The 144,179-nt window shown below is 37.7% G+C and overlaps 3 protein-coding genes across 7 annotated transcripts in view; 2 read left to right on the plus strand and 1 right to left on the minus strand.

Annotated features, from left to right (window-relative positions):
• The window catches only part of LOC139751448 (uncharacterized), a 149,817-nt gene extending 149,173 nt beyond the window's left edge, over positions 1-644 (plus strand). For both annotated transcript variants that reach the window (XM_071666865.1, XM_071666864.1), the window contains exon 10: positions 588-644. The gene's annotated coding sequence lies outside the window, so the exon portion shown is untranslated. The remainder of the gene's footprint in view (positions 1-587) is intronic.
• Positions 645-15,889: 15,245 nt separating this feature from the next.
• Positions 15,890-75,842, plus strand: LOC139751451 (uncharacterized). 3 transcript variants are annotated; one of them, XM_071666868.1, is made up of 7 exons: positions 15,890-15,965; positions 21,157-21,242; positions 23,920-24,483; positions 29,726-29,899; positions 36,186-36,311; positions 42,389-42,499; positions 54,542-56,172. In XM_071666868.1, the coding sequence occupies exons 2-7, from the start codon at positions 21,162-21,164 to the stop codon at positions 54,971-54,973; spliced, it is 1,488 nt and encodes a 495-aa protein (XP_071522969.1). In that variant the 5' UTR covers positions 15,890-15,965; positions 21,157-21,161; the 3' UTR covers positions 54,974-56,172. The 3 variants fall into 3 exon arrangements, with proteins under 3 accessions (XP_071522969.1, XP_071522970.1, XP_071522968.1); XM_071666869.1 differs by lacking the exons at positions 15,890-15,965; positions 54,542-56,172 and adding exons at positions 15,979-16,045; positions 66,710-75,842; XM_071666867.1 differs by lacking the exon at positions 15,890-15,965 and adding an exon at positions 15,979-16,045.
• Positions 75,843-137,022: 61,180 nt separating this feature from the next.
• LOC139751452 (synaptotagmin-5-like) overlaps positions 137,023-144,179 on the minus strand; it is a 95,997-nt gene continuing 88,840 nt past the window's right edge. For both annotated transcript variants that reach the window (XM_071666871.1, XM_071666870.1), the window contains exons 10-11: positions 139,108-139,238; positions 137,023-138,891 (exon numbers count right to left, since the gene is read on the minus strand). In XM_071666871.1, coding sequence (XP_071522972.1) covers positions 138,592-138,891; positions 139,108-139,238 — 431 coding nt within the window. In that variant the 3' untranslated portion in view covers positions 137,023-138,591. The remainder of the gene's footprint in view (positions 138,892-139,107; positions 139,239-144,179) is intronic.

Consider the following 144,179-nt stretch of genomic DNA (forward strand, 5'->3'; position numbering starts at 1 on the left):
TATCCCCTCCACACTGACTCGCTTTGTAGAAAACGGGTCTTCATCCCTTTTGTTCTCTTTCCGCGCTCCTAATATTGCTAAAGAAACTAGTAATTCATATTTTCCTTTACATGAGCTATTCTGTGAGATTTTTGGCATAAGAGCCTTCGATTTTAATGATGTGAAACCCGATTAATGATGGAGCGAACAGTAATTTCAGGGGTAGTTCATTCAAAGACTTCTTAATTGTCTTAAAACCTAAACTTGTGCCTTAATTACTCACTTTGCAGTAAAAAATAAGTTACTAAACACTCATTTTACGCGTAGATACTTAGAGGTATACGAGGTATACCAAGATGTAAACACAGTTCGCATGTATAGGATGTCACGACATTAGAAAATGTATATATGTATGTTTTCTAACCCGAAATTTTCACATAGCTAACTTGTGAAAACACCTCACTCCTTTCTTCAATCCTAATTAGCTTGTTCTTAGAGAGTCTCTCTCTCTCTCTCTCTCTCTCTCTCTCTCTCTCTCTCTCTCTCTCTCTCTCTCTCTGCCAGTGTTAATGTTAACATGGACTTCTCTCTCTTTCTATCCCCCACAGGTGAAACATTTTGATCGCAAGAGACAATATATGGAGTTCAAGGAACGGATTCACTCGGTAGGGTAAGTGTGTGTGGCCCGAGTTTAGCTTATCGGATGGCCATGGCTGCCGCCGCTAGGATGGCCATAGCTGCCGCCGCTAGGATGGCCTTAGCTGCCGCCGCTAGGATGGCCTTAGCTGCTGCTGCTGCTGCTGCAGCTAGGATGGTCGTAGCTGCCGCTAGGATGGCCTTAGCTGTTGCTGCTGCTAGGATGGTCGTAGCTGCCGCTAGGATGGCCTTAGCTGTTGCTGCTGCTAGGATGGTCGTAGCTGCCGCTGGGCTGGTCATAACTGATCTGCTGCTCTTTGCTAGGATGGCTTTATCTGATACTGCTGGGGTAGTCGAAGCTACCTCTGGGATGGCCATAGCTGTCGCTAGGATGGTCTAAGCTGCTGCTGCTGCTGGGATGGTCATAGCTTCCTCTGGAATGGCTATAGTTGCTGCTGGGATGGCTAGAGGTAGTGCTAGGATGGGTAGAGGTAGTGCTAGGATGGGTAGAGGTAGTGCTAGGATGGTTATACATGCTGTTGGGATGGCCATAGCTGCTGCTGGGATAGCTGTAGCTGTTATTAGGATGGCCATAGCTCCTGCTAGGATGGTTATAGCTAGTGCTGCTGGGATGGCCATAGCTTCTGCTAGGATGGTTGTAGCTACTGCTGGGATGGGTATATCTTCTGCTAGCATGGTCATAGCTTCTGCTAGGATGGCTGTAGCTACAGATTGGATCGTTATAGCTGACACTGGGGTAACCATAGCTGCTTCTGCTAGGCTGGCCATTGCTTTTACTGGGATATACAGAGCTGTTTGTGCTGGAATGGCCCTAGTTGCTCACGTGATGGTCATAGCTGCTGCTGGGATGGCCATAGCTGCTCTTGGGATGGTCATAGCTGCTGTTGGGATGGCCATAAGTGCTGATAGGATGGCAATATCTGCTACTAGGAGGCGTGTGTGGCTGGGTTTAGCCGTTGAGGTGACCTTTGATGGTACTGGAGTATGTAGGCTTTAATATCATAGCTTCTGGAATGACCCCTGACTCATGCTAGGACTCCCTAGGGCTAGATGTAGTAGCTATGACGTCTGCTAGGATTCCCTAGGGCTAGATATAGTCGCTATGACGTCTGCTAGGATTCCCTAGGGCTAGATATAGTCGCTATGACGTCTGCTAGGATTCCCTAGGGCTAGATATAGTCGCTATGACGTCTGCTAGGATTCCCTAGGGCTAGATATAGTAGCTATGACTTCTGCTAGGATTCCCTAGGGCTAGATATAGTCGCTATGACGTCTGCTAGGATTCCCTAGGGCTAGATATAGTCGCTATGACGTCTGCTAGGATTCCCTAGGGCTAGATATAGTCGCTATGACGTCTGCTAGGATTCCCTAGGGCTAGATATAGTAGCTATGACGTCTGCTAGGATTCCCTAGGGCTAGATATAGTAGCTATGACGTCTGCTAGGATTCCCTAGGGCTAGATATAGTCGCTATGACGTCTGCTAGGATTCCCTAGGGCTAGATATAGTAGCTATGAGGTCCTGAGCTGTTGCTGGGATACCCTCGACTGCTGCCTCTGGGATGGCTTGCTTTAGCTGCTGTGGTTGCTCGCTCGGGCGCGCGCGCGTGTGTTCATCTGTTGGCATGAGTGGAATTTTAACCTGATTTGTTGATATGCTTGACACCGTGTTCGCTAGGATGTAAGCGTGGATGAGGTTGCTAGGATGACAAGCATCTGACTGCTGGGATAGTCTTAGCTGCTGCTGGGATTTCTGTGCCTAGCTGTAACAGCAGGGAATGAGTCTAGAGAGAAATAACAGGCTATAGAGTTGTCCAAAGGTCTTGTGTCCCATGTAGCAATCAAAACTTTGCCAAGTCCATGATCTGCAGAGGACCGACAAGGTGTAACGTATTATAAATCCGACCTGTAGAGTGATCTCGAGGAATTGGCAGTTCCTTCGTAAATGATCGAGTCTTAGAGTGAGGCAATCTTAGTTGTTGTACGCCTTGATATCCTCTTGCTTTTAAGTACCGTTCATTCGTCTTTAGTCCGACTAGCGCGTCACAACATGCCTGTAGGAGTAGCTGACGGTACATGGGTACACTGTAATTTCATAATGGACGTACCACTGTTCTATTTTGCATCTGTTATCATAACAGCGTGAAATACTGTGATGACATCTGAAGTTTAAATCATTACATGACAAAAAAAAAAGGAATACATATATATATTATTCATGTATAACGTCCAAATTCCTTTACACTTAAACGTATCTTTAGAAAATTCCTGAACCTATAAATGTATTTTCACGCACGATTGTACCGTCAAACACCACGTACCGTCTGGTGCACTTCTAGCATGGTACCCCAGACGGTACAGCTACCACTAGTCAGGTACCAGTGCACCAGGAGACACAGTGTTGCCACACCTGCAGGTGGTAATGCTACATACCTTACCCAAGCCCTGTAGTTAGGCAGGTAATGAGCAACACTGTTGTTTTGATCATTCTAATGATAGATCTTCAAGTCTGAGATAAACCATTTTAAATAGAAATAACTAATTTATTGGTCGGTACCCGAATTTTCTGGTCACTTTTATATTACCTTAGTGTTACACACAAAGGTCTTTATCTATTATCTATTATCTATTTTAAGATAGAGTATATAAAGCCTCAAAAATACACGACTGTATTCTGGCCACTTTTTTTTCCTTCAGAATTTTGATTTTGTGTTTGTATGATCTTGTTGTGAGTGCTGACCATTGTGGTATACGAGGGGTAACGTAATGACCTGGTTGTGGTTGTAATTACCATCATGCTCATTAAAGGTTTGTAAATCATCCTATGACGTCAGGGTAGTTCCGTCTGTTATCAGGAGACCAGATGCTGCCAGATATCTTATCTCTGTGCTGGAAGGCTGGATTTAGTGTGTGTCACGTTGAAAATATCTAAGATTGTTACAATCAGTGACAGCAGGTGACCCCCACCCTCTGTGTTTCCAGAACGGCATTGTGTGACCTTACAGTGTCATTAGCCTGGTATAGCTTTTGTCATTATATGTATATATATGTGTGTGTGTGTGTGTGTGTGTGTGTGTGTGTGTGTGTGTATGTGTGTGTGTGTGTGTGTGTGTGTGTGTGTGTCTGTGTGTTGCGAAGCTCCTGCCTACTGTATGTGAGGGGCAAGTTGTTTTGCTGGTTGCGAGGAGCGAGTTGTGTCAATGGTGCATTTGTGTGTGTGTGTGTGAGAGAGAGAGAGAGAGAGAGAGAGAGAGAGAGAGAGAGAGAGAGAGAGAGAGAGAGAGTAAGTCGCTGTTCACTCACTGTTCTGGTTCTTTCCTCCTCCTGCAGACTACGGGAGTCGGCCACCACGCTCTCTCCGTGCCCCGTCCTTGACTCGTCCCTCACCAGAAGACATCGCATCTATAGCCAGGTCGTCTTCAGCTAGCGGTGGTCTCCTGCCTCTCTCTCCTCCTCCTTCCTTCCTTCCCTTCCCTTCACCTTCCCCTTCACCTCACCTACCACCACCACTCGACCCCCCGGCCTCAACCTTATACCTGGCCGAGACACACCCCCCAACATACACCTGGTGCTGGACGCAACGCCACCTGAACTAGAAGCCTCACCTACGGCACCTTCACCCGCCGAAGGTGAGGAGAGGGTGCTCTTGGTGGTGCCAGTCGGAGGCAAGCCACACCGGCTGAAGCTAGCTGGCTCCTTCCTCCTACGACTGGATTGGATGGAACTTGTACCACACAACCCATCCGTTAAGTCAAAGTCTTGCCCCAGGACCAGATGTAAATTTTCCCCCCTTTGTTTTCGCTTGTCCTTAGGATTAGATGGCGTTCTGGCCACAGTAGTAGGTGCAGATATTAACCAGATTCCTAATATAGCTAGGTATAGCTCCAACCCTTTAGGGTTATGATCCGCACGTTCTCCACCGTAGTAAAAGCTGCTGAGATATTCGTATGATGTCACGACTCTGTGACCTGTGGTCTATCCCGGTGGACGTGGCCGACTTCCTGGGCGCTGTAGGAGCGCCCAAAAGAAGGCTGGCAACTATGGCAGGTTTGTAAGGTCAGAAATAAGAAAATGGTTAACAGTGACGTAAAAAATGGGAAGTGTATGCCATTGGTTATCACACCGTAAACAGGAATTAGTCAGTTGTTTGTAGAAAATGTTTATTATTCGTGTTTTTGTACACTGTAGCCTTTCATGAAAGGTAGAATGGTACACTCGTTCATTTCTTTTTTGTCGATCTTTTTATGTACATTATCTTAGAGGAAGCAAACAGTCTGAAAGATCAATAAATATAATGAACCACGTAAATATGACACGACGTCTTCATACGTATAAAACACCAGTATACAACACGGATATGTATGACGAGACGAGAAACCAGTGTGTGTGTGTGTCTACAGTGAATCTAACACTGTGCAGAAGGTTGGTTGTGGGTAGACTGCTTTTATGATCTACATCATACACATACAGACGGTACAGACATCATGATAATCAAGACAACATGAAACACGTTTTATTTACCTTATAAAAACAACAAAACACAGTGGCAATGTTTTGTTTTTTAGAACACCGCACAAAACGCACATTTCCCTGAATTGTTCAACTCTGAAACTATCTGTTAGTCGCTACATAAACCACACTCTTCCGCCGACTAAAATGTGAGCGTAACAACCAACGTGTTAACTGCCACTACTAACACCCGGTCATGTAGTTGACAGATGCAACGATGGTTGGCTGCCTTAGTTTCTGGTATTCATAGATGACCAGGGTTTGGAAACTATGTCATGAATGATGCTTTAAAACTTCGGGACTTGATATGCATGAGGGTGAAAGGCGTGCATAGGATAGAGTGAATTGGAACGATGTGGTATACAGGGGTCGACGTGTTGTCAATGGACTGAACCAAGGCATATGAAACGTCCGGGGTAAGCCATGGAAAGGTCTGTGGGGCCTGGATGTGGAGAGGGAGCTGTGGTTTCGATGGATTACACATGACAGCTAGAGAATGTATGTGAGCGGATGTAACCTTTCTTCGTCTGTTCCTGGCGCTACCTCGCTAACGCAGGAAACAGCAATTAAGTATGGAGGGGGAAAATCCATATACACTGTATACATGTATATAAATGTATTCGTCAGGATTTATAGTGCACGTATGAATCCTGATGAGGTGCCTAAAGACTGATGGAATTCCTATATACTATCATTTCTATAGAGACATGAGAGATGAAAAAACTATGCTGGAAATACAGTGGTATGAGTCTGTTAAGTATACCTGGTTAGTTGTATGGGAGAGTCGCAACCGAGAGGGTGTTGCCGTGCACAGAGCATCAGAGTAGGTGGAATGATGTGGTTTCAGATGTACTAGAAGGTGCGTGGATCAAGTGTTTGCTGCGAAGGATGTGCGTGAGAAATGCTTAGAGGAACGGATGGATTTGTATGTGGCGTTTATAGACAGGGAGAAAGCATATGTTAGGGTTGGTTGATATGCCATGATGAAAGTTATTAGAAGCAGTTAGGAGTTTTTATCGAGTAACTGTGTGTGTGTGTATGTGTGTGATAGTAAGATGGAAGGAGGGTGAGTGTTTACAGGTGAAGATGCGTCTGCAGCAGGAGTGTGTGGTGTCACCATGGCTGTTTAATCTGTATATGGATGGAGTGGTGAGGGAGGCAAATGCGGTCTTGAACGGAGGGCGGGGGTCGACCGTAATCGGAGGTGGGTGGGGGTAGAGAGAGAGTAGTCAATTGCCATTGACAGATGATGCAGCACTAGTGGCAGACCCGAGTGAGAAACTGTAGAAGCTGGTGTCTGAGTTGGGCAATGTGTTTAAAAGGAGGCAATTGAGATTTGATGTTAATGAAGGCAAGATTATGAGGCTCATCTGTGGAGAGAGACAAGTTGGTTTGAATGGAGAGAACCTGAAGGAAGTAAGATGTCTGAAGTAGCTGAAAGTGGACACGGCAGCGAATGGGAGCTGAAACTGAATGAAGTGGCTGAGATCAATATACGGTGCGAGAAAGAAAGATCGGTTGTGTTAGGAATGACAGTGTATGAGAGAGGTGATGTAGTATGGCCAGTACGACTGAAAGGGCTAAACCGGGTGTGCTGAAGTGGTTTGGAAATCTGAAGAGGATGAGTAAAGGGGGTGACTAAGAGGATTTGTGTATCAAATGTGAAGTGAGCGAGGAGGAGAGAGAGAGAGAAAGAGAGAACAAACGTAAGATGGAAGGATAGAGCGAAAAATTACGATACTAAACATGCAGGAGGGTAAGAGGCGAGAGTGGGATAGAGTGATTTACAGTAAGTGATATACAAGGGGGCAAAGCTAAACGAGGGTACATGAAGTGATCAGTTGATATCCACGAAAGATAACATGAATATTGATCTTTCAGTGACACGTTATGTACTGTCTAATTCACTATCCCGGCGTCATACGTGATGACTAGTTCATATCACATGTGCCATACAATATACTATCATATAAACCTAAAACTTCTTACGTTATACACTAGGTCGGCGTGGCAGATGTTTTTCGATACACTGTAATCCATATTATTAGGGCGAAGATTACTGTCCGAAGTGAACGCGAGGTTGATTGGTTATAGCTGATGCGCCCAGCCAATCACAGAGCGTCTTTTGATTCAGGGTCATGAGCTGACACGCCATTGGTGTTCTTTATACCTTGACGTCACTGTTCCGTCACTAATAGCTAACAAAAACAGTTGAAGCGTTCTCTTGGTGATACAGTATACGGCATTTATTTCGTATTGGATTGACGAGTTTACTAACCGTGTGTAACACTGTAAGTGTAGTCCAACCCTTTATATATGATGGGTGTGACCACTGAACACCACGGTACGACCTTCCAACACCACAATACGACCCTCGAACACCAAGGGACGACCCTTGAATATAAACCCTGAAGGTCAGGTATATATATATATATATATATATATATATATATATATATATATATATATATATATATATATATATATATATATATATATCAATCCATCATAAGTACGGGTCGTACAGTCGTGCTCAAGGTCTTGGTTTAGTTGTGGAGGTCTCCGCCAGGGGAGGGTAGTAGCAGTAGTAGTTGCCGATAGCTCCACCAGGGGGGCGTCCATTTGTCCTGACAAATATTACCGGCTAAACATAGACCGTAAACCTTGGCTCGGGGGGCTTGAAGCTCCTCCGTTAAGTGTGTCATTAACACTCGCCCTTGTCCAATTAGCTGGCGATGATGCCTAGTGCTCATTAATCGTGAAGTGTTCCATGTATATTAACTAAAGATTCAAGATATTCAGTGAATAATGTTCTTTTTTTTTAGAAGCAGACTGTATACATTTTTACATATATGATTTTTTTTGGAATAATAAGAATGAGTATAATTGTAATGAATAGTTTGCCGAGGTATGTTGTGGGTGTCATCTCTATATGGTCCACGGACCAGCGGAAAGGATCACGGTCCACAGATCAGCAGGAGGGATCACGGTCCACAGATCAGCAGGAGGGATCACGGTCCACAGATCAGCAAGAAGGATCACGGTCCACAGATCAGCAGGAGGGATCACGGTCCACAGATCAGCAGGAGGGATCACGGTCCACAGATCAGCAGAAAGGATCACGGTCCACAGATCCGCAGAAAGGATCATGGTCCACAGATCAGCAGAAAGGATCATGGTCCACAAATCAGCAGGAGGGATCACGGTCCACAGATCAGCAAGAGGGATCACGGTCCACAGATCCGCAGAAAGGATCATGGTCCACAGATCAGCAGAAAGGATCATGGTCCACAAATCAGCAGGAGGGATCACGGTCCACAGATCAGCAAGAGGGATCACGGTCCACAGATCAGCAGGCTGAAAGTGGCCGTACGTACCACAGGAACAGAAAACGGTGTAGGAGCAAGCGCACTGCTTGCTCCTTGAGATATTCTATGTCATCCATCACCAAAGTGGATGGGGCTGTGCCGAGGTGGATGTCTTAAGTGGATGATCGTGTGGATGAGTGGATGTTCTTTTTTTCTCTCCTGGTAACTCTCTAATGAAGTGGTTTACCGGACGAAGCTTAAACTTATAGTTAGGTTCGTGTGTTAACTAATGACTTTATAAGTTGCAATGGACTGGCAGAAATGGCAGTTAAAAATGACCATGATGTGGTTGGATATTTAAGTTATAATGTTATTGTAAGGGTGATGATTAGACGAATGTTAAAAATATGATGTTATTGTAAGGGTGATGATAAGACGAATGTTAAAAAAAATACTGCAGTAGTGATGATACAATATATATATATGTTAAGAATATTGTGGTGAAGATATTATGTTAAAGTAGTGTAAGGGTGATGATTGTGATGTTAAAAAAATATTGTAGTGGTAATAATAATATGTTAAAATATTGTAAGGGTGATGATTATGATGTAACTGATTTTCATATTAACTAGGTAGTTATGTTAGTCTTATTGATTCCATAGTTACAGTGAAACTGGTTCAAAGGTCATGTGACCCATACAGTGAATTTGTACTAAGGCACCATTAGTATTAGTTATAATGCCCCATTAGTAATAGTTATGATGCCATGCTAATTATAGACTCATGATAGCTATGGTAACAAGATAGTTACAATTACAACTAATGTGTAGATAGGTTTTTACAGTGATTAATTATAATGTCTGGCCTGGTATTTGTGTTACAGTAAAAAAGTAGTCACTGTATGTACAGTGACATAATCCTCATACATATGTTACGAGAGCCAGATGATATCATTGTATTATAACTCTGTATATATGATTTTGCATTTCAATGCTTCTAACTTTTTTTTTATATATAGCCACTGGTTTGTTCTGGGTAGTTAGGTAGGTAGAAACCTCTTGGAAGTGGTTAATCACCACTTAGGTTTCTTACGAAAAAAAATGTATCTTGTATATATTTTTTTTAATTAAGATGTATTAATATTTAGTGACGGTGGGAATGTAATATAACGAGAGAGGGTATGTGATGAGTACACCCCATGACGCTAGGTGTCCCGACGCCTGACGTAACTTTACGTCAACCCACTGTGAAGTAAACTGTTGTTAAGGTAAACCAGTGTGAGGCTACAGTGACGTCAGTGTACCCCCTCGACTGTATACATTATGTTACCAAGTTAGTCTTAAGGTAACACTATGGCAACAGTTGTCATGAAGTACAGCTGACATGCACAGTTGTACAGCAATGGTAAGGTACCTATTGCCAAGATGTCAACATCTGTTTGTGACATCATATGAAAGCAGTGGTCTCTATGACATCCCTGGGAATTTCATGTCACCTTATACTGATGACGCTGGCCTTGAGACTCTGAAGTCACAAAGGATATATATATATATATATATATATATATATATATATATATATATATATATATATATATATATATATATATATATATATATATATATATATATATATATGGTTTGGGGAACTATGGCGTTTGGTGACTTACTGTTTGGTGACTTACAGATGACAAATAGGATTTGTCTGGCTAGGACACGCATCACTAGTTATATAAGTTTCATTTGTCCAGATGAATGAATAGGGTTTGGCTTCTCAGCATCACCACCTCTCACAGATAAGTAGCCTTGTATATTCTTCATATACATATGTCTTCTTTTTAACAAGAGCTCTCGACCTTGCAAGCCCTCACAGGAATGAACTATGTTTATGGTTGATAGACTGCGTTCTTGACCACACACACCATTACTCTCCTAGTGTCTTGTGGTCAGTGAGAGCTGGTGGTACTAAGGTCACTTCCAACACTTAAACTATAAGTTAACCCTTGAGCACGACTGTGTGACCCTGGGGCTACCATCGTCTGGCCTTTTTAAAAGGCCGTGGCCTGTAAGAAAAAAAAATGGTCATGTTAGAGGCTAGGCCTTCGATCTAAGCCCAGTGTCGTATCGTCGTGCTCAGGGGTCGTATTTATCCTCGTGAAGAGGTTGTTTTCGACCAGCTTCACACTCCAACGTGACTATTAATGTATTGACAGTGATTTGTGCATGTATCATTTTCACTGCGGGCTCTATCTAGAAGTACACTTATGTTTAGTGTGATATTAACCAGGTTGTGTTCTTACATCTGGTTTGTCTCTGGTGAATGTCGTCATGAGGTGAGACTGGATTTATCTATTGTATTAGTAATTGTAATTATCAGCCTGGAGATGTATCCATTGAGACCGCAATAACCTTTCGATGCTTCTACTCTATGGCGTATGATTTAACCTTCCCCACCCTCAACCCCTTGACTACTGGCGCTCGTTAGAAGATAAAACTCCCACGTAAACTGCATCGTCTTCCATCATCATCAGATGAGTTACGCCAACGAGACATTGTTGACCAGCTCACAGCATAAATATGGCGCTAAGCAACGTTTATGGTGGACGGTAAAGTGAAATATAGTATTTGCTATCATCCATCTTATCCTTGAAGGAATTAGCTTCATATATATCATCTTAGGTATGGTAAGCAACAGGAAATAGTAAGTCTTTATCATAGTTCTTTCACACGAAACTACAATAAATGTGATGGTAGAAGAGGGTATTAATGGTGCGAAATAGTCTGGAAATAGGTGAGATGACGTGAGGACGCCCCTAGTGAGGGCGTCGTGCACGGCTGGTGACGTAACGCAGCGTCGGGTCCTCCTTGCCCGCCATCACGGTGAACACGACGACTCACATATCTTTTCACGTCGTAGACACGAGTTTGTACAGCTCGTGAGGAGTCTATGTATATATTAAGATTAGAACTAGAGAAATGCAATAACTTAGGGAAAATAAGTTATCTGGAAGGGTAGTCCAGCTCACTGTGACGTAAAATGCGAACGAATCGTGGCGTGCGAACGTAAATGAATCCGGATTGACCCACTGTGAAGAACGTTCACAGTGGCGCATACACTCGTCCATCCACAGTGGGGATCCACCGGTAATAACTGAACCACTGGTTGAAAGTGAGAATGTTTCTTTAAGATGATAGTATATATTTGTTAAAGAAGTTTTGAAGACATGTATTTGGCTTAGTTATGACGGAACGAGAAACTTTTTAGGTATATTATGGTGATTAAGGTTCTTAAGTGGTCCACTATATGTTAATGATTTCTTCATTAGAGTCTCTCAAAACTGACGATTATAGGAAAATTGTTAATTATATGATATTAACACTATGAGAACTCTTGGGGACGTGCCACATGTGAGTATAGGAAGCTCTTTGTGTTTCTATTCTTCTACTATTGTTATTGTGAACATTTATCTGTGTTCACTAGCTCTATTCTCATGTTTGTGGACCATGATTATTAAAAAAAAAGGTGGCAAATAAGATGATGAAATCTAATGTACTGAGATGAGGCCCTCAACCTCCCTTAAAGAGCTGAGCATATTATTAGAGAGGTGGAAAGGTACAAACGCATTCGAAAACTGCTTCGTTAAACTTAGTGTACAAGAAGAAGATGCCATTTTGCTGTCTTAGGCTGAGCTGGGGTGAACACGCCAGACCCTGGCAGGAACATGTTTGTGTGACTGGATAACCTGAATCATGACGAGGCTACTCTCAGAAAACAGGAAAGTTATGCATTTTATCTCCCTCCATCTTGCTAGAAAATGTTCCATCTTTCTACACTTATTGGTGTATATCTTAAGTTATCCTTCGCTCAATACTTATAAGAAAATGTTTACTTATTCCAAGTTTTTGTTTAAGCTTATACAACACGTAAGATCATGTCATATAGTAGCAGTTCAACACTCTTAAATTCGAATTCACTTGCCTGGCGTTAGACATATCTGTTATACCAGATATTTACGATATGAGAGAAATACATTTGGTAAGCGGACACATCAGGCGATCCTAGCAAGACCCTAGAGACAATGACTTCAAAGTATTGGAAAAAGTTTGAAGGAAGAGACGGTGCATTTTCGTTCTCACGAGTGTTCGTGTGTTAACAAGGGCACAGTACTGCTGCAGAAGGGTTATACACAAGGATCCTACAAGATGAGAAAGCATCAAGAAGTCTCCCTTTCCCCTGACACTTCGGTTTGCATACGTACCGTAATTGCTGTATTGACACAGATTAGTTAAACTGGACGACAAGATGACAATTTATCTTCGGCTTCCGGTCTGAGGAGAGTTTTTTCTTGATTTCCATTTATCGCGTTCGCCAGGTAGCGCCAGGAACAGACGAAGTACACGGATACCTTAATCAGGTTCATATTATTGTAGGAAGGGTATCAACAAACCAGGAAAGAGATGCCATTGATCACTAGATGAATTCGTTGATCAACAGATCCGGAGAAGATTTCTTTATATTCTACAAACCTGCAAAATACACACATTATATATATTCTTGCTTCATCATCCTCAGTACAAATCTATGATTCATTCTCTTCTGTAAATATAAGTTATAGCAGAATTCATAAATACTCAACGAGAAAGCAAAATCTTTGACCTTCCAGCACTGGGGGTACTAAAATGAAAATCCCCGGTGTCTAGTATGACCTACATGATATTACCAAGGCTGTTTAACGAGGGTTCTGGTCGGGTTGGTGGAGTAGCATAAGTGATAGAAACACGTTGAGCAACAACAACAACAACAACAGCAACAGTACTTGATTGGCTAAGGTTCATAAACTGAGGTAGTGGAGGTGCAGGCTGATGGTGACGAAGAGGTAGAGTAAGGTAGGTCGGGTAATACGAGACAGGCTTGGCAGGGCAGGGGGTCCTGTGGTGCTGGTTGAGGATGTCAGATGAAGCAGGAGCCACGGGGGAGAAGTGCGTGGCTCCTGAGTCAACGTGATGGTCCTGTAGGAGGAGGTGGGCGTGGCCTGCATTCTGGGTTGCAGGAGGGCCCAGGGCGTGGCCGTAGGTCCCCTTGTTGTTACACCTGCTGCTTGTGATGGACGGAGGCGATCTTCCCACGCGACTCCTGCCGAAGGCGAACGTCGGAGATAAACCACCACAGTTGTATAACCTGCCAGGAAGACGGAGGGTCAGGTGTCACGCTGGGTGTTGTACTGGTGTTTGAAGACGCCCTGAGTGACGGCTTTGAGTCTAGTGTCACATGACGTGGTGCACTTGTAGTCTAGGGCGAGTCACTACCTGCCCGGGTGCCATCCCTGCGGGAGGAAGGAGGTAAGTCAGGTAGTCGAGGAACCGGGATGTCACAGACTCTGACCTCTCTTCATGCTGGTGCAGTGAGAGCAGCTCTTCATATGGAAAGGGTCAGGTTACCTGCAATTACAGCGGCAGCTCCTGACCTGCCACCGAGTATGGAGGTCATGGGTTAACATCATTGGTAAGGGCGGCCACAGGTTGGTCTACCAAACTCATTTCTCTGGGGATTATTAGGTCAGGTGAGGTCACCCACTGTGACCTACCACCACCAGGTCAGGGCGTCGTCAGTGAGGTTACCCCTCCAGGTACCGTCTGTTTGCTTTGACCTTTTACTGCTTCTAAAGTTTTTGAATCACTTCTCAGTTGCCTTAAATGTCGCAATCTTCTCTTGAACCATTAGTATGGCGTCTGTGAGGCAAGCCTCCTTCTCTATCTCACGACTATCTCTCCATCATTTCTGAGAAGGTTTGGATAATCCTGCGTGCGTTGGCCTTGATAGATCGAAAACGTTGACAAGGTATGACACTGGGGTCTTATTCTCAATTTTCTCTCTTTTGCCTTCTCTTTCCTTCCCTTGTGTTTCTTCCTATCTAGCTTCTTCCTCTCTGGTCGATCTACCTTGGTAGGTGATGGATCAACCTCTCCCTCTTCCCCTGTCAACAATGGTGACCATCAAGGATCAGTTCTGTCTACCAGTGCAGACAGGAAATTCTATTCATCACAGATACCCCGTCCTCAACAGATATTACCAAATACGCTCATACGCTGGCGACTCAAAACTGCATTCCTCCACGTCCTTCAACACTTCTCTATCCTCTCTCACTCGACATTCATGTCGTCTTGATAATATCTATAAACTCAGACAATGGATAGAACACCTAGGGAAGGTAAGACACGGAACCTGGTCATGGTGGATGCCTCCATAACTCAGGTCTTTGCCTGTCTTCTAAAAACCCCCCTCACAACTGTCTTAATTTCCCTGACTGGCTCTGTAATTCCACCGCTTAACACTATACCATCTGACTTATCTCATATATCTCACATTATACAATTAGTCTGCCCATGAGGAAGCGTTTTTTTTTCTTTAAATGCCATACACAGACTGGTATAGAGTCCTGCTCTCACATCTGGTGAGGATTGAGGTCTACATACTGGCTAGGTGGAGTCGGGTCTTGAGTAAGCCACTCTCATCCGCACCTCACAACTTGTCCCATTTGCCCTACGCCATAATGAGGGTTTACTTTTCCTCTTATTTGATAGGTATTACTCTAATTTTTGCTCCAGATTGTTGGCTGTTTTTGTGCCCCCCTACCATTATCTTGACATGGATTGCTCGTCAAACTACAGTGCCACATAATAAATGAATGGTGGTTGGAAACTTCAAAACTTTCCCTACTCCTCAAAGCTTCGGAGCCCTACCCACGCCATGTCTTTCCTGACAAATAAAACTTGGCACAATTCAGTAATCGGAGGTTTCCATTCCCACGAAATTCTCAGAATATTTCCCCCTCTATTCTTATCTCTCCCTCTTATCCACCCCCATATATACTTCAGTTCAGGCTTGGCCTCAGTGTGTACAATTGTCCGTGGGGGGAACTTAAGGATAAAAAAAATATAGTAAAAAGATGAGGCAGATGTGGTTTAAGAGCTGCCCCAGCGGGTGGATGGTCGCGGTTATTGTACATAGTCATCACATGACCTGAAGTGGACTGAGACACACAGTTTGTGGCCTTAGACCCCCTCTGAGCCTAGCAGTTAAATGGACAAAGGGAAACCGCGTTCTGTGATCGGCTTTTGACGAGGAATGTCATATGTACACATCGTTTCTGTAGTTCACATAATCTTCTATTTTCCTTTTCTGTCCTAGGTTATTATGTATATTTTATAAAACATGATACGTTGAAAACTGGTTTTAAGAGTGCAAAATATACGTAAAAAGAATTTCGGCGAACGCGCGGGTGGCTGGAGAAGCAAAGGTTAATAGGTTATACACTTTTCACATATATAGAGACCCGCGAAAATAACGACTATAATAGTTATTCACATGATTTAAGATATCAGACAATATTGATCAAGACATAATTACATATCAGTTGTTAATTATATTATTTGAGTTGTACATGAAGTAACCCGGCGGTAGCTTAGATGTTGTGATGAAGGCGACTGACCCCAACTCCTGCTTTATGATTTACTGTAAGTCACTCACTTCGCTCGTACCCCTGAATGCTTTTACATAATTGATATGCCATGTGATGTAGGCCGTCCAGTAGGAGGTGTGTTAGATGCTAATACCCACAGGAACTCGTAACACAACAAGTTTTTTGTACAAATGATGGCGAACCTTGCGGGGGTTTGCGGTCAGAGCCAAACAAACAAACCCAATTTTTGTGTTTGAGTCGGCTAGAGCGGGTGTTTTGGTGTTAGCAGTGTCCATCGTAGTCTGCTTTCAATATAAACTAAATAGGCGAGATGGAGTGTTAATATGTCGTTATATAATAGAGAAAATGGTCATGGAGGAGGATCAGCTTGGAAGTGGAGGCGGTGGACGAGGAGGTCTCATACCAGCGGGCGGGAGACAGGAAGGATCAGGCGGAGGCTGAGCTGGTGTTGTGACCTAGTCTGGCTGAGGGTTGTGATGTGACCTAGCCTGGCTGAGGGTTGTGATGTGACCTAGCCTGGCTGAGGGTTGTGATGTGACCTAGCCTGGCTGAGGGTTGTGATGTGACCTAGCCTGGCTGAGGGTTGTGATGTGACCTAGCCTGGCTGAGGGTTGTGATGTGACCTAGCCTGGCTGAGGGTTGTGATGTGACCTAGCCTGGCTGAGGGTTGTGATGTGACCTAGCCTGGCTGAGGGTTGTGATGTGACCTAGCCTGGCTGAGGGTTGTGATGTGACCTAGCCTGGCTGAGGGTTGTGCTGTGACCTAGCCTGGCTGAGGGTTGTGATGTGACCTAGCCTGACTGAGGGTTGTGATGTGACCTAGCCTGGCTGAGGGTTGTACTGTGACCTAGCCTGGCTGAGGGTTGTGATGTGACCTAGCCTGGCTGAGGGTTGTGATGTGACCTAGCCTGACTGAGGGTTGTGATGTGACCTCGCCTGACTGAGGGTTGTGATGTGACCTAGCCTGACTGAGGGTTGTGATGTGACCTAGCCTGGCTGAGGGTTGTACTGTGACCTAGCCTGGCTGAGGGTTGTGATGTGACCTAGCCTGGCTGAGGGTTGTGATGTGACCTAGCCTGGCTGAGGGTTGTGCTGTGACCTAGCCTGGCTGAGGGTTGTGATGTGACCTAGCCTGACTGAGGGTTGTGATGTGACCTAGCCTGGCTGAGGGTTGTGATGTGACCTAGCCTGGCTGAGGGTTGTGCTGTGACCTATCCTGGCTGAGGGTTGTGCTGTGACCTAGCCTGGCTGAGGGTTGTGATGTGACCTAGCATGGCTGAAGGTTGTGATGTGACCTAGCCTGGCTGAGGGTTGTGATGTGACCTAGCCTGGCTGAAGGTTGTGCTGTGACCTAGCCTGGCTGAGGGTTGTGCTGTGACCTAGCCTGGCTGAGGGTTGTGCTGTGACCTAGCCTGGCTGAGGGTTGTGCTGTGACCTAGCCTGGCTGAGGGTTGTGATGTGACCTAGCCTAGCTGAAGGTTGTGATGTTACATCATCCTGTGATGCATTCTCTGTCATCTATCATTACCGTAAATCTATGGCAGACTGTGGGACTGTCAGGCCGAAGCTAAATCACAAGTACAGGACATGGCTCGGAATATTCATGAAATTGTTTCCTCAGGAAGTTTGGCAGTGGCGGAAAGGTTAATTACTTAATTACCACATTTATTATTACCACAACCATTACTTGATTACCATTGCCATTACTGTACTACTACAGCTATTACACTATTATCATAGCCATTACTTTATTAAGTGGTTTACCCAACCTGTTTCGATATTATGGCTATCAGCTTTTCTTCACTGGTTATAAGAAGTGAATTAATACAATGAACATTAATGCTATAAAATGTTCAGCAACTTGCACAGCTAGTCTAATGAATGACACTGTATAACAGATTGCTCCCATTATAGATCGCACTTATCAATATTGTCACAGTTTTAGAATACAAACACACTTTTCCAAGATGACAGAGTTTTACGAAACCAGTACAAATGGATTTTGTACAATATTTAGAGTTCATAGAGTGTATGATTTTAGGCATAGCAGTTCCCAATCTATGTGAAGCTCTCATAAAGTGGGCAGGACTTTGAAGTAGAAGGAAATGGTGAAGTAAAATCACTTAAAATGAACTATTAGGTGTTTGATTAATACAATTTAATGCTTTTGTCCAATTCAGGCAAATATTATATGAACAAGAGGCTTACTTATGGCCTCATTATGTTGGATGTCAATATAGATGTAGGGCTGCAATTAATGCTTATGAGATTTCTCTCACATAGGGTCAGATTCTTATATCAGTATGAACATTTAAACTTACTGTTTATCTTCCGAACCAACGAATCATGGCACAGTTTATGGGATTACATGTTTTGATAATGAAATTTGACAAATAATGGAACTCACGTGACAGGTTAAGATAAGCAGGATATCTATATGTTTTTATGTTTATTGGTATTTTACATTGCTTTTTTTTTATACTTAACCACATTTTTCATCTCCCTCATAATCCAACTATCAGTCATTTAGTATCGAAAGACTGATTTTGAGAGTGAAGGAGGAAAATCTCACACTTAAATCACTCTTTACAGTGTCAGCAAAGATCTCATAAGAGTAGAACACAGATCATAATCCTAGAAAATATGTACCTGTCTCATGAGATTTATCAAAAATATTTTTATCCACCTGGATTAAGTGCCTTAAGATGATGAATTTGTGAAAGTAATTCTGTTGGACGAAGATGGAGAGCAGATGCTGGTAAACTATGGGCAGGTTTTCGTGCTGAGTACCGTATCAGGGTTATGGGGAAGAGTTGTATAAGAGCAGGTGTATGAATACATTCAAACTAAGGAAGTACTAAGTAATGTACATTCAGGGTTCAGAAAATCCTATTCAGCAGAGACATGCCTAGTCCATAAGTCAGGGAAAATGAAAGGAATTGATCAAGTTGGTATCTATTGCTCAACAACTTTCAGTCTCCAAGTGGGGTCTTCTGTGATAATCTATTACTTATGACATAAATACTGGAATTGACATATGAATTGCAAGAATGGACCAATTTTAATGTTTCATCACCACAAAAGCTCCACGTGTTTTTATATAAGAATGATAAAGAATATTGATTTTAACATCAAGGTAATCAATCTTACGTAACCATCAACTGGGAAACTCTATCTTGGGATCCCTCAAACCTTGCTACATCAGTATAACTTACCTCGAAGAAGTGTAAATTTTTTCCTTTTTTCAAATGTGATTGCCATCCAGGCCCCAAAGACTTTTCCATGTTTTACCCTAGCTGCTTCAGTGGCCTGTTTTTAGTCCTTTGACAGTACATTGAAACCTGGATACCACAACATTCTAATTTGGTCTGTCCTGTGCACACTTTTTACCTTCCTGCATGTTCAGGCCCCCAGCACTCAGCATCTTTTTTACTTCACCCTTCAAATTTGGTCTCCCCGTTCTCTTTGTTCCCCCCACTTCTGACACATATACCCTCTTTTGTCAACTGTTTCTTGCTCAATCTCTCCATATATCTAGACCATTACAGTACACACACTTCAGTTCACTCCCCCACTCACTCTCTTTTTACTGCCCACCTTACTCTTATCCTTTTACTACTTATTTGATCAAATTACATAACACCACATATTGTCTTCAGATGTTTTATTTCCAGCTTATCCACTTTGCACGGCATTATCTATAGTCCATGCCTCTCATTCATATAAAGTTGGGACTACAGTACATTCAAACATAATTATTTTCGCTGTCCCAGATAACAATTTCTTTCCACACATTCTCTGGTGCTCCCACACCAACATTGGAAAATTGATGAGTGATGATTATTATGTTCTATCTTTTACAATAAATCTTTTCTGCTTCTGATAAGAATGACTCATTGATCATTTTCTTACAATAGCAAAACTATAAACGTACTAAAGTTTCATTTACGTTATCATAACTAAAGCTTCAGTTTACGGTGGTAATGAGAACATGCAAAGCCTTAGCACTAAATATTAGGAAATGAAGTTGAAAAGTGATGATATATGCTGTTTTATGCTATGATATTAAGAAAGAAATACTCAAATAAACCCTAATAGAACGTTACTATTTAAACGTGGTTTCATAAGTTTTCTTCGTCATTTCAGATGTTGCATAGTTCATCTCTGTAAAACTGTATGACATATATGATGTGGGACACTGTACTGCACTAGTTTCCTATGATATAGTACTCTGTATATGGGTGATGCAGCAGAAGTTTTTAGCATAATTGAAAAGCAAGAAATGGTGCTTCATCCCAATTGCTAAAGAGTAAATATCCAAGAATATGATCATGTTTCACAGATCCATTTATATTAGGGTTTATGATTGCGTGAATATTCTTTTCTTAATATTGAAGCTCAACCTACTGCATCATTCTTTTATGTTTCATTGCCTGTACTTTACTGCTTAGTGACTTACGAGAGTTGAGTCATACAGTTTCAGTGGTGAACATGCGTATGACATTTGTACTGAACACACAAGCAAGTACCGTATCACCCTTTTCAACTGATCCCTCTATTAATATTGTAATCTCATCGACCAAGGACTAAAAAACATTTTGTCTCTTTGAAGCATATGCATATGTAGAAACATGCCCCATTTATGGCCATTGCATATGAAAAGAAAAATGAGGAGCACGAGGAAAAGAATATGGAAATTAATAAGAGTTCTTCATGCATTTAAAGTTGGAATATCTATAAGATGAGGGAAAGATGGAAGAAAGGAGATATATCCACAGTTTTACTGTTTGATGAGAGAAGGAAGTATCAGTCAGTCAGCCCTCTAGTGGCTTGTCTCCTGGTATCAACCAGGTCTTTTAGTTGGACGCTTTGATATGAAATGATGTTTGGTGGGGGGAATTTTCAGTTGAATTGCCATGGCTCCTTGGTAACCAGTATCATGAGCATGAATAATCTCTGGAATTCTCACCACCTTATGAAAAATGTAACTCATTTGCTTCTCATAGTTCATTGATTTTAATGATTTTGTTTAGGTCTTTTTTAAAGGCTTTTCCTGCTGTAATGAAAGCTTGTATAGAGCTCTGTTAGCTTGATTTTAGGGTACTATACTTGTTTGGAGTAATGGGAATGGATCCAAAGTATGTAATGATAAACCTAAAGCATTTCATGGATTGCATATGTATAGATTTCCTTCATCAAGGGATTAACTATTCATCTGTCTTCAGGAACCATGGAGGCAGAAGTTTTAGCGCTCAAGTGGAACAATCACCAGAGTATCTTCTATCATATTATCAGTGGACTGAGAACTAAGGTTGGTGTCTTATGTTTTGTACAGCTTTTCCAGAGGCCTTTTATTTTATAATGGTAGGGATAAATGACTGATGAGACACTGTGTATTGCTTCATAAAAATTGCACTTCCTCTCTGCTTTTGCCTGTTTTGCTTAATTATCTGATCCAAGTTTATCTGGGACTGATTTCAACCACATTTTAAGTTTTCTTTTAAACATTTCTCTTTATTACTTGCTTATTTCTTATTTTTCCTTATAGTATGTTGAATGACCATTCAATCTTCCAGGAAGGACTCTCATATATTTTTGTCTGATTTGTTTTTGGTATGTTCCATGGATTTTCTTGTAAATTTGATAAATCTGTATGTTCCATATTGAGATAAGTTCAATACATTTTCCTTCGTACCTTCAGTTTGTTGCAGTGGATTCATCGTATATCTCTTTCTCTTTTAGGCTATATAGTAACAGTTTTTTCAGCCTTTGAGAGTAGTTCATATGTTCCATCCCCTTAATTTTACTCATGAAGTGCTTTTGAAAGAGTGGAAGATGGAGCGATTATGATGGAATTTGAAAAGGCAAGGTGAGTGCATTGTACTCACTGCAGGAAAATGTGTTTATAAAAAACAAGTTATTATTATTATTATTATTATTTTGCTTTGTTGCTGTCTCCCGCGTGTGTTGTCAAATTTTATATGTGAGATGGAGAGATCATATGATAATGGACTGAATGCCAGTATCCCACATGTGGGTAAGGCAGGATTGAAAAATGGTGACCTGGACCATTGGACTGCAACTTAACAGCCACTGAAGTGATGTATACTCTTGAGTATACTCTTGAGTTGGATGTAGTTCTGTATATGATGGAATTATTTTGTAAATATCTTTTTTTTGCTGATGAAGGTCATTTTGACAGTGGCAAGTAGATAGAGTGTACATCCTTTGAAATTCACCAGATGTGGTTTACCAGTAACAATCTGGGTACTATATCAACCAGTAGGAATCTTTCATATGAAGATTCCTGTGTGGTACCTCATTCCTTTAATAGCTGTACCTTAGTCTCAGTTTACCATGCTCCACTTCATCATTTTGCATTTGGATGAGTTGAATTTCTTGAGTCTTTCAAGATCTCTTTGTAGGATGTTTGTAATTGTGAGTATTGTACTCCTTATTTTTCTACAGAATTTAGTGTCATCAGCAAATGTAATCATATATGACACTGGTTCTTTGCACAGATCAGGAATAACAATAGCCCTAAGATTGAGCCTGAGTGATACTACTGGTTACTTTAATCCAGTTTGAAAAGACCTCTGTTTCATGTACCTCTATTTTCACAACAGCATTTTTAACTTGGATTTGGATAGGATTTTCCACTGGGGTAGACATAATGTAGTTGAAAACAGTGTCCTTTAAACCCATTTTTGCTTTCTTTTTCTAAAACTTCTCATAACAATTCTCTCTTTTCATGGCATTGTAATTCCACCACTCAATATGGTAAATAATATCACTGTTATATCTGATATTATTGGGAAACACAGCATTACATAGATAGCTAAATTTGCCTCTAAGTAATTGGGGGTCTTGTTTAGAAATCAGACATTCTTTTTTTTAGAGCAGTAATTCTGATTATACAGTGGACTGATTTATCTTTGTTTGTGCTCTCACATCTAGGGCAGCTCTCTCCCTGTTTTGGTATGCTGCAGTACACTCAGAAACAGTTTGACTTATCATCTCTCACAGTCAGATCTCAAAACGTTATTAGAAATCTCTGCCTATGCCACATTACTGGTTTTCTTTCCTTGTTCTGTTGATATAACATCAGACTTTGGTTTTCTGAGCTAGCTGCTCACATGCCTCTTTCTGTAGCTAAACCACAGCACGGTATTGCATTACATCATTTATGTGGGCCTGTTGGCAACTTAAGTTGGGTTTTTGTGATATCTTTTCATTTCATACACCACTGAACCTTGCACCTCTTTAGCTTCTTATAGTTCTTCAAACAACTACAAAATACCACTTTTTAAAAGGCAAACTTTCCACCATCTCGGATTCTGATTGATTATTCCTCTTGTATTCCCTTTTTATTTGTTTTATCCTTTTCTTTTTTCAGTCACGGCGTAGACCTAAAGAGAATGTCTTTTATTACTGGGATCTTTGATATTAAAAATTGCGTGACATAAAATTATGAAATTATCATGAGTGAAGTAATGTTTCTTAAGTCTGTCAAGTTCACTAGACTTTCCAAAAAAAAAAAAAACTTTGCATGAAGCATAGGCATATACATAACCATGCAAACAAGCAAGTTGGGGTAAGAGAGTCTGGTGTAACATTTGTTTAACTTTTAGTGCTTACATTAGTATTCTGATTTTGTGGACAAAAGGATGTTAAAGATTATACTTGCCTTATGAAAAATATGGATGCCCTTATGTGATGTGTTTAGTTTGAACTCAGTTGTCTATATTCTGTAAAAGATTTTTTTTCATATTTTCCTCAAAGTATTTGCGGGTATAATTTGAATTTATAGACTAAAATTGTATCAGCCATAATGTAAGGTTTTTTATAAACTTTTATATTGACTTTTTACTCAGAAAACTAAGATTGGCGTATACATTGTAGTTCTCTTATTTGTATATTGTATTTTTATGAATTCAAGTTAACTGGGTGTATGTGAATCTCATTAATGCTGTAAATTTTTCTTTCAGGGAAATTACACAGATGTAACATTAGCATGTGAAGGCAAGTTTTATCCCGTCCATAAATTGGTTCTGTCCACATGCAGTGAATACTTTAGTGATATATTTGACCGTACACCGTGTAAGAACCCTGTGGTTGTTTTGAAAGATATTCAGTGTCAAGATCTTGAGTTTTTGTTGGACTATATGTACATTGGTGAAGTCAATGTTAGGCAGAATGAACTGTCTTCACTCATTAAAGCAGCAGAATGTCTTAGAATCAAAGGCTTAGCTGTGCCAGATGAAGATCCAAAACACCAAACTTCTGATGGAAGCAGCTCCAGCTCTGGAAATGGCCATTCAAGCAGTAAACATTGCTCAGTGGAACAGCAGCATGGGGACTCTAGCAGTACACCCCCAAAGAGACGGCGGACTGAAGACAGAAGAACAAGTAGTTCTTTAACTGTAGAACGCACACTAGATGCACTGCATGAAGACAGATCCATGGGAGAAGGGCACAGTGAAGAAGCCTCACTCCCTACTCCAGACCATCATGACCAGCGTGCACCACACCCTCATCAGGAAAAGGAAAGTGTAAGTATGACATACTTTATACAACATAGTTATAAATCATGTAGCGAAATCCAGTTTTTGCAAGGTACTTTAACCTTGATGAGAAAGGGAAGGCTGGCTATTTTGGGTTTACCTGACAGCTGAGGGGTGGGAGTAGTATAAGGATTCCAGTAAGTTCTTGAAATCTCTCATGATATGAACATCTTGGATTTGATGATTCACAGATGTATGATTGATCTTTGCTGTTTGAAATTCATGTCTCTTCTATAAGTTTGCAGGCAGCCTACTTGAGAAACATGTATGATGGACTTGTAAATTTAAGCTTTATAAATTTCATCTTTACATATTCATGTTGTTTCACAATGCTTGGTGTTGCATAAGTACTTATTTGCAGTTACTACAGCTTTTTTGACATGTACGGTGTATTTTTAGCTTTGGTACTCATCTCATATGTAGCATAATAAAATCATCATGAGCAACAAACAAAATGAACCTACTGGTATGAAAAGCTTATAATGCTAAAGGATGATGTTACTTTAGGCTGTTTGTGGAGTGACTAGCCTACCACAAGTGTGGTGTATGACTTCAGGTGGAATGAAAGTATTGTGAAAATATAGAAGTCTGAAGTGCAAATAAGGGAGATAGTCCAGGAAGCTACTATAGGTGCATCTTAAGAATATGAAGAAACCCAGGTTTGAGAAGATGGAGTAAACTCTGATAGTGTGTAAAGATATGGAGTGCCAAAATATTAATGTCTGGTTTGCACATCAAGGAACAGTTGGAGGAAATTTTTTGCTATCAGAAAGTAGAAGAGAAAACTCTTGCATCTGTGGAATGGACATTATCTTAACCCGTAGCAAAGCACTCAAAATGGACAGCAGGCTTTTGAAGAGTTCAGGGTTCTCAGGGAAATTTAAAGAGTTTGATTAGAGCAATCTCCACCCAGTTATGAATCAGAGATCATTTTTATTAACTTAGGTAAAGTAAAACACAGTTGAAGGGGAAAGATGTCAAATGGTCTGGGAATGCTTAGGTGTTAAAGTCCCGAGATACTGAGAGGATGAGAGCAAAAGAAGTTGTGGTGCTTCTGATGAAGTAGGAGATATGGGACTGTTGAAGAGTGTAAGGAAGTAAATTGGAGATTAATTGCAGTTTAGGATGAGAGAAGAGTTTTAGAGGTGGGTGATTGTTAGTGTTTATACATCTGATAGTGAGAGGGAGTAAAGGAGTGTGCTTTTTGAAAAAGGTATGAGGGAATTTGAATGCAAGGGTGGGTGTATGGTGTGGTATTTAAGGGTAAGGGTGGGGGCATGGTGTTCTTAGTGTAATTGAAAATGGTTTAAAGTTTGTTGAGTTGTTTGTTGCTGAAACAAGAACAGTGGTTGGAATACATGGCTTTTAAACAGGTGTGTATATGGATGTAAGAGGTTTGGGGTCAATAGACATTGTTGAATTATGTGAGAATGGGAGATTTGAGTTATAAAGAAATAGGCTTTGGGTATTTGGATTCTCACAGAAAGTGAGAGTTGCAAGAGACACAAATTCCTAGTGTATACAAGAAAATTTTTGATACAAGCTAGGTATGTAAAGGAGAGTTAGTAGAATATGGATATGAATGTACAGAAGGACGAATGGGTGCAATGGTGTTAGCAAGGGAGGCATGTAAGGGCATAGATAAGTGGAGACTCTTTGCTGTGGGAGATGAGGTAAGAAAGTATCAGTGAACTTTAGAGACAGTGAGAAAAGCAGATAGGGAAGTGGGGGTAGGCAAATGAGATAAGGAAAAGAGATAAAGTAAGCATTTTGAAGGACTGCTGAATGTGTAAGGTGTCATTGTGGTTGATGTGGTGTGTTTGGGACAAGTTAGCATGCAGAGTGAGACGATCATGGCAAATGATATGTTGAAAAACAAAGGAGTTACTGAAAGCCTTGCATAAGATGAAGTGTGGATAAGCAGTTGGAATGGATGGCATTGTAGTTTAGTTCCTTTTAAGGGGGAGTAACTATGCTGTTGATACTATTCATGCCGGAATGCTTATGTTTTTCTACTGTAGCCAGCGTGACATGGGTGAAAAAATCTCCAAGTTGTGGCCATCTTTGATGAAAAGTGAAAGGTGAAAGAAAAAAAATGGATGAGAAATTAATGAAAACTCCTCAAGTGGTTGTTCATTTGATTCCAAAAAGGAATCAAATCATTTAATGAATAAAGAAGCAAGAGAATTTGAAACCATTGCTGTTCAGGGGAGATAGAAGGTGTTATCACGGATCATTCCTCATGTAGCCAGAGTCACATAAAAACTGTTTGAAGCAGCAGCCATTTGCATGCCACAGGTCCAGGTTATAGGAACTGAGATGCATGTAGACAGCTTATGAGAGCAGTGGCTGAAATGATACCCGTAGAAGGGAGGATTTTCAGCCTTCCGCTCCCTCCCCTTTTAGTCGCCTTCTACAACATGCAAGGAATACGTGGGAAGTATCTTTCTCCTCTATCCCCAGTGATAATGTGAGAGGGTCAGGGAGAATGGTTAGGTAAATAGAGAAGAGGTCGTGAAAGCTTTGCGGAAGATGAAAGCTGGCAAGGCGGTGGGTTTGGATGTTATTGGAGTGGAATTTGTTAAAAAAGGCGGTGACTGTGTTATTTATTGCTTGGAAAGGACATTCATTGTATATATGGATCATGTGAAGTTCCTGAGGATTGGTGGAATGCATGCATAGTGCCATTGTACAAAGGCAAAGGGGATAAAGGTGAGCGTTCAAATTACAGAGGCATAAGTTTATTGAGTATTCCTGGGAAATTACATGAGAGAGCATTGTTTGAGAGGATAAGGGGATGTACAGAGCATTAGATTGAGGAAGAGCAGTGTGGTTTCAGAAGTGATAGAGGATGTGTGGATCAGGTGTATGCTTTAAAGAATGTATGTGAGAAATACTTAGAAAAACAGATGGATTTGTATGTAGCATTTATGGATCTGGAGAAGGCATATGATAGGGTTGTTAGAGATGCTTTGTGGAAGGTATTAAGTTAATATGGTTTGGGAGGTAAGTTGCTAGAAGCAGTGAAAAGTTTTTACCAAGGATGTAAGACGTGTGCGAGTAGGAAGAGAGGAAGGTGATTGGTTCTCAGTGAATGTCGGTTTGTGGCAGAGGTGCATGATGTCTCTATGGTTGTTTGTTTATGAAGGGGTTGTTAGGGAGGTGAATGCTGGAGTTTTGGAGAGAGGGGCAAGTATACAGTCTGTTGTGGATGAGAGGGCTTGGGAAGTGAGTTGTTGTTGTTCACTGATGATGATACAGCGTTGGTGGCTGATTCGGATGAGAAACTCCAGAAGTTGGTGACTGAGTCTGGTAAAGTGTGTGAAAGAAGAAAGTTGAGAGTAAGTGTGAATAAGAGCAAGGTTATTAGGTTCAGTAGGGTTGAGTGGCAAGTTAATTTGGAGGTAAGTTTGAATGGAGAAAAACTGGGGGAAGTGAAGTGTTTTAGATATCTGGGAGTGGACTTAGCAGTGGATGTTATATGGTTCCGAGGCATGGGCTATAGATAGGGTTGTGCAGAGGAGAGTGGATGTGTTGGATATGAAATGTTTGAGGACAATATGTGGTGTGAGGTGGTTTGATAGAGTAAGTGATGAAAGGGTAAGAGAGATGTGTGGAAATAAAAAGAGTGTGGTTGAGAGAGCAGAAGAGGGCATGTTGAAATGGTTTGGACACAAGGAGAGAATGACTTATATATCTCTCTTGTGTCTCCCCTGATGATGTGATTGTTACACAAAAGTGCACTTGGGAACTTATCGTGTTTCATGTTCTCCGTGGACTTATAGAAAAACCCTATCTATATAACCCACACCTCACAACCATATAACATTGTTGGAACCACTATTCCTTCAAACATACCCATTTTTGCTTTCCGAGATAATGTTCTCGCCTTCCACACACACTGTATATTTGTCAGTTATTTAATGACAATGATGAATGTATAAAGAAAATTGATTTAATGAACAATTTGCAATAATGGACAGCGATTCCTCCAGTTAATCTGTTACATTGAGGATATAATGCATCTGAAGTGTAAGTTTGCATATTTCTTGCATGCCACTGATGGACTGAACAAACCTGCCACAAGTGACTTCTGAAAGAAGTTCAATATCAAGGATGTCATTGACATCACCAGATGCTGGAATGAAGTGAGGAATTCTATGCTGAATGGTGCAAGGACTCAACAGTGGAAGGAGTATGCACATAACTTAAGAGGTTTACCCAGCACCCTAAATCTTGCAGCTATGATCATTGTACTTGCAGAGCAGGTGCAAGGTGAGGGGATGGATGACATGTAATAGGATTGACTCCCATCAGGGAGAACTGCATGCTAAGGAATTAGAGGAGAACCTGTTTCTGATTGTAAATTAACAGTGAAGAAGATGAGTGAAGTCTTCTCTCTTGTTCAGAAAGCAATTGAAGTTTTACAAGAAGCAGACTCCTTCCTTTAGCCTGAAAATCGAGAGGGGTCTTGAATATCTGTGTCCACACAGGTAGTTCCATGAGAAGGAACAGGGAACAGTGAAGCAGACAAAAAACTTCCCACTGAGCACCTCCACTGCTTCAAGACAAAGTGAAGCTCTGCCATGTCACCAGTACTTCAAGACCTTAACATCTTTCTTCTGACAATATCAGCAGGTGAAGACTCCAGCCATTAAGCAATTATCCTTTTGCTTCAGTACAGACCTTTCACAGGCAGCACTTCTTTTATATTTAGAGGTGGTTTATTTAAAGTATGTTAACTAAGCTAACACTGCATTTACCTGAATTCCTCAGCAGAAGGTAGGGTAAGGTATATGTCTCAAAAATGGTAGAAAGATTTCACAGTCCTACCAGAAACTATTTAAAGACATTTTTTGAGTCATGTAGGAGTTGGTCAAGGGGGGGGGTGGTATGTGTCTTCATTGGACCTATGTTATAATTGCTGTGCATTTTTGAACTCTTCGAAGAGCACAGCTGTAGAGTATTTGAAGGTTTGGCCATGCTGTAATTTGTGTAAATAGGACAATTTCAAGGAGAAAGCAAGACGTTTTCATTGGTATCTTCCTCTGTGGCCTTTTTGAGTTGACTTCTAAGTCAAAACTTTCTATGTGAATGTACCCTTTTGAATTCTTGTATAATTGTTTTATTTCCACTGTTTTCGGATAAAAAGTGATTAGATGAGTTGTATATATGCTTATGATACAATTGAAGCTTTGCGATTGCTTAGCAATTCTATTTTTATCTTTAGATTAGAAGTGATGCAGGAGCAGTGGAAGTTATGGATCATCCGCCTTTGCCTAACATCAAAATAGAACAGGATCTTGGTTATAGTGATAATTATGATGCCCCGATGCACTCAGCCCCGTCCAGTTATGATGGTGAACCTTTTTTGCATGATCCAAAGAAAGGAGAAGACGCCAAGGTATTGAGCACATCCATTTATGTAACTGGAATTCTTTATCATATTGTTTATATATTTATATATTTGATTGTTTCCAATTTTTCTACAACATTAGTTTATCAGTTGGCCACACACGTAATAACCCATTGACTGTTAATGTTCTGTATACAGTATAGGACACCTCTGGCAGTTAACTGCAATGTGCTGTATACAGTCTGGGGATTTAAAAATGTTGGGCATGGTATATAGTGGAGTAGTGTTAGGAAGGAATGACTGGCAACCCAGTGTTTCTTAATTCTTTGCCAGTGATTTTTCATTTGGTCTGTAACCATCAAAATGCTGTGGAGGATAATACAGGCTTTGTCTTAGCCTTTAATGCCTCACCCTTAACAGACCGGCCACGGGCAGAGGCAACTGTAATGCAGTGTTTCCAAGGGCTTCCTAATGTTCCTAGTGACTTCTACTGCCTAACATTCCAACCTACTATTTCTACCTAATGCTTTTGCATAATGTTCCTACCTATCACTTCTACCTGATGTTTCTTTGTTATGCTGATGCTTAATGTTCCTACCTACTACTTTTGTCTATTGCTCCTACCATTTTCTCAAAAGGCAGTAATAGCACATAGTGGTCACTGCAAGAAAATCTAAATTTATAGAGAATGAGTTATGTGAGTTAAGAGTTGTCAAGTGTTATGTGTGATAAGGAGAGATAGTATGTTTGTGGACAGAATGCCAGCAGTCCATGTGTGGGTGAAGCAGAAAGAATAAGATAGCTATCTGGGTCAGAGGAGTGCAACTTGACAACCACTGAAATGCTGGCGCGCTACTCAGCCATCACTAGCCCTCCCAGTAATGTGTGTAGATTTATATGAATAATGACTGTAGATGTGTATGAACAATGGAGGTGTTACACCACAAGTGAAAAGTCACTTTTGGGAAGGCTTTCATTGGGAGTACAGTCTTATCAAAGAATTCATTTTTCCAAAGGAGTCCATTATTTCCCTTCTACTGGAAGTAGTACAGGCTTTGAATGTAGGAGCCTCTCAAAAGTGGTTCGTGGGTAACACCAAGACCCTTTTTTGGCTTGAATGTTTATTCTCATCTAATAAGCTTACTGTGCATGTAACATGTTGCTATATTAATGTGTCTGTTACTTTTTTTTTTTGATGGTAAAACAAAAAGTTTATAGAATTCTTTTTACTCATTGAAAATTACCATGCTGAGAGCACTGAATATCTGAAAATAGTTGTTGTCAATGAGTTGTGGTGTTTCCTCAGCTCAGAGTTATTTTACATAAAAATTATTCTAGTTTTGCATATTTTCAGGATCCTTACACATGATATTTCATATTAAACCCAGCAATTCCTTTTTATTCTGTAGCAATAGGAACTAGATTTCCAGCGTAGATTAATTCATACACTGTAGTTCTAGTTATTGAGATTATATGAAACCAGAAATTTTCTGGTTAACAGAGTTCTTTAGTGAAATAAGTGTGTAGTTTCATGGTATATAAAAGAAAAAATATATCTTTGTTAGCTCAAATTATTATTACTGTCACTATTATTGTTATAAAACTCCAGAGCTCCTTCTATGGAGCTCATAGAGCTTTAAGGCTGCCCTTCACAAGGAACATGGAAATAATGGACCCATTTAGAGCAAGAAAGTCTTTAACAGGCCTGTGTTCCTTTCTGTTTATCTACAGTGATATAGCCTTGTCATAGGTGATCTTTCTCTCATTGCAGATAACTGAAACACAGAACAAATTCTTAAGCAAATATTAGCGTATTTTGTTGCAGCAGAATGTTGCAATAAACATTGATAAATATGAGTTTTGAAATTTGAAATAAAGTATACCCATACTGGGTCACAAATTTATCAAGATGAATGCATGTTGATGGCATCCACTTTTGATATTTCTTCATTCTCCATATGAGTTTATTGCAATTCATTTGTAATACCTAAAGCTCTACTTCCACTTGTGCCAATTCTGAGACAGTTTTACCGTTAATAGGTAAAGGGGTGACAGCACTGTTGATTGGTTAGTCAGGCAATTCATTGTTTGTATGGCCCTAGATGAGGTGCTTGAGGAGTGTGAGAATGCTTGTATTGTGCTCCTTTCTAAAGGCAAATGGGACAAAAGTGAATGCTTGAATTACAGAGTATAAGTCTTTTGAATATAGTCGTTAAGGTGCATGGAAAATTGGTGATTGAGAGGGTGATGGCCTGTACAGAACATCTGTTTAGGGAGGAGCATTGTGGTATCAGGAGGGATAGATATGTGGATCAGGTGTTTCCATTGAATAATTAGGCTGAAACATGCAGAGAAAGAAAGTGAATTAGTCATCAGTGGATCTGAAACACACTTAAGATAGGGTTGACAGATGAATGAATAGAAATTGAAAGTTACTAAATGCAGTGTGGAGTTTTTTTATTGAGAGAATAAAGCATGTGCACAAGTAGGAAGGGAGGAGGGTAAACAGTTCTTGGTGAAGATTTGTTACCATCAAGGGTGTGATATGTCACCGTGGTTTTTATGTGATTTTGGAGGAGGTTGTTATCAGACTCCACCTACTTGAGGTTATGCTGTAAGTGAAAAGTTACCTATGGCAAGGCTGTGTCATCATCACCTGATGAAATTGAGTACAATATTCTCAAAGAACTCATTTCAAAGGAGTATTTCCTGTCCATGACTCTGAGTGTAGTGCACCTTTGGGCTGTTGAAGCACCTGGAAAAGGGGTCCTGGGATAACATTAGGATTGTTTCAGAAAGGGATCCTGGGGTTAATACAAGTAAATGAAATAATTGGAGTTGGTGGTGAGGGAGGTAAAAACATGATTGCTAGGCTGAGGCTGAGGGACAGATTTGCAGAATGTCAGGGATGTGCCTCTGAACTTGTACCTTTGCTTGCTTGTCTGTTCCATTTCTGTTTAAAAAACAAAATTTTTCCTTCTTGGAAGCATGCATTGATACATCTCATCCCTAAGAAGTGTGATTGTTCTGACTCCTCTAATTACTGTCCTATTGCTTTGACATCTACCATTTCCAAAGTCTTTGAATCCCTCCTTAGCTCTCATATCCTTAAACATCTTGAAAATCACAGTCTTCCCTCCGATCACCAGGATCCACTGATGCTATTCTTTCGTATCTTACGTACGTCCTGTCATCATCCCTGAAAGATTTTGGGGAGTCATGTGTAGTTGCCCTTGACATATCTAAGGCATTTGACAGGGTGTGGCATCGGGGTCTCATCTCTAAGCTCCCCTGTTTTGGCTTTCCTCCTTCTTATCTAGCTTTCTGCATGGCTGATCTAACTCTGGATCAGTAGCGTGTCCCTCAAGGTTCTGACCTGTCCCCTACATTTCTTCTCCTTTTTTCAACGATTTCCTCTCCTCTACAAATAATCCAATGCACTCATATGCTGACGACTCAATACTGTATTCATCCACATCCTTCAATTGTGCATCTGCCTCTCTCACTCGATCTGCTTCTCATCTTGATACAGTCTCTTCAATAAACTCAGTCTTGGACAGGATATCTCAGTGGGGTACACAAAATCTTGTTAAGTTTAATGCCTCCAAAGCCCAGTTTCTTCCCATCTCTTTATTCAGAACTCCTCATAACTCGTGTCTGTCCTTCGAAGGTTCTGTAATTCCACCTCTTGACTCAGTGAACATATTTTGCATTACTGTAACATCCACTCTTTCTTGGAAACCCCACAGTACAGGAATATTTTAGTCAGCCTCTAAGAAACTGGGTGTCCTGTTTAGATGTCAAAGCTTCTTCTCTTCTGGACAGTTGCTCAGTTTGTACAAGGGATTGATTCATCCTCGTATGGAGTACTGCTCTTACATTTGGGGTGGTTCTAGCTCTGTATCCTGACTTGACAGAGTTGAGTCAAAAGCAGTCTGCCTTATAAACTGTCCTAGGTCAACTTCCAGACTTAACCCCCTTGCCCTACGCTGCAATGTTGGTTCACTTTCCCTCTTCCATAGGTATTACTTTGGTTTTTTGCTCTTGAGAGCTGGCTGCTTGTATGCCCACACCACTAGTTAGACCTTGCAATACTCAGTAAGCTGCTGTGTCACATGATTATTGCGTGGCCATCAGCAACTCAAGGGTGAGCTGTTTTGAAACCTGCTTTTTTCCCTACATGTCAAAGCTTTGGAACTCTCTACCCTTTCGTGTCTTTCCAAATAATTATGACCTGGCACATTTCAGAAGACAGATTTTTCACTTTCTCAAAAATTCGTTAATACTTTCCTTTTTCTATTTTATAATTCTCTCTATATGTATTTCAGTTAAGGCCCAGCCTTTATTTAGACTTTTGTTTGTGACTGGAGCCTTCAACATAAAAAGGGAGGGGTGGGATAGGTGAATCAGTTGCTGTTTGCAGACCACAAAGCTCTGATGGCAGACTCCATGGATAAACTCCAGAAGATGGTGGCATAGTTTAGGAGAGTATGGAAGGAGAAAGGTGACAGTTAATGTGAACAGCAATAAGGAAATGAGGTTCAGCAGGGAGATAAGACAGGATAGTTGGAAGTTTGATTAGGAGAAGATGGAGGAAGTGGGGAGCTTAGGTACCTGAGAGTGGACATGACAATGGATGGAACCATGGGGGCTGGAATGAGCCATTATGGATGATTGAGTGGAAGGACACATCATGTCTGTTAGGAGAACGATGGATACTCTATGTTTAAAGTTAGTTTCGTCCCAACAGTGTTGTATGAATGTGAGACTTGGGCCTTGAATGGAAAGAAAGGAAGAGGATGACCTTGTAAGAAATGAAATGTCTGAGGATAATGTATGGCATAAGGCAGGATGATTATGTAAGGAATGACAGTGTAAAAGAGAGATGTGGCAGTAATTGCAGTCTGATTGTGAGAGAGCTGTCCATAGTGTGCTGGAGGGTTTGGACATATGGATTGGGGGGGAGATAGGAGGGAGGGACCTTGTTAGAAGAGAGGGAAGGAAGGAGGGAGGGAGAAAGTGTGTCAAAAGAGGAGAGGGAGAGACCATGTCAAAGGAGAGAGGAGGAAGGTTGGGGGGGGTCAGAAAATGGGTGGGAGGGAGAGACTGTGTAAGTAGAGGGGGAAGGAAGGAAGAAGGGAGAGTCCATATCAGTAGAGAAGGGAGGAAGGTGGGAGGGAGAGACCAAAAACTTGATGGAAGGATAGAGTGAAGAAGGCTTTAGCGTATCAAAGCCTGAAAATTGAGGAGGGTGAATGGTGTGCATAGGATAGACTGGATGAGATCAGTATGTTAAAGGATGCAACCTGTTGACCTTGGGCTGATCCACTGCATATAAAGTGGTTAAGGTAAACCATGAAGTCGTCTTTGGGGCCTGTCATTGGATGGTAGAACTAGACATCTAGAGAATGTATGTCTTTAAAAAGGCCATTAGTTCATTTGTATCTGATGCTACTTAGCTAAGGCAAGAGAAGCAGTTAAGTTAATGAACAAGTACTGAAATACTGTACTGGTAAAATATCAAAGTCAATAATTCATGGGACCACCCATGGGTGGATTTTGGATTTTTACAATTTTATGAAAACAGGTCACAGATTATGTTTATAAACATGGCCAGCCCTATGTATAAGCTCTAAGTGTAGGCCCCAACCACTATACTGTTAACCTTGCCTCCCTTTGACACTGTCATTCCGCACACAATCAGACTGCCTATTGCAGCTTATTCTCCTCAGCATTTGATTTACAGCACATCCACCCATTCTTCTTTCATTTGCAATGAATATGTTTCTCAGTTTTGGTTTTCCCAGTTGAAGTAAAAACATAGATCAGTGGAGAAGGTACGTCTGAGGGTGATGAGATGTTGCCTGGAATATAGGAACTGCTTAACGGGAAGCAGACAGTACCAGAAGATTTGCCTCTAATAAAAGAAGGAAGGCAGTTGGAAGACAATTGTAATCTATATGTTTGGATGAAACTGAGAATGTCAGGAGTAAACAGCTCTTTGAAATTAGTTTAGAGAAGATCAGCTGAAGCTCATAGAAAGAAACCCAGTAAAGTTTTAAAAGATGTGAAGTAAAGAAATAAATAGTAAAGAAATGTTTGGTGGATGGAATGAGCTATGCAAAGGAACTGTGAATGCAGATAGTTTAAAGATATTGAAAATGTGTGATAAAGAAAGTTCGAGAGATAGGGCCTCATGGATGTAAAATTTCCTTTCTTTAACTGTAAATATTGGTAATTACTCACTGAAAAACACACAAAAATATATGCATTTTGATAGTCCATATACATGTATATAAATGTCCCAATGTTTATGATGTTTTCTTTATTTTAGGTAGAAACTGAGGACTCCGCTGAAGTATTGGAAGATGACTTGGGCGTTAATTTCTCAAACATGTTACAGTCTACCCTTTCAAGTACCGGTACTGATGGTGTTGATCATTCCAGTCTGCATTCTCATGTACGTCTTCTTTGTTGGGATTTTAAGATTAAAAATGTGCTATGAAGTAGACTGCAGTTAGAAACAAAGTTGTTTTGTAGTTGTTGGTTATCACCAGCAGGTAATTGATATAAATGAGGCTGTCAGAAAGTATGACTGAATTATATATTTCTTTTTGTATGTAGATCGAAAGCAGGTTTGAGAAGGAAAAGAATGCTCAGTCATATATGTTTTGTGATTTCCCAAACAGTATCGTACTATTATGTTTTTTCACACACTGAATTTATTTTTCTATTGAAATACTGATAAGAATATCTCAGTGGCATTTCAAACAGGAGAGTAAGAGAGAGGTATCCATGGATTCCCCAGTCTTGTAGATTTTTGGCAGAGTGTTACAGTTTGTTAGTGTTCAATTTTTTCAGTAAAGGGTGAAAAGATTCATTGTGTTGCATTTGTGATGGAGCTGAAGAATCACATTCTGGGAATTTTCAGTAAATGGGAGGATGGTTGTGATGAGATTATATCGTTTTTCTCTCTGCTGTCTGTCCTGTGAGCATGAGATATTCCTTGGAAATATTGAGATCAGAACTCAGCCTCCCCTCAGTATTTTTGTTAGGATTTATTTTTTATTTACTATTACTCCAGGACCTGTTTCCAGAGGCTTTCTTTAGAGATGACTTTTCACTTGCGTTATAACCCCATGCAGGCAAAGTCTGATAATATCTTTTGTGAAGATGCACCTCTCAACACAAAATCTATCTAGGTAGGATCCAGAAACAACTGCTCACCCCCCACTTCATTCCCAGTGATACAAGCAACAAAATTAAAACCTTAAAACTTCTGTGACAGGCCCTCTCAGTTTATCAAAGTTTCACATGAGACACTTTGGCCCATTTGTAATCCAAGCACTTACAGACATTTTCAACTACTGCTCGTTGCAAAATGCCATCCCTTCCATGTGGAGACTTGCCAACATAATATCATTCATAAAACCCTCCAAACCACCCAACACCCACTCCTCGTACTGCCCTTTTAATACTTTTGTCTTCAGTGTCTAAACTCCAAAAAACTGATCCACAAAAGAATCAAGCAAATTACCCCATTGTCACCAACACATCATGGCTCAATCACTCCACCACCTTACTACACTCAGACCTCACACAATGGATACTTTAATCAACCACAACCCCTCATCCTATGTGATATGAGTGGCAGTAGTCATCAACAAAGCATTTAACATTGTTCCCAACACATCCTTACATAAGAGATACTTGACACTGCCCTCCACAACAATGACAAAGTTATGGCCATCTTTATGGCTGGCTACCATGTAAGTCACTTGCAAAGGATTCACCTCTGAACACCCATAAGCTCTACAATGAGCAGTTCTTTCCTCAACCCACTTCAGTCTCTCCCTGAATGACCTTCCTCCATAACTTCCAGCAAACCACAGTATGAAGGTCCTCCCATATGGAGAGAACCTCACTGTCACGTCTCAACGCCCTAATTTCACAGTAGCAGCAATAAACATGCAGCACTACATTACACAATGGGAAAGGTGGCTCATTCAGAACAAAACGTTTGCATCTCCACAGACATCTTCAATTACCCTTTTAATTCCAGAGAAACACAAATCCAATCTCCACCCACAATCTTTTTGATTTGATGATCACTCTCGCAAAGCTAAACACCAGCTATTCTGGCTGTCACATTCAATATACTCATGACATTCAATACCCATACCACAAACATCATTACAAAAGCAACATACATACCCACACCACAAACATCAACACAGAAGCAACATACACACCTACACCACAAACATCAGCACAGAAGCAACATACATACCCACACCACAAACATCAACACAAAAGCAACATACATACCCACACCACAAACATCAACACAAAAGCATCATACATACCCACACCACAAACATCAACACAAAAGCAACATACATACCCACACCACAAACATCAATGCAAAAGCAACATACATACCCAAACCACAAACATCAACTCAAAAGCAACATACAAACTGAACCCCTTTAGAACACTAACAAATTTCGACAAAAAAAAGCCTTTAGCATCCTGCATTCAGAATAATGAATTGCTTAGCAACCAAAAACACTCAGCACTAATACAATCCCACTTCAGCATGCATGGCACTCATTTCTATCTGCAAGAGCACTTGATCCCTCTCATAGTTAATCTCTAACTCCCAAATTGAAATAGCTTACCCCTGTCCCCAGCAAGCAGAACACTAATAAAATGTGTACTCACCGAAATATCCCAACAAGCATTAAATAGTTGCCCCCAACCCAGTCTTTAACATCACTCCACCAGACATACACTCTTCTGAAATCCCCTCCACCCAACATACATACACAGGTTACACTTTCTCACTTATGCTGTAGATATCACCCATCCATACAGCACTGCAAACTCTGATTCATCATTTTTCAAGACTGTTGATTTCCACAAAGCAGCTTTCACAGTGAAGACTCTAAACAATTACTGCTCAGTTAGCTCACACTCTCCTCACATGAACACACTCATTATCTCAACACTTTATGACGTGGTTCTTCCTGGTGGATTTGGCTGACTTCTTGAATGCTGTGGGAGCCGTATAGAAAATGGAAGGGACTTATAGGGGCAGGAAGTATGCATATATTCATTTACAGAAGACCATTTGGACATTATAACAGATTATATACCTGGAAGACCTTGTGTTTGGTAAAACTGCTGTTAGGAAGGTACTTAGACCCATGGGAAAAAGAAGTTAGGGTTAGTGGATAGTAGTTGGTAGGCAGCCAACGACCAGGGAGGAATATTACTAGTACTACCCACCTGGATATCAGGAGGGTTAGTGACATCTGTTTAGTGAGCAAGCACTTTATTCGTTGTCAAGTTGAACTCCTATGACCCAGGTAGCGGTCTTTTCTTTCTGTCTCACTAACATGTGGACTACTGGCATTCTGTCCACAAACATACAATCTCTCCTTGTCATATGTAACACTTGACGATGGTTAATTCATGCAGCTCATTCTTCGTAACTCTAGATTTTCCTGCTGTAAGCACTATGCGCTAGCCCTGCCTTTTGGCAAAATGGTATGAGCATTAGGTAGAAACAGTAGGTAAGAACATTTAGGCAAATTATTTGGTAGAAACATTAGGTAGAAGCAGTAGGTAAGAGCATTAGATAGAAGTAGTCATTAGGAACATTAGATAGGAACCTCTGCAACCACTGTGCAAGACTTGCCCTTTGCCAGTGGCCTGTTAAGGGTAAGGCACTTGAGGCCAAGAAGTAGCACTGGAGTTCTTTAGTTATGGAAACTCTGTTGCTGTGGTCACCCCTTTGAGGGAGTTCCAGTTGGAATAGGCATTAGACATATAGCTAGGTAGGGTAAGTGGGCCTTGAAAGACGTACCTAAGCCCTGTGATGAATACTTCAAGGTTAAAAAGCAGTATGATATCTTTCAAAAGCAACATATTTATTCTATAAAGACATGAAAAAGATGTACAAAGCACCACAGTTGAATGACAAATTGATACTACTGTTCATTATGATGGCAGTATTTCAACCCTGATAAAGTGTACTAGGCCTATATACCCTGACAAAGCAGCCAGCCAGTTATACTGCAAAGAGAGGCTGTCTCACTCGCCCTAGCAATGCCGCCTGGATGAGATGCTTCTGCTTTCCTTCTGCAGAAGTGGTACATTTACCTCTTGACCTCTATGCTGGGTGGCATATGCACAGTTGTGGAATGTAAGGGTAGGGTTAGTAACTGGGAAAATTATTGTAAAAATGAACATGCTGTATATGTCATAAATATTCCAACAAGCTATGATTTGCAGGCAGAATAAATCATGTGTGATAAAAGTGAAAAGTGTGGTCATGCACAATTTCCAGCAGATATTTATGATCCTCCAATTTTTCAGGTTGCTTCACACACTTGGGCTCCTTAATGATGTCAGGCTTTACCTCAGCCTCCTCGGTGATGTCAGGGTCATTGGCAGCTGTCAAATGTTAGGAACTGAAGTCTTGTACAGAATAAGATGTTTGAGATAGAAGTAGTGGGTGATGGGACCAAGGATTGAGGACTGCATTATCCTCCTCTTGAGGGGCCCACTGAACTTCTTTCTTTTGAATTTTATGCTTCTTCCCATGAAAGGATCACCTTGAAACACTGCATCACCAAGTTGCCTTGCCAACTGCATGACGCGATTTAACACTTGCAGCATCAACCTTAGCTTCTAAACCATTACATTCCTTTCCTCTTCATCATTGTAGCTTGACATATCAAGCTCCTTCAGGTCCACTGCATTCACTTCCTCACTGTAAATGTTGAGATCTGCTTCCTCTCTTGCACTAGGGTCCTTTATCCCATGCCTCCAATATCATCAGCTAGCTCCACAATCCTGTTCACCCCAGCAGGCATGATTTTCATGGACTATTTCTTTACTTAAAGGCACTTATCTTTATGTCTTGTCTTTAACCCAGAAAGAGAGGGATTTTCCTGATTTTTCTATTAATCTCTTACCAGTTAAACATCTCAAATTCGTGGGGGAAGCAGTTTCGGGTTTATCAAAATATTAAGAAACATTTTTTTTATTTCAGAGGAAATATCAATAAAAGTAAAGAAAACAACAAAATTACTTTATAATTGAAATATCCATAATCATTACCTTATCTTCTCAGAGAAGTGCCTATTTTACTACTTCATGTACCATTCTGAGTGTTCCTTCATTGTTGAAATTGTTTATTTGTCATATAGGTGTTACAAGACTCTGCCAGGGCAATGTTACTTCACAAGTAAATTGTTACCTTTAGGGTGGCTGTATCATTGTCAGTTGATGAAAGAGAATACTGTTTTGGCAAAGCTCTTTTTACTCCAAAGGAATCCATCCTTTCCCAGCTAATAAGTTTAGCACAGCTTTAAAGCTCTAGGAAACCTGGAAAAAGGGTCCTGGATAACACCAGGGCCCTTTCAGAAAGGGGTGCCGAACCTTAGCGTTGGTGAAGTGACTAAGGTCCAAGGTTCATTGAGGAGTGTGTAGAAATAAGAGGTCACCATCTTTATGTTTGATTGCATAATAGCCCCAATTGTGTTGTATGGATGTAAGGCATGGACACTGGATAAAAGAAGAACTGAATGGGGGATGTGCTGGAAATTAGATGTTTGAGGTCAATATGAGGTGTGAAGAGAGTTGATAATTAAAGAAATGATTGGGTAAGAGAGAGATTTGGTAGGAAGAGGGAGATGTGTGAGACAGCTGAAGAGGGTGTGTTAAAATGGTTTGGACATACAGAGAGGATAAGTAAGAGTCTCTTGTACACATGACAAAAGTGAAAAGAATAAGGGAAAAGGGGAACTGTGGAGGAGGTGGAAGGATGGTGTGAAAGAGGTTGTAAGTGTTAGGGGCCTGAACATGCAGGAAGGTGTGAGGCTTGCTTATGATGAGGTAGATGTTATGTGAGGGTTGATGTGCTGTCAGTAGGCTGATCAAGGGCATATGAAGCAGTCAGGGGAAACCATGTAAAAGTTTGTAAGGCCTGCTTGTGGCTTGGGGGCTCCAGTTTCATTGCATTATACATGACAGCTAGAGAATGGATGTGAATGAACAAGACCTGATGCTACCTCACTTTCACGTGAAGTGATAAACAAGTATGAAAAACTATTTAAATAGATGTAGAAAGATGTAGATGTGGAAAGAATGCAAGACTGTGAGTTTACAGGGAGACTGTATGGAGACTGTATGTGGCATGGGCAAATAGGGTGGAGGAACACGGGAGGGAAACAGGAAGAATGCATGGCATGGTGTATGCAAGGGAGGTATGTAAGGACGGGCATGATGGGAGTTTCCGAAGGGAATGGGGATCAGAGAAATGAATAGTAGATAGATAGGACTATGCATGCATTACCCTCATTTGAATATATGATGAGGTGGTATAGGTAAGATATATAATAACTTACAAAATTTCTTTCAGTGCGTGATGCTTGGTTGAGTGAATACCTTACCTCACAAATGATTATTGTTTGTATGATACTTGTAATTTAGTTTTTGATGTGTAAGACAGTCATTTCTCCTCAGGTGAGCCTAGAAGCATGGGATGGTGGCACAGCAGCACGTGGCCTTCCTGGCCACAATCTTCAAGCAACTCCTGCGTCGCACAACATTCTCTCTCATCACCAACAGCAGAAGGTCAGTCACTTTTTATGAGATACTTGTTTTCCTTCAAGTACGTACTTCGTTTCTGCCCCAGAACTGAGCTTAGATTAAGTTGCTTTTTATTTCATTTGATGTGGTATATACTTAAACATTTTGTGGGGGTTTAAGGATTTTGATAAGACATTGTGTCTTTGAGCTCTTCATGTCTTGATATGTGGAGGTTCATCATTATTAGACTGTAATTCAATGATATTTTTCATGATGAAATGGTAATTTTTTTTGATAAATGATTCAGATTTATCTATGAGGACTTCTATACAAATAATTGTTCAGAAAGTTTGAAGAGACAGTTCATTTAATGAGTTGAAGTTGATATACAAGGAGCCCAGAGATTGGTAAAAATTATATTAAGGAAGTATTTTTGAGGGAAGCACTAATTTTGATGAGTATTTGGAGACACTGAAAGTTCAGATGCTGGGGAACTTTGTAAGGATCACCATTTACAAGGTAAGCAAGGATTATGAGATGCAAGTTCTTTATATGAAGAGTCTTCACTTATAAGTGAAGACTCTTTTGCCATGGCCACCCCTTGATAGGAGTTCCCAGAGAGAATGGGGGTCAGAGATATAGAAAGATAGATAGAAGTTAAAGTTAATCAGTATGCAAAAAAGAATGATCGTAGCAAGGGATGTGAAAGTATGTAGAGATTACTACAACCTGTATTTTGAGTGTTTTGTTTGTGCATCAGATCGTTTGATGATTTCATGAATAATCAGCAGCTTAAAGATGTAGGAAAATTTTTTACATGATGAAAATGCTGTATGTCTGTCTGTCTCTTTATTTTAGGGAATGAGTTTAAAGTTTGATTATGTGTTTTGATTTGTCAGTATTGTAGCTGGATGATGTACAGGTGTCTTGATTCTCATGCTGGTCATTATGCATGGATAGATTGCTGACAATTTAGGTTTGTTAAGGGGAAAGTGGAGGTCTACCCTGTGAGGATTGATCAGTATGCTTGTCTGCAGGCCATCACACAATTCTCATAAATTTGTGCATTGCACTAAAATCATGTTTGATCCAGCTCTATGGGAGAGACATTTAGGTTTGGTAACCTCACAACCATAATGGAAACTTTCTGTATAAGTAATATTTTGGCCCTGGGCCAGCTGCTTTGCTTTGTCAGGGTATGTTGCTAAGTTTAACATATTACTGACTAACTCGAAAATAGTGGGAGCACTCTGGCAAAACTGATATTCTTTGGATCATAAATACAGTATTTGTTTATGGTAATTGTGTGTCAGGTGTTCATGTGTATGTGTCTTTCAGTTTGGTTATGTACTTTATTAGTCTTCTCTTATTGTACTTTTATTACTTCTTTTCACAGTTTTCTAAGTTCATTAATTAAACATAAATTATTCCTTCGTAAATTCATTTCATCATATTTAGTGTTGAGGCTTTGTACCGTTTTTATTACCACTATAATATGAACTGGTAGTTAAAATGAAGTAGTGAAACTATAGTAGGTGTTTGGTAGTTTTTAAAGTGTGAGTATATAACTTTTAAGTGAAAATAGTTTTTATTAAAACTTTATCATCCTAAGAGTGAGTTGTATCTCAATAAAAGTTAGTCTTACATGAATAGTAGTAGCAAGGATATTGGAAAGATTGTAGGGGCCTAAACTGAGCTTATTCTAATGCTGAAGATATTAGACTGTCAGAGAGTTACTTGGGAGAGGGAGGGGGGCTTTCAACACCATTTAACCCTATACCTGGGGTGTATCTACATGGAATTCACCCTCTTTGACTATCATGATGTATTTTAGGCTGACTAATGTTTATTATTAACCAAGACCACTAACCATACAGCAAAATAGCTTTGACCTGGGATGTAGTTGAGAGTGAGCTGTAAGTGTTGCCCCAGCATCCAGTTTGCATCATGCACTTGTTTACACAGTTGCTGTGTGCTACTGTTGACTTTAGCTTCTGATTTTCATCTGATTGCAGTAGTTTTCTTTGTGACTTTTGCTTTTGTTGAGATGTCACATCTGTATCCTTTTCTTTTGATTGTCTTTAGTCATACAGATTGCAAGTAATTTGATCTAGTTGTAGGGTATAATTGGCCAGCTGACTAGCTAGATGCTCCCGAGTTCATTTTACTGGTATAGTGAACAACACTACTTTTTTTTATTTCATTCCACTATTTTGTCCTTTAAAATAAGACTATGCTTTATAATTTTTTTTCATTTGATATTGTAATTTTTGGAGGTTTAGATAGATAAGATGTCTGGGTTTTCTAAAGTGGTGGTGGGGGTGGGTAAGCTATGGCTCCAAGGCCAGACTCGGCCTATCACAAGATATAATCCAGCCTGCAGTGTTATTAAGTGTACAAATAAAAATCAGGTTTTATAAGAGTTGCATTATTAAAGGATGAATGAAATCAGTGTGCATGGCTGCTGTCTTTACAGACATTACTCAAGTTCTTATGAATACTTTCATTTCATAAGCAGAATTGTGTTTTATACAAATAAAATACTGCTTACAAAACAACCCATTACTGGTAGTGTGATACATACAGGTGGTATGTCAACTATGGCCTGATTTTGTTCATTTTTATTTGTACTTTCTATGCTGTTTATCAATGGGAGAGTTAAAAATACTTTAGCCCATAGTCCTCAAAACAACATCCAAGAAGCTTTGATTTAAGCAAGTGAAAGTGCTGGACTGTGATAAAGATATGAAATATTTTCTTGGCATAACTTGGAGATTGTAATGCTAGATTTTCTTCTTTATATAATCCGAGATGGCTCAGGCAACTGAATGCTGTAATCAAGAAATATGAATTTAAACTTTTCTCATTCTTAATTGATACCTACACCCTGAATATACACCCTGAATATTTTCCATACACTTGTTAGTTTGTCCAGGGACGTCAAGGAGGCCTAGACCTGATCTTCACCCTCAGTTTATACAATAATTTTTGAAGCTGTAGCACTTGTGCAAGAAAATAGATTTTTGTGATGAAAAGCCTTAGTAATCATATTTGTTTATGACAAAAACACTTCCAGAAATACCACATTTCTCCATACATATGCTTGAGAGTACTACTGCAGTACCTCATATGCCTGGCAGCAGAGTAGCATAAATTAAAGGGCTTGTAGCAGACATAAACAATGTTTCTTTTAAATAAGTTATATATTATTTTCTTTATAAAATTGTGCTAATCATAACACAAACTTTCGAAGGCATTTTTTAGAATATTTAAGAGTATGCCACTTACAGCACCAGAGTACTTTAGATATTAGGACTGTTGCAGCAAAAGGTTGACAGAGCAGTTCAAATTAAGTGTCAGCATTATAAATGTATGCTTCACTTCAGGACTATAATTTTGTAGAATTGGAGAGCTGGACAAAAATTGCTTATGTTTTGTTCTACTTTTGTGAACAGACTCTCCATCCTAAAACTGGACAGATGAAAAAGTCAGTCGATGGTGACAGATGAGCATCTTTGTCCATGCTACACATTAGAACAACAAATGTAAGACTAGATATCATATTAGTTGAGGCTTCCAGGCAATGACTGTAGGCTACATGGCCTACAATTGTAGACAAGTATTTCCAATTGGGCATCCAACAGAAAACTTTACTATCCACCTCTGCCATAGGCCTTTTTTAATTGTTGACTTGTCTGCCTACCTTGTAATTTGTTATATACCTGGTGCATACCTGCTCTTTTATTATGCTGTGTTGTGTTGTAGCATGGGCACTGTGTATATGAGCCCATAAATTGATGGTCTAACATTAGGAATTTGCCATATCTTTTGCATGCATGGGGACGGTATCACTGTTCTTATTATTAGTTCACCCAGTTCAAACATTTAGTTCTTGCCAGTATGGTTTCCTTGGACAGCTTCCTCTGTTTACCCTATAATATCTCCAGATGGATGATTACTTAAGCTGAGTAATGCCAGTAGACAGATACTTAAGCATCATATTTCACACCTCAATTTCAAGGCCACCAAACCTGGGTAGTAGCTGAGGTGGCAGTGTGATAATTTTTCCCAACAGTCATTCATCCTCTGGCAGTGCCAATGAGAGAACATTTTCGTGACTTTTTAAGGAAGGAAATCGAGTGGCTTTAAGCAAGATTTAAAGCATCGTGTGGAAGATGATCGTGAATTATTTGATGGTGATAATCTGTCTTCAGCTCTTTGGAGTGATTTAATGGACACAGACTCAACCAGCATTGAAAGTTGACCAAGATGAAGCAGGATAAGGTTTTGCAGCACAAATAGACCTGCCAGGCCCTGACAAACGTGTCTGACTGATGCAGCTGATAATTTCAGAGTTTTATAGTCCTGTTGTTATGAAAAATTATCAATGAATCACATGGATTATGACAAGAATAGATTTCTTTTTTGATATAAAACGTAAGGATAATAATGATTTATTATTTCTGTGTAGGTACGATAAAAGATTTATAGTGGTTTCTTAGGCCCTACTCCAGCAACATGTATTGCATTGTGCTGACACAAATGTAAAACTTGAACGTATTTAGAGTGAAAGTAGTGGACAAAGTATACTTCTGAAAGGATTTTTTTTTTCATTGTCATGTAATATATTTGCAATTGTAAGGTTGAATAAATTTTTTTCAAACAATTTGAAAAACATGAAGTCTTTAGGTTGGAAAGAAAATTGTAATCATATATAAGGGTACTTTCCTGGTATATATGCTTCCATAAAGATTAACTGATTATTCTGTGCCATCTTGGGTGAAGCACAGGCAGACCCTGAGGCCTTATAGTGTTCCCATACCTTTGCAAGTGTTGTGATATAGTTAAGGTAACTGTCACAGAGGATGTGCACCCAAAGAGAATCCTTATGATTCTTTATGGGAGTTGCTCTGTACAGAACCTTACTGGAGCTTTGGTTTTATTTGGTATGGCTGAACAGGAACCTTGGCTTTCAGTTGGGCTGGCCACAATTCATCCATGGTCAAGAAAGTTTAAAGCTTTGTTTTTATTTGAAATTTCACAGGCTTCAGTGTCCCATCAGGGGAGAAGTATAGCTTTAGTGTTCATTCTCTCGGGTTAAATGGAATGTAGCTATAAAATTTTTGTTCTCCATCCTTTGGGGTAAGTCCCATAACTATCAGTGTACAGATGTGGAGCCTTACGGTTGTGAGTGGATGGGGTACTGGTTTGCTGTCCATTAACAGTCATGGAAGATTTTCATTCATTGCTCTTGTCGTACATTTTTTCTTCATAATTGTACATGTTATAGCATAACATTGGTAATGTTCAGAAAGTCACTTTCTTTTTGTTTTAGGCAGGGTTCATCTGCAGTGCTTTTATCACTGCAAATTATGTTGCTTTTGGGATTTTTTTATTTTTTGTGAGGACTCATGGTTCTTTAATTGTAAACAACCATAGATTACTTTTTTTCCTCCCCTGTAAGGTAGATGTTTGTTCATCTATATCCTTGTATATGTCTCTATACTTGGTGACTGCTTAGGAGGGTTATAGGCCAGAAATTAGCTCCAAGATTTTTGAGCTGCAGCACAAGATCTAGGGAATCACAAGCTTCCCGGTTAGGGTGTTTTGTATGTTGATCTCGATATGTACTTTCGTGGTAGTATAGGTGACCCAGAAGCTGATACTCCCAATCATGTCTTGGAAGCGCTTGTGAATGGAAAGAAGTTGAACCTCCATTTAGCATTGTTTATGAAGGTGGATTGTAGATCTCTTTACATGGAGGGTTATGTAAGCCAAATGACATAATTTGAGTTGGAAATTAGTACAGGGGGAGCCTAGTTTGCCCGGTCACCAGCCAAATCTTTTTACCAACAAATGCCATGGGAGTAAGAAAAGTTAGACTTAACAGTATTTTTTTTTTTTAAGACAACTCAGGACTCCCGAAGAAAATTAGTGTTGATTCACATGGAGAAAAATAATAATTTTCATACTTGTTTGCTGTTTCCCACAATAGTAAGGTAGCACTAGGATAAGAAGAAATGGCCTCTTTCCTTAACATCCAATCTCAAGTTGTATATAATATACCAAAACCACAGCCCCCATCCACAACCAGGTCCTGTAAACCATTCCTTGGTTTTCCCTGACTACTTTACAAAGCCCTAGTTCAGTTCAGTGACAGCATGTCTCCCTTCGTATAACACATTGCTCCAATACACTCTCTCCCATATACACCTTACATCCTTGTGAATGTTCAAGACCTGAACATTGAAAACATTCTTAACTGTCTTTCCATGTACCATTCAGTCTCCCACTTCTTGTCCCCTCCACACCAAGACATACATCCTCTTTGTCAACCTCTCCTCACTCATTCTTTCTCCATGTGTCCATACCATTTTAGCTTACCCATACTCTTCTTATTACCATACTTCTTCCTATGCTCTCATTTCTTACATGATCATCTCTCCTCACACCACAAAATACCCTCAAACATTTTATTTCCAATACATTTACCCTACTCCATACATTCTCATCTTGAGCCCAAGCCTCTCATCAATATGACACTGTCGGGATTGCTATATCTTTAATCTGCCTATCTTTACCCTCCCATATAACAACCTCTTTTTCCATGCATTCATCATTGCACTCAGGACCTTTGCACCTTTGCCCACCCTGTGACTCAGTACAGGACCCATGGTTCCATTTGCTGCATACCCACAACCAATTTCCTTCATATTTTCTCCATTCAAACTCACACCCCAACTAACCTGTCTTTTCAGTGCTAAACCTGATAACCTTGCTTTTCATTCACATTTACTCTAAATTTTCTCCTTTCATACACTTTCTCCAAACTCAGAAACCAACTTGTGCCATGTATCTCTTGAATCTGCCAAACAGTAACTGCCTCACCTTCCAAGACCCCCCTTAACCCAGACAAACTGTAGACAAACCTCTTTGCTAGGAACCATAGGATTAACCTCCTTCACCACCCTTTACAATAAGAACAAAAAAGTCATGGTGACATTATGTACCCCTGCTGCAGACCCACCTTCACCTGGAACCACTCACTCTCTTCTCATCCTACTCACACATATGCCTTCCTTACTGAATAAATGTTCCTCTGCTCCTAATAGCTTTTCTTCTTCCACAGAGCATCTCTTTCAACCTATTTATATACTTTCTTCAGATACATAAATGCTACATGCAAACCCTTGTTTCACAAAGTATTTCTTTGTATAATATTGTTAGGACTACTATACCTTTAAACATACCCATTTTTGCCCACCCAGGTAATGATCTCTCTTTCCACACATTCTTCAACACTCTCAGAACCTTCACCCCCCTCACCCACTTTATGACTCACTTCCACTTCAATGGCGGTGGTATAAACCCATTTGCCACTTAATTATTATAAATGCCAGGGAGGGTATGCCCGCATGCCATTCCCAAAGGGTTGAGTCTTCCTCAGTATTGTAATAAGATCATTCTCATTACGGTGTCGTGTTATGTTTAAATCAGATAGCTGGTAGTCATCACCTGAGTCCTACAAAATCTTGTCTATCTACTGCACATTAGCATGGTGTGAACTGGTCAGAACTTCGGGGATCATACTCACATCACCCTTTCGGGTATGTATGGATAACAGAGGTTTGAGGAATTTTTCATGGTCTAATTAAAGTTGAAAGGTGACATTTGACATCTGTGTACGCTTCCAGAAAGCACCAATCCATTGATACATGAGTGGGAAAATTGAAAATGTATATATACTAGCTCCATCCTATCCCAGCATAACATACATGAACAGTACTCACGAGGGTTAAATTTAGGTAAAGATTTTTTTTTAGCTAGGTATCAAGTAGCTTCCATTCCATATAGATAGGCCAATTTGCCAGTGAATCAGGATCTTGCATTATTAGCTTGTCTCAGGTGTCAGAAAGTTTTATAGTGAGACACATTAATCGAGTGGCATGAGAAGTGTGGGAGGTGGGCAGATTAGAAAGGATAGTGAGTGGTGGGATGAAGAAGTAAGATTATTTGTGAAAGAGAAGAGAGAGGCATCTGGACGATTTTTGCAGGGAAATAATGCAAATGAGTGGGAGATGTATAAAAGAAAGAGGCAGGAGGTCAAGAGAAAGGTGCAAGAGGTGAAAAAGATGGCAAATGAGAGTTGGGGTGAGAGAGTATCATTAAATTTTAGGGAGAATAAAAAGATGTTTTGGAAGGAGGTAAACAAAGTGCATAAGACAAGGGAGCAAATGGGAACTTCAGTGAAGGGGGCTAATGGGGAGGTGATAACAAGTAATGGTGATGTGAGGAGATAGAGTGAGATTTTGAAGGTTTGTTGAATGTGTTTGATGATAGAGTGGCAGATATAGAGTTTTGGTCGAGGTGGTGTGCAAAGTGAGAGGGTTAGGGAAAATGATTTGGTAAACAGAGAAGAGGAAGTAAAAGCTTTGCGGAAAATGAAAGCCGGCAAGTTAGCGGGTTTGGGTGATATTGCAGTAGAATTTATTAAAAAAGGGGATGACTGTATTGTTGACTGGTTGGTAAGGTTATTTAATGTATGTATGACTCATGGTGAGGTGCCTGAGGATTGGCGGAATGCTTGCATAGTGCCATTGTACAAAGGCAGGGGGGATAAAGGTGAGTGCTCGAATTACAGAGGTATAAGTTTGTTGAGTATTCCTGGTAATTTATATGGGAGGGTATTGATTGAGAGGGTGAAGGCATGTACAGAGCATCAGATTGGGGAAGAGCAGTGTGGTTTCAGAAGTGGTAGAGGATGTGTGGATCAGGTGTTTGCTTTGAAGAATGTATGTGAGAGATACTTAGAAAAGCAAATGGATTTGTATGTAGCATTCATGGATCTTGAGAAGGCATATGATAAGAGTTGATAGAGATGCTCTGTGGAAGGTATTAAGAATATATGGTGTGGGAGGCAAGTTGTTAGAAGCAGTGAAAAGTTTTTATCGAGGATGTAAGGCATGTGTACATGTAGGAAGAGAGGAAAGTGATTGGTTCTCAGTGAATGTAGGTTTGCGGCAGGGGTGTGTGATGTCTCCATGGTTGTTTAATTTGTTTATAGATGGGGTTGTTAGGGAGGTAAATGCAAGAGTTTTGGAAAGAGGGGCAAGGATGCAGTCTGTTGTGGATGAGAGAGCTTGGGAAGTGAGTCAGTTGTTGTTCGCTGATGATACAGCGCTGGTGGCTGATTCATGTGAGAAACTGCAGAAGCTGGTGACTGAGTTTGGTAAAGTGTGTGAAAGAAGAAAACTGAGAGTAAATGTGAATAAGAGCAAGGTTATTAGGTACGGTTGGGTTGAGGGACAAGTCAGCTGGGAGGTAAGTTTGAATGGAGAAAAGCTGGAGGAAGTGAAGTGTTTTAGATATCTGGGAGTGGATTTCGCAGCGGATGGAACCATTGGGTGGGGTGGGGGCGAAAGTTCTGGGAGTGTTGAAGAATGTGTGGAAGTCGAGAACATTATCTCGGAAAGCAAAAATGGGTATGTTTGAAGGAATAGTGGTTCCAACAATGTTGTATGGTTGCGAGGTGTGGGCTATGGATAGAGTTGTGCGCATGAGGGTGGATGTGCTGGAAATGAGATGTTTGAGGACAATATGTGGTGTGAGGTGGTTTGATCGAGTAAGTAATGTAAGGGTGAGAGAAATGTGTAGAAATAAAAAGAGTGTGGTTGAGAGAGCAGAAGAGGGTGTTTTGAAATGGTTTGGTCACATGGAGAGAATGAGTGAGGAAAGATTGACCAAGAGGATATATGTGTCAGAGGTGGAGGGAACGAGGAGAAGTGGGAGACCAAATTGGAGGTGGAAAGATGGAGTGAAAAAGATTTTGAGTGATCGGGGCCTGAACATGCAGGAGGGTGAAAGGCGTGCAAGGAATAGAGTGAATTGGAACGATGTGGTATACTGGGGTCGATGTGCTGTCAATGGATTGAACCAGGGCATGTGAAGCGTCTGGGGTAAACCATAGAAAGTTCTGCGGGGCCTGGATGTGGAAAGGGAGCTGTGGTTTCGGTGCATTATTACATGACAGCTAGAGACTGAGTGTGAATGAATGGGGCCTTTGTTGTCTTTTCCTAGTGCTACCTCGCACACATGAGGGGGGAGGGGGTTGTTGTTCCATGTGTGGCGAGGTGGCGATGGGAATAAATAAAGGCAGACTATGAATTATGTACATGTGTATATATGTATATGTCTGTGTGTGTATATATACGTATACATTGAGGTGTATAGGTATGTATATTTGCGTGTGTGGACGTGTATGTATATACATGTGTATGTGGGTGGGTTGGGCCATTCTTTCGTCTGTTTCCTTGCGCTACCTCGCTAATGCGGGAGACAGCGACAAAGCAAAATAATAAGTGTATATATATATATGTCTACGTTGAGATGTATAGGTATGTATATCTGCATGTGTGGACGTGTATGTGGGTGGGTTGGGCCATTCTTTCGTCTGTTTCCTTGCGCTACCTCGCTAACGTGGGAGACAGCGACAAAGCAAACAAAGCAAAAATTAATTGAGTGTAGATGGAGCAAGCTGGAGGCACATCCTACTTTCCAGGAAGCACCATCGGACTATGGTGAGATTTTACTGCAGCTGAATAAAGATGGCTAATGTAATTTGGCTGCCTTTTCTTTTATCGTGTGTCATTTACAGTTTGATATTCTTGGGGATGGACCCCACATTTTGGCTGTTATGATTGACCTGACAAGTCGCTGAAGAGTTCAGTTATACAGCTCAGACTCAGAAATACATGTTAAACTGCTGCTTGTAATTTTTGGTAAACATAGGCTGGATGCTTTGCTATACTCAACATAAGGATTTTATGTAGATAACATAAGAACTTGTCTAGTGAACAATAGAACGATGTCAGTATATTAACACTAACAACATGTCCTTTACTCTGAAAGACAAATTAAGCTGCTGCTTGTGATTGCAGATAGACATGAGCTGGTTAGATTGCTACACACAGTGTAAGGCTTTTCTATAGATAAGATGAGAACTAATGTATTGAACATTGGAATGGTGCTTGTTTATTAAACACAAATAACAAGTCTTTGTGTTAGGTCTGAATAGTCAGCTAATGAGTTGGTTCCCCAGCTGCCCATACATATAAATTACGAGAGCTGTAGTTAAAGTTAATCGTTTTAAAATGTTATAAAGCAAGTATGGATTTATCACCAATGCTTCATCACTCAAGACTTAGTACTGAGAGTTGAATGATTTTGTGAAGTTTCAAAATGCCTGACCTTGAGACTTCTGGCTTGTGGGTGGAATCCTTTTCTTTTTTCATAGTATTGAAATACCACATGATTAATCTTACAGGACATATAACTTTAATAATGTGACAAGTTCATATATTTTGGTTTGTGGATATATTGGCATATATACATGATAGTAATTTTTTTCTGTATTATTTTATCAAAAATAGCGAGATAGAATTCTTTTCTTTTCTTGGATCTTCTCATACTTTAGTGGAGGGCACCCTAATAATCCTTTTTCTGATAGTCTGTTTGTGTCTTTGAGGCAGCATACAAATAAACAAATGGTTTTGTTCTTTTATGCATTAGTAGTGACCAGTAAATTTGTGGTTTTCATGTATTTAGGATGTAACAGCTTTAAGAAAATCATGCATGCACATCCACTCACATGTACAGGAGAGCAAGGGTTTGCATTTTCTAAACTTTACTCATTGTAGATCCTGTTGTTTCTGAAACTCATGATAATATAATGTCAGAAAATCTTTAGTTATTCCAAAGCCTGGAGGTTTTCTGTGTAATGTCTTTGAAGATGATCTTCATTTTATATTAGTATATGTCAGTTCCTCAGTACTTAAGCATTTTTCTTCATTGCGTGTAGCTTTTGAAATGAATTTTGCAAACAAAGACATGAAAGTCTGATGGAAATGGAAAAGAAAAAAGTCAGAATTTAGAGTTATAAATGCCTTTTCCTTTTTTATCTAAAAAGGTGAATTTTTTAAATACTTGTATATATATTTCATGCACAGCATGAAGCAAACAGTCAAGCTTATGACAAGTTTAAAGACTTATTGAAAGTGGACCGAAGGTGACTCTCCCGTCCTCCCTCAGGCTGCTGTTGCTGCTCTGGGCCTTCTCCATTCATCAGGTGATTCCCAGCCGCCACTCCGCCTCTACCCACAACAACGTCGAGACACTGGAAGCTCACCCTTTTCACAGCAACAGAATATGATGGTGGGTGAAAACCTCCTGCCTGGAGAGTATCTCCAGCAAAAGGAGAAGACTCAGCGAGATTACGTATGCCAGTTCTGTGGGCGAGAGTTTAGCCACCGGACTAACTTGCAGGCCCATGTGAGGATACACACTGGTGAGAAGCCATTCCACTGTCTGTATTGTCCCTACCGCACAGCCTTGAAGGGGAATCTTAAAATGCACACAATCTCCAAGCACAAAGCAGACTGGAAGGCCATCAAGCATCTGGTACGACCTGTGACTGATGAGAAAGCTAGTTGGAGTGTGGCGAGGGAGGAGGAGGTCACCTAAGGTCATACTTTATGGTATGTTTGTCATAATAAGCCAGATAGCATTTGTTAGTGGATTAGGATTTTAAATGAAGCATTATTCTAAGAGAAATACTCAAAAGATAGTTACTTTTAGTGGGATCGTAAGTGTGGGGTGTGCATTGAGAAAGTTCCTGACATTTGTAAATCTAGGACATAAATGTTTCCCAAGTGTATATTAGGCTTTTTAGCATTTGTATCAAAGCTGTATTCTGAAGTAGGTGGTGGACTGACTAGGCATTGTAACTAAAGGTAATAAAGTACCCCTTATACCATATGAAGTGAGGTAGATTTTCCCTCTAGCCTCCCAGAATAGGAATGGAACAGTAAGCTAGTCCATTAGTTAGCTTCTTAGGATGATGAAATGTACTTTACATTATGAAATGCATTGTAAATGTATCTCAACCTTGGCTTGGGATAGAAATCTTTCCTGGCATTTGTTATGCTTTACTTGATACTGTATTATGACTATAATTTTGATAACTTTCGATAAGGAAAGGATAATTTATTAGAAAGTAATTGTACATATCTGTTAAGTGTCAGGCATATGCAGTATCATAATGCATAAATGGAGGTTACCATAGCAATTTTTGAAACATTTGACATATATTCAGATATTCTTCAGATTTTAGTTTTGTAGGAATCAAGATGTTGGGTAATCATGACTGTTCTGATATTACATTTAGTAATATCTGAATTTTCTACATATATTAAAGTATGATTAATCAGCGGGTAATATGCTTAACATCAAAAAGAAAGTGATAAATTTTGAAGTACATAACAAGGATTCGTATTTATTGTTAGTTTGCCATGTTGTTCACAAAATGTATTTGACAAAGGATCTCATGTATTTTAGGATTATTTGTATAATTTACAGATAGTTTGATATGCAAGCAGAAAGGCCAAGTAATTAATTGAATGCCAAACATTTTAATATTATATTAACTTTTTGTACCATTATTATATCTTAGATTTTGCATTCGCCCTTAGCTGATACTTTTGTATTAAAGTCAGTTAATGACTGTATTGTCAAGAAATAATTAAAATATAAAATACAGAAAAGTTACGAATTTAAAAATTCCAGTGACACGGTTAAAAAATTATTAGGTTTTTGTCTAGGTACATTCTTCTAAGTTTGATGATTTGAGAGGCTATGAATACATAAATAAAGACAGATCATGTTTTGGTCTTTGCTTATTTCTATTAAATCCCAGACAGTGTTTAGTGAAGATCAGTTATTGATTTATAGAGAGCTTGAGTAGTTATTTGATGACTTTATAATATAATGTTATTGAATTCCAAAATAATTATGTTTATCCGTATTTTTACTTTCAAATTATGAAGAGAATTTTTCTTTCACATTTTCAAATGTTGAACACATCAACACAACCTATTTTTCCTCATTGTGTTTCTAAATACTCTTACTCAATAGTTTACCTATCATTTACATATAAAACAGCAGTTAATGATTTATGATTTCCCTTTACCATTTACCAACATCTCACAAACTGCAGTAGGGTTGCGGTCCTGGAAACCCTGTTGCAAGTTGAATTGTTTAAGTTGAGCAACTGAAACCCATTATAAAACGGTTTGAATTATTAATCAATACTTTTCCTTATCGAAGTTTTAAGTATGGAATATAGCTGAAACAGCTTAAGAACACTTACCATGCTCTCATATCATAAACTTTAGATAGTGGAAAATGTGATCCAAGCTGAAGATGGTGGTGCAGTGGGATAAGTTTGTGTGACTGTTACGTGGAGGGAAAAGGAGGAACACAAGGGTTGTCTGTATAACCCAGCAAATTATCTGACTAAACATTTCCAAATCATTAGTAATGAGGATGTTTCGTAATCATTTGAAGTCTTCAGGTTTTCTGAATGAAACACTAGCAAGGGCTTAAGCTTAAAATCATCCTCAGCATTCCCTTTCAGGAAAAATGTCAAGCAGTCTTTAGCTGCCTTAAACTCTGGGGCAGTCTCTTTCTTTCTTTCTAATCAATAACCTGGCTTGCATTTTTTTCCTGAATAACCCAGTTTCATCACATCAAACACTTCTTAGATATTTTTTTTTTAATATAAAGACTCAGTCTAGAGCCATGGGTTCCTCACCATCAAGAGACCCCAAGTACCTATAATTTCACATAAAGAGTGATAAACTTGCATCCTGTACTCTTATGAGTATTTTTAACATTCCTTGTACATATGCAGAATTGTTACACTTAATTTGGTGGCAGTAAATAATGGGGAAGCATCCTCCTGTTTAGGAGAAGAGTGCTAGCAGCTGGGATATGAACTTGAACATTATTTGACTGTTGGTGGGATATGAATAAATAGTATTTTGCCATGACGTAAAAATAATCACAATAATGTATCGAGACATTTTCCAGCCCTTTGCTCCTTCTTGTATATTAATTTATAAAAGAACAGGTGAAGGATCAAAGTGAAGAAGAAACCTCATTGAAAGGGTATCTAATTGTGTTTGGATGTGACCACGATGAGAAGAGAGAAAAGGGGATGATAGAAAGTATGTTTGAGTAAAGTGATCTGGATCTCATAGCTCTGAGTGAAACAAAGCTTAATTAAGGGTAAAGGGGAAGAATGTTTTGGGAATGTCTTTGGGGTAAAATCAAAGATTCGTATGAGGGCGAGAGCTAAGGAAGGGGTAGCTTTTCTGGTGAAGGAGTTATGGGAATGTATGAGAGTAAAGAAGTGAGCCCCACAGTGATATCCTTTTGTATTTACATCCATTCAACCTGTCCTGTTTTTCCTTGGTTCCAAGGCACATGAAACAGCCGTGATCCATACACCCCATCTGCTGACCAGCCTTCACCTGCAACCACTTGCCCTCTTCCCTCCCTACTCAAACATATGCTTACCCTACTCTTTCGATAAAACTTCCTTATTGCCTCTAGCAGCTTTTGTACCACACTGTATTTGCAGCACCTTCCACAGAGCATCATTATCAACCCTAATTATGCTTTCTCCAGATCCTCAAGTGCCACATACAAATCCTCTATTTCTCCATGTACTTCTTACTCATTCTGCAAAGCAAATTCCTGTTCCACACATCCTCTACCATTCCTGAAACCACATTGTTCTTTCCCAATCTGATGCTCTGAGCATGCCACTACCCTCTTAATCACAGTTCTTCTGTATAACTTACTAGGAACATTTAACAAATTTATACACTGTATGTGGAACTCTCATTTTTGTCCCCCTTTATATAATGGGACTATACATACATTCTGCCAATCCTGAGATACCTTTATGAATCTGACAATCCTAACTAATTAATTGACATCCACCTTTTTAAGAAATTAAACTGTAATACTATCCACTCCAGCTGCTTTGCCTTGCTTCATCTTAAGTAACACTTTCACCCCTCTTCTGTTTTTACCAGACCACTTGCCAAGACTCTCACTTCATGTACCTCAACATTCAAAACATCCCACATTTGTCACTGAGTACATAAAATGACCCTTCAATCCATTTCCTCTTCACCTCACTTTTGCCTATGACCACTTCCCCATTTGGCCTTTTCACTGATGTTCCCATTTGTTTTCTTGTTCTTCTCACACTATTAACCTAACAAAACATTTTCTAATTCTCCCTTGCTAGTATTTGCTTACTCCAGCTCTCCTTAGCCTGTACCTTCCTCTTGACCTTTTGCTACTTTCTTTTGTGTATCTCACACTTACATTCCTTTCCTGCAAATAATGCCCATACACTTCCTCATCCCACTGCTCACTACTCTTTTTTCTGCCCATCTCCAATCTTCCATATGCCATGTAACGCTCGCACTTGTGAGCAGTGCTGCTATAAACACCTCCCATTATTCACTCTAACTTTATTTACTCTCTCTTTCAGATTCTACACTTAAACTCTTCTGATATCTCTTCACACAAGCTCATTCACTTTTGTAACCCTTTTCTCACCCATATCATTTCCACTTTTACTAAAGCCTCTACAAACCTTCACCAGTACCCACACCAAATAATGATCAGACATCCTATCAGCCGCTCCTAAAAAGACATTTATGTCCAAAAGTTTTCCTTTGAATATCAGTGTAGTACCCCCTTGCCATCTTTCTTACCCATCTATGCTTATGTCACTTTTTAAACCAGGTACTCCCAGTCACCAGTTCTTTTTCAGCATACAACTCCATAAGCTGTTCATCATTCATACTCACATTGCTGAGTACTCCATGCTTCCCAATTATAACCTCAACTGCCACTTTACCCACTCTTGCATTCAAATTACCCATCAATAATACTCAGTCCCTTGCATCATAATTACAGACACACTTACTTGGCTCCTACCAAAATATTTGATTCTTTAAGCTCCCTCACCTATAATATGCATAAGTACTAACAATCATCCACTTCCTGTAATAATTTTTACCCATATCAGTTGGGCTTACTTTCTTACATTCTTTCCCCACATTCCCAATACTCCTCCTTCCTTAGCTCTTGCCTTTACCCCCAAGACATTCCCAAACCATTCTCCTCCTTTCCCCTTTAGCTTTGCTGTGTTCATCAAGAACATTCACATTTTCCTCTTCTCTCACTTGAAACATACTACCTGTCGTGCTCTTCTTCTTGCCTTATTTATGTCCATGTACATTCTGATACCTGAGCCTCTTGAAGAGGATGAGCAATCCTTGCTTGGCTCTCTCTGTTCCAACTTCCAGAAACTGAAAATACAAGGATGTGGGTAAGTGGGGGTTCCTGTCTTCCACTGGATGAATAGACAAAGAGAATGGAAAAGAAAATTAAGATGTACAACAAAGATAAAAACACTAAAAGATAAAGAAAGCCGACAAAGAAATAATGGATTCACAGTGAAAGGAATTGAGACAAGAAGAAGAGCAAGCAATACAGTGTATAGACCTAAACTTAGACGTCCTGTTTGCTTACATGAACAGAGAAAAAAAGGGTCTCAGAGATTAGATCATTTAAAGGTCACAGTTACATAAATAAAATGTCACATGTTAGTTAGCTAGTATAAGTTAGTGTTTAGTACAAGATATCACGAAGACACAGATGATGAAATATTTAACAGTTTTGATGAACATGCATTCACAGGTATAAACTTACCAGAAAATTATATATTCAAAGCAACTTATAACAAAGAAAACTCAGCTCCTAGGCCAGATGGGATTCCAGAAATCAATCCAAAAAAGATTGGAATGTTGCTGGGACAAAGTACAGACCAAATTAGCATAGTGGATAAATACAAAATAGCATATGTAACACCAGTAAACACGAGGATCTAAGTAACTGCTGCAATAGAGACCAGGTAGCTTAAGTTTGCATATAATCAGAATATTTGAGATAAAGTAATTAAAAACATTTAATGGAACATATTGCAAACTGATTCATGAATGAAGGACTGCTCAATTTTGTCCATAGTAAAAGTATGCAAACACAAAACACTTGCCCATAATGACATGAAAATTTGGTGGATGGGAAAAGAATAGACCCTTTCTCTTGATTTTGCAAAAGCATTTGACAAAATAAACTATGAAATGTTACTGAAGAAATTGGCAAGTCAAAATTAAAAGGAAGTTTAGGAAAATTTATCAATTATTTTTTATCAACAGAAAATTAAATGTCACAAATGGAAACATCTGAGAAAGATGTACTGTGGGTTATTACAAGGAACAGTTCTAGCTGCAAAGCTTTTTATGCTTTTTATAATCAAGATCTATCTATACATATGTAAGGAAGTAAGAGAGTGTAGTCTATTGTTTTACAGATAACACAAGAATAAGTAATACAATAGAGAGCGTGGAAGATTAAGAAAATCTTCAAAGACACCGAGATAATATCTACAGATGGCAGATGAGACTTTAATGGAATTTTATGATGAGGAATTTGAAAATATTAGTCATAGAACAGTTAATGATCTTGCTGTGGTGTGATTACATACAGAGGGCCCAAGGAGAAGAAATAGAATGGAATGTGTTAGAGCTGGAAGTAATTATCAGTAAAAACTTGAATTCAAGGAACATATTGAAAAAAGTGTTTTCAAGCCAGCTAATGACTGGATTGATACTGAAAACACTTGCAACAAGAAACAGACAATGCTGGGAATGTTCAATGTAAATGCTAGAAAGATACTCGAATACTGCTAAACTGTGTGGTTATCAGTTTAACAGACTGAATTAAACAAGATAGAGCAAATACTGAAGCATCTCACAAGTAATATACATGGAATGGAACATATGGATTACCATGAATAAGTAAAGAACTAAAGCTTTACAGTCTCAAACATCTAAGAGAGAGATATAATATATGCTTGGTAACAAATAGAGGGTATAAAGAACAGTGTTCTGATCCTGAAGCAGTCAGAGAAGGACAATAAAGAATCATTACGTCAAGAGTATTTCCTAGAAACATGCCAAAATTGCTTAGGACAAACTTACATGAATGCCCACCAAGGAAGTTGGAATGTTTATTTACTGTAATACTGGGTAATCTAAGATATTTAAATGGAGTAACTACAAAAACCTCCAAAAGAAAAGTAGAACCATGGTTTATAAATGGATGAACCTAGAACTATGCCAAAGAATGTGTTTAAGAAATACTGAGGGAAACAAGGGATTTCCAGGTGACATCTATGGATATAGAGAAATCATATAATAGGGTTGTTAGAAATGCCTTGTGGAAGGTCCTGATAATATGCAATGTGGGGAGAAAGCTGCAAGAAATTGTGAGAGTTTTTATCAAGGGGGAAAGGCATTTGTACAAGTAGGAAGAGAGGAGAGTGAAGGTTGGCCTGTGGCAGGGGTATGTGATGTCACCATGGTTTGTTTATGGATGGGGTGGTGAGAGAGGTAAATGCAAGCTCCGGGAAAGAGGGGTGAGTCTGCAGTTTTTCGGGGATGGTGGGGTGCCTGGGAAGTGCGTCAATTGTTTGCTGATGATGTAGCGTAAAGGCAGATTTGAGTCTGAGTTTGGGAAAGCGTGTGAAAGGAGGGAGTTTCGAGTAATGTGAACAAAAGTAAGGTTATTAGGTTTAACACTGCTGAGGGACAAGTTAGTTGTGGTGTGAGTTTGAATGGAGAAAATTTGAAGGAAGTGAAGTGTTTTAGATACTTGAGAGTGGGCACGGAAGCAAATGGAACTGTGGAAGCAGGTGAGAGTCATAGGGTGGATGAGGGGGCAAGGGTTGTGAGAGCAATGGGGAATATGTGGAAAGAGAGGCTGTTATCTGGAAGGCCAAAAATGGGTATGGTTGAATTATAGTAGTGCAGGTGATGGTGTATGGATGTCAGGCATTGGCTATAGATGGAAATGAAATATCTGAGGACAGTATGTGGTGTGAGGTGGTTTGATCAAGTATTAAAAGAGTAAGAGAGGCATGGTAATAAGAGTGTGGTTGAGAAAAGTGAAGAGGCTGTGTTGAAATGGTTTGGATGGAGTGAGGAGAGGTTGACAAAAAATATATGTGTCAGAAGTGGAGAGGTGAAGGAGAAGGGGGATACCAAACTAGAAATGAAAGAATGTAGTGAAACAAATTTTGTGTTCAGGACCTGAACTTGGAAGAGAGTGAAAGGCATTCATGGGACATAGTGAACTGGATCTATGCAGTAAATATGAGATGAACCGTCAGTGGACTGAACCAGGGCATATGAAGCTAATTGGGGTAACCATGGAGAGGACTGTGGGAATGGATGTGAGTGAACGAGGCTTTTCCTTCTTATATTCCTGGCGCTTCCTCTCTAAAGCGGGAAACAGCAAACAAGTATGAAATATTATATGCATACATTATATATATATATATATATATATATATATATATATATATATATATATATATATATATATTCTTTCTTTCAAACTATTCGCCATTTCCCGCATTAGCGAGGTAGCGTTAAGAACAGAGGAGTGGGCCTTTGAGGGAAAACCCTCACCTGGCCCAATTCTCTGTTCCTTCTTTTGGAAAATTAAAAAAAAACAAGAGGGGAGGATTTCCAGCCCCCCCGCTCCCTCCCCTTTTAGTCGCCTTCTACGACATGCAGGGAATACGTGGGAAGTATTCTTTCTCCCCTATCCCCAGGGAACATATATATATATATATATATATATATATATATATATATATATATATATATATTTTTTTTTTTTTTTTTTTTTTCATACTATTCGCCATTTCCCGCGATAGCGAGGTAGCGTTAAGAACAGAGGACTGGGCCTTTGAGGGAATATCCTCACCTGGCCCTCTTCTCTGTTCCTTCTTTTGGAAAATTAAAAAAAAAGACGAGAGGGGAGGATTTCCAGCCCCCCGCTCCCTTCCCTTTTAGTCGCCTTCTACGACACGCAGGGGATACGTGGGAAGTATTCTTTCTCCCCTATCCCCAGGGAAATATATATATATATATATATATATATCTTTTCTTTCTTTCTTTCAAACTATTCGCCATTTCCCGCATTAGCGAGGTAGCGTTAAGAACAGAGGACTGGGCCTTTGAGGGAATACCCTCACCTGGCCCAATTCTCTGTTCCTTCTTTTGGAGAAAAAAAAAAAAAAAAAAAAAAAAAAAAAAAAAAAAAAAACGAGAGGGGAGGATTTCCAGCCCCCCGCTCCCTCCCCTTTTAGTCGCCTTCTACGACACGCAGGGAATACGTGGGAAGTATTCTTAATCCCCTATCCCCAGGGATAATATATATATATATATATATATATATTTTTTTTTTTTTTTATACTTTGTCGCTGTCTCCCGCGTTTGCGAGGTAGCGCAAGGAAACAGACGAAAGAAATGGCCCAACCCCCCCCCCCATACACATGTACATACACACGTCCACACACGCAAATATACATACCTACACAGCTTTCCATGGTTTACCCCAGACGCTTCACATGCCTTGATTCAATCCACTGACAGCACGTCAACCCCTGTATACCACATCGCTCCAATTCACTCTATTCCTTGCCCTCCTTTCACCCTCCTGCATGTTCAGGCCCCGATCACACAAAATCTTTTTCACTCCATCTTTCCACCTCCAATTTGGTCTCCCTCTTCTCCTCGTTCCCTCCACCTCCGACACATATATCCTCTTGGTCAATCTTTCCTCACTCATTCTCTCCATGTGCCCAAACCATTTCAAAACACCCTCTTCTGCTCTCTCAACCACGCTCTTTTTATTTCCACACATCTCTCTTACCCTTACGTTACTTACTCGATCAAACCACCTCACACCACACATTGTCCTCAAACATCTCATTTCCAGCACATCCATCCTCCTGCGCACAACTCTATCCATAGCCCACGCCTCGCAACCATACAACATTGTTGGAACCACTATTCCTTCAAACATACCCATTTTTGCTTTCCGAGATAATGTTCTCGACTTCCACACATTTTTCAAGGCTCCCAAAATTTTCGCCCCCTCCCCCACCCTATGATCCACTTCCGCTTCCATGGTTCCATCCGCTGACAGATCCACTCCCAGATATCTAAAACACTTCACTTCCTCCAGTTTTTCTCCATTCAAACTCACCTCCCAATTGACTTGACCCTCACCCCTACTGTACCTAATAACCTTGCTCTTATTCACATTTACTCTTAACTTTCTTCTTCCACACACTTTACCAAACTCAGTCACCAGCTTCTGCAGTTTCTCACATGAATCAGCCACCAGCGCTGTATCATCAGCGAACAACAACTGACTCACTTCCCAAGCTCTCTCATCCCCAACAGACTTCATACTTGCCCCTCTTTCCAGGACTCTTGCATTTACCTCCCTAACAACCCCATCCATAAACAAATTAAACAACCATGGAGACATCACACACCCCTGCCGCAAACCTACATTCACTGAGAACCAATCACTTTCCTCTCTTCCTACACGTACACATGCCTTACATCCTCGATGAAAACTTTTCACTGCTTCTAACAACTTGCCTCCCACACCATATATTCTTAATACCTTCCACAGAGCATCTCTATCAACTCTATCATATGCCTTCTCCAGATCCATAAATGCTACATACAAATCCATTTGCTTTTCTAAGTATTTCTCACATACATTCTTCAAAGCAAACACCTGATCCACACATCCTCTACCACTTCTGAAACCGCACTGCTCTTCCCCAATCTGATGCTCTGTACATGCCTTCACCCTCTCAATCAATACCCTCCCATATAATTTACCAGGAATACTCAACAAACTTATACCTCTGTAATTTGAGCACTCACTCTTATCCCCTTATATATATATATATATATATATATATATATATATATATATATATATATATATATATATATATATATATATATATTTTTTTTTTTTTTTTTCCTATCTGCCTTTTCCCACATTAGTGAGGTATATATGATGTGTGTGTGTTTGTATATCATAATAATTATGATGGGAAAAAAACAGGAAATTATGTATGTCATGATGATGCATAATAATAATAAATAAATTTTTTGGTCCAGATAAAATGACAACTAAAAAATGCACAACAGCAACTCACTTGACATTCAGGCATCACGCCTACACTTTTTAGTGCATTATGCTGAAGCATTTGCTACTCTTCTTCATGTTATTAGAATGAATGAAACATGAAATGTACTTTTAAAGTGTTTTTTTTTTTCTTTATATGAATATCTTGGGCCATTTCTTTTGTCTGTTTCCTTGCGCTACCTCGCAAACGTGGGAGACAGCGACAAAGCAAAAAAAAAAAAAAAAAAAATGAATATCTTTGAAATTGTAGAATTAAGTACATTTTTTTAAACTTATAAAAGAATTTTGAGGGGTGTAAATGAAAACCTATTAAGACTTTTAAGGGTTAAACCTTCATACTGACTTCTAGTCTTCACCTGAATCAGCACCCAACTTGGAGGTAAGCTACACATGTTTTTATCCTCAATCCACATTGCCAATAGTTTTGTAATCTTGAGGTGGCTTATAGTAAGATTTGTTTGGTTGTACTTAGTAGCTTATGGGTAGAACTTTCTGTGTACTTACTCTAATCTTTCCTGTCTTATTGTAGAATGTTCTCTTGGTTGTGGGAGGTAAGCAAAGTATATTCCAGAGGCTCAATGCTCATTCACCAGTATTTGAACAGTTCAAGGCATTTAATTTCACTTTGTGTGGTGGTTTTTCTTGATAACTTGGTTGGAGAAGACCCACTTTAGACAATAGCCGGGTGTTTTTTACTCATGATTGAGGGATCATAGCTTCAAATTACAACACACATCTTGCTGACAATATACTCCACACACAATGGCTGTGTGTGTGGGCACTGCAGCATAGAGTGTGACCAGTGTTATGGTTACACAACTGCACAAAGTAGTTCACTTGGTGCCTGATTCAACATTGATGTTGCTGGGTGATGACTATGATTTAAAAGTGGAACAATGGGACAGAGTGAATCTTTGTTCCTTAAATGATGGGGGTGTTAAATGGGATGATGTCATATGGGGCCTGCTTGTATTGATATACCATGAATATGAAATGAAATTCGAATTTTTATTCTAGATATGAGAACTTAACAGTATCACACCTTTACATGTTCCTTTAACATCTTGCTACCCCAGTTATTCAACTGTAGCACACCAGATTTTTGCTTAACATCATTTACTCTGCAATAGGGAAAAGGTACATTTTCCCAGTTGATTGCTTTTTCAGAACTTGGCCTAATCCAAGTAACCTGCTCAATCAAATGTTATCCTTTTCTAAAAAAAAACTCGTGATATTTTACAGTATGGTGCTGGGGGAGAATTGCACTGCCCCATCTGTGGTAGATCAAGTAGCAGACGGGACAACCTGGAACGGCACATCCGGAGTCACTTGGGAGACAAGCCATTCAAGTGCCCCTTCTGTACTTTTCGTTCTCAGCTGAAGTGGAACATGAAATCTCACATAGAGCGGAGACATCCTCAGTCCTGTCCACCTCAGCAACAATGACATCCTTTTAACAAAAAAATTACAACAAATTCCTCATTGTATTTTTCTAAACTCACCATACTTACTTCAAAATTAAAAAGTAGGCATTATACACAACTTGTGTAAACACAGCCACTGTGCAATAACTAAACAACGAGTGTTAAAGAGTTCAGTTCTTTTTCCATTCCTGCTGTGATGCCTTATAAAATTTCTTGCAAACCTACTGTCTGCTAAAAAGAGTGACCATGTAACTGAGTTTTCCCCAATGTGTATGTCTGCATGTGTATTATTACCTAAACATGTAAACCTATACCTATGTTTATGTGTGTGTGCATATATGTTAAAAATGTCGAGTGTAAATGTGTAATGTATATGGGCCCAGTAACTCTTACTTAAGAGAAAAAATCTTGGTGGCCATTAACTGTCAACTGTAGCAAGATCATCTCATAAGTGCTGGTCTGGTGCACCTTAAATAGTATACTAAGAAATGATTTTGTCTGGAAAAGAAATTAAGTAATTCAAGTGTGGAAAAGTTGGTAAACATCAGAGAATAGTAAGTGAAAGGCTTTCCCAAAGAAGCTCCATAAAACTGTTCTTTCGAAGCAAATAGCACATAGGTGACCATTTCTCTCACCAATTTACCCATCTGCTTCAGCGAGGTAGTGTCAGGAAAACAGAAAAAAAATGCCACATTCGTTCACACTCAATCTCTAGCTGTCATGTGTAATGCATCGAAACCACAGCTCCCTGTCCACATCCAGACCCAACAGACCTTTCCATGGTTCCAATTCACTCTATTCCTTGCATGCCTTTAAGCCTCCTATATGTTCAGGTCCTGATCGCTCAAAATCTTCACTCCATCCTTCCACCTCCAATTTGGTCTCCCACTTCTCCTTGTTCCCTCCACCTCTGACACATATATCCTCTGTGTCAACCTTTCTCCACTCGTTCTCTCCATATGTCCACACCATTTCAACACACCCTCTTCTGCTCTCTCAACCACACTCTTTTTATTTCCAAACATCTCTCTTACCCTTTCATTACTTACTTGATCAAACCACCTCACGCCACATATTGTCATCAAACATTTCATTTCTGACACGTCAACCCTCCTCCGCACAACCCTATCTCTAGCCCATGCCTTACAACCATGTAATACTGTTGGGACTACTTTTCCTTCAGACATACCCATTATTACTCTCCCAGATAATGCTCCCTCTTTTCATACATTCTTCAGTGCTCCTAGAACCTTTGCCTCCTCCCCACCCTATGACTCATTTCTGCTTCCATGTTTCCATGTCCACTCCCAGATATCCAAAACACTTCACTTCCTCCAATTTTTCTTCATTTAAACACATCCATATTAACCTGGCCTTCAACCCTACTGAACCTAAGAACCTTTATTTTATTTACATTCACTCTCAATTTTCTCCTTCCACACACTCTTCCAGACTCAGTCACCAACTTCTGCAGTTCTTACTAGAATCTGCCACTAGAGCCATATCATCAAATAACATCTGAACTTACTTCCCAAGCCCTCTCATCCCCAACAGACTGCATACTTCCCCCTTTCTCTAAGACTCTTGCATTTAACTCTCTAACCACCCCATCCACATACAAATTAAACAAACATGGTGACATCACACATCCCTGCCGCAGACCAACCTTCACTTGGAATCATTCACTCTCCTTCCTTCCTACTCTAACTCATGCCTTACACCCTTAATAAAAAAAATTCTGTTTCTAGCAGTGTAAATCCTTAACTGTGTATTCTTAAGATCTTCCTCAAAGCATATCTGTCAACCCTATCATATGCCTTCTCTAGATCCATAAATGCTACATACAAATCCATCTGTTTTTCCAAATATTTCTCGCACACATTCTTCAATGCAAACACTTCAGCTACATGTCCCCTTCCACTTCTGAGACTATGCTGCTCCCTCCCCAGTCTGATGTTCTGTACATGCCTTCACCCTCTCCATCAATACCCTCCCATACAACTTAACAGGTATACTCAGCAAACTTAACCTATCTAGTCTGAACACTCCCCTTTATCCTCCTTTCCTTTATGCAAAGGCACAATACATGCATTCTGCCATTCCTCAGGCACCTTACCATGATCTACACATACACATAAAATCTTAACTATCCAATCAACAACCCAGTTACCTCCTTTTATAATAAATTCAACAGCAATACCATCTATTCCAGTTGCCTTTCCACACTTCATCCTTTGTGAGGCTTTTCCTACCTCCTCTCTTAACCAAAGCACTTTGCATACCGTCCTGACCCAAACACCCTACATTGGCAACAATATCATCAAATACGTTCAACAGTCCTTCATCATACTCGCTCGATTTACTTACTTCACTACCTGTTACCACTTACCATTTTGCCCCTTCACTGACGTTCCTATTTGTTCTTTTGTATTCCACACATTATTAACCTCCTTCCAAGACATCTTATTCTCCCTAAAGTTTATTGATCCTCACCTACCCAACTCTCATTTGCCCTCTTTTTCAACCCTTGGGCCTTCTTTTGACCTCCTGCCACTTTCTCATATATATCTCCCAATCATTTGCACTCATTCTATGTATGTACTGCCCAAATGCTTCCCTTAGCTCTTTCTTGCAACTCTACTTCATCCCACCACTCACCACCCTTTCTAATCTGCCTACCTCCCATCTTTTGCATGCCACATGCATCTCTTGCAAATGCCAGCACTGCATCCCTAAATACCTACCCTTGCTTCATTCTATCTCACCTTCTGCCATTCTACAATGTCTCCTAAAATCTGTTTATACAAGCAACTTTTCTAAGCTCACTCACCTTCACCACTCTCTTTTAATTGATGTTGTTTTCTCTTTCCCTAAAACCTCTACAAGCCATCACCCTAGATGGGACATCCCACTAGCTGCCACTCCCAGTGTATTTACACCGAAAGTCCCTCTTTTACACACCCATCAATTAATATGTAATCCAGGAATGCCTACTGACCAACTTTCCTACTCACACACGTATACATACTTGTGTATCTCCCTCTTTTTAAACCTGTTATTCCCAATCAACAGTCCTTTTTTACCACACAACTCCACAAGCTGTTCCCAATTTCCATTCATAATACTGAATATCCCATATATATAAAACATAATACAGAGAAATGTAAACCCCAATGGAAAGAGTAATGAATCACTACTTTTAGCTATCTATATCTCTGCTGGCCAATCCCTCTGGGAACTCCCATCAAGAAGGTGTCCACAGCAAAAGAATCTTCATTTATAAATTGATCAAAAAGAGAGCAGAAATATGGAAACCCCTAACCATACTGAAATTGTGAACAATCATTGGGAAGATGCAAGAGCCAAAGGGTGTGCATTTTTTATGGTTTAATGTCCAAATGCACCAGTATCTTGAAATATCAATCGAGGAAAAAATTATAAAAGAAATGTATACTTGATATTACAAACTAGAGAAACAGAGGGTCAATTACACTGAGCTATAGTTGAATTGCTATTAACCAGCCTATCTCTGTCCTAGTTGGAGAGAGAGAACATTATGTTCACATGATATATTTTTTATTTATTCATTTTATATCATCTAGGCACAGTCCTCCAATCACAATTTTGAGTAAAAATTCTTACACAGTGGCATTCCCTTGAAGTGTTATTTCTGAAATACACCAAGCATGTCTTACATTAAGTGACTCGCTGATTATAAACACTGCAAAAACACTGAACAACTTCCATATACCCCTACTAAGGACACAGCCACCTTGTATAGGCCAGTATTAGAAAATGAAGGGCTGCCAAAGGGAGACAAAATTCTGAACATGAGAATGCATCACACCATATAGTGATGCAGGTGGTTTTATTCATCTGGTATGAAAATATCACCCAGTACATTACATGTACTGGGTGTTATCATGGAGTTATCTTGTTCAAGATTTTTTGATTGGAAGCAATAACAACACTGACATATTTAATGACTCTAGCAGCTGATAAGCTTAAAAAACCCAAATAACTAACCAACCACCTTAGAATATGGCCCATTATGCTAGTCTTGTCTCATATGTGGAAAATCCAACAACATCATGGTTTGCAATCATCATTAATGGTTGCATTACTTCACCCAGAGAATTCACAAAGGAATTACTTATTCTCTGTGAGTGGAAAACCAAAGAACCATCAATGAAAATCAAATCAAGCAGCAAAAAACTAACATTACTTAGAATCCTATATTGCAATTCAAAATGCTGTACTATTGACAAGAATGATATAAACATACACAAATCTAGAAAAAATCTGAGCATGGACATGGCTTATCAAATATTGTAAGCAAAATTGATGGGAACCAGCAACAGGAAATACCGTTTCTGTCAATTTCAACATCCAGAGTGATAATTAAATTATCACATTGAAATGAGACACAAAAACTTGCCACATCACATCATAAATGGAACATGGAGTATAAACATGATCTCATACTATAATAGCATATAATATGATTCAAATTATACTTATTATCATGTGAAAAGCACTAAGCAATATTAGGAGTAATAGATGATTTGTATGGGCCAAAACCACATAGAAACAAGGTTATTTGAACACTGTGTGAAGATAGTAAATTATAAACAACCAACCAATCATCTCATTCCTATGCAAAAATATGTTGCAAATTGCTTAGCATCAATCCTTTTCTCCAACACGCATCGACCCAAAGACAACGCACAAAATCCCTTTTTCTGGTATAAATGGCATACTAATAGGGGCTTGAACAATATTTGCAGCCTTCACAGAAACTCCTATCAAGGTTTGCAGTAATAAAAGAATGTGGATCCCATCATATGATCTCTTCAGGGCAATGGAATGCAAGGAAGTGGATATGAAAATATATAGGAATTGTTCACTTGTACCAAACTGTTATGATCCTCAAATTGTGCTTTGGAAAACTATTAACTGTGAGATTTTATGCTTCCATAATTGCCTTATGAACTGGAAGGGATTTCAAGGAATGTTGAAACTTGGGAAATTCCATTCTCAATTTACTTTACTCCAATCACCACATTTATGTTAGAATCTAACTGGAAACAATGTGGTTGCTGAGAAACCAAGTAACAGGCTAGACTTAACAATTACCCATTGAGGAAGTGTTCTGTTTTTGCAAATGAAGAATAGTGGGGTGGAGAATGCTACCTGTGCAGCATCTGCTTCTTGTAGGTGGAAGCTGGGGAGACTGAAATCCTCCCTTCTTGTTTTATCACTCTATACGTGGGAACAGGATAAAGGAAGCAAGGTTTTTTCATGAAAGCTCATTTGTCTATTTTTCTAATGCTAACTTGTTAAGGCATGAAAAGACGTGAGCAGACGTGAAAAGGCAACTAAAAAGGAGAGAGAATACCTCAAACCAAATATTCACAAAAAAGATGAAGAATTGACCTGTAACTTACTGCTACCAAAACATCACACTTAGATTACCTGATGATGGACCATTTGGTTTTGAAATGTAAGCCTAAATCCCCAGATGGAATCAATGATCAGAATATTTAACTGTCTTGATTGCTGCAAATTAAAATGGAAATTCACTTTACCATTCCTGATGATAATATTATTAATAATGTCCTCAAACTACTGCTTGGACAGAAGAAAATGAATGCTTCCAAGTATGCATCAAACACTCAAAGAAGAAACAATTGAACAGAAAAAGTCCAAAATCACTAAGCCCATTACAGTATAGATGAAGGAAATGGTTCACAGTCCTTCTGAGTCATCCCCCCACCCCTTTTTTTCAGAGAAGTTAAAGACTGGACCATCAAATCAAAACCATGGGCAAAATCAAAATTTCATCTAGGTTTGGCACCCTTCACAAAGAGGAAGGCTCATAATAAAGAACACCAAAGTTTTGGGAAAGTAGTATGAATTGGTGTTCAATATGCCAATAAACATTCTTTGGAATGAAGGTATTAGGGCCCAACAGGAATTCTTCATTATCACTACTCCAAATACAAATACAACATAAATCAGTTTCTTCCTTTAAATTGACATGATGCCCATGCATTCCCTTCAAAATCAGTCTTGTGGCGTTCTGTTTACGTAAAACAATGGAATAAATTGATGAAGCATTCAGTTGTCTTTGGGAAAGTTTCAGTCCAATATCATCTTAGAGGGCATTAAACACTACTGATATGGCCTACCTAATTAAAAGGGACAGGAGCAAAGTGATACAAAAAACTACAGGTTGGTTGTACTAACACCACAAGCCACATGGGTTTCAGAGTATAAGGAGAAAAAAAGGTGACCAAATATACAGAATGAAAACAATATACTAAAATTGGGACATGAGGACTTTAGAGTTGACCTACCACGTTTTTCGGATCTGCATGGTCATTAAGGCAAGATCTTGGAGGCCAACGAGGAAGAACACAGTACTGATATTATTTATCCATACTTCACAAAGACTTTTGAGGAACGTCATCAAGGAGAGATGGCAGAGAAACTGTAAAGGCAAAACCAGGTGAAACAGAATGCCAGCCATACAAAGTTCAACCAAAAGATCCAAAAGAGTATTATGTATCATTACCAAATTCACAGCTAAAACCTCTTGCCTTTCATGAAGCTCCTTGCTTCCCTAACGATCATCATACTTATATCTGACACTGCCAATACGTGATAATCCTCAATATAATTTAGTTGCTAAGGAAAATGAAAACATGGAAATATATAAGATTATTCATCCTTTGGACTCTTGAAAATGATATGATGCTCAACATGTTAAAATGAATTCGAAATCTTTTGATGGGGAAGGAATATAGTATATATCATAGAGAAAATAAGTTATCAGAGATCATGAATGATGGTTTCTGATAATCTCATCATTATCAAAAACAATAAAGGAACTGCTGAAGTGTGAAGGTGATAGGCTAGGTAATGAGAACTCTAAAAAGATTAAGTAAGCAACTTGAGGTGCATTTGTAATAAAAGACGCAAAACCTGTGATGGTACGATTCACAGAACCTATTATTCCCTATCTGCTTAGCCGAAATGTGCCCAAAAGTCCATTTTCATCTACATCAGTTTAGTAAACAATTATGATTATTGAGACAAACCATAAGTTCTAAAACTGTACTTGTGAAAATTCTGGTGCAAGAAATGCATCATAAAAGACTAATGGAGAACATTAAGGTTTATTCCTTAAGCTTCAAAAAAAAAAAAAAAATCAAAGGTGGAGTGATAGGATTTAAAAAGTAATGCCAATGAAATGCAGAAATGAAGTAGGAAACAACAAATATATATGTAAAAGGCAAATATCTGTTCAACCTACTACTATAGTACCAGTAATTATAAGAAACTCCACAGACTTCAGAAATCCACCTAAACAATTTCCTTTAAGGTGTACCAGACCAGCCAACCTGTCTAACATACATTAAGTAATTTGAAGCAGTAAGCGGCCTGATGAATCAGGGTCTCATGAGGAAAGCTTGGTTGCAAACTTATCAGTTTAAGTTACAAGACAGTACAGTCCCTAAAAAATAGCATGAAGTGTATGTAAGGCATCAACAAAGGTGAATGTCTAAATAAGATTTTGTAGTTAGAAAATTTTTCACCATGGGTAATCATATACTCAGTAATGTATATCATCTAATAATTCTGATTCATTTTGCTATTAGTTTAACTTTTCTCATGATCCATTAAGATGCCTCCACTATAAATCTGGATATCTGTACAGTACAATATTTCTAATCCTGTGGAGAAAACGTTTCATCCCTACAGAAGTTTTTGGAAATAAACCTACTTAATTTTACAAGTCGTTAATAACTCTAAATTTGGTTGCATTTTAATGGCTTCTATGTATCAACGTCCATACAAAATATGCAAGAATGCCAAGCTTAGTGCATATATTTTGTTTTTATTATTTTACAGCACACTTTGTAATCTATGACAAAATGTTCATACCTTTCCATTTGCTTTTCAGGGAGCCTGATTCAATGTATATAAATAGGTTATCCAAACCAGTATGTTCAACAGCATTCCAAGTGAAGCTATATGTCACATAACAAAAGCACAAAGAATAAAAGTTGTCCGTATACCAAGATCTGTTTGTTAGAATGGTAAACTCTGTATATACCACTTTTCATATATTTTGCAACAGGTACTGCACTTACGACAGTGTTCAGATTCACCTTTTCAATTAATTTTTTGGGAAACCATCTACATTATTAGTACATTATATATCTATGGAACCCCTTACATGGGACTCCAGCAGCTTCAAAGCTACACTCTACAAGAGAGCAGAGTTAGATGGGTTCTTTTGGGGCAGAAAGGTCATTGATAAGGGAAATGTGAATGATAAGGGAAGTGTGAATGAATGTGGCCTTTGTTGTCTTTTCCTAATGCTACGTATTCCCTGTGTGTTGTAGAAAGCGACTAAAAGGGGAGGGAGCGGGGGGCTGGAAATCCTCCCCTCTTGTTTTTAATTTTCCAAAAGAAGGAATAGAGAAGGGGGGCCAAGTGAGGATTTCCCTCAAAGGCTCAGTCCTCCGTTCTTAACGATACCTCGCTACCCCAGAAGATGGCAAATAGTATGAAAGGGAGCTGTGGTTTCGGTGCATTATACATGACAGCTAGAGACTGAGTGTGAACGAATGTGGTCTTTGTTGTATTTTCCTAGCACTACCTCACACACATGCGGAAGGAGGGGGTTGTTATTTCATGTGTGGCGGTGTGGCGATGGGAATGAATAAAGGCAGACAGTATGAATTATGTACATGTGTATATATGTATATGTCTGTGTGTGTATATATATGTATACGTTGAGATGGATAGGTATGTATATTTGCGTGTGTGGACGTGTATGTATATACATGTGTATATGTGTATGTGGGTGGGTTGGGCCATTCTTTTGTCTGTTTCCTTGCACTACCTCGCTAACGCAGGAGACAGCGACAAAGTAAAATAAATAAAATAAATAAATAAATATATATATATATGGTGTGTGAAGTGAGAGGGTTAGGGAGAATGATTTGGTAAACAGAGAAGAGATAGTAAAAGCTTTGCGGAAGATGAAAGCCGGGAAGGCGGCAGGTTTGGATGATATTGCAGTGGAATTTCTAAAAAAAGGGATGACTGTGTTGTTGACTGGTTGGTGAGGATATTCAATGTGTGTATGGCTCATGGTGAAGTGCCTGAGGATTGGCGGAATGCATGCATAGTGCCATTGTACAAAGGCAAAGGGGATAAAGGTGAGTATTCAAATTACAGAGGTATAAGTTTGTTAAGTATTCCTGGGAAATTTATGGGAGGGTATTGATTGAGAGGGTGAAGGCATGTACAGAGCATCAGATTGGGGAAGAGCAGTGTGGTTTCAGAAGTGGTAGAGGATGTGTGGATCAGATGTTTGCTTAGAAGAATGTATGTGAGAAATACTTAGAAAAACAAATGGATCTGTATGAAGCATTTATGGATCTGCAGATGGCATATGATAGTGTTGATAGAGATGTACAGATGTACAGAGCATCAGATTGGGGAAGAGCAGTGTGGTTTCAGAAGTGGTAGAGGATGTGTGGATCAGGTGTTTGCTTAGAAGAATGTATGTGAGAAACACTTAGAAAAACAAATGGATCTGTATGAAGCATTTATGGATCTGCAGAAGGCATATGATAGAGTTGATAGAGATGTACAGATGTACAGAGCATCAGATTGGGGAAGAGCAGTGTGGTTTCAGAAGTGGTAGAGGATGTGTGGATCAGGTGTTTGCTTAGAAGAATGTATGTGAGAACTACTTAGAAAAACAAATGGATCTGTATGAAGCATTTATGGATCTGGAGAAGGCATATGATAAGAGTTGATAGAGATGCTCTGTGGAAGTCATTAAGAGTATATGGTGTGGGAGGCAAGTTGCTAGAAGCAGTGAAAAGTTTTTATCAAGGATGTAAGGCATGTGTACGAGTGGGAAGAGAGGAAAGTGAATGGTTCTGAGCGAATGTCTGTTTGCGGCAGGGGTGCGTGATGTCTCCATGGTTGTTTAATTTGTTTATGGATGGGGTTGTTAGGGAGGTGAATGCAAGAGTTTTGGAGAGAGGGGCAAGTATGCAGTCTGTTGTGGATGAGAGAGCTTGGGAAGTGAGTCAGTTGTTGTTCGCTGATGATATGATATGACGCTGGTGGCTGATTCATGTGAGAAACTGCAGAAGCTGGTGACTGAGTTTGGTAAAGAGTGTGAAAGAAGAAAGTTAAGAGTAAATGTAAATAAGAGCAAGGTTATTAGGTACAGTAGGGTTGAGGGTCAAGTCAATTGGGAGGTAAGTTTGAATGGAGAAAACCTGGAGGAAGTAAAGTGTTTTAGATATCTGGGAGTGGATCTGGCAGCAGATGGAACCATGGAAGCGGAAGTGAATCATAGGGTGGGGGAGGGGGCGAAAATTCTGAGAGCCTTGAAGAATGTTTGGAAGTCAAGAACATTATCTCAGAAAGCAAAAATGGGTATGTTTGAAGGAATAGTGGTTCCAACAATGTTGTATGGTTGCGAGGCGTGGGCTATGGATAGAGTTGTGCGCAGGAGGGTGGATGTCCTGGAAATGAGATGTTTGAGGACAATATGTGGTGTGAGGTGGTTTGATCGAGTAAGTACTGTAAGGGTGTGGAAATAAAAAGAGTGTGGTTGAGAGAGCAGAAGAGGGTGTTTTGAAATGGTTTGGGCACATGGAGAGAATGAATGAGGAATGATTGACCATGAGGATATATGTGTCGGAGGTGGAGGGAACGAGAAGTGGGAGACCAAATTGGAGGTGGAAAGATGGAGTGAAAAAGCTTTTGAGTGATCGGGGCCTGAACATGCAGGAGGGTGAAAGGCGGGCAAGGAACAGAGTGAACTGGATCGATGTGGTATATATATTTATTTTACTTTATTTTGCTTTGTCGCTGTCTCCCGCGTTAGCGAGGTAGTGCAAGGAAACACAAAAGAATGGCCCAACCCGCCCACATACACATGTATTTACATACATGTCCACAAACGCACAATATACATACCTATACATCTCAATGTACACATATATATACACACACAGACATATACATATATACACATGTACATAATTCATACTGTCTGCCTTTATTTGTTCCCATCACCACCTCGCCACACATGGAATAACAACCCCCTCCCCCCTCATGTGTGCGAGGTAGCACTAGGAAAAACACCAAAGGCCCCATTTGTTCACACTCAGTCTCTAGCTGTCATGTAATAATGCACCGAAACCACAGCTCCCTTTCCACATCCAGGCCCCACACACTTTGCATGGTTTACCCCAGACGCTTCACATGCCCTGGTTCAATCCATTGACAGCACGTCGACCCCGGTATACCACATCGTTCCAATTCACTCTATTCCTTGCACGCCTTTCACCCTCCTGCATGTTCAGGCTCCGATCACTCAAAAGCTTTTTCACTCCATCCTTCCACCTCCAATTTGGTCTCCCACTTCTCCTCGTTCCCTCCACCTCCGACACATATATCCTCTTGGTCAATCTTTCCCCACTCATTCTCTCCATGTGACCAAACCATTTCAAAACACCCTCTTCTGCTCTCTCAACCACACTCATTTTATTTCCACACATCTCTCTCACCCTTACATTACTTACTCGATCAAACATCTCATTTCCAGCACATCCACCCTCCAGCGCACAACTCTATCCATAGCCCACGCCTCGCAACCATACAACATTGTTGGAACCACTATTCCTTCAAACATACCCATTTTTGCTTTCTGAGATAATGTTCTCGACTTCCAAACGTTTTTCAAGGCTCCCAGAATTTTCGCCCCCTCCCCCACCCTATGATTCACTTCTGCTTCCATGGTTCCATCCGCTGCCAGATCCACTCCCAGATATCTAAAACACTTCACTTCCTCCAGCTTTTCTCCATTCAAACTTACCTCCCAATTGACTTGACCCTCAACCCTACTGTACCTAATAACCTTGCTCTTATTCACATTTACTCTTAACTTTCTTCTTTCACACACTTTACCAAACTCAGTCACCAGCTTCTGCAGTTTCTTACATGAATCAGCCACCAGCGCTGTATCATCAGCGAACAACAACTGACTCACTCCCCAAGCTCTCTCATCCATAACAGACTGCATACTTGCCCCTCTTTCCAAAACTCTTGCATTCACCTGACTAACAACCCCATCCATAAACAAATTAAACAACCATGGAGACATCACACACCCCTGCCGCAAACCTACATTCACTGAGAACCAATCACTTTCCTCTCTTCCTATACGTACACATGCCTTACATCCTCGATAAAAATTTTTCACTGCTTCTAACAATTTGCTTCCCACACCATATATTCTTAAAACCTTCCACAGAGCATCTCTATCAACTCTATCATATGCCTTCTCCAGATCCATAAATGCTACATACAAATCTATTTGTTTTTCTAAGTATTTCTTGCATACATTCTTCAAAGCAAACACCTGATCCACACACACACACATATTTTTTTTTTTTTTTTTTTTTTGCTTTGTCGCTGTCTCCTGCGTTTGTGAGGTAGCGCAAGGAAACAGACGAAAGAAATGGCCCAACCCACCCCCATACACATGTATATACATACGTCCACACATGCAAATATACATACCTACACAGCTTTCCATGGTTTACCCCAGACGCTTCACATGCCTTGATTCAATCCACTGACAACACGTCAACCCCAGTATACCACATTGCTCCAATTCACTCTATTCCTTGCCCTCCTTTCACCCTCCTGCATGTTCAGGCCCCGATCACACAAAATCTTTTTCACTCCATCTTTCCACCTCCAATTTGGTCTCCCTCTTCTCCTCGTTCCCTCCACCTCCGACACATATATCCTCTTGGTCAATCTTTCCTCACTCATTCTCTCCAAGTGACCAAACCATTTCAAAACGCCCTCTTCTGCTCTCTCAACCACGCTCTTTTTATTTCCACACATCTCTCTTACCCTTACGTTACTTACTCGATCAAACCACCTCACACCACACATTGTCCTCAAACATCTCATTTCCAGCACATCCATCCTCCTGCGCACAACTCTATCCATAGCCCACGCCTCGCAACCATACAACATTGTTGGAACCACTATTCCTTCAAACATACCCATTTTTGCTTTCCGAGATAATGTTCTTGACTTCCACACATTCTTCAAGGCTCCCAGGATTTTTGCCCCCTCCCCCACCCTATGATCCACTTCTGCTTCCATGGTTCCATCCGCTGCCAGATCCACTCCCAGATATCTAAAACTCTTTACTTCCTCCAGTTTTTCTCCATTCAAACTTACCTCCCAATTGACTTGACCCTCAACCCTACTGTACCTAATTACCTTGCTCTTATTCACATTTACTCTTAACTTTCTTCTTTCACACACTTTACCAAACTCAGTCACCAGCTTCTGCAGTTTCTCACATGAATCAGCCACCAGCGCTGTATCATCAGCAAACAACAACCGACTCACTTCCCAAGCTCTCTCATCCACAACAGACTTCATACTTGCCCCTCTTTCCAAAACTCTTGCATTCACCTCCCTAACAACCCCATCCATAAACAAATTAAACAACCATGGAGACATCACACACCCCTGCTGCAAACCTACATTCACTGAGAACCAATCACTTTCCTCTCTTCCTACACGTACACATGCCTTACATCCTCGATAAAAACTTTTCACTGCTTCTAACAACTTGCCTCCCACACCATATATTCTTAATACCTTCCACAGAGCATCTCTATCAACTCTATCATATGCCTTCTCCAGATCCATAAATGCTACATACAAATCCATTTGCTTTTCTAAGTATTTCTCACATACATTCTTCAAAGCAAACACCTGATCCACACATCCTCTACCACTTCTGAAACCACACTGCTCTTCCCCAAATCTGATGCTCTGTACATGCCTTCACCCTCTCAATCAATACCCTCCCAAATAATTTACCAGGAATACTCAACAAACTTATACCTCTGTAATTTGAGCACTCACTCTTATCCCCTTTGCCTTTGTACAATGGCACTATGCATGCATTCCGCCAATCCTCAGGCACCTCACCATGAGTCATACATACATTAAATAACCTTACCAACCAGTCAATAATACAGTCACCCCCTTTTTTAATAAATTCTACTGCAATACCATCCAAACCTGCTGCCTTTCCGGCTTTCATCTTCCGCAAAGCTTTTACTACCTCCTCTCTGTTTACCAAATCATTTCCCCTAACCCTCTCACTTTGCACACCACCTCGACCAAAACACCCTATATCTGCCACTCTATCATCAAACACATTCAACAAACCTTCAAAATACTCACTCCATCTCCTTCTCACATCACCACTACTTGTTATCACCTCCCCATTTGCGCCCTTCACTGAAGTTCCCATTTGCTCCCTTGTCTTACGCACTTTATTTACCTCCTTCCAGAACATCTTTTTATTCTCCCTAAAATTTAATGATACTTTCTGGTAAAGTGTGTGGAAGAAGAAAGTTAAGAGTAAATGTGAATAAGAGCAAGGTTATTAGGTACAGTAGGGTTGAGGGTCAAGTCAATTGGGAGGTGAGTTTGAATGGAGAAAAACTGGAGGAAGTGAAGTGTTTTAGATATCTGGGAGTGGATCTGGCAGTGGATGGAACCATGGAAGCGGAAGTGGATCATAGGGTGGGGGAGGGGGCGAAAATTCTGGGGGCCTTGAAGAATGTGTGGAAGTCGAGAACATTATCTCGGAAAGCAAAAATGGATATGTTTGAAGGAATAGTGGTTCCAACAATGTTGTATGGTTGCGAGGCGTGGGCTATGGATAGAGTTGTGCACAGGAGGATGGATGTGCTGGAAATGAGATGTTTGAGGACAATATGTGGTGTGAGGTGGTTTGATCGAGTAAGTAATAATAGGGTAAGAGAGATGTGTGGTAATAAAAAGAGTGTGGTTGAGAGAGCAGAAGAGGGTGTTTTGAAATGGTTTGGTCACATGGAGAGAATGAGTGAGGAAAGATTGACCAAGAGGATATGTGTCAGAGGTGGAGGGAACGAGAAGTGGGAGACCAAATTAGAGGTGGAAAGATGGAGTGAAAAAGATTTTGAGTGATCGGGGCCTGAACATGCAGGAGGGTGAAAGGTGTGCAAGGAATAGAGTGAATTGGAACGATGTGGTATACCGGGGTCGAAGTGCTGTCAATGGATTGAACCAGGGCATGTGAAGCGTTTGGGGTAAACCATGCAAAGTTCTGTGGGGCCTGGATGTGGAAAGGGAGCTGTGGTTTCGGGCATTATTGCATGACAGCTAGAGACTGAGTGTGAACGAATGGGGCCTTTGTTGTCTTTTCCTAGTGCTACCTCGCACACATGAGGGGGGAGGGGGATGTTATTCCATGTGTGGCGAGGAGGCGATGGGAATGAACAAAGGCAGACAGTGTGAATTGTGTGCATGTGTATATATGTATGTGTCTGTGTGTGTGTATATATGTGTACATTGAGATGTATGGGTGTGTATATTTGCATGTGTGGACGTGTATGTATATACATGTGTATGGGGGTGGGTTGGGCCATTTCTTTCGTCTGTTTCCTTGCGCTACCTCGCAAACACGGGAGACAGCGACAAAGCAAAATAATAAAAAAAATAATAATATACATATATATATATATCCCTGGGGATGGGGAGAAACAATACTTCCCACGTATTCCTGGCATGTTGTAGAAGGCGACTAAAAGAGGAGGGAGCAGGTGGCTGGAAATCCTCCCCTCTCTTTTTTTTTAATTTTCCAAAAGAAGGAGCAGAGAAGGGGGGCCAGGTGAGGATATTCCCTCAAATGCCCAGTCCTTTGTTCTTAACGCTACCTCACTGACGCGGGAAATGGCGAATAGTATGAAAGGAAATATATATATATATATATATATATATATATATATATATATATATATATATATATATATATATATATATATATATATATTTATTTATTTTACTTTATTTTGCTTTGTCGCTGTCTCCCGCGTTAGCGAGGTAGTGCAAGGAAACATGAAAGAATGGCCCAACCCGCCCACATACACATGTATTTACATACATGTCCACAAATGCACAATATACATACCTATACATCTCAATGTACACATATATATACACACACAGACATATACATATATACACATGTACATAATTCATACTGTCTGCCTTTATTTGTTCCCATCACCACCTCGCCACACATGGAATAACAACCCCCTCCCCCCTCATGTGTGCGAGGTAGCGCTAGGAAAAACACCAAAGGCCCCATTTGTTCACACTCAGTCTCTAGCTGTCATGTAATAATGCACCGAAACCACAGCTCCCTTTCCACATCCAGGCCCCACACACTTTGCATGGTTTACCCCAGACGCTTCACATGCCCTGGTTCAATCCATTGACAGCACGTCGACCCCGGTATACCACATCGTTCCAATTCACTCTATTCCTTGCACGCCTTTCACCCTCCTGCATGTTCAGGCCCCGATCACTCAAAAGCTTTTTCACTCCATCTTTCCACCTCCAATTTGGTCTCCCACTTCTCCTCGTTCCCTCCACCTCCGACACATATATCCTCTTGGTCAATCTTTCCCCACTCATTCTCTCCATGTGACCAAACCATTTCAAAACACCCTCTTCTGCTCTCTCAACCGCACTCTTTTTATTTCCACATATCTCTCTCACCCTTACATTACTTACTCGATCAAACCACCTCACACCACATATTGTCCTCAAACATCTCATTTCCAGCACATCCACCCTCCAGCGCACAACTCTATCCATAGCCCACGCCTCGCAACCATACAACATTGTTGGAACCACTATTCCTTCAAACATACCCATTTTTGCTTTCTGAGATAATGTTCTCGACTTCCAAACGTTTTTCAAGGCTCCCAGGATTTTCGCCCCCTCCCCCACCCTATGATCCACTTCTGCTTCCATGGTTCCATCCGCTGCCAGATCCACTCCCAGATATCTAAAACTCTTTACTTCCTCCAGTTTTTCTCCATTCAAACTTACCTCCCAATTGACTTGACCCTCAACCCTACTGTACCTAATTACCTTGCTCTTATTCACATTTACTCTTAACTTTCTTCTTTCACACACTTTACCAAACTCAGTCACCAGCTTCTGCAGTTTCTCACATGAATCAGCCACCAGCGCTGTATCATCAGCGAACAACAACTGACTCAATTCCCAAGCTCTCTCATCCACAACAGACTTCATACTTGCCCCTCTTTCCAAAACTCTTGCATTCACCTCCCTAACAACCCCATCCATAAACAAATTAAACAACCATGGAGACATCACACATCCCTGCTGCAAACCTACATTCACTGAGAACCAATCACTTTCCTCTCTTCCTACACGTACACATGCCTTACATCCTCGATAAAAACTCTTCACTGCTTCTAACAACTTGCCTCCCACACCATATATTCTTAATACCTTCCACAGAGCATCTCTATCAACTCTATCATATGCCTTCTCCAGATCCATAAATGCTACATACAAATCCATTTGCTTTTCTAAGTATTTCTCACATACATTCTTCAAAGCAAACACCTGATCCACACATCCTCTACCACTTCTGAAACCACACTGCTCTTCCCCAATCTGATGCTCTGTACATGCCTTCACCCTCTCAATCAATACCCTCCCATATAATTTACCAGGAATACTCAACAAACTTATACCTCTGTAATTTGAGCACTCACTCTTATCCCCTTTGCCTTTGTACAATGGCACTATGCACGCATTCCGCCAATCCTCAGGCACCTCACCATGAGACATACATACATTAAATAACCTTACCAACCAGTCAATAATACAGTCACCCTCTTTTTTAATAAATTCTACTGCAATACCATCCAAACCTGCTGCCTTGCCAGCTTTCATCTTCCGCAAAGCTTTTACTACCTCCTCTCTGTTTACCAAATCATTTCCCCTAACCCTCTCACTTTGCACACCACCTCGACCAAAACACCCTATATCTGCCACTCTATCATCAAACACATTCAACAAACCTTCAAAATACTCACTCCATCTCCTTCTCACTTCACCACTACTTGTTATCACCTCCCCATTTGCGCCCTTCACTGAAGTTCCCATTTGCTCCCTTGTCTTACGCACTTTATTTACCTCCTTCCAGAACATCTTTTTATTCTCCCTAAAATTTAATGATACTCTCTCACCCCAACTATATATATATATATATATATATATATATATATATATATATATATATATATATATATATATATATATATATTTATACCTATAAATATATATATTTTCCAAAAGAAGGAACAGAGAATTGGGCCAGGTGAGGGTATTCCCTCAAAGGCCCAGTCCTCTGTTCTTAACGCTACCTCGCTAATGCGGGAAATGGCGAATAGTTTGAAAAAAAAAAAAAAAAAAAAAAACCTATAAATACATGCATATGTACATATTCATACTTGCTTGCCTTTATCCATTTCCCAGCACTACACTATCCCACAGGAAGCAGCATCGCAAACCCCTGCGACTGCGATGTAGCACCAGGAAACATAGAGAAAAATCACATCTGCGCAAATCCATTCTCTAGCTGTTACGTGTAATGCACTGAAACCACAGCTCCCTATCCAAACCCAGACCCCATAAAACTTTCCATGGGATACCCTGGATTTTTCACATGACCTAGTTCTGTCCACTGACAGCATGTTGACCCCAGAATACCACATTGTTCCAATGCATTCCTGTCACCCTTCTTTATTTTCAGCCTCCAATCACTCAAAATCTTTTTCACTCCATCCTCAAAATCTTTTTCACTCCATCCTTCCATCTCCAACTTGGTCTCCCCATTCTTCTTGTTCCCTCCACTTCTGACACATAAATCCTCTTTGTCAACCTTTCCTCACTCATTCTCTCCATATGTTCAAACCATTTCAAAACAACTTCTGCTCAATCAACTGCACTTTTTATTACCACACATCTCTCTTACCCTTTCATTACTTACCCGATTAAACCACCTCACTCCACATATTGTCCTCAAACATTTAATTTCCATCACATTCACCCTCCTCCACACAACACTATCAATAGCCCATGCCTTGCAACCATGTAACACTGTTGGGACTACTGTTCCTTCAACCATACCCATTTTTGCCCTCCCAGTTAATGCTCTCTTTCCACACATTCTTCAGCACTCCCAGAACCTTCACCCCCTCCCTTACCCTATGATTCACTTCCACTTCTGTGATTCCATTTGCTGCCATGTCCACTCCTATATATCTAAAACATTTCACTTCCACCGATTTTTCTCCATTCAAACTTACATCCCAATCAATTTGTCCCTCAACCCCGCTGAACCTAGTAACCTTGCTTTTATTCACATTCACTCTCAACTTTCTCCTTTCACACATTCTTCCAAACTTATTATTATTAATATTATCCTTATTATTGTTAGTATTATTATTATTATGATGATGATAATAATAATACTAAACTCTACCTAACTGTGTTTACACCGCATGTGAAAAGTCACCAGTGAGGCTGTAACATCTGTTGATGAAAGGGAGTACAATCAATGTGTGGCTGACTGCGGACTGTATGTGCCTGTATTATCTTTTGGGTACCACAAGGGCTCACCCCATTATGCATGAGTCTTAGTATCAAGACTGCCCTCTTTCTAGTAAATCAAGTAACACTTCTAGGGGAAGAGATACTTTCATTAACACTTTAGATCATATACAAACATCTTACCTGAACAAGGCAGTCTGAAATTATGATACATATGTGATGTAAAGCCACCATGGAGTGACGAAGTTAGAACCTTAAATGACTTGAAACCATCTTAGTTTTGAATGCAATTCAGAAGACAGGAGTAAAGATGACATGTGAACACTGTAGCTCAATGAAGACTTCAGTGTTATTTAAATTTCTTCTGATGGCTGCATCCTAAGATGTTTGACTTGTATATTTTCAAGATGTTTCTGTAAATTACCAAACAAGTTTTATTCATGGTACCCATCAATACATCTGATTCTTGTTTATGTTGTTCAAGAACACTGAATGGTATTTCATATTTACTAGATTCTGATTACATAGTACAGGATGTTTGAAGTCAGGGAATTGGTGAGAACTATTAAGCTTTCTCTAACTTCTGCCAATGTAGGTAATGTTAATAGATATTTATTTTCTTACATGCAGTCAATAGTAATTTTTAGGACGTAATTATGTACAGCAATTTCTTAAATTCCGAACAAGCAGGCTTAAAGCTCAATAAACACTTTTTTTACCTAAGGACAACATGCTTTCATGTCAAATTATGATTTAAGTCATGGAATTTAAACTGCAGCAAAGTAGTAACAAATAAAAGGAGAAAGGCAAGCACTTGTAATCTGAATTAGAGACTTAAGTTTGATTATTCATTAAAAAGTTATGGAGAACAGGTATTGCTGACCATGTAGTAATAAATATTATTCAAAATTATTAATAGTGAAAGATTGTCCCTTCCAGATTCAGTATCAAAAAACAGTGTAATACACAACATTAAAAGCAAGAAAGTATGTTTTTGAAAGTTGCTAGTACTACTGTTCAAAATCTAACACGATTATTATATGATATTCTGATATCAGGATCTATTTACATCTCTGATGCTCATTCCCTCTGGGAACTCCCTCAAGGAGTTAGTCACAGCAAAAGAGTTTATATAACTGGTGAACTCCAGTGCCACTCCTTAGCCTTTAGTGCCAAACCCTTAACAGGCCACTGGCACAGGGCAAACAGTGTTTCCAGAGGCACCTATCTAATATCAGAATGTAAAGCTTGATTTCAGAAGTGTACATTGTAACATCCCTTTAATATAATATGGGACATATTCAAATGTGATGTCATGATAAAGTCTCGTATTGTACCATTTCTAGCCACACATGCTTTACCTTAAAAAATGTCTGAAGTCCTCAGGCAGCTTAGTCACTAAATACTATATATTATGCCTGCCATAAAACCTCAAGCTGAACATCCGATGTTTGTAGAAGATGAGTACATCAAAATTTGAAGGTATGGGCATTGTAGTTCTAAATATCATCTTAGGTTCAAATTGCCATTCAATGGAACAGTTATTAAGAAGGATCTGAAAAAGATAATGACAATATTATTTAACACAGGGGTTCAATATCACATGGTATAGTTGCATCTTTTGCATAAAATCATCTTGTGATGCCTTATACATTTTTTTCATGAAACTCTTGTGAACTTGGTCTCACTTTTGAGAGAAAAGATACATTTTCTTACATTTGATCTGAAGCTCGTCCTAGATGTACTGTGGTTTATAATGAAAGAAATTATGCACTGTTAATGATGTGCTAGAGCACTGACACCTCACATACTCTTCTTAACTTGTTTAACTACAGACTTAATTATTATTCTTATAAGATTATAAATATAATCTCACAGTATTACAGTACAATATTTTGCCTTAGTGCAGTTGATTTGTGTTCCACAGTGAATTAATACCCCACAACTAGTCCATTTTTTAAGCTTATGAAAAGTGTAAGTTGTGACATTTGGAGAATTAAGTAAGGTTTAAAACTGATTCTGATATAAGTAATTACCTTATTGTGATAAACTTGTAACTGGTGCTTGTTTTTCATAGGAGGATGTCTTTGGCTGGGTACACTTGAGTTCAGGGGATTCCTTAAATACAATTGGTAAATTAGTAGTGTACATATTAATCACTTATGGTGTGATCCATTCCAACAGCTTTCCTTTCTGGTAAACTCATGCTTTGAGTGAAATTCTGTTGTCCTACATTATATATATATATATATATATATATATATATATATATATATATATATATAATTTTATTTCTTAATTTTCAGGAAGGTATGATGTTTCTAGACATAGCATCTTTTATGTACATATGTGTAATTTGTTGTAAAGAAATGAGATCATGTACAAAACTTTACAAAGATCTAAATGATGCTGTACTTAAGTCAGTAAATAAAATCAATTTTAAGTTACATCTTATATTTTACTCTTGTATATGTTATTATAAAAACATTATTAAGTATTCATGTATTCCTCAAGTGTTTTGTATCAAAAGTGAAATATTGCAATTTCCATTATTTAATTCTGTACAGTAAACAGTTGGCCTTAGTCACCAGTGGAAGCACTTTTATGGGAGATCCATCCATTTTCCCATTCATTATCTATTTTTTGTCATATGCAGATAGCAGTTTCATTTGGTGGTCTGAAACATATATTTTTTTACGCACCAAACATAAGACTATTTTCCTATTCCTTTCATATCTACTTTTCTGACTCTGACATGAAAAGGTGCTCCAAACATCACGATAAATCACAAGAGAACCCCTCCAAATGACTTCATGCCAGTTGCTAATTTGCTAAAAACTATCTGCAAATACTACTTGCAAAATCCACTACTAATATGCAGCAAAACACCAGTTCAGTCCATTTTACCTCAAAATCACACTAAATTAGATTTGTCGTGTTCATTCCGGATGTTCATTCAAGAATTCACATCAGAAACAGTCTCACATGCTGGGTTACAGAAGTCTAATTTAGCATGAAAATTAGTCCTTACCCTGAGCTTTTCAAGCAAATTGAACATCCTTACAAAAAATACTAAAAATTGCAGGTAACAGTCCAGGAATTTTTTTTTTTTTTTAGCTCTAAACCATTTTGTCTTAAAATTGAAGTATGATTTAATGAAACTCTTCTATACTTGAAATAATCACAGAAATTATCTAGTAATGATTCCCCAAGCCCACAGATACCCAATAAGTGTGAATCGAATAATCTCAGAACTGTCCTAAAGAGTAATAATTGATTTCTTATTTACAGGCTTTAATGTCCCCTAACATATGTTTCAACAAAAGATTCAAATTTAGGATGAAAAATAGTCTTTACACTGAGCTTTTCAAACAAATCTAACATACAATAATACTAAAAAATGCTGGTAACAATTCAGGAAATTTTTTATATTCCAAAATGCTTATTGTTTTGAAATTGATAAATGATATAATGAAACGTTTCTATACTTAAAATAATCACAAAATATATCTCACAATGCTTATCCAAGACAACATATCCCTAATAAATACAAACCAAACATTCACAAAATATTCTATGAGTATCAACTGATTATTAATCAACAGGTCTTAATATCCCCTAACAAATACTTCAACTCCATATTTGAATTCAGCATGAAAAAAAACCTTATCACGAACTTTTCAAGAAAATTGCAGGAAATAGTTCAGGGATTTTTGTTGTAAAAATGAAACATGATATAATGTGATGCTTCTATACTTGAAATAATCATGGAAAATATCTCATAAAGCTTCTCCAAACTGAGATACCTAATAATTATGAATTGAAACACCTTAGAATTGTCTAAAAAGAATTTCAATTAATTATTTATATACAGGCCTTAATGTCCAACAACATAAACTTAAACCAAACATTCAAATTCAGCATGAAAAATAGTCCTTCCACTCAGCTTTTCAAGCAAATCTAATACTCTCACAAAAATAAAAAAAAAAAAAAAAAGATATAGGAAATAGTTCAGAGAATTTTTTTTTTTTTTACCAAAAAATCTTTTGGTTTTAGAATTGAAATATAAGGAATTGCTTCTACATTTGAAATAATGGATAATATCTAATAATCCTTCCCAAAGAGTAACAATTAACCACTTATTTACTAGCCTTAATGTAACCCACCATATATTCAAATCATAGATATTAATTCAGCATGAGAAACAGTCCTTACACTGAGATTTTCAGGCAAATCTAATATCCTCAAAAACACTAAAAACTGCTGGTAACAGCTCAGGGAACTTTTTTTTTTAGCTCAAAATCCTTTTTGTTATAAAACTGAAATATAATAAAATGTTTCTATATAATTTCATGAAATATATCTCATAATGCTTACCCAAGACAACACATTACCTAATACATATAATCCAGATATTCACAGAATATTCTCAGAGTATCACTTAATTACTAATCAACAGTTCTTATTATCCGCTAACAAATACGTCAACCCCATATTTGAATTTTTTATTTATATTTATCATACTTTGTCCATGGCTGTTTAATTTGTTTATGGATGGGGTTGTTAGGGAGGTGAATGCAAGAGTTTTGGAAAGAGGGGCAAGTATGCAGTCTGTTTTTGATGAGAGAGCTAGGGAAGTGAGTCAGTTGTGGTTTGCTGATGATACAGTGCTGGTGGCTGATTCGGGTGAGAAACTGCAGAAGATGGTGACTGAGTTTGGTAAAGTGTGTGAAAGAAAGCTGAGAGTAAATGTGAATAAGAGCAAGGTTATTAGGTACAGTAGGGTTGAGGGACAAGTCAATTGGGCGGCAAGTTTGAATGGAGAAATACTGGAGGAAGTGAAGTGTTTTAGATATCTGGGAGCGGATTTGGCAGCAGATGGAACCATGGAAGCAGAAGTGAATCATAGGGTAGGGGAGGAGGCGAAAGTTCTGGGAGCGTTGAAAAATGTGTGAAAGTCGAGAACGTTATCTTGCAAAGCAAAAATGGGTATGTTTGAAGGAATAGTGGTTCCAACAATGTTATATGGTTGCGAGGCGTGGGCTATGGATAGAGTTGTGCTTTCCAAAGACAACAGATACCCAATAAATAACTACAGATTTTTAACAGGATTGTCAAAAAGCATAATGAATAACTACTTATTAAATGGTGTAATGTTCCCTAATATATATTTTCAAATATAGATTCAAATTCAGTATGAAAAGTACTCCTTATACTGTGGTTTTCAAGCAAATCTAATAACCTCAAAAAAAATACCAAAAACTGAAGGTAATAGTTCAGGAAATTTTTTTGCCCAAAACTCTTTCTTTTAAAATTTGATTATGACATACTGCAATGCCTCTATACTTGAAATGATCACAAAAGATACCTCATAATCCTTCCAAAGGTGACGGATACCCAGTAAAAAAATTGAATAATTACAGAAGTCAAAAAGCATAATAATTAACTACTTATAAAATGATGTAATGTCCCCTAACACATATTTTCAAATACAGTTTCAAATTCAGCATGAAAAATACTCCTTATACTGTGGTTTTCAAGCAAATCTAATAATCTCAAAAAATACCAAAAATTGAAGGTAATAAATAATTCAGGGAATTTTTTACCCAAAAAAACTTTTTGTTTAAAAATTGAAATATGACTTACTGTAAAACTTCTATACTTGAAATGATCACCAGAGAAACTTCAAAAAGCTTTCCAAAGATAAAGGATAACCAAAAAATAACAACAGATTAATTACAAAATTGTCAAAAAGCATAATAATTAACTACTTATTAAATGGTGTACTGTTCCATAACATATATTTTCAAATACAGATTCAAATTCAGCATGAAAAATACTCCTTATCCTGTGGTTTTCAAGCAAATCTAATAACCTCAAAAAAACTTTCCAAATCAACTTTCCAAAGACAAGGGATACCTAATAACTAACAACATATTATTTACAAAATTGTCAAAAAGCATAATAATCAACTACTTATTTAATGGCGTAATGTTGCCTAACATATATTTTCAAATACAGATTCAAATTACGCATGAAAAATACTCCTTACACCGCGGTTTTCAAGCAAATCTAATAACATAAAAAAAAAAAATACCAAAAATTAAAGGTAATAGTTCAGGGAATTTTTTAGCCCCAAAAAACTTTTTGTTTCCAAATTGGAAAATGACATACTCTAACATTTCTATACTTGAAATGATCACCGAAGATACCTCATAAAGCTTTCCAAAGACAAGGGATACCTAATAAGTATCCACATAATATTTACAAAATTATCAAAAATCATAATAATGAACTACTTATTTAATGGTGTTATGTTGCCTAACATATATTTTCAAATCCAGATTCAAATGCAGCATGAAAAATACTCCTTACACTGTGGTTTTCAAGGAAATCTAATTACATCAAAAAAATACCAAAAATTGAAGGTAATGGTTCAGGGAATTTTTCACCCCAAAAACGTTTTCGTTTCAAAATTGAAATATGACATAATGTATCGCTTCTATCCTTGAAATGATAACAGGAGATACCTCGTAAGGCTTTCCAAAGAAAACGGATACCCGATAGATAACTACAAATTAATCACAGAATTCCCAAAAAGCATAATAATTAACTACTTATTTATTGTGTAATGTTCCCTAACATATATTTTCAAGCACAGATTCAAATTCAGCATGAAAGATACTCCTTATTCTGTGGTTTTCAAGAAAATCGAATAATCTAAAAAAAATACCAAAAATTAAAGGTAATAGTTCAGGGAATTTTTTACCCAAAAAAACTTTTTGTTTCAAAACTGATATATGACATACTGTAACACTTCTATACTTGAAATGATCACCAGAAATACTTCATAAAGCCTTCCAAAGACAAAGGACAACCAAAAAATAACTAGAGATTAATTACAAAATTGTCAAAAATCATAATAATTAGCTACTTATTAAATGTTGTATTGTTCCATAACACATATTTTCAAATACATATTCAAATTGAGCATGAAAAATATTCCTTATACTTTTCATTTCATGCAAATCTAAAAACCTCACAAAAATACCAAAAATTGAAGGTAATAGTTCATGGAATTTTTTACCCAAAAAAAAACTTTGTTTTTCAAAATTGAAATATGACATACTGTAATCCTTCTCTAATTAAAATGATCACTGAAGATGTCTGATTAAGCTTTCCAAAGACAACGGATACCCAATAAATAACCACAGATTAATTAAAGAATACCCAAAAAGTATAATAATTAACTATTCATTTAATATTGTAGTGTTGCCTACCATACACTTTCAAATACAGATTCAAATTCAGCATGAAAAATACTCCTTATACCGTGGTTTTCAAGCAAATATAATAACCTGAAAAAAAGTACCAAAAATTGGAAGTAATAATTCAGGGAATTTTTTACCCAAAAAAACTTTTTGTTTCAAAATTGAAATATGACATACTGTAACACTTCAATACTTGAAATGATCACCACAGATACCTCATAAAGCTTTCCATAGACAACAGATACCTAATAAGTAACTAAAAATTAATTGAAGAATTATCTAAAGGCATAATAATTAACTGCATATTTAATGGTGTAATGTTGCCTAACATATATTTTCAAATACAGATTCAAATTCAGCATTAAAAATACTCCTTACACTGTGGTTTTTAAGCAAATCTAATAACATCAAAAAAATACCAAAAATTAAAGGTAATAGTTCAGGGAATTTTTTACCCAAAAAAACTTTTTCTTTCAAAATTGATATATGACATACTGTAACACTTCTATACTTGAAATGATCACCAGAAATACTTCATAAAGCCTTCCAAAGACAAAGGACAACCAAAAAATAACTAGAGATTAATTACAAAATTGTCAAAAATCATAATAATTAGCTACTTATCAAATGGTGTATTGTTCCATAACACATCTTTTCAAATACACATTCAAATTCAGCATGAAAAATACTCCTTATACTTTTCATTTCATGCAAATCTAAAAACCTGAAATATGACATACTGAAATGCTTCTATCCTTGAAATGATCACCAGAGATACCTCATAAAGCTTTCCAAAGACAATGGATACATAATAAATGACTACAGATTAATTAAAGAATTGTCAAAAAGAATAATCATTCGCTACTTATTTCATAATGTAATGTTGCCTGACATACATTTTCAAATACAGATTCAAATTCAGCATGAAAATTGCTCCTTATAGTGTTGTTTTCAAGCAAATCTAATAACCTCAAAAATATATGAAAAATTGAATGTAATAGTTCAGGGAGTTTTTTGCCCCAAAAAACTTTTTTGTTTCATGATTGGAAAATGACATACTCTAATATTTCCACATTTGAAATGATCACCAAAGATACCTCATAAAGCCTTCCAAAGACAACGTATACCTAATAACTAACTACATATTATTTACAAAATTGTCAAAAAGCATAATAATCAACTACTCATTTAATGGTGTAATGTTGCCTAACATATATTTTCAAATCCAGATTCAAATTCAGCATGAAAAATATTCCTTACACTGTGGTTTTCAAACAAATCTAATTACATCAAAAAAATACCAAAAATTGAAGGTAACACTTTAGGGAATTTTTCACCCCAAAAAAGGTTTTGTTTCAAAATTGATATATGACACATTGTAACGCTTCTATCCTTGAAATGATCACTGGAGATACCTCATAAATCTTTCCAAAGACAAAGGATATATAATAAATAACTACAAAAGAGAGACTTTTGGATGTCAATGTGCTGAGAGGTGCAACTGGAGGGATGTCTGATCATTATCTTGTGGAGGCTAAGGTGAAGATTAGTATGGGTTTTCAGAAAAGAAGAGTGAATGTTGGGGTGAAGAAGGTGGTGAGAGTAAGTGAGCTTGGGAAGGAGACCTGTGTGAAGAAGTATCTGGAGAGACTGTGTACAGAATGGAAAAAGGTGAGAACAATGGAAGTAAGGGGAGTGGGGGAGGAATGGGATGTATTTAGGGAATCAGTGATGGATTGCGCAAAAGATGCTTGTGGCATGAGAAGAGTGGGAGGTGGGCTGTTTAGAAAGGGTAGTGAGTGGTGGGATGAAGAAGTAAGAGTATTAGTGAAAGAGAAGAGAGAGGCATTTGGACGATTTTTGCAGGGAAAAAATGCAATTGAGTGGGAGAAGTATAAAAGAAAGAGACAGGAGGTCAAGAGAAAGGTGCAAGAGGTGAAAAAAAGGGCAAATGAGAGTTGGGGTGAGAGACTATCAGTAAATTTTAGGGAGAATAAAAAGATGTTCTGGAAGGAGGTAAATAGGGTGCGTAAGACAAGGGAGCAAATGGGAACTTCAGTGAAGGGCGTAAATGGGGAGGTGATAACAAGTAGTGGTGATGTGAGAAGGAGATGGAATGAGTATTTTGAAGGTTTGTTGAATGTGTCTGATGACAGAGTGGCAGATATAGGGTGTTTGGGTCGAGGTGGTGTGCAAAGTGAGAGGGTTAGGGAAAATGATTTGGTAAACAGAGAAGAGGTAGTAAAAGCTTTGCGGAAGATGAAAGCCGGCAAGGCAGCAGGTTTGGATGGTATTGCAGTGGAATTTATTAAAAAAGGGGGTGACTGTATTGTTGACTGGTTGGTAAGGTTATTTAATGTATGTATGACTCATGGTGAGGTGCCTGAGGATTGGCGGAATGCGTGCATAGTACCATTGTACAAAGGCAAAGGGGATAAGAGTGAGTGCTCAAATTACAGAGGTATAAGTTTGTTGAGTATTCCTGGTAAATTATATGGGAGGGTACTGATTGAGAGGGTGAAGGCATGTACAGAGCATCAGATTGGGGAAGAGCAGTGTGGTTTCAGAAGTGGTAGAGGATGTGTGGATCAGGTGTTTGCTTTGAAAAATGTATGTGAGAAATACTTAGAAAAGCAAATGGATTTGTATGTAGCATTTATGGATCTGGAGAAGGCATATGATAGAGTTGATAGAGATGCTCTGTGGAAGGTATTAAGAATATATGGTGTGGGAGGCAAGTTGTTAGAAGCAGTGAAAAGTTTTTATCGAGGATGTAAGGCATGTGTACGTGTAGGAAGAGAGGAAAGTGATTGGTTCTCAGTGAATGTAGGTTTGCGGCAGGGGTGTGTGATGTCTCCATGGTTGTTTAATTTGTTTATGGATGGGGTTGTTAGGGAGGTAAATGCAAGAGTTTTGGAAAGAGGGGCAAGTATGAAGTCTGTTGGGGATGAGAGAGCTTGGGAAGTGAGTCAGTTGTTGTTCGCTGATGATACAGCGCTGGTGGCGGATTCATGTGAGAAACTGCAGAAGCTGGTGACTGAGTTTGGTAAAGTGTGTGGAAGAAGAAAGTTAAGAGTAAATGTGAATAAGAGCAAGGTTATTAGGTACAGTAGGGTTGAGGGTCAAGTCAATTGGGAGGTGAGTTTGAATGGAGAAAAACTGGAGGAAGTGAAGTGTTTTAGATATCTGGGAGTGGATCTGTCAGCGGATGGAACCATGGAAGCGGAAGTGGATCATAGGGTGGGGGAGGGGGCGAAAATTTTGGGAGCCTTGAAAAATGTGTGGAAGTCGAGAACATTATCCCGGAAAGCAAAAATGGGTATGTTTGAAGGAATAGTGGTTCCAACAATGTTGTATGGTTGCGAGGCGTGGGCTATGGATAGAGTTGTGAGCAGGAGGATGGATGTGCTGGAAATGAGATGCTTGAGGACAATGTGTGGTGTGAGGTGGTTTGATCGAGTAAGTAACGTAAGGGTAAGAGAGATGTGTGGAAATAAAAAGAGCGTGGTTGAGAGAGCAAAAGAGGGTGTTTTGAAATGGTTTGGGCACATGGAGAGAATGAGTGAGGAAAGATTGACCAAGAGGATATATGTGTCGGAGGTGGAGGGAACGAGGAGAAGAGGGAGACCAAATTGGAGGTGGAAAGATGGAGTGAAAAGGATTTTGTGTGATCGGGGCCTGAACATGCAGGAGGGTGAAAGGAGGGCAAGGAATAGAGTGAATTGGAGCGATGTGGTATACCGGGGTTGACGTGCTGTCAGTGGATTGAATCAAGGCATGTGAAGCGTCTGGGGTAAACCATGGAAAGCTGTGTAGGTATGTATATTTGCGTGTGTGGACATATGTATATACATGTGTATGGCGGGGGGGTTGGGCCATTTCTTTCGTCTGTTTCCTTGCGCTACCTCGCAGACGCGGGAGACAGCGACAAAGTATAAAAAAAAAAAAAAAAAAACTACAAATCAATTACAATATTGTCGAAAAGGATACTATCTAACTACTTATCAATTGTGTAATGTGCCATAACATATATTTTCAAATACAGATTCAAATTCAGCATGAAAAGTACTCCTTATACTGTGGTTTTCAAGCAAATCTAATAACCGCATAAAAATACCAAAAATTGAATGTAATAGTTCAGGGAATTTTATACCTCAAAAAACTTTTAGTTTCAAAATTGAAAAATGACATACTCTAACATTTCTATACTTGAAATGATCACCGAAGATACCTCATAAAGCTTTCCAAAGACAAGGGATACCTAATAAGTATCCACATAATATTTACAAAATTATCAAAAATCATAATAATGAACTACTTATTTAATGGTGTTATGTTGCCTAACATATATTTTCAAATCCAGATTCAAATTCAGCATGAAAAATACTCCTTATTCTGTGGTTTTCAAGGAAATCTAATTACATCAAAAAAATACCAAAAATTGAAGGTATAATAGTTCAGGGAATTTTTCACCCCAAAAATGTTTTTGTTTCAAAATTGAAATATGACATACTGTAACGCTTCTATCCTTGAAATGATCACAGGAGATACCTCGTAAAGCTTTCCAAAGAAAACGGATACCCAATGAATAACCACAAATTAATTACAGAATTGCCAAAAAGCATAATACTTAACTACTTATTAATTGTGTAATGTTCCCTAACACATATTTTCAAGCACAGATTCAAATTCAGCATGAAACATACTCCTTATACTGTGGTTTTCAATAAAATCTAGTAATCTCAAGAAAATACCAAAAATTGAAGGTAATAGTTCATGGAATTTTTTACCCCAAAAAAACTTTGTTTTTCAAAATTGAAATATGACATACTGTAATGCTTCTCTAATCAAAATGATCACTGGAGATGCCTGATAAATCTTTCCAAAGACAACGGATATCCAATAAATAACTGCATATTAATTAAACAATGGTCAAAAAGTATTATAAACTATTCATTCAATATTGTAATGTTGCCTAACATACATTTTCAAATACAGATTCAAATTCAGCATGAAAAATACTCCTTATACTGTGGTTTTCAAGCAAATATAACCTGAAAAAAAGTACCAAAAATTGGAAGTAATATTTCACGGAATTTTTTACCCAAAAAAAACTTTTTGTTTCAAAATTGAAATATGACATACTGTAACACTTCAATACTTGAAATGATCACCACAGATACCTTATAAAGCTTTCCATAGACAACGGACACCTTATAAGTAACTAAAAATTAATTGAAGAATTATCAAAAGGCATAATAATTAACTGCATATTTAATGGTGCAATGTTGCCTAACATATATTTTCAAATACAGATTCAAATTTAGCATTAAAAATACTCCTTACACCGTGGTTTTCAAGCATATCTAATAACATCAAAAAAATACCAAAAATTAAAGGTAATAGTTCAGGGAATTTTTTACCCAAAAAACTTTTTCTTTCATAATTGATATTTGACATACTGTAACACTTCTATACTTGAAATGATCACCAGAAATACTTCATAAAGCCTTCCAAAGACAAAGGGCAACCAAAAAATAACTAGAGATTAATTACAAAATTGTCAAAAATCATAATAATTAGCTACTTATTAAATGGTGTATTGTTCCATAACACATATTTTCAAATACATATTCAAATTCAGCATGAAAAATACTCCTTATACTTTTCATTTCATGCAAATCTAAAAACCTCATAAAAATACCAAAAATTGAAGGTAATAGTTCAGGGAATTTTTCACCCCAAAAAAGTTTTTGTTTCAAAACTGAAATATGACATACTGAAATGCTTCTATCCTTGAAATGATCACCAGAGATACCTCATACAGCTTTCCAAAGACAATGGATACATAATAAATGCCTACAGATTAATTAAAGAATTGTCAAAAAGAATAATCATTCACTACTTATTTAATGATGTAATGTTGGCTAACATTTATTTTCAAATACAGATTCAAATTCAGCATGAAAATTGCTCCTTATAGTGTGGCTTTCAAGCAAATCTAATAACCTCAAAAATATACGAAAAATTGAAGGTAATAGTTCAGGGAATTTTTTGCCCCAAAAAACTTTTTGTTTCATAATTGAAAAATGACATACTCTAACATTTCCATATTTAAAATGATCACCAAAGATACCTCATAAAGCCTTTCAAAGATAATGTATACCTAATTACTAACTTTTTTTTTTTTTTTTTTTTTTTTTCAAACTATTCGCCATTTCCCGCACTAGCGAGGTAGCGTTAAGAACAGAGGACTGGGCCATTGAGGGAATATCCTCACCTGGCCCCCTTCTCTGTTCCTTCTTTTGGAAAATTAAAAAAATTGAGAGGGGAGGATTTCCAGCCCCCCGCTCCCTCCCCTTTTAGTCGCCTTCTACGACACGCAGGGAATACGTGGGAAGTATTCTTTCTCCCCTATCCCCAGGGATAAAATAATAACTAACTACATATTATTTAAAAAATTGTCAAAAAGCATAATGATCAACTACTTATTTAATGGTGTAATGTTGCCTAACATATATTTTCAAATCCAGATTCAAATTCTGCATGAAAAATACTCCTTACACTGTGGTTTTCAAAAAAATCTAATTACATCAAAAAAATACCAAAAATTGAAGGTAATACTTTAGGGAATTTTTCACCCCAAAAAAGGTTTTGTTTCAAAGTTGAAATATGACACACTGTAACGCTTCTATCCTTGAAATGATCACTGGAGATACCTCATAAAGCTTTCCAAAGACAAAGGATATATAATAAATAACTACAATTACAGAATTGTCGAAAAAGATAATATTTAACTACTTATTAATTGTGTAATGTGCCCTAACATATATTTTCAAATACAGATTCAAATTCAGCATGAAAAGTACTCCTTATACCGTGGTTTTCAAGCAAATCTAATAACCTCATAAAAATACCAAAAATTGAAGGGAATTTTTTACCACAAAAAACTTTTCATTTCAAAATTGAAAAATGACATACTCTAACATTTCTATACTTGAAATGATCACCGAAGATACCTCATAAAGCTTTCCAAAGACAAGGGATACCTAATAAGTATCCATATAGTATTTACAAAATTATCAAAAAGCATAATAATGAACTACTTATTTAATGGTGTAATGTTGCCTAACATATATATTTTTAAATCCAGATTCAAATTCAGCATGAAAAATACTCCTTACACTGTGGTTTTCAAGGAAATCTAATTACATCAAAAAATACCAAAAATTGAAGGGAATTTTTCACCCCAAAAATATTTTTGCTTCAAAATTGAAATATGACATACTGTAACGCTTCTATCCTTGAAATGATCACAGGAGATACCTCGTAAAGCTTTCCAAAGAAAACGGATACCCAATGAATAACCACAAATTAATTACAGAATTGCCAAAAAGCATAATACTTAACTACTTATTAATTGTGTAATGTTCCCTAACACATATTTTCAAGCACAGATTCAAATTCAGCATGAAAAATACTCCTTATACTGTGGTTTTCAAGAAAATCTAGTAATCTCAAGAAAATACCAAAAATGGAAGGTAATAGTTCATGGAATTTTTTACCCAAAAAAACTTTGTTTTTCAAAATTGAAATATGACATACTGTAATGCTTCTCTAATCAAAATGATCACTGGAGATGCCTGATAAAGCTTTCCAAAGACAATGGATACCCAATAAATAACTGCATATTAATTAAACAATGGTCAAATAGTATAATAAACTATTCATTTAATATTGTAATGCTGCCTAACATACATTTTGAAATACAGATTCAAATTCAGCATGAAAAATACTCCTTAAACTGTGGTTTTCAAGCAAATGTGATAACCTGAAAAAAAGTACCAAAAATTGGAAGTAATAATTCAGGGAATTTTTTACCCAAAAAAAAACTTTTTGTTTCAAAATTAAAATATGACATACTGTAACGCTTCAATACTTGAAATGATCACCACAGATACCTCATAAAGCTTTCCATAGACAACGGATAACTAATAAGTAACTAAAAATTAATTTAAGAATTATCAAAAGGCATAATAATTAACTGCATGTTTAATAGTGTAATGTTGCCTAAAATATATTTTCAAATACAGATTCAAATTCAGCATTAAAAATACTCCTTACACCGTGGTTTTCAAGCATATCTAATAACATTAAAAAAATACCAAAAATTAAAGGTAATAGTTCAGGGAATTTTTTACCCAAAAAACTTTTTCTTACAAAATTGATATATGACATACTGTAACACTTCTATACTTGAAATGATCACCAGAAATACTTCATAAAGCCTTCCAAAGACAAAGGAAAACCAAAAAATAACTAGAGATTAATTACAAAATTGTCAAAAAGCATAATAATTAGCTACTTATTAAATGGTGTATTGTTCCGTAACACATATTTTCAAATACATATTCAAATTCAGCATGAAAAATACTCCTCATACGTTTCATTCCATGCAAATCTAAAAACCTCATAAAAATACCAAAAAAAAATTTTTGTTTCAAAACTGAAATATAACATACTGAAATGCTTCTATCCTTGAAATGATCACTAGAGACACCTCATAAAGCTTTCCAAAGACAATGGATACCTAATAAAGAATTGTCAAAAAGAATAATCATTCACTACTTATCTAATGATGTAATGTTGCCTGATATATACTTTCAAATACAAATTCAAATTCAGCATGAAAATTACTCCTTATAGAGGGGTTTTCATGCAAATCTAACAACCTGAAAAATATACGAAATTTTTTGCCCCAAAAAACTTTTTGTTTCATAATTGAAAAATGACATACTCTAATATTTCCATATTTGAAATGATCACCAAAGATACCTCATAAAGCCTTCCAAAGACAACGTATACCTAATAACTAACTACATATTATTTACAAAATTGTCAAAAAGCATAATAATCAACTACTTATTTAATGGTGTAATGTTGCCTAACATATATTTTCAAATCCAGATTGAAATTCAGCATGAAAAATACTCCTTACACTGTGGTTTTCAAACAAATCTAATTACAACAAAAAAATACCAAAAATTGAAGGTAATACTTTAGGGAATTTTTCACCCCAAAAAAGGTTTTGTTTCAAAATTGAAATATGACACACTGTAATGCTTCTATCCTTGAAATGATCACTGGAGATACCTCATAAAGCTTTCCAAAGACAAAGGATATATAATAAATAACTACAAATCAATTACAGAATTGCCGAAAAGGATAATATTTAACTACTTATTAATTGTGTAATGTGCGATAACATATATTTTCAAATACAGATTCAAATTCAGCATGAAAAGTACTCCTTATACTGTGGTTTTCAAGCAAATCTAATAACCTCAAAAAAATACCAAAAATTGAAGGTAATAGTTCAGGGAATTTTTTACCCGAAAAAACTTTTCATTTCAAAATTGAAAATTGACATACTCTAACATTTCTATACTTGAAATGATCACCGAAGATACCTCATAAAGCTTTCCAAAGACAAGGGATACCTAATAAGTATTCACATAGTATTTACAAAATTATCAAAAAGCATAATAATGAACTACTTATTTAATGGTGTAATGTTGCCTAACATATATTTTCAAATCCAGATTCAAATTCAGCATGAAAAATACTCCTTACACTGTGGTTTTCAAGGAAATCTAATTACATCAAAAAAATACCAAAAATTGAAGGTAATAGTTCAGGGAATTTTTCACCCCAAAAATGTTTTTGTTTCAAAATTGAAATATGAAATACTGTAACGCTTCTATCCTTGAAATGATCACAGTAGATACCTCGTAAAGCTTTCCAAAGAAAACGGATACCCAATGAATAACCACATATTAATTACAGAATTGCCAAAATGCATAATACTTAACTACTGAATAATTGTGTAATGTTCCCTAACACATATTTTCAAGCACAGATTCAAATTCAGCATGAAAAATACTCCTTATACTGTGGTTTTCAAGAAAATCTAGTAATCTCAAGAAAATACCCAAAAAAACTTTGTTTTTCAAAATTGAAATATGACATACTGTAATGCTTCTCTAATCAAAATGATCACTGGAGATGCCTGATAAAGCTTTCCAAAGACAACGGATATCCAATAAATAACTGCATATTAATTAAACAATGGTCAAAAAGTATAATAAACTATTCATTCAATATTGTATTGTTGCCTAACATACATTTTGAAATACAGATTCAAATTCAGCATGAAAAATACTCCTTATACTATGGTTCTCAAGCAAACCTGAAAAAAAGTACCAAACATTGGAAGTAATAATTCAGGGAATTTTTTACCCAAAAAAAACTTTTTGTTTCAAAATTGAAATATGACATACTTTAACACTTCAATACTTGAAATGATCACCACAGATACCTCATAAAGCTTTCCATAGACAACGGATACCTAATAAGTAACTAAATATTAATTGATGAATTATCAAAAGGCATAATAATTAGCTGCATATTTAATGGTGTAATGTTGCCTAACATATATTTTCAAATACAGATTGAAATTCAGCATGAAAAATACTCCTTACACTGTGGTTTTCAAACAAATCTAATTACAACAAAAAAATACCAAAAATTGAAGGTAATACTTTAGGGAATTTTTCACCCCAAAAAAGGTTTTGTTTCAAAATTGAAATATGACACACTGTAATGCTTCTATCCTTGAAATGATCACTGGAGATACCTCATAAAGCTTTCCAAAGACAAAGGATATATAATAAATAACTACAAATCAATTACAGAATTGCCGAAAAGGATAATATTTAACTACTTATTAATTGTGTAATGTGCGATAACATATATTTTCAAATACAGATTCAAATTCAGCATGAAAAGTACTCCTTATACTGTGGTTTTCAAGCAAATCTAATAACCTCAAAAAAATACCAAAAATTGAAGGTAATAGTTCAGGGAATTTTTTACCCGAAAAAACTTTTCATTTCAAAATTGAAAATTGACATACTCTAACATTTCTATACTTGAAATGATCACCGAAGATACCTCATAAAGCTTTCCAAAGACAAGGGATACCTAATAAGTATTCACATAGTATTTACAAAATTATCAAAAAGCATAATAATGAACTACTTATTTAATGGTGTAATGTTGCCTAACATATATTTTCAAATCCAGATTCAAATTCAGCATGAAAAATACTCCTTACACTGTGGTTTTCAAGGAAATCTAATTACATCAAAAAAATACCAAAAATTGAAGGTAATAGTTCAGGGAATTTTTCACCCCAAAAATGTTTTTGTTTCAAAATTGAAATATGAAATACTGTAACGCTTCTATCCTTGAAATGATCACAGTAGATACCTCGTAAAGCTTTCCAAAGAAAACGGATACCCAATGAATAACCACATATTAATTACAGAATTGCCAAAATGCATAATACTTAAATACTTAACAATTGTGAGGTGCCTGAGGATTGGCGGAATGCGTGCATAGTGCCATTGTACAAAGGCAAAGGGGATAAGAGTGAGTGCTCAAATTACAGAGGTATAAGTTTGTTGAGTATTCCTGGTAAATTATATGGGAGGGTATTGATTGAGAGGGTGAAGGCATGTACAGAGCATCAGATTGGGGAAGAGCAGTGCGGTTTCAGAAGTGGTAGAGGATGTGTGGATCAGGTGTTTGCTTTGAAGAATGTATGTGAGAAATACTTAGAAAAGCAAATGGATTTGTATGTAGCATTTATGGATCTGGAGAAGGCATATGATAGAGTTGATAGAGATGCTCTGTGGAAGGTATTAAGAATATATGGTGTGGGAGGCAAGTTGTTAGAAGCAGTGAAAAGTTTTTATCGAGGATGTAAGGCATGTGTACGTGTAGGAAGAGAGGAAAGTGATTGGTTCTCAGTGAATGTAGGTTTGCGGCAGGGGTGTGTGATGTCTCCATGGTTGTTTAATTTGTTTATGGATGGGGTTGTTAGGGAAGTAAATGCAAGAGTCCTGGAAAGAGGGGCAAGTATGAAGTCTGTTGGGGATGAGAGAGCTTGGGAAGTGAGTCAGTTGTTGTTCGCTGATGATACAGCGCTGGTGGCTGATTCATGTGAGAAACTGCAGAAGCTGGTGACTGAGTTTGGTAAAGTGTGTGGAAGAAGAAAGTTAAGAGTAAATGTGAATAAGAGCAAGGTTATTAGGTACAGTAGGGGTGAGGGTCAAGTCAATTGGGAGGTGAGTTTGAATGGAGAAAAACTGGAGGAAGTGAAGTGTTTTAGATATCTGGGAGTGGATCTGTCAGCGGATGGAACCATGGAAGCGGAAGTGGATCATAGGGTGGGGGAGGGGGCGAAAATTTTGGGAGCCTTGAAAAATGTGTGGAAGTCAAGAACATTATCTCGGAAAGCAAAAATGGGTATGTTTGAAGGAATAGTGGTTCCAACAATGTTGTATGGTTGCGAGGCGTGGGCTATGGATAGAGATGTGCGCAGGAGGATGGATGTGCTGGAAATGAGATGTTTGAGGACAATGTGTGGTGTGAGGTGGTTTGATCGAGTAAGTAACGTAAGGGTAAGAGAGATGTGTGGAAATAAAAAGAGCGTGGTTGAGAGAGCAGAAGAGGGTGTTTTGAAGTGGTTTGGGCACATGGAGAGAATGAGTGAGGAAAGATTGACCAAGAGGATATATGTGTCGGAGGTGGAGGGAACGAGGAGAAGAGGGAGACCAAATTGGAGGTGGAAAGATGGAGTGAAAAAGATTTTGTGTGATCGGGGCCTGAACATGCAGGAGGGTGAAAGGAGGGCAAGGAATAGAGTGAATTGGAGCGATGTGGTATACAGGGGTTGACGTGCTGTCAGTGGATTGAATCAAGGCATGTGAAGCGTCTGGGGTAAACCATGGAAAGCTGTGTAGGTATGTATATTTGCGTGTGTGGACGTATGTACATGTGTATGGGGGGGGGGGGGGGTTGGGCCATTTCTTTCGTCTGTTTCCTTGCGCTACCTCGCAAACGCGGGAGACAGCGACAAAGTATAAAAAAAAAAAAAAAAAAAAAAAAAACTTAACAATTGTGTAATGTTCCCTAACACATATTTTCAAGCACAGATTCAAATTCAGCATGAAAAATACTCCTTATACTGTGGTTTTCAAGAAAATCTAGTAATCTCAAGAAAATACCCAAAAAAACTTTGTTTTTCAAAATTGAAATATGACATACTGTAATGCTTCTCTAATCAAAATGATCACTGGAGATGCCTGATAAAGCTTTCCAAAGACAACGGATATCCAATAAATAACTGCATATTAATTAAACAATGGTCAAAAAGTATAATAAACTATTCATTCAATATTGTATTGTTGCCTAACATACATTTTGAAATACAGATTCAAATTCAGCATGAAAAATACTCCTTATACTATGGTTCTCAAGCAAACCTGAAAAAAAGTACCAAACATTGGAAGTAATAATTCAGGGAATTTTTTACCCAAAAAAAACTTTTTGTTTCAAAATTGAAATATGACATACTTTAACACTTCAATACTTGAAATGATCACCACAGATACCTCATAAAGCTTTCCATAGACAACGGATACCTAATAAGTAACTAAAAATTAATTGATGAATTATCAAAAGGCATAATAATTAGCTGCATATTTAATGGTGTAATGTTGCCTAACATATATTTTCAAATACAGATTCAAATTCAGCATTAAAAATACTCCTTACTCCGTGGTTTTCAAGCATATCTAATAACATCAAAAAAATACCAAAAATCAAAGGTAATAGTTCAGGGAATTTTTTACCCAAAAAAACTTTTTGTTTCAAAATTGATATATGACATACTGTAACACTTCTATACTTGAAATGATCACCAGAAATACTTCATAAAGCCTTCCAAAGACAAAGGACAACCAAAAAATAACTAGAGATTAATTACAAAATTGTCAAAAATCATAATAATTAGCTACTTATTAAATGGTGTATTGTTCCGTAACACATATTTTCAAATACATATTCAAATTCAGCATGAAAAATACTCCACATACTTTTCATTCCATGCAAATCTAAAAACCTCATAAAAAGACCAAAAATTGAAGAGAATTTTTCACCCCAAAAATGTTTTTGTTTCAAAACTGAAATATGACATATTGAAATGCTTCTATCCTTGAAATGATCACCAGAGATACCTCATATAGCTTTCCAAAGACAATGGATACCTAATAAATGACTACAGATTAATTAAAAAATTGTCAAAAAGAATAATCATTCACTACTTATTTAATGATGTAATGTTGCCTGATATATATTTTCAAATACAGATTCAAATTCAGCATGAAAATAGCTCCTTATACTGTGGTTTTCAAGCAAATCTAATAACCTCAAAAAAATACCAAAAATTGAAGGTAATAGTTCAGGGAATTTTTTACCCCAAAAAACTTTTCGTTTCAAAATTGAAAAATGACATACTCTAACATTTCTATACTTGAAATGATCAACGAAGATACCTCATAAAGCTTTCCAAAGACAAGGGATACCTAATAAGTATCCACATAGTATTTACAAAATTATCAAAAAGCATAATAATGAACTACTTATTTAATGGTGTTATGTTGCCTAACATGTATTTTCAAATCCAGATTCAAATTCAGCATGAAAAATACTCCTTACACTGTGGTTTTCAAGGAAATCTAATTACATCAAAAAAATACCAAAAATTGAAGGCAATAGTTCAGGGAATTTTTCATCCCAAAATGTTTTTGTTTCAAAATTGAAATATGACATACTGTAACGCTTCTATCCTTGAAATGATCACAGGAGAAACCTTGTAAAGCTTTCCAAAGAAAACGGATACCCAATGAATAACCACAAATTAATTACAGAATTGCCAAAAAGCATAATACTTAACTACTTATTAATTGTGTAATGTTTCCTAACACATATTTTCAAGCACAGATTCAAATTCAGCATGAAAAATACTCCTTATACTGTGGTTTTCAATAAAATCTAGTAATCTCAAGAAAATACCAAAAATTGAAGGTAATAGTTCATGGAATTTTTTACCCAAAAAACTTCGTTTTTCAAAATTGAAATATGACATACTGTAATGCTTCTCTAATCAAAATGATCACTGGAGATGCCTGATAAAGCTTTCCAAAGACAACGGATACCCAATAAATAACTGCATATTAATTAAACAATTGTCAAAAAGTATAATAAACTATTCATTTAATATTGTAATGCTGCCTAACATACATTTTGAAATACAGATTCAAATTCAGCATGAAAAATACTCCTTATACTGTGGTTTTCAAGCAAATGTAATAATCTGAAAAAAAAGTACCAAAAATTGGAAGTAATAATTCAGGGAATTTTTTACCCAAAAAAAACTTTTTGTTTCAAAATTGAAATATGACATACTGTAACACTTCAATACTTGAAATGATCACCACAGATACCTCATAAAGCTTTCCATAGACAACGGATACCTAATAAGTAACTAAAAATTAATTGATGAATTATCAAAAGGCATAATAATTAGCTGCATATTTCATGGTGTAATGTTGCCTAACATATATTTTCAAATACAGATTCAAATTCAGCATTAAAAATACTCCATACTCCGTGGTTTTCAAGCATATCTAATAACATCAAAAAAAATACCAAAAATCAAAGGTAATAGTTCAGGGAATTTTTTACCCAAAAAAACTTTTTCTTTCAAAATTGATATATGACATACTGTAACACTTCTATACTTGAAATGATCACCAGAAATACTTCATAAAGCCTTCCAAAGACAAAGGACAACCAAAAAATAACTAGAGATTAATTACAAAATTGTCAAAAATCATAATAATTAGCTACTTATTAAATGGTGTATTGTTCCATAACACATATTTTCAAATACATATTCAAATTCAGCATGAAAAATACTCCTCATACTTTTCATTTCATGCAAATCTAAAAACCTCATAAAAAGATCAAAAATTGAAGGGAATTTTTCACCCCAAAAAAGTTTTTTTTCAAAACTGAAATATGACATACTGAAATGCTTCTATCCTTGAAATGATCACCAGAGATACCTCATAAAGCTTTCCAAAGACAATAGATACCTAATAAATGACTACAGATTAATTACAAAATTGTCAAAAAGAATAATCATTCACTACTGTGTGAGGAAGTACCAGGAGAGACTGAGTACAGAATGGAAAAAGGTGAGAACAATGGAAGTAAGGGGAGTGGGGGAGGAATAGGATGTATTTAGGGAATCAGTGATGGATTGCGCAAAAGATGCTTGTGGCATGAGAAGAGTGGGAGGTGGGTTGATTAGAAAGGGTAGTGAGTGGTGGGATGAAGAAGTAAGAATATTAGTGAAAGAGAAGAGAGAGGCATTTGGACGATTTTTGCAGGGAAAAAATGCAATTGAGTGGGAGATGTATAAAAGAAAGAGACAGGAGGTCAAGAGAAAGGTGCAAGAGGTGAAAAAAAGGGCAAATGAGAGTTGGGGTGAGAGAGTATCATTAAATTTTAGGGAGAATAAAAAGATGTTCTGGAAGGAGGTAAATAAAGTGCGTAAGACAAGGGAGCAAATGGGAACTTCAGTGAAGGGCGCAAATGGGGAGGTGATAACAAGTAGTGGTGATGTGAGAAGGAGATGGAGTGAGTATTTTGAATGTTTGTTGAAAGTGTTTGATGATAGAGTGGCAGATATAGGGTGTTTTGGTCGAGGTGGTGTGCAAAGTGAGAGGGTTAGGGAAAATGATTTGGTAAACAGAGAAGAGGTAGTGAAAGCTTTGCGGAAGATGAAAGCCGGCAAGGCAGCAGGTTTGGATGGTATTGCAGTGGAATTTATTAAAAGAGGGGGTGACTGTATTGTTGACTGGTTGGTAAGGTTATTTAATGTATGTATAACTCATGGTGAGGTGCCTGAGGATTGGCGGAACGCATGCATAGTGCCATTGTACAAAGGCAAAGGGGTTAAGAGTGAGTGCTCAAATTAAAGAGGTATAAGTTTGTTGAGTATTCCTGGTAAATTATATGGGAGGGTATTGATTGAGAGGGTGAAGGCATGTACAGAGCATCAGATTGGGGAAGAGCAGTGTGGTTTCAGAAGTGGTAGAGGATGTGTGGATCAGGTGTTTGCTTTGAAGAATGTATGCGAGATATACTTAGAAAAGCAAATGGATTTGTATGTAGCATTTATGGATCTGGAGAAGGCATATGATAGAGTTGATAGATATGCTCTGTGGAAGGTATTAAGAATATATGGTGTGGGAGGAAAGTTGTTAGAAGCAGTGAAAAGTTTTTATCGAGGATGTAAGGCATGTGTACGTGTAGGAAGAGAGGAAAGTGATTGGTTCTCAGTGAATGTAGGTTTGCGGCAGGGGTGTGTGATGTCTCCATGGTTGTTTAATTTGTTTATGGATGGGGTTGTTAGGGAGGTAAATGCAAGAGTTTTGGAAAGAGGGGCAAGTATGAAGTCTGTTGGGGATGAGAGAGCTTGGGAAGTGAGTCAGTTGTTGTTCGCTGATGATACAGCGCTGGTGGCTGATTCATGTGAGAAACTGCAGAAGCTGGTGACTGAGTTTGGTAAAGTGTGTGGAAGAAGAAAGTTAAGAGTAAATGTGAATAAGAGCAAGGTTATTAGGTACAGTAGGGTTGAGGGTCAAGTCAATTGGGTGGTGAGTTTGAATGGAGAAAAACTGGAGGAAGTGAAGTGTTTTAGGTATCTGGGAGTGGATCAGGCAGCGGATGGAACCATGGAAGCGGAAGTGGATCATAGGGTGGGGGAGGGGGCGAAAATTCTGGGGGCCTTGAAGAATGTGTGGAAGTCGAGAACATTATCTCGGAAAGCAAAAATGGGTATGTTTGAAGGAATAGTGGTTCCAACAATGTTGTATGGTTGCGAGGCGTGGGCTATGGATAGAGTTGTGCGCAGGAGGATGGATGTGCTGGAAATGAGATGTTTGAGGACAATGTGTGGTGTGAGGTGGTTTGATCGAGTGAGTAACGTAAGGGTAAGAGAGATGTGTGGAAATAAAAAGAGCGTGGTTGAGAGAGCAGAAGAGGGTGTTTTGAAGTGGTTTGGGCACATGGAGAGAATGAGTGAGGAAAGATTGACCAAGAGGATATATGTGTCGGAGGTGGAGGGAACGAGGAGAAGAGGGAGACCAAATTGGAGGTGGAAAGATGGAGTGAAAAAGATTTTGTGTGATCGGGGCCTGAACATGCAGGAGGGTGAAAGGAGGGCAAGGAATAGAGTGAATTGGAGCGATGTGGTATACCGGGGTTGACGTGCTGTCAGTGGATTGAATCAAGGCATGTGAAGCGTCTGGGGTAAACCATGGAAAGCTGTGTAGGTATGTATATTTGCGTGTGTGGACGTATGTATATACATGTGTATGGGGGGGGGGGGTTGGGCCATTTCTTTCGTCTGTTTCCTTGCGCTACCTCGCAAACGCGGGAGACAGCGACAAAGTATAATAAATAAAATAAAATACTTATTTAATGATGTAATGTTGCCTGATATATATTTTCAAATACAGATTCAAATTCAGCATGAAAATTGCTCCTTATACTGTGGTTTTCAAGCAAATCTAATAACCTCAAAGAAATACCAAAAATTGAAGGTAATAGTTCAGGGAATTTTTTACCCCAAAAAACTTTTCGTTTCAAAATTGAAAAATGACATACTCTAACATTTCTATACTTGAAATGATCACCGAAGATACCTCATAAAGCTTTCTAAAAACAAGGGATACCTAATAAGTATCCACATAGTATTTACAAAATTATCAAAAAGCATAATAATGAACTACTTATTTAATGGTGTAATGTTGCCTAACATGTGTTTTCAAATCCAGATTCAAATTCAGCATGAAAAATACTTCTTACACTGTATTTTTCAAGGAAATCTAATTACATCAAAAAAATACCAAAAACTGAAGGTAATAGTTCAGGAAATTTTTCATCCCAAAATGTTTTTGTTTCAAAATTGAAATATGACATACTGTAACGCTTCTATCCTTGAAATGATCACAGGAGAAACCTCGTAAAGCTTTCCAAAGAAAACGGATACCCAATGAATAACCACAAATTAATTACAGAATTGCCAAAAAGCATAATACTTAACTACTTATTAATTGTGTAATGTTCCCTAACACATACTTTCAAGCACAGATTCAAATTCAGCATGAAAAATACTCCTTATACTGTGGTTTTCAAGAAAATCTAGTAATCTCAAGAAAATACCAAAAATTGAAGGTAATAGTTCATGGAATTTTTTACCCAAAAAAACTTTGTTTTTCAAAATTGAAATATGACATACTGTAATTAAACAATGGTCAAAAAGTATAATAAACAATTCATTTAATATTGTAATGCTGCCTAACATACATTTTCAAATACAGATTCAAATTCAGCATGAAAAATACTCCTTATACTGTCGTTTTCAAGCAAATCTAATAACCTGAAAAAAAGAACCAAAAATTGGGAATTTTTTACCCCAAAAAAACTTTTTGTTTCAAAATTGAAATATGACATACTATAACGCTTCAATACTTGAAATGATCACCACAGATACCTCATAAAGCTTTCCATAGACAACGGATACCTAATAAGTAACTAAAAATTAATTGAAGAATTATCAAAAGCCATAACAATTAACTGCATATTTAATGGTGTAATGTTGCCTAAAATATATTTTCAAATACAGATTCAAATTCAGCATTAAAAATACTCCTTACACCGTGGTTTTCAAGCATATCTAATAACATCAAAAAAATACCAAAAATTAAAGGTAATAGTTCAGGGAATTTTTTACCCAAAAAAACTTTTTCTTTCAAAATTGATATATGACATACTGTAACACTTCTATACTTGAAATGATCACCAGAAATACTTCATAAAGCCTTCCAAAGACAAATGACAACCAAAAAATAACTAGAGATTAATAACAAAATTGTCTAAAATCAAAATAATTAGCTACTTATTAAATGTATTGTTCCATAACACATATTTTCAAATACATATTCAAATTCAGCATGAAAAATACTCTTTATACTTTTCATTTCATGCAAATCTAAAAACCTCATAAAAATGCCAAAAATTGAAGGCAATAGTTCAGGGAATTTTTCACCCCAAAAAAGTTTTTGTTTCAAAACTGAAATATGACATACTGAAATGCTTCTATCCTTGAAATGATCACCAGAGATACCTCATCAAGCTTTCCAAAGACAATGGATTCCTAATAAATGACTATAGAATAATTAAAGAATTGTCAAAAAGAATAATCATTCACTATTTATTTAATGATGTAATGTTGCCTGACATATATTTTCAAATACAGATTCAAATTCAGCATGAAAATTGCTCCTTATAGTGTGGTTTTCAAGCAAATCTAATAACCTCAAAAATATACGAAAAGTTTTTTGCCCCAAAAAAGTTTTTGTTTCATAATTGAAAAATGACATACTCTAATATTTCCATATTTGATATGATCAACAAAGATACCTCATAAAGCCTTGCAAAGACAATGTATACCTAATAACTAACTATATATTATTTACAAAATTGTCAAAAAGCATAATAATCAACTACTTATTTAATGGTGTAATGTTGCCTAACATATACTTTCAAATCCAGATTGAAATTCAGCATGAAAAATACTCCTTACACTGTGGTTTTCAAACAAATCTAATTACATCAAAAAAATACCAAAAATTGAAGGTAATACTTTAGGGAATTTTTCACCCCAAAAAAGGTTTTGTTTCAAAATTGAAATATGACACACTGTAACACTTCTATCCTTGAAATGATCACTGGAGATACCTCATAAACCTTTCCAAAGACAAAGGATATATAATACATAACTACAAATCAATTACAGAACTGTCGAAAAGAATAATATTTAACTACTTATTAATTGTGTAATGTGCGATAACATATATTTTCAAATACAGATTGAAATTCAGCATGAAAAGTACTCCTTATACTGTGGTTTTCAAACAAATCTAATAACCTCAAAAAATACCAAAAATTGAAGGTAATAGTTCAGGGAATTTGTTCGTTTCAAAATTGAAAAATGACATACTCTAACATTTCTATACTTGAAATGATCACCGAAGATACCTCATAAAGCTTTCCAAAGACAAGGGATACCTAACAAGTATCCACATAGTATTTACAAAATTATCAAAAAGCATAATAATGAACTACTTATTTAATGGTGTAATGTTGCCTAACATATACTTTCAAATCCAGATTCAAATTCAGCATGAAAAATACTCCTTAAGCTGTGGTTTTCAAGGAAATCTAATTACATCAAAAAAATACCAAAAATTGAAGGTAGTAATAGTTCAGGGAATTTTTCACCCCAAAAATGTTTTTGTTTCAAAATTGAAATATGACATACTGTAACGCTTCTCTCCTTGAAATGATCACAGGAGATACCTTGTAAAGCTTTCCAAAGAAAACGGATACCCAATGAATAACCACAAATTAATTACAGAATTGCCAAAAAGCATAATACTTAACTACTTATTAATTGTGTAATGTTCCCTAACACATATTTTCAAGCACAGATTCAAATTCAGCATGAAAAATACTCCTTATACTGTAGTTTTCAAGAAAATCTAGTAATCTCAAAAAAAAACCAAAAACTGATCAATGGAGATGCCTGATAAAGCTTTCCAAAGACAACGGATACCCAATAAATAACTGCATATTAATTAAACAATGGTCAAAAAGTATAATAAACTATTCATTTAATATTGTAATGTTGCCTAACATACATTTTCAAATACAGATTCAAATTCAGCATGAAAAATACTCTTCAAACTGTGGTTTTCAAGCAAATATAATAACCTCGAAAAAAAGTACCAAAAATTGGAAGTAATAATTCACGGAATTTTTCACCCAAAAAATCTCTTTGTTTCAAAATTGAAATATGACATACTGTAACGCTTCAATACTTGAAATGATCACCACAGATACCTCATAAAGCTATCCATAGACAACGGATACCTAATAAGTAAATAAAAATTAATTGAAGAATTATCAAAAGGCATAATAATTAACTGCATATTTAATGGTGTAATGTTGCCTAACATATATTTTCAAATACAGATTCAAATTCAGCATTAAAAATACTCCTTAACCGTGGTTTTCAAGCATATCTAATAACATCAAAAAAATACCAAAAATTAAAGTTAATAGTTCAGGGAATTTTTTACCCAAAAAAAATTTTTCTTTCAAAATTGATATATGACATACTGTAACACTTCTATACTTGAAATGATCACCAGAAACACTTCATAAAGCCTTCCAAAGACAAAGGACAACCAAAAAATATCTAGAGATTAATTACAAAATTGTCAAAAATCATAATAATTAGCTACTTATTAAATGGTGTATTGTTCCATAACACATATTTTCAAATACATACTCAAATTGAGCATGAAAAATACTCCTTATACTTTTCATTTCATGCAAATCTAAAAACTCATAAAAATACCAAAAATTGAAGGGAATTTTTCACCCCAAAAAAGTTTTTGTGTCAAAACTGAAATATCACATACTGAAATGCTTCTATCCTTAAAATGATCACCAAAGATACCTCATAAAGCTTTCCAAAGACAATGGATACCTAATAAATGACTAGAGATTAATTAAAGAATTGTCAAAAAGAATAATCATTCACTACTTATTTAATAATGTAATGTTGCCTGACATATACCTTCAAATACAGATTCAAATTCAGCATGAAAATTGCTCCTCATAGTGTGGTTTGCAAGCAAATCTAATAACCTCAAAAATATACGAAAAATTGAAGGTTATAGTTCAGGGAATTTTTTGCCCAAAAAAACTTTTTGTTTCATAATTGAAAAATGACATACTCTAATATTTCCATATTTGAAATGATCACCAAAGATACCTCATAAAGCTTTCCAAAGACAAGGGATACCTAATAATTATCCACATAGTATTTACAAAATTATCAAAAAGCATAATAATGAACTACTTATTTAATGGTGTAATGATGCCTAACATATATTTTCAAATCCAGATTCAATTCAGCATGAAAAATACTACTTACACTGTGGTTTTCAAACAAATCTAATTACATCAAAAAAATACCAAAAATTGAAGGTAATACTTTAGGGAATTTTTCACCCCAAAAAAGGTTTTGCTTCAAAATTGAAATATGACACACTGTAACGCTTCTATCCTTGAAATGATCACTGGAAATACCTCATAAGGCCTTCCAAAGACAAAGGATATAAAATAAATAACTACAAATCATTTACAGAATTGTTGAAAAGGATAACATTTCACTACTTATTAATTGTGTAATGTGCCCTAACATATATTTTCAAATACATATTCATATTCAGCATGAAAAGTATTCCTTATACTGTGGTTTTCAAGCAAATCTAATAACCTCAAAAAAATACCAAAAATTGAAGGTAATAGTTCAGGGAATTTTTACCCCAAAAAAACTTTTCGTTTCAAAATTGAAAAATGACATACTCTAACATTTCTATACTTGAAATGATCACCGAAGATACCTCATAAAGCTTTCCAAAGACAAGGGATACGTAATAAGTATCCACATAGTATTTACAAAATTATCAAAAAGCATAATAATGAACTACTTATTTAATGGTGTAATGATGCCTAACATATATTTTCAAATCCAGATTCAAATTCAGCATGAAAAATACTTCTTACACTGTGGTTTTCAAGGAAATCTAATTACATCAAAAAATACAAAAAATTGAAGGTCAGGGAATTTTTCAACCCAAAAATGTTTTTGTTTCAAAATTGAAATATGACATACTGTAACACTTCTATCCTTGAAATGATCACAGGAGATACCTCGTAAAGCTTTCCAAAGAAAACGGATACCCAATGAATTACCACAAATTAATGACGGAATTGCCAAAAAGCATAATACTTTACTTATTAATTGTGTAATGTTCCCTAACACATATTTTCAAGCACAGATTCAAATTCAGCATGAAAAATACTCCTTATACTGTGGTTTTCAAGAAAATCTAGTAATCTCAAGAAAATACCAAAAATTGAAGGTAATAGTTCATAGAATTTTTACCAAAAAAAACTTTGTTTTTCAAAATTGAAATATGACATACTGTAATGCTTCTCTAATCAAAATGATCACTGGAGATGCCTGATAAAGCTTTCCAAAGACAACGGATACCCAATAAATAATTGCATATTAATTAAACAATTGTCAAAAAGTATAATAAACTATTCATTAAATATTGTAATATTGCCTAACATACATTTTCAAATACAGATTCAAATTCAGCATGAAAAATACTCCTTATACTGTGGTTTTCAAGCAAATCTAATAACCTGAAAAAAAAAAGTACCAAAAATTGGAAGTAATAATTCAGGGAATTTTTCACCCAAAAAAACTTTTTGTTTCAAAATTGAAATATGACATACTGTAACGCTTCAATACTTGAAATGATCACCAGAGATACCTCATAAAGCTTTCCGTAGACAACGGATACCTAATAAGTAACTAAAAATTAATTGAAGAATTATCAAAAGGCATAATAATTGACTGCATATCTAATTGTGTAATGTTGCCTAACATATATTTTCAAATACAAATTCAAATTACACCGTGGTTTTCAAGCATATCTAATAACATCAAAAAAATACCAAAAATTAAAGGTAATAGTTCAGGGAATTTTTTACCCAAAAAAACTTTTTCTTTCAAAATTGATATATGACATACTGTAACACTTCTATACTTGAAATGATCACCAGAAATACTTCATAAAGCCTTCCAAAGACAAAGGACAACCAAAAAATAACTAGAGATTAATTACAAAATTGTCAAAAATCATAATAATCAGCTACTTATTAAATGGTGTATTGTTCCATAACACATATTTTCAAATACATATTCAAATTCAGCATGAAAAATACTCCTTATACTTTTCATTTCATGCAAATCTAAAAACCTCATAAAAATACCAAAAATTGAAGGTAATAGTTCACGGAATTTTTCACCCCAAAAAAGTTTTTGTTTCAAAACTGAAATATGACATACTGAAATGCTTCTATCCTTGAAATGATCACCAGAGATACCTCATAAAGCTTTCCAAAGACAATGGATACCTAATAAATGACTACAGATTAATTAAAGAATTGTCAAAAAGAATAATCATTCACTACTTATCTAATGATGTAATGTTGCCTGATATATACTTTCAAATACAGATTCAAATTCAGCATGAAAATTGCTCCTTATAGAGGGGTTTTCATGCAAATCTAACAACCTGAAAAATATACGAAATTTTTTGCCCCCAAAAACTTTTTGTTTCATAATTGAAAAAAGACATACTCTAATATTTCCATACTTGAAATGATCACCAAAGATACCTCATTAGGCCTTCCAAAGACAACGTATACCTAATAACTAACTACACATTATTTACAAAATTGTCAAAAAGCAAAATAATCAACTACTTATTCAATGGTGTAATGTTGCCTAACATATATTTTCAAATCAAGATTCAAATTCAGCATGAAAAATACTCCTTACGCTGTGGTTTTCAAACAAATCTAATTACATCAAAAAAATACCAAAAATTGAAGGTAACACTTTAGGGAATTTTTCACCCCAAAAAAGGTTTTGTTTCAAAATTGAAATATGACACACTGTAACGCTTCTATCCTTGAAATGATCACTGGAGATACCTCATAAACCTTTCCAAAGACAAAGGATATATAATAAATAACTACAAATCAATTACAGAATTGCCGAAAAGGATAATATTTAACTACTTATTAATTGTGTAATGTGCCCTAACATATATTTTCAAATACAGATTGAAATTCAGCATGAAAAGTACTCCTTATACTGTGGTTTTCAAGCAAATCTAATAATCTCATAAAAATACCAAAAATTGAAGGTAATAGTTCAGGGAATTTTTTACCCCAAAAAACTTTTTATTTCAAAATTGAAAAATGACATACTCTAACATTTCTATACTTGAAATGATCACCGAAGATACCTCATAAAGCTTTCCAAAGACAAGGGATACCTAATAAGTATTCACATAGTATTTACAAAATTATCAAAAAGCATAATAATGAACTACTTATTTAATGGTGTAATGTTGCCTAACATATAATTTCAAATCCAGATTCAAATTCAGCATGAAAAATAATCCTTACACTGTGGTTTTCAAGGAAATCTAATTACATCAAAAAAATACCAAAAATTGAAGGTAATAGTTCAGGGAATTTTTCACCCCAAAAATGTTTTTGTTTCAAAATTGAAATATGACATACTGTAACGCTTCTATCCTTGAAATGATCACAGGAGATACCTCGTAAAGCTTTCCAAAGAAAACGGATACCCAATGAATAACCACAAATTAATTACAGAATTGCCAAAAAGCATAATACTTAACTACTTATTAATTGTCTAATGTTCCCTAACACATATTTTAAAGCACAGATTCAAATTCAGCATGAAAAATACTCCTTATACTGTGGTTTCCAAGAAAATCTAGTAATCTCAAGAAAATACCAAAAATTGAAGGTAATAGTTCATGGAATTTTTTACACAAAAAAACTTTGTTTTTCAAAATTGAAATATGACATACTGTAATGCTTCTCTAATCAAAATGATCACTGTAGATGCCTGATAAAGCTTTCCAAAGACAACGGATACCCAATAAATAACTGCATATTAATTAAACAATGGTCAAAAAGTATAATAAACTATTCATTTAATATTATAATGTTGCCTAACATACATTTTCAAATACAGATTCAAATTCAGCATGAAAAATACTCCTTATACTGTGGTTTTCAAGCAAATCTAATAACCTGAAAAAAAGTACCAAAAATTGGAAGTAATAATTCAGGGAATTTTTTACCCAAAAAAACTTTTTGTTTCACAATTGAAATATGACATACTGTAACGCTTCAATACTTGAAATGATCACCACAGAAACCTCATAAAGCTCTCCATAGACAACAGATACCTAATAAGTAACTAAAAATTAATTGAAGAATTATCAAAAGGCATAATAATTAACTGCATATTTAATGGTGTAATGTTGCCTAACATATATTTTCAAATACAGATTCAAATTCAACATTAAAAATACTCCTTACACCGTGGTTTTCAAGCATATCTAATAACATCAAAAAAAATAGCAGGGAATTTTTTACCTAAAAAAAACTTTTTCTTTCAAAATTGATATACGACATACTGTAACACTTCTATACTTGAAATGATCACCAGAAATACTTCATAAAGCCTTCCAAAGACAAAGGACAACCAAAAAATAACTAGAGATTAATTACAAAATTGTCAAAAATCATAATAATTAGCTACTTATTAAATGGTGTATTGTTCCATAACACATATTTTCAAATACATATTCAAATTCAGCATGAAAAATACTCCTTATACTTTTCATTTCATGCAAATCTAGAAACCTCATAAAAACACCAAATATTGAAGGGAATTTTTCACCCCAAAAAAGTTTTTGTTTCATAACTGAAATATGACATACTGAAATGCTTCTATCCTTGAAATGATCACTGGAGACACCTCATAAAGCTTTCCAAAGACAATGGATACCTAATAAATGACTACAGATTAAAAATTGTCAAAAAGAATAATCATTCACTACTTATTTAATGATGTAATGTTGCCTGATATATATTTTCAAATACAGATTCAAATTCAGCATGAAAAGTACTCCTTATACTGTGGTTTTCAAGCAAATCTAATAACCACAAAAAAATACCAAAAATTGAAGGTAATAGTTCAGGGAATTTTTCACCCCAAAAAAGTTTTTGTTTCATAACTGAAATATGACATACTGAAATGCTTCTATCCTTGAAATGATCACTGGAGATACCTCATAAAGCCTTCCAATGACAATGGATACCTAATAAATGACTACAGATTAATTAAAGAATTGTCAAAAAGAATAATCATTCACTACTTATTTAATGATGTAATGTTGCCTGATATATATTTTCAAATACAGATTCAAATTCAGCATGAAAAGTACTCCTTATACTGTGGTTTTCAAGCAAATCTAATAACCTCAAAAAAATACCAAAAATTGAAGGTAATAAAATCAGGGAATTTTTCACCCCCAAAGCGTTTTTGTTTCAAATTGAAATATGACATACTGTAATGCTTCTTTCCTTGAAATGATCACAGGAGATCCTCATAAAGCTTTCCTAAGAAAACAGATACCCAATATTTTTTTATTATTATTTTGCTTTGTCGCTGCTTCCCGCATTTGCGAGGTAGCGCAAGGAAACAGACGAGAGAAATTGCCCAACCCACCCCCATACACATGTATATACATACACGTCCACACACGCAAATATACATACCCATACATCTCAATGTACACATATTTATACACACACAGACACATACATATATACACATGCACACAATTCACATTGGCTGCCTTTATTCATTCCCATTGCAACCTCGCCACACATGGAATAACATCCCCCTCCCCCCTCATGTGTGCGAGGTAGCGCTTGGGAAGGACAAAAAGGCCGCATCTGTTCACACTCAGTCTCTAGCTGTCATGCAATAATGCCCGAAACCACAGCTCCCTTTCCACATCCAGGCCCCACACAACTTTCCATGGTCTACCCCAGACGCTTCACATGCCCTGATTCAATCCATTGACAGCACGTCGACCCCGGTATACCACATCGATCCAATTCACTCTATTCCTTGCTCGCCTTTCACCCTCCTGCATGTTCAGGCTCCGATCACTCAAAATCTTTTTCACTCCATCTTTCCACCTCCAATTTGGTCTCCCACTTCTCCTCGTTCCCTCCACCTCCGACACATATATCCTCTCGGTCAATCTTTCCTCACTCATTCTCTCCATGTGCCCAAACCATTTCAAAACACCCTCTTCTGCTCTCTCAACCATACTCTTTTTATTTCCACACATCTCTCTTACCTTTACATTACTTACTCGATCAAACCACCTCACACCACATATTGTCCTCAAACATCTCATTTCCAGCACATCCACCATTCTGTGCACAACTCTATCCATAGCCCACACCTCACAACCATACAACATTGAAGGAACCACTGTTCCTTCAAACATAGCCATTTTTGCTTTCCGAGATAATGTTCTCGACTTCCACACATTCTTCAATGTTCCCAGGATTCTCGCCCCCTCCCCCACCCTATGATTCACTTCCGCTTCCATGGTTCCATCCGCTGCCAGATCCACTCCCAGATATCTAAAACACTTTACTTCCTCCAGTTTTTCTCCATTCAAACTTACCTTCCAATTGACTTGACCCTCAACCCTACTGTACCTAATAACCTTGCTCTTATTCACATTTATTTACTCTTAACTTTCTTCTTTCACACACTTCACCAAACTCAGTCACCAGCTTCTGCAGTTTCTCACACAAATCAGCCACCAGCGCTGTATCATCAGCTAACAACAACTGACTCACTTCCCAAGCTCTCTCATCCACAACAGACTTCATACTTGCCCCTCTTTCCAAAACTCTTGCATTCACCTCCCTAACAACCCCATCCATAAACAAATTAAACAACCATGGAGACATCACACACCCCTGCCGCAAACCTACATCCACTGAGAACCAATCACTTTCCTCTCTTCCTACACGTACACATGCCTTACATCCTCGATAAAAACTTTTCACTGCTTCTAACAACTTGCCTCCCACACCATATATTCTTAGTACCTTCTACAGAGCATCTCTATCAACTCTATCATATGCCTTCTCCAGATCCATAAATGCTACGTACAAATCCATTTGCTTTTCTAAGTATTTCTCACATACATTCTTCAAAGCAAACACCTGATCCACACATCCTCTACCACTTCTGAAACCACACTGCTCTTCCCCAATCTGATGCTCTGTACATGCCTTCACCCTCTCAATCAATACCCTCCCATATAATTTACCAGGAATACTCAACAAACTTATACCTCTGTAATTAGAACACTCACTCTTATCCCCTTTGCCTTTGTACAATGGCACTATGCACGCATTCCGCCAATCCTCAGGCACCTCACCATGAATCATACATACATTAAATAACCTTACCAACCAGTCAACAATACAGTCACCCCTTTTTAAATAAATTCCACTGTAATACCATCCAAACCTGTTGCCTTGCCGGCTTTCATCTATCGCAAAGCTTTTACTACCTCTTCTCTGTTTACCAAATCATTTTCCCTAACCCTCTCACTTTGCACACCACCTTGACCAAAACACCCTATATCTGCCACTCTATCTTCAAACACATTCAACAAACCTTCAAAATACTCACTCCATCTCTTCTCACATCACCACTACTTGTTATCACTTCCCCATTTGCCCCCTTCACTGAAGTTCCCATTTGCTCCCTTGTCTTACGCACTTTATTTACCTCCCTCTAGAACATCTTTTTATTCTCCCTAAAATTTAATGATACTCTCTCACCCCAACTCTCATTTGCCCTCTTTTTCACCTCTTGCACCTTTCTCTTGACCTCCTGTCTCTTTCTTTTATACATATCCCACTCATTTGCATTTTTTCCCTGCAAAAATCGTCCAAATGCCTCTCTCTTCTCTCATTAATAATCTTACTTCTTCATCCCACCACTCACTATCCTTTCTAATCAACCCACCTCCCACGCTTCTCATGCCACAAGCATCTTTTGCGCAAGCCATCACTGCTTCCCTAAATACGTCCCATTCCTCCCCCACTCCCCTTACCTCCTTTGTTCTCACCTTTTTCCATTCTGTACTCAGTCTCTCCTGGTACTTCCTCACACAAGTCTCCTTCCCAAGCTCACTTACTCTCACCACCCTCTTCACCCCAACATTCTCTCTTCTTTTCTGAAAACCCCCACAAATCTTCACCTTCGCCTCCACAAGATAATGATCAGATATCCCTCCAGTTGCACCTCTCAGCACATTAATATCCAGAAGTCTCTCTTTCACGCGCCTGTCAATTAACACGTAATCCAATAATGCTCTCTGGCCATCTCTCCTACTTACATACGTATACTTATGTATATCTCGCTTTTTAAACCAGGTATTCCCAATCACCAGTCCTTTTTAAGCACATAAATCTACAAGCTCTTCACCATTTCCATTTACAACACTGAACACCCCATGTATACCAATTATTCCCTCAACTGCCACATTACTCACCTTTGCATTCAAATCACCATCACTATAACTCGGTCTTGTGCATCAAAACCACTAACACACTCATTCAGTTGCTCCCAAAACACTTGCCTCTCATGATCTTTCTCCTCATGCCCAGGTGCTTATGTACCAATAATCACCCATCTCTCTCAATCAACTTTCAGTTTTACCCATATCAATCTAGAATTTACTTTATTATATTCTATCACATACTCCCACAACTCCTGTTTCAGGAGTAGTGCTACTCCTTCCCTTGCTCTTGTCCTCTCACTAACCCCTGACTTTACTCCCAAGACATTCCCAAACCACTCTTCCCCTTTACCCTTAAGCTTCATTTCACTCAGAGCCAAAACATCCAGGTTCCTTTCCTCAAACATACTACCTATCTCTCCTTTTTTCACATCTTGGTTACATCCACACACACATTTAGACACCCCAATCTGAGCATACGAGGAGGATGAGCACTCCCCGCGTGACTCCTTCTGTTTCCCATTTTAGAAAGTTAAAATACAAGGAGTGGAGGATTTCTGGCCCCAAGCTCCCGTCCCCTCTAGTCGCCTTCTACGAGACGTGAGGAATGCGTGTGAAGAATTCTTTCTCCCCTATCCCCAATATATAACTACAAATTAATTACAGAATTGCCAAAAAGCATAATAATTAACTACTTATTAATTGTGTAATGGTCCCTAACATATATTTTCAAATACAGATTCAAATTCAGCATGAAAAATACTCCTTATACCGTGGTTTTCAAGCAAAACCAATAACCTCAAAAAAATACCAAAAATTGAAGGTAATAGTTCAGGGAATTTTTTACCCAAAAAAACTTTGTTTTTCAAAATTGAAATATGACATACTCTAACATTTCTATACTTCAAATGATCACCACAAATACCTCATCAAGCTATCCAAAGACAACGGATACCCAACAAATAAGTACAGATTAATTACAAAATTGTCAAAAAGCATAATGATTACATACTTATCAAATGCTGCAATCTTCCCAAACATATATTTTCAAATACAGTTTCAAATTCAGCATGAAATATACTCCTTATACTGTGGTTTTCAACCAAATCTAAGAACCTCAAAAAATACCAAAAATTGAAGGGAATTTCAGGGAATTTTTTACCCAAAAAAACTTTTTCTTTCAAAATTGATATATGACATACTGTAATACTTCTATACTTGAAATGACCACCAGAGATACTTCATAAAGCATTTCAAAGACAAAGGATAACCAAAGAATAACTACAGATTAATTACAAAATTGTCAAAAATCATCATAATTAACTACTTATTAAATGGTGTATTGTTCCATAACACAGATTTTCAAGTACAGATCTAAATTCAGCATGAAAAATACTCCTTATACTTTTCATTTCATGCAAATCTAATAACCTCATAAAAATACCAAAAATTGAAGGTAATATTTCAAGGCATTTTTCACCCCAAAAAAGTTTTTGTTTCAAAATTGAAATATGACATACTGTAATGCTTCTATCCTTGAAATGATCACCAGAGATACCTCATAAAGCTTTCCAAAGACAACGGATACCTAATAAATGACTACAGATTAATTAAAGAATTGTCAAAAAGCATAATCATTAACTACGTATCTAATGATGTAATGTTGCCTGACATATATTTTCAAATACAGATTCAAATTCAGCATGAAAATTACTCCTTATACTGTGGTTTTCAAGCAAATCTAATAACCTCAAAACTATACCAAAAATTGAAGGTAATATAGTTAAGGAAATTTTTTACCCCAAAAAACTTGTTTCAAAATTGAAAAATGACATACTCTAATCTTTCTATATTTGAAATGATCACCGAAGATACCTCATAAAGCTTATCAAAGATAACGGATACCTAATAGCTAACTACATATTATTTACAAATTTGTTAAAAAGCATAATAATCAACTACTTATCTAATGGTGCAATGTTGCCTAACATATAGTTTCAAATCCAGATTCAAATTCAGCATGGAAAAATACCCCTTACACTGTGGTTTTGAAACAAATCTAATTACATCAAAAAAATACCAAAAATTGAAGGTAATAGTTCAGGAATTTTTTACCCAAAAAAACTTTTTCTTTCAAAATTGAAATATGACATACTCTAACACTTCTATACTTCAAATGATCACCACAGATACCTCATAAAGCAATCCAAGGACAACAGATACCCAATAAATAAGTGCAGATTAATTACAAAATTGTCAAAAAGCATAATGATTACATACTTATCAAATGCTGTAATCTTCCCAAACATATATTTTCAAATACAGTTTCAAATTCAGCATTAAAAATACTCCTTATACTGTGGTTTCTAAGCAAATCTAATAACCTCAAAAAATACCAAAAATTGAAGGTAATAATTCAGGGAATCTTTTACCCAAAAAAGTTTTTGTTTCAAAATTGATATATGACAAACTCTAACACTTCTATACTTGAAATGATTACCAGAAATACTTCATAAAGCTTTCCAAAGACAAAGGATAACCAAAAAATAACTACAGATTAATTACAAAATTGTCAAAAATCATGATAATTAACTACTTATTAAATGGTGTATTGTTCCATAACACATATTTTCAAATACACAATGAAATTCAGCAAGAAAAATACTCCTTATACTTTTCATTTCAAGCAAATCTAATAACCTCATAAAAATACCAAAAATTCAGGGAATTTTTCACCCCAAAAATGTTTTTGTTCCAAACTGAAATATGACATACTGTAATGCTTCTATCCCTGAAATGATCACCAGAGATACCTCATAAAGCTTTCTAAAGACAACGGATACCTAATAAATGACTACAGATTAATTAAAGAATTGTCAAAAAGCATAATCATTAACTACTTATTTAATGATGTAATGCTGCCTAACATATATTTTCAAATACAGATTCAAATTCAGCATGAAAATTACTCCTTATACAGTGGTTTTCAAGCAAACCCAATAATCTCAAAAATATACGAAAAATTGAAGGGAATTTTTTACCCCAAAAAACTTTTTGTTTTAAAATTGACATACTCTAATAGTTCCATATTTGAAATGATCACAGATACCTCATAAAGCTTTCCAAAGACAACGGATACCTAATAACTAACTACATATTATTTACAAAATTGTCAAAAAGCATAATAATCAACTACATATTTAATGGTGTAATGCTGCCTAACATATATTTTCGAATCCAGATTCAAATTCAGCATGAAAAATACTCCTTACACTGGGTTTTCAAACAAATCTAATTATATCAAAAAAATACCAAAAATTGAAGGTAATTGTTCAGGAAATTTTTCACCCCAAAAAAGTTTTTGTTTCATAATTGAAATATGACATACTGTAACACTTCTATCCTTGAAATGATCACCGGAGATACCTCGTGAAGCTTTCCAAAGACAACGGATACCTAATAAATAACTACAAATTAATTACAGAAGTGTCAAAAACCATAATAATTAACTACTTATTAATTGTGTAAGGTCCCCTAAAATATACTTTCAAATACAGATTCAAATTCAGCATGGAAAATACTCCTTATACTGTGGGTTTCAGGCAAATCTAATAACATCAAAAAAATATCAAAAATTGAAGGTAATAGTTCAGGGAATTTTTTACCCCAAAAAACTTTTTGTTTCAAAATTGAAAAATGACATACTCTAATAGTTCCAAATTTGAAATGATCACCAAAGATACCTTATAAAGATTTCCAAAGACAAGGGATACCTAATAAGTATCTACATAGTATTTACAAAATTGTCAAAAAGCATAATAATCAACTACTTATTCAATGGCGTAATGTTCCCTAACATATATTTTCAAATAGATTCAAATTCAGCATGAAAATTACTCCTTATACGGTGGTTTCCAAGCAAATCTAATAACCTGAAAAAATACCAAAAATTGAAGGTAATAGTTCAGGGAATTTTTTACCCCAAAAATCTTTTTGTCTCAAAATTGAAAAATGACATACTCCAACATTTCTATACTTGAAATGATTACCAGAGATACCTCATAAAGTTTTCCAAAGACAATGGATACCTAATAAATAACTACAAATTAATTACAGAATTGTCAAAAACCATAACAATTAACTGCTTGTTAATTGTGTAATGTCCCCTAACACATATTTTCAAATACAGATTCAAATTCAGCATGAAAAATAGTCTTTATACTGTGGTTTTCAAGTAAATCTAGCAAACACAAAAAAATACTACAATTGAAGGTAATAGTTAAGGGAATTTTTTAAAGTAAAACCGTTTTTGGTTTAAAACTGAAATATGACACAGTGTAACGCTTCTATACTTGAATTGATCATAGAAGATACCTCATAATGCTTTCCAAAGGCAACGGATACCCAGGAAATAAAAACTGGATAATTACAGAGTTGCTAAAAAGCATAATCATTAATTACTTATTAAATGGCCTAATGTTCTCTAACATGCATTTTCAAATACAGATTGAAATTCAGCATGGAAAATAGTCCTTATATTACAGTTTTTTAGCACATTTAACAACCTGAAAAAATACCAAAAACTGAAGATAATAGTTAAGGGAAATTTTTGGCCGAAAAATCTTTTTGTTTAAAATTTGAATTATTGAAATTATTGCCTCAAAAAAAAAAAATAATACAGTGGCACAAAAAAAAATATTCTCCAAGATGATGTCTACATAGAAAAAGGCAAACTCACCAGGCTGCCTTTATCTGTTAAGTAAATCAAGGATAATCATACCAAGAAATTTTACATTTACGATCTGAGATGATACATTTATCTATATTTTAAGTACTCTTTCTTCCTAGGCTTAGTTACATTGCATAAATGATACTATATAAAAAACCTTTCTTACACACACACACACACACACACACACATATATATATATATATATATATATATATATATATATATATATATATATATATATATATATATATATATATAATTTCTTTTTTCTTTCAAACTATTCGCCATTTCCCGTGTTAGCAAGGTAGCGTTAAGAACAGAGGACTGGGAATATCCTCACCTGGCTTCCTTCTCTGTTCCTTCTTTTGGAAATCTAATAACACCCCCCTCCCCCAGCCAACATGTTTACTTTGATTTCCTTCATTTACGTGAAACTCACCTTTATCAGAACACTTAGCCCATGTCACTGCGACGATAGGATGAGCCATGACACAAATAACAAGATGAAACATTGTAGAAAACTAAAAATATCGTAGAATTCAGCCACTGTCTGGTACCCTCCACGGCACAGCAGAATCTCTGCCTCATGTTTCGTACATCATTAGTCTTTTAAAATGATAAAAAAGTCTATATATTTCCCAGTATAAACGTGTATGTCCCTCCAAATATTTTTTCTTGAAGTATTCTTGACTTGGATCTATATCTATGATGATTTGGTTCCCTCATTCACACGATTTCGTTCATACAAAACCATTTAGTAGGATTTGAGGAACCTCTACCACTCAGCGACATCTTAATATCACTTCAACGCATTAAGCAACAGTGAGAATATATACATGCAAGTGGAAGTTGTTTATCTATCATTTTATGAATAATAATGTTCCCAAAATAGAGATGGAACGAAATACAAAAGCGTATTGATATAGATGCCTTTTTAAACAAATGGATGGACAATGGATTCATATTTTAGCCAGTCATGCACCGCCATGATGAACGTAAAGCGACGTAAATAAATCAAATTTACATCTAAACTCGTAAGATGGATGCAGAATTTTGGATTTATATTCAAATAATTTCAATCTGCGATCGTATTATCTCGCCGTCACTGGGGATAATGACATTTGTCCCTTTTTTCATCAATCATTTAATGGTTTATGTTTTCTTAAGACGGCACGAGCTAACGAGGCCCTAATCAAAGCCATCTCATTTTTTTTTTTTTTTTTTTTTTTTTTTTTTTTTATACTTTGTCGCTGTCTCCCGCGTTTGCGAGGTAGCGCAAGGAAACAGACGAAAGAAATGGCCCAACCCTCCCCATACACATGTACATACACACGTCCACACACGCAAATATACATACCTACACAGCTTTCCATGGTTTACCCCGGACGCTTCACATGCCTTGATTCAATCCACTGACAGCACGTCAACCCCTGTATACCACATCGCTCCAATTCACTCTATTCCTTGCCCTCCTTTCACCCTCCTGCATGTTCAGGCCCCGATCACACAAAATCCTCTTCACTCCATCTTTCCACCTCCAATTTGGTCTCCCTCTTCTCCTCGTTCCCTCCACCTCCGACACATATATCCTCTTGGTCAATCTTTCCTCACTCATTCTCTCCATGTGCCCAAACCATTTCAAAACACCCTCTTCTGCTCTCTCAACCACGCTCTTTTTATTTCCACACATCTCTCTCACCCTTACGTTACTTACTCGATCAAACCACCTCACACCACACATTGTCCTCAAACATCTCATTTCCAGCACATCCATCCTCCTGCGCACAACTCTATCCATAGCCCACGCCTCGCAACCATACAACATTGTTGGAACTACTATTCCTTCAAACATACCCATTTTTGCTTTCCGGGATAATGTTCTCGACTTCCACACATTTTTCAAGGCTCCCAAAATTTTCGCCCCCTCCCCCACCCTATGATCCACTTCCGCTTCCATGGTTCCATCCGCTGCCAGATCCACTCCCAGATATCTAAAACACTTCACTTCCTCCAGTTTTTCTCCATTCAAACTCACCTCCCAATTGACTTGACCCTCAACCCTACTGTACCTAATAACCTTGCTCTTATTCACATTTACTCTTAACTTTCTTCTTCCACACACTTTACCAAACTCCGTCACCAGCTTCTGCAGCTTCTCATATCGCTATATATTTATTTATATCCTATATACCCTAGCCTGAGCCAGTCTATGGACCAACTCTAGTCATAGCGACGAATTGTAAAATGTGGAAAATATAATTTTCGATACGATAATGACTTACAGGAGACCTCGTTAACAGTAATTAGTTAGGTCAAGATTAATTACATGAGTTTTGCAACTAACTGACCGGAAGACGACCTAATCATATTTTTTTTCGTTTTTTACCAGCTGACCCGAAGGTATTAAATGGCGGATGTCGATTTCCTATAAAATCCTCCTTTTTTTTTTTTTCTTCGAGGTGGAAGTTGATTGTTGAGAAGTTGCTCCTCCGCTTCCTTATTACCCGCCCGGGCAGGAGGAAGTTCATCTCTGAATTCTAAGGAGAAATCAGCGTATATATATATATATATATATATATATATATATATATATATATATATATATATATATATATATATATATGGTAAACGTAAATCCTTTGAGCTTTCCCATAATTCCATAGATTCAGATTTCATTAAGCAACTCAAATATCTATGACAATTTTCTTCAGTTCATTGTATGAAGATAAAATACATTTTCCCAGTCAAGTTTTATTTAAGGTTAAGCATATATCAAGGAAAATATTAAAGCGTTCGTGATTGAACCACCATAACTCTTCCTAAAAATGAAAATATTTGGTCACGAAAATAAAGGTTTCCATATATAGGCCTTACGTCACTATATATATATATATATATATATATATATATTACTAGCCTACTTTTACCCGAGACACGTATGGTTGTGGTAAGGTTAATCAAAACATGGTAAATCATGGTTATATATAGATATATTTTTCTTTTACATTATAATAATCTTGTCTCTTGTTCCACACTGACACAACGGAGTGCATACACTCATACGTATTAAAGCTTTTGTGCAAGTTCATCATTAGTACATAATCCTAGTCTCCACTCCAGAAGGCAACCTTAAAAAATAATCATACCTTCAAACCCTTTATCTACATATGTTTACATCTGTGGATGATAACCAAAGTTCAATTATACTTCACATATGTTGTGATACCTTACATGTAGGTTCAACAAATGTTTATGATTTTCATGATATAAACATTATTCAAGAGTGCATATTCTACCTAGGTTTTCTCATATTTCGTTCAAAATAAATTAATATGTGAATAAATATTTAGAAGCTGCATCTCATGGTAATCATAAGTGTTGAGGTCCTATAAGATTATTTTTTTCCTTCAAAAGATCATATTTATTTATTTATTTATTTTTGCTTCAGTGAGGCCATGAGTTAAAAAGCTCACCTCCAATCATGGAAGTTAATATCAAAATCCAATGCTGGGGTCAGTGGTAGCCTGGGGAACACTGAGAGACACATGGTTCGAACCCCATCCTACATAAAGCATTTACATACATTAAATGACATGTGTCTTTCCTTCACGAGTTTTCTTTGTATAAGTTTGTCAAAGCCTCGGTCTAGCCCGGGCCATTGTTATTCTGACGGCCTTTAACCTTTTCTTCAGAATATGACAAGAACCTTTAAAATGGACGTCTGCCGAATGGACAGGAACTGGGGTCTGTCTGCTAGACAGGTAGAGAGAGGGTACGGGGGGGTGGGGGGGGGGTCGTTGACAGGCAGATTTTGGAAGTAAAGTTGCATATTGTACGTCGAGGGAGAGCACTAGTTTACTTCACGGAACAATGCCCAACATACTCGTCAATAATATCAACAACAACAACAACAACAGGTTGTTTTTCAAACCATCAACACATCATAAATAGTTAAAGACGGCAAGATGGCTCCTGTGTTGATGACGAAGCAGCCTTTCTCAAACCCCCCAAACAAAATTACCATCAGTGGAAATCTCATTTTCACCCAAACTTACGAAAACAAACTCACCCTTGGCAATTCTCAATACATTTTTCTACTTCATGAATAACAGGTTCATCAAGAGAACCTCTGCTGTTTCCATACATTATTTCTCAGTATCGAGAGAACCAACAGGTTCTGCGATTCTTTTAATATATTACACATTGAAAATCCACACCTAAAACACTAAAGACATCCTCACAGATGACGACATAGGCCGGAACTATATTAAAGTAATTCAGTCTAAAACTTACTCTAAGATATCACATATAGAATTACACTTAATGATCATTCGTTAAAAATCACAACGAAGTTGACCCCAAAATAGGGTCAAGTATCCCGTTGCTGGCCTGCATCTTGGCCACGACCTCAAAGGCAGAAGGTACACTTCGAAACCATCACCCAAATTTTTCTCAAATGCCCGACCAAGTGGATCATGAAGGACCCAGGCCAGTGGATCATGAAGGACCTAGGCCAAACCCACAGTATTTCCTACCAAAGGCTCTCTCTCCCTTGCCATCGGCTGTGTATCCAATCAGCGTAAGAATTGCACAGGAGGCATCCACTAAGAACTACATCACTCGCATCAGAGATGTGGACTGTTGTCAAACAGACCTCAAGGGAGGATATCATGGACGCTAAAACCTTTTTTTTTTTTTTTTTAAACTGACGGAAGTTTCTACAAAAATATGGTAAAAGCTTTCTTAAAGAAGTGTGAGCAGAGAACCCCCATCATCTTGTGAGGGTTTGATATATGCCATAAAAACCTCGACACTTTCCCTTCCCAGTCATGTTTCATCCCTGGGGTGGAATGAACTACGTTTGTTCATCTTTGGAGTAAAGTGAAATACGAAAGAGAATCGCCGCAGAATTTCTAATGTCTTTTGGACGACTTATATTATTATAGTCACTGGATCAAAATACCATAACTAGTACCATAACTAGAGATATCTGATACAATATGGTGGGAATGAAGCAAATCCCAGTGTCCAAAGTCTTAACTAAACTTCTAGATTATCAATATATTCCCAATCTCATTTTTTTCTGTTGAAAATTATACTTTTATGGTATATATATACATCGCTGTATCTGCGGCCTTTCCTTATATATCAAACACTTGGTAGTGTAACAGATGCAATGTAAGCTATCCAATACGCCACAAGTTTGGGCGAGGCTTGTGGTGGTGGGGCGGGTTTCTACAAACACAATTTTACCAAACTTTTCACACTGTCTTTCCTCAAGTTACTAAACCAACCTTGGCAATGGAATAGCTTCGTTATGCTAATAGTTACCTCGGCTGCCTCAAATAAAGCGTTCAAAACACTTAATATTCAACAATGGAGAATATATTAGGTTTTTTTTCTAAGAATTGCCACGCCCATTATATACACCCTCACCACTGGATAGTAACAAATGACTAGGAATCCACTGTGGAGCCACCTAATAACACCTGTATCGACTGACACACAAGGTAATGGCTGGTTACAGCATATTTTAAACCCACTGAAAAAAAAAAATTCTTTCGTAAAAGTTGCATTCACCACATCATGGTATTTCTTAAAGTCACATTTCACTTGCTCTAGTTTACAATCTAAAGATGTCTTGCGCATGGCACACTGAAAAAGTAAGAATAGACATGTATCTGCAAAAAACGACATAACTCTATTACCAAGCTATACTGAAAACGTGATTGTTTTTTTCTTTAAATATATTTTCTGGACTGATGATGATATGAGAGCCGGGAGGGTTGCAGCAAACTCCTTCCTTCCTTCAGCCACCACGTCTCACTCCTCCAGAGCTTCACCAAGGGAAGAAGAAGAGGCGAAATGGAGTGTGTGACACATGAAGGTTGTGGGTGGGTCATCAATGATTGTCAGGTTATCAAGATTGCACGAATTAAAGCTTCTTTTGTTTCTCCAAGGGCTTTGTGGCATGGACGCCCTCAAGTCTCGAGACATATACAATACCCTCGAAATGCCTACAATCAAACGGGGGTTAAAAACGAAAAGAAAATAAGGCATTCAAAACACCATAAGCAATGCCACCAGCAAAGTGCATACTTTGCCTAACAAAATTCTACTTTGCATTCTGGAAATCATACACTGTATATCTTAGCAAGTCTTAGGTATCACACATGCACTACAGTTGTATCATAGATAAACTCTAGTGTGGTATCCTTGTCACATATTTTTTCTAAAAGATATAATCACCTTTTCAAAGTCATTCTTGAACTATAGATGTGCACTTATCTCACTTCTTAAGAGATCCTATATCACATAACAGAATCACTGGCACATTAAAGAAACAACTGTCACTAGGCTTGTTCTAAGCAAGACATATATATATATATATATATATATATATATATATATATATATATATATATTATACCCCTTATATCCAAATATAAAATTCATATAACACTAGGGTTTTGGGAGACAGCACTACCCACGTATCTCCTACGTTATGTAGAGGGACATATGGATTATTATCATCCTTTTTTAACCTAAGGCTGAGCGATCTGTTCCCAGGCGTGACCACAATGCAACCTTTGGGTACAAAACCTAGTCGCCTTTTGACCTGACCTATTTATAAAATGGTCAGGTCAGCCATCCTTCCTTAATGGTGGTCATCGTGGTGGGGTTCACACCTAGGCTTACCTATGAGGAAGATAATGGTACTGATGATGATAAGGGGGGAAAAAATATAAGTATTTTCTCCTTTTCAATCGATTTCTGAGCTTAGCAGAATAATCAACCACGAAGAAAAAAAAATATTCGAAGCCTAACGAGAAATTTTGGTGTCCTCTTTCCAGCTTTCTGTTTTCACCTTTAGTAAAAAGTCATCAGCTCAAGCTTAGAAGAAGCCTTGCCATCATTATCACAACTCACTGTTTTTTTCTATTAAACATATATTTCAAACTGTAATAATCAGTATCTGTATAACTTAATTAACACTTCAGAATGTTGTTAGAATCTGGTGGACAACACTGTCTAATTGCAGTAAAATGCTCCACGTTTTAAAAAATGGTATAGTGCTTTTCATATATATATATATATATATATATATATATATATATATATATCAATGTTTTCAACATAAATACTGAAACGTGGAAAATGCAAGAAAAGTAACAGTTAACATTAAAGAAACACGACCCACTGTCATGTAAATCAATTTCATATGAAAAACTAATGTGAATTCATATCATCTCATGAATGTCTGAGCAAAAACATTTTAAAAAGTTAGTATCAAAGTATCATCTAAAAATATGTTTCATGTTCTCAAACACTTACGATATCATATATATATTTTCTTTCTCCATCTTCCTCACAAACTTGTGTGACAATATATACATTTCTTTTTTCTTCATGAAGTTTAGCTGCTATTTCTAACCTTGCTGTATATGTGGTCAGGTCAGCTAAGAAGAGAAGAACGTCTTGGTAATGATGCTACAGAGCAGGTAAGTGCTGGATAAATGGTTAACTAATTTATCACTTGCAGGGAGGGAGAGAGAGATGCCAAGCCACCACATACAAGGCTCTAGGAGGATGGATGCATCTACCTTCTCATTTAACATTACCTACTTTAAGTCAGGGACTACTTCACGTAAGTCAGGGACTAGTTCACGTAAGTCAGGGACTAGTTCACGTTAAGTCAGGGACTAGTTCACGTTAAGTCAGGGACTAGTTCACGTTAAGTCAGGGACTAGTTCACGTAAGTCAGGGATTAGTTCACGTTAAGTCAGGGACTAGTTCACGTAAGTCAGGGACTAGTTCACGTAAGTCAGGGACTAGTTCACGTTGTCAGGGACTAGTTCACGGTAAGTCAGGGACTAGTTCACGTTAAGTCAGGGACTAGTTCACGTTAAGTCAGGGACTAGTTCACGTTAAGTCAGGGACTAGTTCACGTTAAGTCAGGGACTAGTTCACGTAAGTCAGGGATTAGTTCACGTTAAGTCAGGGACTAGTTCACGTAAGTCAGGGACTAGTTCACGTAAGTCAGGGACTAGTTCACGTAAGTCAGGGACTAGTTCACGTTAAGTCAGGGACTAGTTCACGTTAAGTCAGGGACTAGTTCACGTTAAGTCAGGGACTAGTTCACGTTAAGTCAGGGACTAGTTCACGTTAAGTCAGGGACTAGTTCACGTAAGTCAGGGACAAGTTCACGTTAAGTCAGGGACAAGTTCACGTTAAGTCAGGGACTAGTTCACGTTAAGTCAGGGACTAGTTCACGTTAAGTCAGGGACTAGTTCACGTAAGTCAGGGACTAGTTCACTCTCTTACACTACACAGGTTGTCCACAGCGAACTGACAGAAAGAATAAGTTCTCATGATGATATCATATTCATATTCATGTCCCTACAGCTAACTTGTGGACGATGAACTATGAACATTTGCGTTCATTCACGTATGTTGGGAGAGAGAGAGAGAGACGCCATGACTGGGATTACCTTAAACCTACTTGGGATATTGTTTACTGGACTTTGGGATATTGTTTACTGGACTTTGGGATATTGTTTACTGGACTTTGAGATATTGTTTACTGGACTTGACCAGTTACCAGGGTGCCACGGGTTTTCTTAAAAAAGTTAGTGGATTATATTAATGAGTCTTGCATATTCCTTTTGACTTACTGAACACTTAATATAGCAAAATAACCATCAGACCTTCACCGAATCAACCGCCAGGCTCATCAAAATATGTCCCAATGACGTTTGAGTTCCAAGAAATGTATTTTCGAGACTTTCCTTTCGTTAACTTCGACCCCCGTCTTCTGTCTTTATACCCGTTTACTATCACTTCTTTCTCTTGTCCTTCCGTCTCCCATCTGTTCTCTCACACCCGTCCATAAAGCTTCCTTCGTGGTTCTGTTTAGGACGACGAGGAGGAGGAGGAGGAAGAGGGTCTTCGTCAAGTCGTGAGGTTACTTGAGGGCGTGCCACTGCGACACCACCTTCCTGGGGGAGGCCATGATGGCGACCCAGTGTTGCCGCTGTTCCTCGCCACGCACGGCGCACCCGAGCGCCAGCTTGCCCACGTATCTGTCCTGCTTCTTGTTCTGGTTCTGGTCGTGGAGGGGCGAGGAGGTGAAGTCCGGCTGCAGGAGGTTGCTGGGAGGTTCTTGGATGGTGTCCGAGGACTGGAGGGACACGTCGGAGTTCGTGGGCGTGACTGGAAGCTGGGGGCGGGTGCATACCACCAGCAAAAACGTCACATGCTCAACCTGTGCGAGAGATATAATGAAAAAAAAAGTTAATTTATTCATCAATATCAGCTCATACAGGCCAGGGAATGTCTATCAGCGAGAGATGAACGCCTAAACTTCAAACGAAAGTCATTAAATTGAACCTCTGCGTAAAGGAAGGAATATAATCAAGAATATATATTATATAGCCAGTGGAGAGGACAAGAAGAGCAGCAACATGGCTTCCCGCCTCACCTGCGCCTGCGCCAGGTCGAAGATGAGCGTCTCGTTCCAGATGGGCGAGGCTGTGTTGGACCTCCAGGTGGTCTTCTTCTTCTTCAGGACCCGGCCAGTGCCGCTAATGAGGAGCACCCGGATGTACGGACCTGACCAGGCAGGAGGTGGAAGGGTAGTTAGCTAGGTGATAGCGAGGAAACATATACATTTGGGCATATATAAGATACAAGTGGATATATGAAGATACAATATATATATATATATATATATATATATATATATATATATATATATATATATATATATATATATATATATATATATATTCCTATGAGTCCACCACGGGGAAAATGAAACACGAAAAGTTCCCAAGTGCACTTTCGTGTAATAATCACATCATCAGGGGAGACACAAGAGAGAAACATAACAGTCAGTTGATATACATCGAAGAGACGAAGCGAAGACGCCATTTGGTAAACATGCGATTGTCCAAGACATACCATATGTATGTATGTGTGTGGGTTGGGCCATTCTTTCGTCTGTTTCCTTGCGCTACCTCGCTAACGCGGGAGACAGCGACAAAGTATAATAAAAAAAAATATGTATATGAAAAGATATACATTTATACATAATATATATTGTCAAAGAGAAAATAATGTTTTAGAGACGAAATTCTCGACAAGTCTTGGGATTTCTTGTCAGACAAACTTATATCCTGCTACACAATACTGAGTACCTCAGCTCCCCCAGGGGAGGCCTAGGGGAAATTTTGTCTCGTCTCTCCTTGTGTCCCTCGCGACCTAGAGCATGTTTTGGAATTATTATTATTATCATTATTATTATTATTATTATTATTATTATTATGATAAGGAGTCCTTACTGTCTTTTAATATATGTAGTATATTAATCTATGGTTAGGTATTCCCATCTGTATTCACCCATCAGAGCTACCAACATTACCATCACCGTCGTCACCATCACCTAGCCATCAGAGCTACCAACATTACCATCACATCACATAGCTACCAACATTACCATCACCGTCGTCACCATCACCTAGCCATCAGAGCTACCAACATTACCATCACCACCGTCAACATCACCTTACCATCACATCACAGCTACCAACATTACCATCACCATTGTCACCATCACCTAGCCATCACAGCTACCAACATTACCATCACATCACATAGCTACCAACATTACCATCACCATTGTCACCATCACCTAGCCATCAGAGCTACCAACATTACCATCACATCACATAGCTACCAACATTACCATCACCATTGTCACCATCACCTAGCCATCAGAGCTACCAACATTACCATCACATCACATAGCTACCAACATTACCATCACCATTGTCACCATCACCTAGCCATCAGAGCTACCAACATTACCATCACCATTGTCACCATCACCTAGCCATCAGAGCTACCAACATTACCATCACATCACATAGCTACCAACATTACCATCACCGTCGTCACCATCACCTTGCCATCACAGCTACCAACATTACCATCACATCACAGCTACCAACATTACCATCACCGTCGTCACCATCACCTAGCCATCACAGCTACCAACATTACCATCACCATTGTCACCATCACCTAGCCATCAAAGCTACCAACATTACCATCACCGTCGTCACCATCACCTTGCCATCACAGCTACCAACATTACCATCACCGTCGTCACCATCACCTAGCCATCACAGCTACCAACATTACCATCACCATTGTCACCATCACCTAGCCATCACAGCTACCAACATTACCATCACCGTCGTCACCATCACCTAGCCATCAGAGCTACCAACATTACCATCACCGTCGTCACCATCACCTAGCCATCAGAGCTACCAACATTACCATCACCATCGTCACCATCACCTTGCCATCACATCACAGCTACCAACATTACCATCACCGTCGTCACCATCACCTAGCCATCAGAGCTACCAACATTACCATCACCGTCGTCACCATCACCTAGCCATCAGAGCTACCAACATTACCATCACCGTCGTCACCATCACCTAGCCATCAGAGCTACCAACATTACCATCACCATCGTCACCATCACCTTGCCATCACATCACAGCTACCAACATTACCATCACCATTGTCACCATCACCTAGCCATCAAACTACCAACATTACCATCACATCACATAGCTACCAACATTACCATCACCATTGTCACCATCACCTAGCCATCAGAGCTACCAACATTACCATCACCATTGTCACCATCACCTAGCCATCAGAGCTACCAACATTACCATCACATCACATAGCTACCAACATTACCATCACCAACGTCACCATCACCTAGCCATCACAGCTACCAACATTACCATCACCGTCGTCACCATCACCTAGCCATCAGAGCTACCAACATTACCATCACCATCGTCACCATCACCTTGCCATCACAGCTACCAACATTACCATCACCAACGTCACCATCACCTAGCCATCACAGCTACCAACATTACCATCACATCACTTAGCTACCAACATTACCATCACATCACATAGCTACCAACATTACCATCACCTACCCATCACATCACATAGCTACCAACATTACCATCACATCACATAGCTACCAACATTACCATCACATCACATAGCTACCAACATTACCATCACCGTCGTCACCATCACCTTGCCATCACAGCTACCAACATTACCATCACCATCGTCACCATCACCTAGCCATCAAAGCTACCAACATTACCATCACCGTCGTCACCATCACCTAGCCATCAGAGCTACCAACATTACCATCACATCACATAGCTACCAACATTACCATCACATCACATAGCTACCAACATTACCATCACCGTCGTCACCATCACCTTGCCATCACAGCTACCAACATTACCATCACATCACTTAGCTACCAACATTACCATCACATCACATAGCTACCAACATTACCATCACATCACATAGCTACCAACATTACCATCACATCACATAGCTACCAACATTACCATCACCATTGTCACCATCACCTAGCCATCACAGCTACCAACATTACCATCACATCACATAGCTACCAACATTACCATCACCATTGTCACCATCACCTAGCCATCAGAGCTACCAACATTACCATCACATCACATAGCTACCAACATTACCATCACATCACATAGCTACCAACATTACCATCACATCACATAGCTACCAACATTACCATCACCGTCGTCACCATCACCTTGCCATCACAGCTACCAACATTACCATCACCATCGTCACCATCACCTTGCCATCACAGCTACCAACATTACCATCACCATCGTCACCATCACCTAGCCATCACAGCTACCAACATTACCATCACCGTCGTCACCATCACCTTGCCATCACAGCTACCAACATTACCATCACATCACTTAGCTACCAACATTACCATCACATCACATAGCTACCAACATTACCATCACCTACCCATCACATCACATAGCTACCAACATTACCATCACATCACATAGCTACCAACATTACCATCACATCACATAGCTACCAACATTACCATCACATCACATAGCTACCAACATTACCATCACATCACATAGCTACCAACATTACCATCACATCACATAGCTACCAACATTACCATCACATCACATAGCTACCAACATTACCATCACCTACCCATCACATCACATAGCTACCAACATTACCATCACATCACATAGCTACCAACATTACCATCACATCACATAGCTACCAACATTACCATCACCATTGTCACCATCACCTAGCCATCAGAGCTACCAACATTACCATCACCATTGTCACCATCACCTAGCCATCAGAGCTACCAACATTACCATCACATCACATAGCTACCAACATTACCATCACCGTCGTCACCATCACCTTGCCATCACATCACAGCTACCAACATTACCATCACATCACATAGCTACCAACATTACCATCACCATTGTCACCATCACCTAGCCATCAGAGCTACCAACATTACCATCACATCACATAGCTACCAACATTACCATCACCATTGCCCCCATCACCTAGCCATCAGGGGCTACCAACTTTAAACCATCCCCTCGTCCCCATCCCCTTGCCATCACTCACAGTTTACCAAATTACCATCACCGCCCGTCCCTCCCCTTACCCATCAAGCTCCCAAAACATTCCCATCCCCATTGTAACCACCCACCTACCCACCCAAACTACCAACATTACCATCACCGTCGTCCCCCATCCCCTTTGCCATCAAGCTACCAACATTACCATCCATCTTTTTACCCTCCCAAACCCATTACCACCACATCACTTTTAGCTCCCAAACTTTTCCCACCCACCTCCCCAAATCACATCACAAAAGTACCAACATTCCCCCTTACATCACAAAAGCTACCAAAAAATTACCATCAATCACATAGCTACCAACATTAACACCCCCACCTACCCCATCCCTCCAAATTCCACAAAAAAGCTCCCAACATTACCATCACATCACAAAAAGTCCCAAAACATTACCTTCACATACATAGCTCCCCAACTTCCCAATCCCCGGGGGATTTGGTTTTTGCCCGGAAATTTTCCCAAACAAGGGCCGACCCCTTTGGGCCCTTGCGGGCCTGCCCCCCTCCGCCCCCCAAAATTGGAAAACCTGGCCCCCCCGCCATTGAACCCCCCGGGAAAAAACCCCTTTTTAAACCCAGGCGAGCCTTCCTCCTCCCCTCCCCCCGGTCGCCTCCGCCAAAACCTTCCCCACTAGGGGGGTTTTTTTATGTAAGTTTTTTCCCACGAACGTTTCAAAAGGAAGGCGTCGCCCCAAACCTTCTTTAAATGGTTTTTAATTTTATTTTAAATTTTTTAAGGGAAAACTGGTTTTTTAAATATTTCAAAAAAACGATTATGTAATGAAAAATTTCAAATTTTATATTATTTTTATGTTTTTTTAATAATTTTTTTGGGGCTAAAATATGCAAAAAAATTGGGTTTTTGTTAGAACGGGGAATTTATATTTTTTTTTTAAAAAAAGAAAGGGTTTTTTAAAAAAGGCAAAATTAGCCCCTTTTTTTT

This window comes from Panulirus ornatus, chromosome 11 (assembly GCF_036320965.1).
Source record: "Panulirus ornatus isolate Po-2019 chromosome 11, ASM3632096v1, whole genome shotgun sequence".
Classification (NCBI taxonomy): domain Eukaryota; kingdom Metazoa; phylum Arthropoda; class Malacostraca; order Decapoda; family Palinuridae; genus Panulirus; species Panulirus ornatus.

Excerpts from the sequence above, each read along its gene's own strand:
- LOC139751451 (XM_071666867.1), top strand. The coding sequence starts at position 16,015 with ATGCCATGTGATGTAGGCCGTCCAGTAGGAG. Across the intron at positions 21,243-23,919 it reads TCAGTGGACTGAGAACTAAG|GGAAATTACACAGATGTAAC; the intron begins GTTGGTGTCTTA and ends TTTTTCTTTCAG. Across the intron at positions 36,312-42,388 it reads ATTCCAGTCTGCATTCTCAT|GTGAGCCTAGAAGCATGGGA; the intron begins GTACGTCTTCTT and ends ATTTCTCCTCAG.